This window comes from Sciurus vulgaris, assembly GCF_902686455.1.
Source record: "Sciurus vulgaris genome assembly, chromosome: 6".
Classification (NCBI taxonomy): Eukaryota; Metazoa; Chordata; class Mammalia; order Rodentia; family Sciuridae; genus Sciurus; species Sciurus vulgaris.
Genome location: NC_136466.1, coordinates 72,039,107 through 72,172,931, shown reverse-complemented (window position 1 = coordinate 72,172,931; position 133,825 = coordinate 72,039,107). Strand labels below are relative to the sequence as shown.

The following is a 133,825-nucleotide window of genomic DNA, read 5'->3' as shown; positions in this document are numbered from 1 at the left end:
CGATCCTCCTGCCTCAGCCTCACGAGCTGCTGGGATTACAGGCATGCACCTCTGCGCCCAGCTGGTCTCTGACTTACGTGTCATTGAGTGTCTTCATCTTTCAACACCTCTGACCTCTGTGGCATCCGGTCTCTCCTGACTCCACACCTCTGTAGCTGGCAACTCTCCCTCTCTTGCAGGCCTACCATACCCCACCCCACTCCTCTCCTGCCTGACAAGGCATTAAGAGGCAGACCCTCCCCCCCCACCTCCGGGGTAGTGCGCCTGTTTCCCTCCCCTCTAGGGTTCCCTCAGCTCCCCTTTGCTGCATCTGGGAACCTGACCACCTAGTGACCTGGGTATGACAAGATGGGGTTTGAGCAGCTGGTCATATGGACTATTCTGGATACAAGTCCAGCTTCCAGGCAGCTCCTCCGAAATCCTGTGTGTGTAAAAGAGATGGAGACGTGCTTTCCCTGAAAAGCCCTTGAGACCTGTGCAACAATTTGGCTATATGTGGCATCAAGTGTGACATGAAAATGGGTGTGTGACTGTGTGGAAGACTGATATGAGACCTCCTGTGGCCATAGGTTAGTGTATGACGTCAGTGGCCACACTTTCCCTGGCATTGCTTGTGTGACCCTTTAATACTGGGCGATCCTGTAACAGACCCAGTGTGTTTCTGGGCTGTGCAACTAGATGCATGACATTGATTACAGCATTATTGTTATATGGCATCGTTTGACCCTGTGACAAAACTGGGTGATTATATGAATGCGTAACACTGTGTCTGTGTGACCATGGATGTGGCCCTGACAGGGATTCTCTGTGTCTGTGTACTGTGTGACCTCGGTGTGACCTTGTGATGCTACCTAAATAATGCTGGGTGTGTGCCATGACACCATGTCAGTGTGCACCTGTGATCCTCAGTGGTGGGGACACTGTTGCCATGTCTTGGCTTCCTTGTCTTTCCTGGGTCTCTGCCCTGACAGCCTGCAACTCTAGAGAGAGAGCAGGGCTCTGGCGGCCTTTCTTACCCACAGCCTGCCCCCTTGCCTGGTCCTAAGGCGCAGTCTGCATGGGGGAGCTGGCGTGGGGGCAGCAGGCACAGTTCCCACGGCTGCTACAGCCCCTCTCCCAGACCCATCACCGCCTGCTTCAGCTATGTAGAATCCTGGCAACCCCAGCCTCTTTGTTCTCTGTGACCGCCAAAGGCCTCCCCAACCCTGGCCTGTCCAGCGCCTGGCAGGCACCCCCTCCCCATTACCCCACCACAGCAGCCAGGCTTGCCTGACCTAGTCTCTAGTCACCCTTATCAGAGACTTCTGGGCCTGATTCAGGACTCCAGACAGGGCCTTTGGACCTCAGCTCTGAGCTTGCTATGATTGATCTCTGCAGGAAGAAGGAAGCAGGACAGCTTCTGTGGCTGCACTGGGTGACTGTGGGCTGTGAACTGGGCTCTTTATCAGGGTACTTCCCCTGGGCCCAAGGCTAGTTGGAGGCACAGACTTTAGTTTGGGACATTTTCAGATTGTTAAGTAAATTTATTTCATTGATTCCAAGAAGTCATCAGTACAGGGATCATCACCTGTTTTATAGATGCCTGAGAAATTAAGTGGCCCAAAAGCAAGATGGTGTCAGGGACCTAATTAGAACCCAGACTCCTGGCTGCCTAGGAGAGGATCAGCTCCCTCCAAAAGAATGCAGAGGGGGCCCGGGAGTCTGGACATGAATTCCTCCTCATTTCTTGGTCATCATATGTCAACACCACCTTTTGTGCACATGTGTTGTGTGTGTGTGTCCTTGCTGGATGATCTTGGCCAAATGCCCTTGCCTCTGTGTTCTCTGGAAAGAAGGACAACATAGCCTGGGGGTGTAGAAGAAAGCACTTGCCAGGATGTTTTGCAGAACAACAAGATCACCTCAGTTAGTGCCAAGACCCACATCATTCCTAGCAGGGACATGAGACTGGTGGGCCCGGGAGACCCTGGTTTGGGGACCCAGTCTCCATTCCTAGACTCTGCCAAGCTCACACTGCCACAAAAAAGATGGTGATGGCCCCGGCTTGGCTGTAGTCAGGTCTTCTTGCATCTGACTTGATTGTAGCAATACACCCACCAAGGTGCCAGAGATAGATAGATGGAGGTCACTGCACAGCCCTCCCCAACCCCTCATTGCCTGCCCACAGCCCTGAGCTGACAGGCCACTGCTGGCGACAGCCAAGGTTGGGGGAGGAACAGGCAGCCACCAGCATGGTGATAATACAGACCTTGACCCAAACACCCTGCAGACAGGGAATCAGTGGGGCACAGAGAGAACTTGCTGTCCCCCAAGGTCACACAGCCTTGCAGAGAGTCCTGTCTCCGGAGGCCCACACCTGCCTTGAGGGTTCTTCTTGCTGGGGAAGATGGTGGGGGGTATAAGAGGGTCCCCTGAGGCTGGCCAGGCTGCCAGAGCGGACACTTTCATCTCTCTCCGCCTGTCGACCTGCCATCTCTGAATGGCATTAAATTCCGTTCCTGCCAGAGAACAAGGGCTGCCTCAGATTCCAGGCAGCAGGGCGTGAAGATGAGGTGGGCTCAGGGGAGGTGAGCCAGGTCCTCCAGGGCTCTAGCCTGGGTGCAAAGCCACTGGGCAATGGGACTCTATCTGGGGGCTCATGTGTCCATTACCTCAGCCCCCAATCAATGAAATGCAAGTCCGTTTCCTGTTGCCATCTCACCCTGACGGATGATGCCTTCCTCCTACTTCAGGTAACACCTCAAGAGCCTTCCTGACCTCTGCTGGGTCAGGTGCCCCTGTGCCCCCATCTCTATCACAAGGCTGACCATCTAGGGGCATTGCCTGGCTTCATGGCCCATGGTCCTGCAGTTCAGGAAAGGAAGCATTGGCAGCCTGCACATAGAAGGGGTGGGAAGCATCTGTAGGCTACATAAACAACATTATCTCTTTTCTGGGCCTTTTTCTTTTTCCTTCCTCTCCATTTCTGACTCTAATTGGGGTGCTGACAACAGGTGATGGAAACTTAGTAAATGGAGCCTCCTTGGGCTGGGCTGGGACTCAGTGGTGGAGCCCTTGGAAGCATGAACTGGGCTCTGTGTTCGATCCCCAGCACCTCAAAACAAGCCTCCTTTCCCACTGTCTGGAACCTCCCGTAGTGCTTGGTTAGAGGCACTAATGATGCCCTGCCTCAGAGGCATAGATCTTACAGCCATGGGCCAAGAATGGGGCCAGTCTGTTGAATTCACACATCCACAACAATCTTGTGAGGAGGGCATTGATCAGCTAACCGCATTTTATAGATGAGAAAGTTGAGGCTTAGAGGTAGAGAGAGAGATGCAAGGTCACATTGCTAGGTTCCTCTGCTTTTTAAATCTAACCCTTAACACCTAGTTATGCTTTGGGGGTTGGCTGCAAGGACTCTCCTACTGCAACTGACATGTCCCATGTGGCTATGTTCTTAAACTTCTCTGCATTTTCTGACTTTTGGGATCTCCCCCTTTTCTTATGTATTGCTTTTCAAATCAGAATGCCCAATAAATTATTTTTTAATTGAACCCAGTGGTACTACCTCTGAGGTACATCCCCAGCTGCCTTCATTTTATTTTGAGACAGGGTCTCACTAAATTGTTGAGTCTGGCCTCGAACTTGTAATCCTGAGTTGCTGGGATTACAGGCATGCGTCACCAGGCCTGGCCCCACAAAAGTCCTTCAGCAAATATTCTCTAGTCCAGAAAGGTCTGGAAACAAAGAACAGAAGGCAGAAGGATAGGGGGTGACAGGGTTGGGTATTCTGAGGGACCACAGCGGGCACAGCCTGTGTCTCTACACAAGCTCCTGCCCCTCCACCTCCCTGGAGCCTGCACACTGGCTCCCAGCCCTTCACCCAGCCTGCCCAGGAGCTGCAGCGGGGGGCTGAGGTTTGGCTCTGCAGCAGTAGGATCCACAGGCAGCTGCTGGGGCCCTGGGGGAGTGGCTGCGAGGGCGAGGGCAAGTGCAGTGCCCGCTGCTGCTGCTGCTGCCGCCGTTGGTAAGGTGACAGAGCCCTCAGGAACAGGGACACAGTGAAGCCATGGAAACATGGCTGAGGTGTGAGGCTGGCTCAGCTGCTTCCCCCAGGTGGCCACCTCCCAGGCCTGGCAGGGGGCCCAGCAAGACAAGTCCAGCCACTGGCCGGCTGACTCTGCCCTCCTGGGAGCTAGGCTAGCAGCTGGGCAGGCTTAGTGTCATTCCAGGGCCAGGCTGGGGTCAGCCTTTGGGTCTGAGTAGGGAGGACTGAGAATAGGCAGGTGTGCTCCCCCCAAACCACCTTAACCCATTCAGTTCCTCCCCTTCTACCATTCCCTCCTTTTTTATAAATATGTGTGTATTATTTACCTTAAGCATTTTGATAAATCATAATAGCAGAGACATCTGCTGTCAAAACTGCAAACTGCATTTGGGTCTCAGCTGGTGGACTACGAGAGCTGAAGGCCAGGGGAGCAAGGTTTCTGGTGGTTTGAGGGGAATAATATGGATGCCCCCCCACCTCTCACCTAGGGCTGGACCTTGAAAGGGACCCAGGCCCCACCCTTTGGGACCCCTTTTCACCAGCTGCTGATAATAAAACCTGCCCAGGGAAGCTACCCACTCCCGCAACCAGTTCCCTCCTTCCTGCCTCCCTCTACCTCAGAATTAATGCAGCAGTGACAGCAGCTGAGAAGTCCCCCAAGCGGAGATTAACTCCTGGGGCAGTGCAGGCGGGGTTGGCTATGGGAGGCTGGGGGTGGGGGGTGCTGTCGCGCAGGCCTCACAAGATTAATCACCCTGCAGTCGGCCTCATCACGAGGGCGCCCAGGGCTCAACACCCCCATCCCCAGGAGGGGCTCTGAGTCCCGTGTCAGGGACCTGCCCTGCTCCCATGGCCCCCAGTCTAACTCGTGGGAGGAATTTGGGGGCCCAGACCCAGTTTCTTTCTCATTTTCTCTTCCCTTCCTGGTGGCCCTGAGGGACCCTAAGGAGCAAGCAGCAATCCTATGGAGTCTTTCCCTCCCCCTGTTCCAATCTGGCTCAACAGCCCTGGGAGGGGGAGGGTCTGACCCTGGCCTGCCTGCCAACATTTTACTGGCCCTGCTGGCCCTGGGTCTTCCATGGCTTCACTGGCCAGCCAATTCCCCAAAGCAGAGCTAGGGCTGGAGACCGCTGCAGGAAGCCTTCTGGACCCAAAGTGTTTGTATGGGGGCGGGGGGCTCCGAGAGGGGTGTGAGGGCATTGATGGCTCTGCTATTCAGCTAGCCCCCTCTGCCCATCCTAGAGGCCCTGGGGAGATGGTATAGAGAAGGGTTCCTGGGCAGAAAGAGGTGCTGGCTATTAAGGCCGTGAAATCCAGGACCTGGAGACAAGCCTTTCTCAGCCACTTACGCTTAAAAGTCTTTGAGGGGTAGTAGCAAATGGGGTTGAGGATAAGCATGGAAGAAAAACTCTCCAGGCAGACAGGACCTAAGGGAGGTAGAGTCTGTCTTGATGGTAAACCTGGGCCTAAGGGCTTTCTGTGTACCCACTGCCCAGGGGCCCCCTCACAGCCCTGCTGGAACCCCACTGGGTGAACTCATCTGTTCACTTGCTGACTTCCCAGCTAGGAGGACTGGGGGAAGGGACCTGCCCGGCTGGCGAGCATCAGGTGCTCAACCATGTTGAATAAGTAGATGCGCTGCAGGAGGAGGCCATGGGTTGGCCTGTTGTACCCGATGAGCTGGAGAAAGAACTTTCAGGTCTGGGCCTGAGGATCTGGGCTGCAGTGCCACAGGCTGGCAGTTTCCAAGGGGGATTCAAGAGGGGGCCCAATAGGAGACAGAAGAAAAGGGGTCTAGAGCCAGGCATCACTTACCAGTTACATGACCTTCTGCCCTCCCTCCCACTCAGTTCACCCATGGGTCAGTGATGTCACTTCTCAGAGATACAGTGAGGCTGGAACAAGAGGTCCTGTGTGGAAGGTCTTGTGAACTCTCTAGGCTCATGCCCCATGGTAAGTAAGCAAGAGACCGACTAGGTGGGAAGAGCCAAGGAAGCTTCCTGGAGGAGGAAGATGAGCTTTGAAGAACCATGCCACTTTCCTAGAAGGCTTGGGGACTGGCACTTCTGAGGCAGTGAGACCATACTGGAGGGAGCCCAGAGGACCATAGGACTCAATTTCAAGGTCTAGGGTAAGCTGGTGTATTTTATCTTGGGGACAGTGGGAACCAATGATGGTTCTCAAACCTGGACAGCCTTCAGAGGGGCTAAAATCTGGAGTGAAGCCTTTGGTCAACCTGGGTTGTGGGACAACTTCCCAACCCCACTCTGGGCCTCTGGGGCTGAGGTGGGGAGTCAGCCAGAGGCCATGACCCAAGCCATATCTCTTTGGAGGGGAACCAAAACATATTCCATGAGGACGCTGGGGACTAGACTTAACAGGAAATGACCTTTTGTGTCTTGACCACTCATTATGGGATGGGGAATCCAAGTCACAGAATGCCCAGGCTGGTTGGAGGACTTCAGAACCCTTTCAATTCCTAGAGATGGAGATGAGGGAACTCTGGGCCTCCAGGACTCTAACCTAGAAGCAGAAGAGTATTGGGCTGGAAGGCAGGGGACTAGGATTTCCATTTTCTAGAAGTCTTTTGACTTCTCTGGTCCTAGGTTTCCTTTTTGTGTAATAAAGGAGCTACATGGAAGAGGGGAAGCTGAGGAAGAGCAAGACCCTGGCTACCCCATCTCCAAGCCCTACTCCTAGCTGGCTTCAGTTTTCCTAATCAGTGCCTGGAGTACCTTCTAGCATCAATCAGGCATAGCTCTTGGACTCTCTTGGGGGTTCACGTCTCAGGAGGGGGCTATGATTTGGGGGTCCTTCATTCTAGCCCCTCCTCCCTCCACCCTCATGCTGGGCCACCTCTCTTTTTCTGCTGCTCCACCCACACCCCCTCACCCCTGACCTAGTGGCCAGCAGCCTCTGCTGCTGTCATCCGTTGTCATGGGAACCTTGCAGCTCTGACCTGGTGCAGAGGAGAGCTGGCCTGGAGCTCCTAGCAGGGAAGCTGACAGGAGTGGGGCAGATGGGAGTGGCTGTTCATGCCAGTCTGGCTTCCCCCTCAGGAAGGAGCCATTGAAGGATGACCTAGATGGGGTGGACTAGGGTAAAAGGGGTCAGGGCCTGCCCGTCCCCAGTCCCTGGGGTCCCTTCCCATTTCTAGGCCCACTCTCCCTCAACCCAGCTACAGGCTGATGGAGGGGAGGGAGGGAGGGTGGTAGGGACCTTCCTATTTCCCTCACTGCTGATGGGAGCTCAGAGCCCTGAGCTCAGCTCATTCTGGAGGCTAAAAATACCAGGGAGGCGGTGGCAGCAGCTCTCCCGACACCCTGCCCAACCCCACCCCCAGCAACAGACACACACACATCCACATGCGTACACACATCCACCCATGCTGGACCAGACTGTGTCACACAGTGCTTTCTTCTCTGTCACTTTGAGAGAGCTGGGTTCCACTTTCACCTTTGACCCCAATTTGCTGTGTGATCTTGGGGTAGTCCTTTGACTTCTCTGGTCCTTGGTTTCCTTTTGTATAATAAAGAGGATACATGGACGAGGGGAAGCTAAGGAAGATACGGACCTGTCTGCCCCATTTCCTTTAATTACCATAGCAGTCTGACAGCTCCTTGAGCTGGGTATGTACTGAGTCAGAATCTCCTTTTTCTGGATGAGCATACTGAGGCTGGAGAGGTAAGGGGTCTCAAGGGATGCCAATCCAGGCCTCGGGATTCTATGGAGGCCCTCTTGACTGGAAGTGGCCAGTTGTGTTTCTAAAACCTCCAAGTATTTGTTGAAAAGCGGATTTGTGTCCATGGCGGGGCAGAGGCCTAGTTGATGACATCTCAGTGGAGTTCTGGGTTCTGCAAGCATGTCTGAGAATGTGGCAGGGAGCCCACAACGCTCTCTACCGAAGGTCTGGCTGAGGCTCATCCACTCTTCCTATCCTTCCTATCCGCCAGGGGCTTTGCCAAGGTCAGGTAACGGTTCACAGTCCCACCTCCTCAGGGTGTCTGAGGCTCACTGTCCGTTTGGCCAAGGCCTGGCCAAGGCACAGAATGAATATCCATATTGCTCAACCACCTGGGCTTGACCAAGGCTAAGGCAAGTGTCCATTCTGCCTATCTGCCTGGTCCTGGCTGAGGTCGGGTTGAGGGTTCACCCTGTGCCCCTGGAGCTGCCGTCAAGGTAAATATTCACACTTTCCATTGCCCTACCTCTGTCTTCTTACCACCAGCCCTGGGCTTAGGATTTCAGTTTGAATTTCAAATTCTCTCTACCTTCTTGGAAAGCTGTTCATCGTCCCTGTTTTAAAGGAGCCCAGGCTTCATTTTGGGGACAGTGGAGGAAAGATGAAGCCCACACAACTTCTGGGACCCTCCTGGGAGTATCAGGGAAAATCTACCATGGAAGTCACATCACTGAGCATTGAGAGCGTGGAGGTCTGGGGATCTACTACTATGGTACCTGATTCATTAGGTCTCCATACTTCTTCCTACTGGCTGGCTCATGGGCATCTTTTTTTTTTTTTTTTTTTTTTTTGTACTAGGGATTGAACCCAGGGGTACAATACCACTGAGTCACATCCCCAGTCCCCCTTCCTTTTTTTTTGTGGTGCTGGGGATTGAACCCCCCAGGCCCCCTTTTTAAAAATATTTTTAGTTGTATATGGACATAATATCTTTATTTATTTATTATGTGGTGCTGAGGATTGAACCCAGTGCTTGGAACGTGCAAGGCAAGTGCTCTACCACTGAGCCACAACCCCAGCCCTCCCCAGGTTTTTTGTTCTTTTGTGTTTTTTTGACAGGGTCTCACTAAATTGCTGAGGTTGGCCTCCAATTTGAATTCTTCCTATCTCAGCCACCCAGGTCACTGGGCTTATAGGCATGCACCACCATGCCCAGTTGCCCGTAGACATCTTTTTTTGTTTGTTTGTTTGTTTCCATACACATCTTGAAAACCACAGGGCACCCTCATTCACAGACCCAATGTCTCAAAGTTTGGAGTTGGTACTGGCAGGACCAGGATATGGACTTTCTGAGGAGGCTCCTCAATCCTGCAGGACAGATATTGGCCTTTGGTTATGCTCCCTAGTCACACCTATAAAACAGTGTTTAAGGGGGGCTGGGGAGATAGCTCAGTGGGTACAGTGCTTGCCTTGTAAGCACAAGGCTCTGGGTTCGATCCCCAGCACCCAAAAAAAAAAAAAAAAAAACAGTGTTTAATAGTACTTGTCAGGCTGGGAAGGTAGCTCAGTGGTACAGCAGTTGCCTATCATGTCTGAGGGGGAAAGGCACCTGTCTCTAGGGGTAGGTACAAGGATAGGTACAAGAATTAACTGAGATATTCCCATAAAGTGTCTGGCAGAGTATCATTTCTTCTGAAAGCTGGTAGAAAAGAGGCATGCTCTGAAAGAATTCTGGAACATTTGTTTATTAATTATTCTAGTGCTGAGAAGTGTGTTGGCTGTTGGATCAAGGGGCCTGAAAATCCAGATGGGTTTCCCTACTCGGAACGAAGGGCCTCCAAAAATGCCCATTAGTTTTGTGAACATGTTTTCAGCCCATGAATGGATAGTCCTAGGTATAACATTAATAAACTCCATCGCATTGGTGGGGAAAATTAAATGTAAATTAGATAATTAAAAATGAAGCTGATGCCCGCTGCTTGGTGCTATTACCTCTTATTAAAAGTTATGAGAGGTGGCCCTGGGTGGAGGCTGCGTGCAGAATTTCTGTTGAGGGCCAGGGCTGTAATGGGCTGCCCATTGGAGCCTGGTTTGGTCTTTGAAAGAGGTAGACAGAGGGGATGCTCCCTATGGGGTCTGGAGAGCTGTGTGGAGGGGAAGAGGGGATCAAAGGCCTGGTGTGGGCCTTTCTGGGGGTCCCTAGGACAGCACCTTCCTTTTTTTTTTTTTTTGGTACCAGGGATTGAATCCAGTGGCCCTTAACCTCTGAGCCACATCCCTAGCCCTTTTTATTTTTACTTTTTTTGGGGGGCGTGGCGGTTAATGGGGTTTGAACTCGGGGGCACTCAACACTGAGCTACATCCCCAGCCCTATTTTGTATTTTATTTAGAGACAGGGTCTCACTGAGTTGCTCAGTGAGCCTCACCTTTGCTGAGGCTGGCTTTGAACTCTCGATCCTCCTGCTTCAGCCTCCTGAGCTGGGATTACCAGGCGTGTGCCACTGCACCTGGCCCTTTTCATTCTACTTTATTTTAAAATATTTTTAAAATTGTAGATGGACACCATACCTTTAATTTATTTATTTATTTTTATGTGGTGCTGAGGATCCAACCCAGTGCCTCACACATGCTAGGCAAGTGCTCTACTACTGAGCTACAACTCCAGCTCCGCCCCCCCTCCCCCGTTTTTTTTTTTTCTGGAATCAACACTTTATTGTGGCACCAGGGCCCAGAGGCATAATTCCCAAAGTCTAAACACAGAACACAGCAGGGATTTTACTTTTATACATAAGCAAGTTTTGGGTACATCAAGGCAAGTGAGTTGGTGCAATTCTATTGGAAGGTGCATTCTACATTCTTTATATGGGTACTAGCTTGTCAACAACCTAGGGTCTCTTATCCAGCCCCCACCCCCTTTATTTTTTATTTAGAGACAGGGTCTTGCTAAGTTGCTTAGGACCTCACTAAGTTGCTGAGGCTGGCTTTGAACTCAGGATCCTCCTGCCTCAGCCTCCATAGTTGCCGGGATTACAGGCGTGGTTACCAGGCTCCTAGTCCTTTTTATTCTTTAAAACTTTAGGAGGCAAGATCTTCCTAAGTTGCCCAAGTTGGCCTCTAACTGCTGATCCTCCGGCCTCAGGTTCTGGTGTAGTAGCTGGGATTACAGGTGAGTGCCACCATGCCTAGCTGTCTCAGTGTTTCTTCATCTGTAAGAGGGATCATAGCAGAACCTACCTCATAGAACTGAGGTGGGAATTAGATGAGATAATGTCTAGAAAGCACCCAGCCAGGGGTCTGGCACATTGTAGGTATTCATTAAATAGCCATGATTACTATTAATATTATCACCCCTTCATCCAGTTGAATCACTAACAGCAGAAGACCCTGAGTTTAGAACTGTATAGACAGGTTTCTGCATAGGCTGTCCCTGTTAGCACATGGTGTGGGTATGTTATCTCACTCCGCAGGATGAGGAAAGCAAGGTTGGACATGGGGGATAAGGGTCCAAGGTCACAAGTCCTGTGAGGTAGGTGGCCTTCCTTTATTATTCAAAGGAAAAGAGCCCTGGGAATAGCACTCCCCTACAAAGCTCTGCTTCCCTCTCCCCTCACCCTACTTGCCCTCTGCTGGGTGTGGGGACCCAGAGGTGTAGCATTCTGGAGTGAGAGAGCAGGAGTTAAATCCCAAAGGAGAGCTTTTATTGTTGTTTGGTACTGGGGATTGAATCCAGGGGTGTTTTACCACGGAGCTTCATCCCCAGCCCTTTTTTATTTTGAGACAGGGTCTTGCTAAATTGCCCAGGCTAGCCTCGAACTTAGGATCCTCCTGCCTCAGTCTCTGGAGTCACAGGATTATAATCGTGAGCACCCCAACCGGTTCCAAAGGAGTGTTCTAATCAGAGCAAGTCCAGAGAATAGACAGGCCTGTGGTGGTGGTGGTGGGTGGGGGCGGGTGTCTAAGGACTCCCCCTGTGCACCTCCTGTGCAATCTGGCTCAGTATTCTAAAACGCCGGGAGAATGGAGGATGGGCAAAGAAGGTAGCAGGGCCAGCAGAAGCAAAGGCAGGGAGGCTGGGAAGCCCCGGCCAGGCCTGTGGTGGGCTGTGGAGGGTGCACGACGAGGGGGTGGGAACACGGAGCGGGTGAGTCACCGTTTCTGGGCCAGGCAGGCGGCGGCTGCGGAGCGGGGGGCGCATTCCTGGCTGGCAGGGCGGCCGGCACTAATGTCTTTCCCACATGGCCCCGAATTCCCTGCTCGGCACGATCACACCGGCAAGACGCTCCCGCGGCCACCCCCGCCCCAGCTGCCTCCTTCCCACAGAGCAAGGAAGGCGCTGGGGTGGGGAAGAGTTGGTGAGGCAGGCGAACTGGGCCCTCCTGGGGCAAGCCGAGGGTCCTCGCACCGCCTGGCTAGGACTGCGCCCACCGGGCCAAGCACACCGTGAGCTGGGCACCAGGGGTAAATAAGCAGGGTCCGCCGGCGAAGCGGGAGAAGGAAGAAAGCCCGGGCGGCCATGGATCCTTGGCTACGTCTCTGCTTCTTTGATCCCTCTTCATCTATCCCTGCCCCGGTCTTCGCGCAGGGGTAGTTGGAGCAGCCAGGACCGATTGGTGGCGGGATCACCAGGAACTGAGGTCTCCTGGGATGCAAGGCTGTTTGTCTCCTCCCCTCCTTTGCGATCCCTGGGCCCTGGGTGGGGCGGGGGATATCTGAGGCTGTGGTGCATCCGGTGGGGGCCTGGGGAGGGTGGTTCCTGGAAGAGGCCACACCCTGTCCCTCATTCCATCGGGTGGAGGACAGTCCTTGCTAAGGCCTAAGGGACTATGAGTGCTCCTCTCCCACGCAGCCCCTGTCCCTGGGCCAGTCCCCTGGGGGAAACTGAGGCTGCGAGGGCGGCCCACCCAGAGCTCCCTGTCTGCTGGGGAAGTTGGCGGTCGTCCCTCCAGCTGGGCTCAGAGGCGCTAATGAGAGTTAAATGTAGGGCGTGAGTCACCTCAGAGGGGGCTGGGACCACCCCCAGATGGTTTGTCCAGACTGTTCAGCTTTTCTCCACTCCCCTGCACCTCACCCTTTCCCCTTTCCCCTTGGCCATCCTGTCACCCTGGGCCAACCTCCCCCAAATGTCTGGCTGCTTCAGGGCTGGGGGCAGAGGGACCACAAGGGGACTCCAAATTCCCAGAATGGGGCCCTGAGGACTTGGAGACTAACACCTGAGATCTCTAGGGCTGAGAGCTCTGGGGTATGGTCATGTGTCTGGGGAGGGGGGGGCACTGGGCAAAAGGCCCAGGCCACCCTGAAGATCCCCCTACCGCCTACTGCCTGTTTGGCCTTGCTTAGGCCACCAGGCTCTGACCACACAGGGTGCCTGTCCCACTCCCCAACTCCCACCTTCTTGACCTCCAGCCAGCACAGGACTTCAGTATGAAGTCCTCATGACAGGTCAAGCACTGTACCTGTGCGCACACACAGACACTTGCATGGATTAGTGCATGGGTGCATGCGTACAAGCGCACACTCTACACATACATGCTCCTGTGACGGTCTGTTTGTCTCACTTTGTGTATTTATGTATTTATGACCGATTGTGCACTTGTGTGTATTATGTGTGACTGTCTCTGAGTGGGTGTCAGTGTTGCAGGGGGCTTGAGAGGGCATGTGTTTCTGTATGTTTATATCTGTTTGTTGCTTCTATGTCTATGTGTGGATCTTTCTGTATGACTGTGAATACCTGTGTCAGCCTTGCCCTATCCACAGGGTCCTCGGCTCCTCCTTGAGCACCCCACTGTCACCTGGAGCCTCCCCGTTAGGGAAGCGAGTCTGGGAGGAGGACACAGGGGGGAAGAAGAGCTGTGTTCCCCGAATGGAATAAATGGAATGGCCTGGCTGGGTGGGCAACACCAGGGGGTGGGCGTGGGCAGCCACAGGAGAGAAAAAAAGGGGGGCCAGGAAGGAGGCCCTGCTCAGCAGTCCCCTCCCTGCTCCCTCTGCTCCCAGCCCAGCGCCTCCTGGCAAGAGCTTATTTGCATGGTATTTACATTTCATTTGCATCGCGTTCAATTAAAAACCTGACCAGCTCCCGCCTGCCTGGCGCTGCCTGCCCAGCCTGGTGAAAATGTTGGTTGGGCACTGCCGCCTTCCTACCCCCTACCCCCCCATGAACTGACCCATGTGGGAGGGGTCCTCCCCTCAGTGAAATCATCCAAGTCACCCACTCTAGGAGTGAGAGGGCTGGAAGTTCAAATGGAGAAACTGAGGTCCAGAAAGGACTGCCTTGAGCTCTGGACAAAGGTCCAATCTCAGACAGAGCTAGAAGAATATTAGTAGAAAAACAGCTGTCCCTTTATGGAAGAGTTGTTGTGCCAAGAGTGTGGCCAGCACCTGGTTTGCAATATCTCATGGGAACATTACTACCCTTCAAGGTCAGGCCTTCCCTGCATTTTTCCCAGTTTACAGATGAGAAAACCAAGGCTGGAGAGTGCAAGCCCAAGTTCACCTACCCGACCTAGTACTCAAATCTCTGTCAGTATGATGACCAAGTCCAAGCTCCAAACCCCAGAGGAAAGGCCATCGCCTTTCCCCTCCTGGTGAGGTGAGCTCATTACCTCCAAGATCACTAGTTATAGGATGGGCCATTGCAACTCTCACCTTAACCTGGGGATTGGCCCCAAAGTGAACTGTCCTCTTGCTTCATGAGACTGACAGCTATACCTTTTCCTGTCTAGAGGGTGGAATGCTCTCCTTGTGAAAGTCCTTCCTGGCACCAGGTCATAGCCTTTCCTGTTGCATGACTGCCCTTCTGGGCTCCAATCAGAGCTGGTAACTTTGTAAAAGGCAAGTAAAGATGCTGATAATAACACAAACTCTATGGGAAACGGCCAAGCTAAGGGTGAAGAGTGGGTGGAGAGAAGATCAGACAGGTCCATGGAGACGACCAAGACACCAGAGCCAGCTGGGCAGGAGAAACCCTCAAGACACTTCCTGTCCTGGATCAGGAGCCTTACTGATGCTCCCCTTTCAGTTAACTAGAGCTGGACTGCAGGATTTCATCAGTACAGATGGGAACTCTAAGAAAAATGGAGAGTGAGTGGGGGTCCTTAGGTTGCCCATGGAAGGGTCAACCAGGACCCAGAATCCAGTCCTGGGACTAGGGCACACTAGTTGATAGGCACCCAATACCCACACCCCTTTGGAGGTCTACTTTTCTCCTCCTCCACCAGCCTTAGGGACCTCCCATTACCTCTAGTTTTCGGGGAGGAGAACCTGGCTAATGACCTGACCACTCTGATTGGATCAGAGAGGGGCAAGTGACTTAGGTTTGACCAATCAGGCTGAATCCTAAAGCTTGTTTGGAATTATTGGGAAGAAGCAGGTGATGTCTGATCTTGTAGTATGGGAATTTGGGGCCATTACCTTCTGAGGAGAGCTACCCATGAAGCCATCAAAGGGAAATTGATCTCCTTGTACTTGAAGCCAAACACTTTTGTACTTGAGCCTCAGAATAAGTCAGTGGGTCCCACTTTTGCTTAAACCATTGTGTGTTGGTTTTCTGTCACAGGTCTTGCCCATGTCTGCCTGTAAGCCTCTGTCCATGGACTGTTCCTCTGTCTTCCTCTTGTCCTCTACTAACCAACTGTTCCTGTGTTTAGAGGCCCAGCTCATTTCCTCTCCTCCAGAAGGCTTTTATTTGTATCCTTCTCTCCTGACTCCGTTCTTCAGAGACTTACCTGGAACTTCTGACCCCCAGCCTGGGGCTCAGTGTCTGTGCCTACAACTGCTGTGTTAATTTTCGGGGCTTGCTTCTCATAGCTCCAAGGTGGACTATAAATTCCTAAATGGCATGAGCTGAGTTCCCTCCTATAAAGAATAATGCAAACCAGGTGCAGTAGTACATACCTGTAAACCCAGCAACTTGGGATGCTGAGGCAGGAGGATTGCAAGTTCAAGGCCAGTCTCAGTAATTTAGCTGAACCCCTAAGCAATTTAGCAAGACCCTGTCACAGAATAAAAAATAAAAAAGGGCCAGGCACAATGGCGCACACCTGTATTCCCAGTGGCTGGGGAGGCTGAGGCAGGAGGATTGTAAGTTCAAAGCTGGACTCAGCAATGGGCAAGGTGCTGAGCAAAACTCAATGAAACCCCAACTCTAAATAAAACACAAAATAGGGTTAGGGATGTGGCTCAGTGATTGAGTGCCCCTGAGTTCAATCCCTGGTACCATAAATAAATAAATAAATAGGCTGGGGAGATAACTCAGTGGTAAAGTATCTCTGGGTCCAATCCCAAGTACCCACCCCCCAAAAAATGATGCAGAATAGTGATTAGAAGTTTAGTATCCATTGGCATCAGACAACCTCAATTCCAATTTAAATTCTAGTACATCTATGTGATTGATTTTTTTTTTTTTTTCAGTGCTTGGGATTGAACCCAGGGCCTTGTACATGCAAGGAAAGCACTCTATCAACTGAGCTATATCTCCAGCCCTATGTGATTGATTTTTGAACCACTCCCTCCTCTGAGTTTTCCTTTCTTCAAAATGGGGAAGTTATAGCCAGGTGCATCATGGTATACACATACAGTCCCAGTTACTCCGGAGGATGAAGTGGAGAGATCCCTTGAGCCCAAGTGTTCAAGACCAGTTGGGTAACATAGCAAGGCCCTATCTCTAAAAAATGAAAGTTTCCATGTATAAAATAGGGATATTAACCAGGTAGTGATGCACCTGTAGCCCCAACCACTCAGGAGGATCACTTGAGTCCAAGACCAGCCTGGTCTACATAGTAAGACTTGTCTCAAAACAAACAGGGTTTGGGTTTGTGGTTCCATAGTAGAGCACATGCCCAGCATGCATGATGTCCTGGGTTCCATCCCTGACACCGCAAAAAAAAAAAAAGACTCAGTAAAATGGTGAGGTGAAGATTGAATGAGTCTGCATGAAAGTACTTAGCACAGATATTTACTGGGCACCTATCCTGTGCCTGGAGTTGAGGCCTCAGTTGTGAAGCACCCATAGCCAGGGATTCAACTCTGAGAGAAGCTAAATGTGGAAGTTGCCCCACCTTGGAGCAGTGGATCAGGAGAGTGGGGGTGGCCCTCCCCAGCCTGCCTGTGCTGTTTGAGGGCAGGGGTCCCCTTTGGCCCCATTTCCTTCCAAGATACTGGGGGCTCTTGGTGGGGGAAGGTCCAGTCGGTCATTCCCTCCCCCTTCTTCCCTTCCCTGTTGTCCCTTCCAGCCGGCGCCGCTCTGAGTTAATCTCTTCGCCCGTCAGGGGGTGACAGGAGGTGTCTGTCATTCGGAGCTCAGGCCATCAGCCTCGCCGGCTAATTGGGGCACAGGCGCCGGGAGCACGGGAAATGGCCGGAGGGAAGGAGCAGGAAGGAGAGAAGAGAAGCCACCCTCACCTCCTTCCCTTGCTGCCAGCTTTGGGCTGATCCAAATGGCTCCTTAGGGGAGGAGGAAAACCAACTAGAAGAGTAGAGAGCTGTGGGATAGGACTCTGTGATCGTGGACAAATTGCTATTCTTTTCTGGGCTTCCTATTATTCATAATGATAACAGCAAGCCTTTATTGAGCAATTACTGGGTAAATCCTCCAATGGTTTTCTATGGCCAGACTTCTCCCAAGGACCAGAGATCCCTAGTACTTATGCCTCTGCCCTTCCTGCTCCAGTCACTCTGGCCTCCTCAAGAGCAAGCTCTTCCTGCCTCAGGAGCTTTGCACTTTCTGTTTCTGCTCTTTGGAAAACCTTTCTCTACCACTTAACATGGTTGACTCCCCCTCATTCTTCAGATCTCTGCTCAAGGACACCTCAGAGACAGGTTTCTGACCACCTTATCCAAAATCACTCTCTCTCACCTCTAGTTATGTCACCCTCTTATGTCACCCTGTTAGATTATCCTATTTATACTTTCACAGCATTTGTCATGATGTGAAATTTTAATTTACATATTTGTGGCTGGTCATCGTGACATATGCCCATAAGCCCAGCTACTCTGGGAGGCTGAGGCAAGAAGGATCACAAGTTCAAGGCCACCTTGGGCAACTTAGTGGGAACTTGTCTCAAAATAAAAAGGGCTGGGGGTGTAGCTCAGTGGTAAAATATTCCTGAGTTCAATACCCAATATGTATGTATGTGTGTGTATATATCTATATATAGAGATATCTCACACACCCATACAAATTTACATATTTCTGGCTTATATTGATTTTCCCCTTTCTAGATTGGAAACCCCTGAGAACAAGAACCTTGTCTATGACTTACTGCTGAAACCCCAGTGTCTCAATCAATGCTAGGTACATAGAAGATTCCCAATAAATAGAGAATGATTAAATAAATGAAATTCAGGCATTCTATTAAGTACTTCATCCAATCCAGTTCTCACAAGAAACTTGGTAGTATGTCTATTTTGAGGAGAGGAAACCAAGGCTCAAGATTATGTGACTGTAAGTTCTGGTAACTGGAAGGAGCCTCAGGACTGTGGTACCCTAGAGGCGTAAGGAATCTGGAGCTTATTGCAAGGGTTGCTGCCAGCCTGGCCAGTCAGCTGCACAGAGGTGACAGGGGAATGTACCAGGAGAGGCCTGGGGCCCTCTCCATGCTGGGGTGGAAGTTTTCTTGAGAGCTCAGCAGCCTTGGGAGCTTCTCCTGGGTTTGGGGAACCTGTGCTGGAGTGGTGGATAGAGTGGATGGTGCCCAGGGGGACTTCACAGAGCCCTGGTGCTTTTCCCAGGGAAGGGTAAGGATAGGGAGGAAGGCAGGGGGAATCTCAGAGCCTATTCCTTCAGTCTGCCTTTCATGTCCCTCATGCCTGTCAAAAATGCAGTCTCTGGGGCCTCAAAGTTTGGCACAATCCAGTCCTTGCTGCCTTTCTCTTCTCCTTTCCCTTGCTATCCTTGATGCACTGGAGAAGTGCCTGCCTGCCAAATATGTCTTCAGTCACATGTTTTGCCACTTTTTCTACCTGTACTGCCTCCTCCAGGAAGGGCTTCCAGGTTAGTGTTCCTGCAGTGCTTGTCTGCAGGTATGAGGATCCCCACAAGCTGTTGGTACCCTGTGTTGCCCTCCATGCCCATTGCATGGCTGTTGCAAAGCCATTCAGTAAGTATCCTGCTGCCTCCCATCCATCTGTGGACCCAGGTGAACTCACCATTCTGAGTTCCTAGATCTCTGTTCTTCCTTAGGCACCTACTAGATGCCTCCAAGTCTGAAATTTCAACCTAGAGCTGGAGAAGGGGAATGGATGGGCTATAAGATACCTCTACCAATCCCAATCCTCAACTGCTGACATTTCATAGCCAATCAGACTCTTAAGACTCTCATTACAATCATGACTGGGTCCAATCAGGACAGATTTTTGTCCTCTGTCTTGGGTCACTCACATGGGTTGCTCATCATTTGACAATCACAAGAGCTCCCTCCTCCTACCTTCCCATGTCAGCATGTATTAGTTAGCTTTCCACTGCTGTGACAAAATACCTGAGAAAATCAACTTAGAGAAGAAAAGATTTATTTTGGTTTATAATTTCAGTCCACATTCTTTTGGCTCTGTTGCTTTGGGCCAGTGATGAAGCAGTCCATCATGGCAGAAGGATGCAAGAAACAAAGCTGCTCATCTTATCGCAACCAGAAAGACAAGAGAGAGAAAGAGGAGGTATCCAGGGACAAAATAAACCCTTCAAAGTCATGCCCCCAGTGACCTACTTCCTCCTAATAGCCTATTCAGCTATTCACTGATGAGGTTAGAGTCCCCATGATTCAATCACTTCCAAAAGCCCCATCTCTGAACATTGCTGCATTGGGGACCAAGCCTTCAACACATGAGCCAGCCACTGGGAGACATTCCAGATCCAAACCATAACACAGCTTCTCTTAGGAGGCCCTGACCCAGTTAAAGGTCCAGACTAAAGCCAGGCTATGCCCAGACTCCCCTTTTTCCCCAGGATCATAGAGCAAAATTATTTCTTTTCAGTTCTTACTACCGTCCTATTACTGGCATCTCCATTTCTTCCTGCCCCATCTTTCTTCAGCCAAGGTGCCCTATCAGAAGGGTGTGTAGCTGGGAGGTCTGGGAGAGGTTACTGGCACTGTGTGAGGACAGGCAGACCAACCATCCACCCCTTAGCAGCTGCAGCAACCATAGCAGCACCTCTTATCCTTTCTCCTCTACCTTCATGTGGGGCAGCAGGTACTCAGACCCCAGACATTTCCTGGTGCACTGCCATGTTTATGTGTATGCATTATTTCAGGTGTGCACACTGGCATCTGCTGACCCACTAGGCCTCCCAGGAAGGGATGGAGGGGAGGGAGGGACAGAGATGAAGGCAGGCAGGAGTCTTCTTGTTTCCCTCCTCCACAACACTGGAAGTAGACAAGCTTAGACTAGTTCCAAGAATCCCCACTCCCTGTTCTGGGTGGGTGGGTGGGGAGGCCAAGACAAGGATAGGGTACAGGATAGGGTGCTGGGCCTCTGTACATTTTGATGTTATGGGTACAACATGCAAAGCAGATGCAAATATTATGCAAAGTAGAACTTTCTTTTTCTAGTCAACAACTCTGAGGTGCTCTGAAACGGGCTGTAGTGGGGCCTGGTACACAAGGGGAGGTATGGAGGTGAGGGTAGGCATCGTGGCTGCTTTGTGGAGAGAATGCCACATTCAAACAGTACCTTCTGCGTACCTGGGTGTAGCTTGGGGTCCTGAGGATTCAGATGAAAACCCTGTCCTTGAGGATTCAGGCACACAGGGAAGTTGAGGCAAGAAGGGGCAGAGCCTTCTCCAATGGACTTTGGCTGAGGATCTTTCAGAAGCATCTGTTTATTAAATGGCATGTAAGACCAGATCACAGAATGGTTGAATTCTCCTGTCCTAGCCTCAGCCAGACCCAGCAACACTACTTGATTGCTGTGTGACTTTGGGCAAGGCACATCACCCCTGGAAGTTTCTGTTTATTTGCTTATAAATTAAGAGCAACAATTGTACTTATCTCATGAGATGGTTTTAAGGACAATGACAGCGTGGATGGAGCAGTGCAAGGTGCCTAGTTCTAGGTAAAAAACTCCAAAAATGGCAATTGTAATGACAGTAACTGCTTTCTCAAGGGTGCCCCCACTCCCACCCCTCCATCCTCTTGTATCTGGCTAGGAGGACCCAGAAAACAAAAACTATGGGCATACCAGCTGCTCACTGTGGTTTCTTCCCTCTCCACAGTGCTGCTTGATGGGAGGGTCACTCAACTGACTGGATGAGGGGTAACTAAATGCTCTCACCTTTTTGGACAGTTGTTGGAGGGGGCACTCCCATAGAGATCATTGAGGGACTCTTGGAGAATTCCATTAGACAGCTTGGTGAACTAACTAGGTGGACTGGGTGGGTTCCTTCCCAAGGATTCCCATCCCCCAAACTGCCCTCCAAACAAAGGTGGGGGTTAATGGGAGGCGTTTCTGCCCTCCACAAATGAAAACAAGGCCAAAGGTGGGGTGGAAAGGTCAGGCAGTGTGTTGGAGAAGGTTCTGGTGCAGAGAAGCGTGTGTGGAGGTAGATGGAATAGCAGCAACACCCACAGTAACAGCCAACATTTGTATTTACTTTTTAATCTATTTACTTATTGCAGTACTGGGGACTGAACCCAGGGCCTTGCACATGCTAGGCAAGTGCTCTGCTATTGAGCTACATGCCTAGTTCTTTTAAATTTTTTAAATTTTGGACTTGGGATGTAGCTCAGTGGTAAAACACTGTCTGGCAAGACCCTGGGTTTAATCCTCTCCCCCCAAAATTTTTTAATTAAAAAATTATATATATGTGTGTGTGTGTGTGTGTGTGTGTGTGTGTGTGTGTGTGAATTTTGAGACAGGGCCTCACTAACTTGCTTATGCTGGTTTCAAACTTTTTTTTTTTTTTTTTAATTGCTGAGGCTGGCTTTTTTTTTTTTGAACTTACCATCCTCACAGCCAGCCAGCGCTGGGCTGCTTATAGATTTTTTTTTTTTTTTTTTTTTTTTTTGTAGGTGGGTACTGGGGGTTGAACTCAGCAGCACTTGACCAAACTTTCTTTTTTTTGGTATTGGGGATTGAACCCAGGGGCTGGTGGGGGAGGGGCTTAACCACTAAACGACAACCCCAGCCTATTTTTATATTTTACTTAGAGACAGGGTCTAAGCTGCTTAGGGCCTTGCTAAGTTGCTGAGGGTGGCTTTGAACTTGCGATCCTCCTGCCTCAGCCTCCAGAGGAGTTGGGATTACAGGCATGTGCCACTGTGGCAGGCTGGTTTCTAATTTTTGATCATCCTTCCTCAACCTCCTGTGTGGACCAGGCTCTGTGCTAACACTTCAAATTATCTCATGTTCAAACTTCACAGGTCATCCAATTCATTTTCATTTAAAATGCTTAAAAAACTGATCAAGAGGCTTGCCCAGGGATACTCAGCTAGTGAATACCAGCACCAAGATTTGAACCCTGGCATCCTTCCTTGCTCCTTAGCTTTACCCTTAGCTTCTAAGCAGCTTCTCCATGTCCCAAAGGGCAGTCTAGGTTCAAACCCTACTCTTTCTACCACCAGGCTTGTTACTGTACCTTACCACCTCAACCCTACCTCCAATTTACCTGTCAAAATATATCACTAAGCCAGATCTCTCCTCCACCTCCTTTTGCTTCTTTACCCCATCCTCTCCCTTTTCCCTCTGCTCAAACTTTTGCTTTCCTCTGGTCTACCTAGTAGCCAGAAAGAGCTTTAAAAAAATTTAAGTCAGACCTTAAATAACTTCCAGTTTCACTCCTCCCTCCAAAGTCTCCTGTTGCATTTTGCACAAACCCTGACCCTTCACCTGGCCTGCAAGGTCCTGTTCTATCTGTATCCCCTTTGGGTCTATGATCATGCTCACAAAGCCCTTTCTCTACCTTCCACAAGGTAAGAACTATCCAGTCTTGGAGACCTTGTTTTAGCTGTGCTGCTCCTCTCCCGCTTGGCTCTACTCCTTCTTAGGTTAGCTGATTCTTCCCAGTCTTTTAGACCTTGGCTCAGAGTCACCTCCTCAGAGAGGCTTTCCCTGATTACAAGAGCTAATGTGGTTCCATCCCTGAAGTCAGTCTCACATGACCTATTTTACTGTCTTCTTGGCTCCTCAGACTCTCTACAGTGATCTTGTTCAACTATTTGTTTACTTGACGATGGGCTGCCTCCCTGAGCTAGAATGTAATTTCTGTGAGGCTGAGAACAAGACTGTTTGTTCTCTGGTGTCCCCATAGTTTAAACAGTGCCTGGCACTTAGTAGGTACTCAATAAATATCTGAAACAACGTGTGCTTGCTGTGTCCGAGATCAAGAAGTCCCAATGGCTCTCTGCCTCAGTTTCCTTTTTGTTGGCCTTTGCTCCTCCTTGCTTCCCAGAGAGGCTCTGGATGAGATCAGAGATGGCAAAACGTTCCCTCTGGGGGAGGGTGGGCATGATGCCCAACTGGGGATGAGGTCACTGCAGGAGGCAAGCAGAGCCATAAAGATCATCTTCGCCATGCCCCTGCCCGAGAAAAGGATTCCAGGCCCACAGGGCAGAGACTGCGACCCCTTCCTCGGGTGGGAAGCAACTCCCCCAGGGGCCTCCTCTTCCCCCTCCCCGGGGAGGCAGGTGGAGCTGCGTCCTCATCTTTGTTCCCATCTGGAGCGCGTTTGGCGCGGCGTGGCGGGGGCGGAGCTGCGCCCCCGCGGTGCCCAGAGAGACGGGCCCGCCCGCTTATCTGATCTGCGGCTAATTGAAACTCCCTGCTCGCGAAGGTCAGCTCGGTCCCCTGACAGCTGCCGAGCCGAGCCGGGCCGGATGGAAAACCCGGGCTGTGCAGGGCCCGGCGGGGCGCGGGGGGGAGGGGTTGTGGGGGGCTGCCTCTGCGGCAAAGTAGACAAAGGCGGCCCCTCCCTCCTCGTGCGCGCTGCTGGGGGTCGCCAGAGGTAGCAGCCTTCACCCTCACTCTGCAGGGCGCTCCAGCCGGGGTCACACGGCCTAAGGCTGCAGAGGAGGTGGGCGCCCTTAATCCCTATGCTCCCGCCCACCCCGCTCCCACGCCGAGGCCCCGTCTGGGGTCTCTGGGAGAGTCACCCCCAACTTCCTGCCCCCACCCCGCCTCCACGCCCCGGCTCTGAGACTTCCTGCCTTCCCGGCTCCGGGCAGCTCAGGCTGTGGGAAGCTGGTGGGGCGGGGGCGGCCCGGTCCCCTCCCCCTGCGTACTCGACGGGGCATTGGGGGTCCGGGAGGAAGTGTGCGCGGTGGGGGGCACGGTCCGGCCCCCGGGCCGCCATCCGGTGGGGCAGGTGCGGCCTCAGTCCTGGGAGGGAGGGCAGGCAAGCCTGTTGCTAATGGGGCTGGAACGAGGGGGCGGGAAGGAGGACTCCGCGGGGGGCCGCGTTTCCAGGGTTCCGGGTGCGGATGTGGCCAGCTCTGAAGCCGCCAATCCTGCCTGCAGCGCCTCAGGCGGGCCCAGGCCCAGTGCAGCCCTCAAGCGTCCCCTGTCCCCTCACCTGCCTAATTCACAGCCTCTGGGCTGGGTGCGCGCCCTTAATCAAAGCCTGTAGTGCCTTTCCTTTCTCAGCCAGGAAAAAGAAACCTCAACCACAAATTTTCAGAACCACTTGTCAAACACAGTATTAAGCGTTAAACGGACTTTGAATCAGTTTAAGTCTCACAACAATTCCATTTCGGTGATGAGCAAGCTGAGGCGCAGAAAGGTAGTTTGTGACTTGCCTAAAGTCACAGAGCTAGTAAGTTATTAGGAAGGTTCGGTTCTGACACCACAGTCAGACTTCTTAGCCACGGGTGGTCCGTCTTGGCAAGAACTCCAGAGTGGTGCGCCAATACAGATCTATTCTCTAGGGCATCCACAAATGCAGAGCCCCTCGGTGGCGTCTTGCCGCACATGTTCCCATCCTGGGGTTGGACACGTGTTTCGTGGCGCAGTCCCGCGTGCCAGAGCCCAGGGACAGAGGCATAGCTTAGCTTACTGGTGCCCAGGTGCGATATTCCCGGTTGGGACCCGGCAGAGTCATATGGTATGGGGCTGAGTCTCTGGCAAGGCGGAGCGGGGGCGGAGAACTCAGAGCTGAGTCCACGCGGGCCACGGCGCCTGGGAGGCCGCAATCCGGGCGCCTGCAGCCGGCGAGGCGCGGGGTGACGCGCGGGGGCCCAGCTACCGTGACCTCCTCCGCGGTTGCCATGGAGACCGTGCACTATAAATAAAAAAAAAAAAAAAAAAGGAGGAGGAATTTCAAACCCGTTTTCTACGGAGCTTGGCGGGAGCGGGGGGGACGCTCTCTTTGAATCGAGTTTCCCATTTCACCTTCCCAGGCGGCAGGAGTGCTTCCCCCGCAGCCCAGCCGGGAAATTGCCGCCCCTCACGCCGCGTGGCGCCCCCGGAGAAAGCTAATTAGCGCAGCCCGGGGAGCTGGAGACAGGGGACCTGGCCCCGGGGGGCCAGGGCCCGCCTTTTGTGGGGAGAGGAAAGCGCCTACAAATTGCACCCCCCCAGCCCCATCTCTCCAGGCGCGCGCGCAGCCCGGCGCGGGCCGGGGCACCGGGCGCAGGCGGGAGGTCGCATCTGCAGCTTTGGCGCAATGAATCAGGCGCGGCCGCCGCCGCCGCCGCCGCCGCCGCCGCCGCCGCCGAGCGCGTCTGGCATCCGGAGTCTCCCGGGATCGAAAATAATTTGGGCAAAGCGGTGGGAGGTGTATGCGCGCGCGCTCCGAGGGGAGGGCGGGGGAGCCGGCCGGGCGGGGTGCGCAGGGCGGGGGGAGGTGCCATCCGACAGCCCCGCTGTGGTGAGAACAGAGTTGACACTTCTTTCCTTTCCACTTACTGCGGCAAGTACCGCGAGGAAGCTTAACCCTCTCGCTGCTTGGAGATCAGAGACGGCGCAAGCGCCCTCCTGAGGGCGCGTCCGGGCGGAGGCCAGGTGTGCAGACTCCTTCGGAAAGGGTTATTACTGCCTGCTGAATCGGCTCTCTGGCTCCCCTGGCTGGTGTACCCACCCGGACATTACTTAAGGCATCCTCCCTGGGGCTTTCTCAGTACCTCTTTTTGCCTTTCCCAGCTCTGGCTAGAGCCCGCACGATGGCCTAAGTTTCCCCACCTGTATAAGAGAGTCGGGGTGGGTACTTCCGAAGCAGTCCCCTCCCGTGTTTCTGGCGACCCTGGTTTTGTGACCCTGAGGCTTGGGCCTTACGTCTGGGTGGGGTGGGCAGTTAGGGAAGAGGGTGCAGGAGTCGGAACTGACCCCCCTTGTCTCCCGCCTGCGCTCTGGGCGTCCTTCATCAAAATGGCCGGGTTCCTGTTTTTGCCTCTGACGGCAGAAATGTCACCGCCGCTGCATTAAGCACGCTCCGCGGGAACTCGGTTTGGAGCTAGGAGCTGGCGCTCAGCCCTGCCAAGCTGCCTGCCGCAGGGGGGAGGAGGTGGGCTGGCTGGCCAGCCGGTCTGGCTGGGGTCAGCCTTTGTCTGTGAGGGGCTCACACCTTCTTTCTGGTTCAGCCTGCCATTGCCCTCGTCCCCTCAAGCTGTGCAGGTCGCTCCCACCTCACTCAACTTTGGCCTTGAGGGGCTGGGAGTCTGTTTATATCTCTGTGCCCTTTTGGCTCAGGGATGGCTGGGGGGGAGATGATGGGGAGGGGAGAACTCATTTCTTCCTCTTCCCTACCCCTCTAATTGGGAACACCTCTGGAATTCATGGATCATTTCTCCACTAGTATTGCCGATTTGCTGAGGAAGGAGTGAGTGGTAGGTAGCCAGACCTCAGAGCATCCCCAGTCTTATGACCTGAAGTTTCCCCAGGAGTGCTTTGTGGGGGGTTCCACATTCATCTAGCTTCTCTGTCTGAGGAATTCCACTACCCCAGGAATTTTCAGACCACTGTGAGCATGCAGATGTGGAAAGGAGGGCTGTGGAGACGGGTCAGGGGAGGATGGTACTGTCATCTGCATTCTTCACAAGACCTGTGGGTGGCCCTGGTCTTCATTCTGAAAGGCATGCTGGGAGCCCCCCTGAAATCAGAGGTTGTGGGCTCTAGCCATCACTGCACAGGCTAGGATATTGAGAGTGAAGAGACTATCTAGGATCTCTGAGTAAGGGAGAATATCTGTGGATAAGAGTGTAGGTTCTGGCCAGGTGTGGTGGTGCGTGCCTATAAATTCTAATGATATGGAGTCTGAGGCAGAAGGGTTGCAAGTCTGACGTCAGCCTTGGCATCTTAGACCTTGAGTAACTTAATGAGACCCTGTCTCAAAATTTAAAAAAGCCTGGGGATGTAGCTCACTGGTAAAGTGACCCTGGGTTCAATCCCCAGTACCAAACAAACAAACGAAGCATAGATTCTGGACTTGGAAGCAACCTGCTTGAATTCAGTTTGGGTGTCTAATTCCTGTCCCCCAAATGCTCTGTCATCAATTAGCTGCATCCTGGAGGGCACATGACCTATGCTGCTTATGCCTTAGTTTCCTCAGTTGTAAATACGGGTAACACTGATGGTCCCTAACCCCACTGAAACCATGGGTGACTTCAGTGGAACTATGCATGGAAGAAGTTGAGATACTTAATGATGTCTGATAAATGTCATCATTGTTATCAGTATTAGAACCAGAACTGGAACTGAAGTTTCTGGTTCAGAAACTATTTTGGGGAGCATAGAAAAGTCTGGTTCTTCAGGTCTTGTCCTTTAGTGGCCCACTAGTTCATGGGCAGAGGAGAGTGGGTGTGGGGTAGGAGTCAGTCAGTTTTCTGGGGAGCATCTCATCTGTGGGTCTCCACTTGCTAAGCCAGGCCCTAAGGTCTAGGTCTTTTTCACCCTTAGCATAAGTGTTGGCCCCTCATAGCTCCAATTTGGAGTTGTAGATGCCCACTGGGTGCTGGTCTGGTTAGTCCTTGAGGGCTTGCCCCTAATAGACCCATGTTCAACCCTCCCAGCATCAGGGCCTGGGACTGTGGGAAGAGGCCCTGGTAAATCTGCCCCTCCCCCAATGATGGGGGAGGAGGAGTATTGATGTTGAGAGCACTTAGGGGACAGGAATAGGAATGGAAATGTGGTTCCCATTTCCCTCCCTTGGAAAGGTAGGTTGGGGAAGCTGAGTAAGACAATGTGTGTCTGGAAAATAGAGCTGATGTTCATTCAGGGTTTGAGGGACTGCTGATTTGTGAAGCATAACCCAAAGACTATGGTCAGAATGCAGGAAGGACTTTCCAAAAACTATGCTTTGCACTAGGGAGCATCCTAGGGAGGGAAAGGGGGAGGGGGACATCAGTTGGGCAAAAGTGCATTCATGTTGCACTTGGGGAAGAGGTAGCTGTCTAATTGAAACTGATAGATGGCTGAGATGACCTTTCAGAGATCCTTCTTGGACTATAGGCAGCAGAGGGCACCAGCTCAGCTCTCGATCCTGTTTTTCTTAACACTTGCCTGCACATTTACCCATGCTCAAGCACATTCACCAGTGTTCACACTGGCCCATATGTTCTCATGCCTCCACATGCAATTCACGTATACATATGTTACAACCTTATAATCACATGTATATACATGCTCATGCATGTTATACACAAGTACATACTTGGACACTCAGATGCACAAACATGCACATGCACAGACACCCTGATGCACCCATGCACACATGAACACCGCATACACACACACAGTTACACATGCACAAATGAGAAGACCCACAGACCTTTGCTCTTCCTTCAGTTAATTTGTGTGTATTTCGACTGTCTTCCATGAGGATAGGACTACCTTTGTTCATTGCCAAATCCCTCAAGAGAGCAGTGGTTTGTTCAGCCTTAGGGCTCACATGCCTTGTGCTCAGGAGGTAATGCAATACATTATTTTTTGGAATAATGACCATGGTGAATAATAACCGTCATAATAAATGCAACCGCCATTTATTGAGTACCTGCTGTGTGCCTAAGCCTGTGCTACAGTTACCAACTTATGGAAGTCTCACATTCATTGAGACAAGTACTCCTTGGGGTTCTGAAAGACAGCATTTTGAGGATGATGCTGATGATAATAAGCTTATTTACTGAATACTCCCTAGGCCTTCTGTGGAATGCAAAGTGCATTTTTTTTTTTTTTTTTTTTTTAGTTATGGTTTCCCTATGTTTCCCAGGCTGACTTGGAACTCCTGAGTTCAAATGATCCTCCTGCTCCAGCTTCCTGAGTAGTGGGAACTAGAGGTTTGTGCCCCTCTCTCAGTGCACTCTTTACCTGGTCACCTCATTTAATCTTCCTAAGGCTGGCAGGCAGCTATGGTTATCATTGCCATTTTGTAAATGAAGAAACAGATTTAGTGAGGTGGACTTGTCCAAGGCCACACAGCTAGAGAATGGGGCAGTGGAGGTTTGAGTTTCACAGCAGGCCCTGCTAGTGTATGGAAATGGGTCTTAGGTGGGAACTCTGGAGTGAGGACTCCTCTCAAGGCTAGCAATGACCTTGGTTCTGGGATCCCCATCCTCTGAGCACATACCCAGCTGAGGAATGTTCTTCATCAAGGTGAACTGAAAGTGTGCCTCTGAAGCTTTGAATGGTGAGAGTCATTCCTGTTTTGCAAAGAAGTCCACTGGGACCTAGGTAGATAGAGCCAGTTCCCTAGGCAGATCCATAAGGTCATGCAGGTCTCAGACTCAGGTCTCCTACTTCCCAGTTAATAGTCTTTCTACCAGGGACAGGTGTCTTCAGATCATTTCCCAACAAAAGCCTTGTCCAGTTTCCTTCTCTGCCTTAGGTTCCTGAAATGTGACTGAGGGTAGAAACAGGTGAGGAGCAGGTGCAGAACCAACTTGCAAGCGCAAAAGGCATGTTAACACTGACTTGTCTTGAATACTCACTTTGTGCCAGGCATGGTGCTTGTGTGTATTTGTGTCTCAAAACAATAACAAAGAAGGTCAGGTGGGAGGGAAGAGTATCCTACCAAGAACAATCAGCACCTCAGAGGCCTGAAGGTGGCAGGAAAGCAGCCTGTCTGCATAGCTTAAGACCATGAAATGTGGCAGAGGGTGGAGTAGGAGAGGAGAAAAGGGAGGGCAGGGCAGGGTGTTCATTCAGGACACTGCAGGCCAGGATAAGAGGCCTGGGCTCAACCGTGTGGTATGTGGATCCACTGATCCAGCTTTGCAGCCACCTTCCACATGGTACTTTCCAGGACTCTCTCTTATCTGTTGGATTCACCTGATACCTCTGGGCAGTAAAAGGAGCAGGGGTAGCTGGGTGCGGGGGCACGAATCTGTAATCCCAGCTTCTTGGCAGGCAGAAGCAGGAGGACTGAAAGTTCAGGCTAGACCTTAGCAATGCAGAAAGACCCAGTCTCAAAAAACAAAACAAAACAAAAAGATCTGGCACAGTTTAATCCCAGCAACTCAGGAGGCTGAGGCAGGAGGATTGCAAGTTCGAGGCCAGCCTCAGCAATTTAGAGAGGCTCTAAGCAACTTAGCAAGACCCTGTCTCAAAACAAAAAAGACCTGGAGATGTAGCTCAGTGGTTGAGAGTCCCTGGGTATAATCCTCAGTACTGGTGGGGGGGGGAGGGGAGTGAGAGGAAGAGAGAGACTTAGAGTAGGGATCTTCACACCCATTTTATAGATGAAGAAACCAAATCTTGGTGCTGGACACTTTTACCTGACTGAAAAAAGGGAATGAGTCTGGATCCCAGACCTCTTCTGGCCAATATTGAGCTGAAGGCCTGGACTATTTGTACAACAGTCTGTGTGGGTTCTTGGAAGATGACTTGGGGGTAGGATAGGGGTGCAGTCTGGCTGGGAACCCCCTGGGGGTACAGAGGGAGGGTGAGGACCCCCTTAAAGCTCCACACTAGGAAGGATTGCTGCTACCTCCCCTTGCAGTCCATCCACAGTTGCTGGCTACGGTGAGTCAGCCTGGATGAAGTCACCCGCTTCCGTGCAGCCTGTGCCCCCTGACCTGGGAGGCGCCTGCCGGGGGCACCAGTCGAGCCTCAGCGCCTCAGGAGGGCTGGGCAGCTCTCCAGGTCGTTCCGTCACATTGATTTAGGGGAACTGGAGGTGTCCGGAGCCATAAGAAGCAACTGGGCATCTGGGGTCTCAAGGCCCATAAGCCAGGCAGTTCCCTTCACTGCTGCCTGGGAGTCTGCTGTGATTCGCTGGGAACTGAGTTCATCAAAGTCAGTTTATGCCAAAGGAAATTAATTTCTTTCTCTCTGAGGTGGGTTGTGGGGAAGGGGGGTGGCTTCAGAGACAGACCTATCAGCACTGCAGGGAGGGGTCAGTATCCTACAGTGTAGCCTTGATGGTGCTGGGCCCATGGCAGGGAGCCTTGGGCCAGAAGCCCTGCCCATTCTAGGAGGGTGAGTGACTGAGGCTTCAAAGGTATCTCCTAGTTTTGGGAACAGCAGCCCAGCTTTTGAGTCAGGTGCAGTGGTGCTCGCCTGTAACCCTAGAGGATCTGGAGGCTGAGGCAAGAGGATCGCAAATTCAAAGCCAGCATCAGCAACGAGGCCCTAAGCAACTTAGCAAGACCCTGTCTCAAAAGAAAAACAAAAAATGGGCTGGGGATGTGACTCAGTGGCTAAGCGCCTCTGGATTCAATCCCTGGTACAAAAAAAAAAAAAAAAAAAAAAAAGAAAGAAAGAAAGAAAAAAGAAAAAAAAAAAAAAAAAAAGAAAAGAAAGAAAGAAAAAAAAAAAAAAATCCAGAGTTTGCTCTTTATCTTTCCTTCCTCCCTTGTTACCTCTTCTGCAAGTTCACAGCCAGCCTCAGCAAAAGCAAGGCACTAAGCAACTCAGTGAGAGCCTGTCTCTAAATAAAATTAAAAAAGGGTTGGGGATGTGGATCAGTGGCTGAGTGCCCCTGGTAGTGGTTCAATCTCCAGTACCAAAAAAAAAAAAAAAAAGAAAAAAAGAAAAAGAAAGAAAGAAAGAAAGAAAAAAAATCTTGGGTGGAGAATATCTGCTTTCACCCTGGGCTCCTTTGTGGTGAGGACATTGCCCAGTTTGTGTGTGTGTGTGTGTGTGTGTGTGTGTGTGTGTGTGTGTGTTTCTGTCCATCTGTCAGGAGCCGTTAGAGGCTCTGCATTGCTCAGTAGTTCTTGAGTGCTTATTTTACTCTGGACACAGTGCCTTTCTGTGAATCCTCAGACAACCCGGGTAGGCAGAGTCTATTATCATTCCCATTTTACAGATGAGAAAACTGAGGCTTGGAGAGAAGAGTGTTCAAAGGTACCATAGCTGATCAGAACCAAACAGATTCAAATCCATAACCTGAGCCATTAATTGCCACTGCTGTGAGAATTAGGTCCAGCGCCTTCCTTGTAGTCACAGCCCCGGTCTTATCTGCTTTCCCTTTATTTCGTACCCCACAGAGTGGCCAGACAGCCCTCTTGCTGCCTTCAACATCTCAGAACCTCGCCTGTGCTGCCCTTTCCACCTAGGGTCCTTTGCCTACCCACCTGTTTGTTGAGACCCTGACCATTTTTCATGGTTTTGTTCTGCTTCTTGCTCTTCCATGAAGTCACATGCTTATTCCCACAAGCAAGGGGGCTGCCATTTACTGCTTATGCCCCTGAAGAGCTATTCGTGCTGGTCTCTGGACTCTTATCATACACATTTGTGTGCCCAGAGTTGAAGTGTGACAGGTTAGGATTGAGTCTTGTTTTCTTTTTGGTACTGGGGATTGAACCCAGGGGCACTTAACCACTGAGCAACATCCCTAGCTCCCACTTTTAAAAAATATATTTTATTTAGAGACAGGTTCTCATTAAGTTGCTTAGGGCCTCACCAAGCTGCTGAGGCTGGCTTTTAACTCACTATCCTCCTGCCTCAGCCTCCCAAACTGCTGGAATTACAGGCATGCACCACCACGCCTGGCTTCAAGTCTTGTTTTTGTCACAGATTGGCTCTGTGATGTGGGAGGACACCAACTTTGTAAAGCCTCTGTTTCTTTATTAGTAACTATGAGGTTGTAGTGGGAAGTCAGTAGATGATGGATTAAAATTGTCTACTTAGCACTGAGTCAGTGACAACTGTTGCTACATAATTCTTCCTGCCTCCGTTTCTTCATTATAAAATAGGGAAATACACTGACTTAGTGCTATTTTGTAGGGAGGTCATAAATGATGACAAAGGGCATCGAAACTGCCTGGCACAGTCAGCGAGAGAGTATAGCTAGGGATCCATCATATCTCTTTCCCTATCAGACCTGGCCCAGGGCTTTGTGACTTAGGGCATTTATTTATTTGTTGGTTTTCAGTTGAACTCGAAGTGGCTTTACATATCCAAGGTCTTTTTTTTCTTGGTACTGGGGATTGAACCTTTGAGTGCTTTACCACTAAGCTATATCCCCAACCCTATTTATTTTATTTTATTTTTTTATTTTGTGACAGGATCTCACTAAATTGGTTAGGGCCTCACTAAGTTGCTGAGACTGATCTTGAACTTGTGTTCCTCCTGCCTCAGTCTCACGAGTTGCTAGGATTATAGGCATGTGCCACTGCACCTGGCTTCCAAGGGCTGTGGTCTTATTTAGTCCAGGTAGCCCTCACCTTGGTGGGAGAAGAGAAGTTACTTGGAGGTCCTTTCTGCCTGTGAAATCTGGCATTTTCTTCATTTTATGTAGACCACTTTTATAAAATGTGCCCATTTTTATTGATTTAACCCATCATTTACATGTAAACAGCAGATATATGTAGAGCTTTAAGGAAGGTCCCGGCCTCCTTCCACACAGAATGCTGCCCAAGTTCATTCTGAGCAGGAGGAATTTAGGAGCTGCCTCTGCCCAGCCACACACACACGCGTATGAGCACTTACAACCTGCCATGTGGGGAAGACCCCAGACCCATTCACAGAGGCCTTGGCTGGTCACAGGTCTGAGTGACATTAGCCAAAAGAAGGAGCAGACTAGGAAATACACTTTGAGTGGGGAGGCTGTTCTCAGAGAGCCAGCAGAGACTCCTTTCTTAGACCTGCACTTTCTTGCCCATTTTTCAGAGTGCTCTTTCAGTCCAATTTCAGGATGGGAAGATTGAGATTGGGGTGCCAGGGGCCCCTATCTGGGGGCCTTCCCCCACCTGGGTTATATTAGGAAATGAGATTGACTGCTTTAGAAGAGCAGAGACTGTTATTGGGAAGTGGGGGTGGGGTGGGGTGGGGATGGTTGTTTCTCCTTTTGGGGGCCCAACCCATGTATGTGTGTCTAGACAAAGGGACTGTCAAGAGGGCAGAAGGGAAGAGTAAGGGGCAGTAGTCTAGCCCTCCTGGGTGCAGATGCCCCCTTCTACCCAAACCATTCTATTGGTTACCATCTGAGCAATAGTTTGGAAGCATTGGATGGAATTTTGAGAAACTAACCAGTAGTCAGGAAAATTGGGTGTAAGAAGAGAGCAGTGGGTAGCAGATCCTTAGAAGACCGTATCTTTTGGGTTCATGGTGCCTAAGAATTTCAAGAGCTAATGGGAGCAGTGGTGCACGCCTACAATCCCAGCAGCAGCACAGGAGGCTGAGGCAGGAGGATCTGGATATCAAAGTCAGCCTCAGCAATTTAGTGAGGCCCTAAATTACTCAGCAAGAACTTATATCTAATTAAAAATTACCGAAAGGACTGGGGATGTGGCTCAGTGGTTAAGTGCCCCTAGGTTCAATCCCTGGTACAAAAAAAAAAAAAATTTCAAGAGACCTCTTGCCTAGAGGAGAGACTTGGAGACCTGAGAGTCCCTGGACCTCCAGGTGTTTCTGTGGGACCTGGTAGTCCCAACGTCCCTACCAGTTTTCCTCTTGTACCCAGGGACAACAGAGGCCTTTCAGCAAGTGACATAGAAGATGGTGTGTGGTGTTGGGAGGAGAGAATTCCTTGTGCCTTTTCTGGACAGACTTTACTTCTCCCCATTCTTTAGAGGCTTTCTGTGATTCAGTGACCATGTTCCTTGCCATCCGTGAGCCGAGAGTTGTGCCAGAAGCTGGGCTTCTGGGCCTAGGGATGAAAAAAATGGTGGGAACCCTCAAAGGGTTCACCCTCAAGAGAGGAGAGTCAAAGGAGGAGGGAAGGGGGCATGGGGATCATGAACCTGGATGATCACCATGCGTATGAGTTTTTTGGGATGAACTGAACTATGTAAACCATAAAGTGCTAATAATAATACAAATATTTTAAAAATCTAACTTTGATATACAGAGAGAGAGAAACCAAACTAGTGCAGCTGGGAGTTGATGAAATCGCAGCTGGATTTGGATCGGGAGTGCTCACAGCAAAGGCCCCTAGACTGCCTGGGGGAAGTTACGGCTCCATCACTACCATACTCTGTGACCTTGGAAGAGTTAACCTTGCTGTGCTTTACCATCCTCATCTTTAAAGTGGTAGTCATTGGCTAGACATGGTGGCTCACGCCTATAATCCCAGCTACTCAGGAGGCTAAGGCAGGAGGATTGCGAGTTCAAGGCCAGCCTCAGCAATTTAATGAGTCCCTTAAGCAATTTAGTGAGACCCTATTTCAAAATAAAAAGGACTGGAGACTTAGCCCAGTGGTAAAGTGCCCTTGGGTTCAATCCCCGGTAGGGGGGCGGGGAGAGAGTCACTGGCTGGGAGTATAGCTCAGTAGTGGAATGCTGCCTGCTCTATTGTGAATAATCGCAGTATCTCTTTCAAAGGATTCAATGAGTTGGTACCTGTACATCCCTTAGAACAGTGTTGACACACAGTGCTCTATAAGTGTTAAGTAAAAATAGGTACCACTAGGGCGAGTAGGACGTGTCAAGCAGATGGACAGGAGAGAGTGTCCCAGACAGAAAACAAAGGCCTGGGCATAAGAAAATAGGTTCCCCCAAGGAGCTTCCCTGGTACCCCTGACTGGTGACTGTCCTGATCTAGGGCTTGCTGCCCCTTGCCTCGCCTGCCATGGTGTGGTCTTAGGGCCTGTCAGGTTTGAGCTGAGATTTGAGGCCCCAGGCCCAGCCTGGCCCTCAGGTCCATTCTCCAGCAGCACTGAGACTCCTCCATGTACAGGGGATCCTCTGGAGCTCCCAGTTGTGGAGAACGGAAGCACCCCTGGCAGGCTGGGGGGACCAGGAGGACTTCCAAGGGGAGGTGGTCTCTGAAGAATAAAAAATTGTCCAGATAAGGGAAAGGGAGAGGAGAGAGTGCTAAGCAGAGGGAATAACCTGTGCAAATGTTGAGAGAGAAAGAGAGCTTGCCTCAGAGGAAAAGCAGGAAGAGCTCAGGTGGAGGGGGAGTAAGCACTGGCCTGGGAGCCCTCTTTGGGCAGGTTTTGTCAGGATGTTTGGAGTGTCCCCTTCTGGCCCTCTAGCCCAAACACTGCAGTGGCCTAAGAGGTTAAAGTCCAGTCTTGTTCCAGGGCCAACCCAGGAGCTGGGGATAGGGGCGCCAGTTGCCCAGGTCCCTCCCTCCCACTCCAGAGCTGGGAGTGTTTGGCAAAGCAACAACGCAGTCTTTGTGTCCCTCTGTGGGTCCAGGCACGTCTGGCCCAGCCTAGGCGGCTGCTGGTTTCACTGCCCTGTGATCCTGGCCAGGCGGTTCAGGGTGGGGCGGGAAGGGTGTGTGTCCTCAGGGTCCCCATTGTAACTACCTTGTGTCCCTTGCATGCCTACCAGGATCCCCAGGTGTGGATGTCTGCTCCATGGTACAGGGGTGTGTTGGGGGCTGGCAGGGGTCACCTAGAGCAGGTAGCAGTGGGTAGGGGTTTGCATAGAGATGGCGGGGGTGGGGGAGTCAGGCAATACCTGTGTTCCTGTGTACCACAGCCCGCGCCCAAGGGGTACCCCAGGGTAAGTCTGTGAGTGTGCATTTGGGTGAGGATGTGATCAGGGTGTGAGGGGTCTGGGCTTGAGCATATGAGCGGCTCCCAGCCTGCTCAGAACAGAGCACTGCTGTCTCCACTGCGCCAACAACAAGGCCTCTCTCTCTCAGTGCATAATGTCCCCTCTGTATTGTCTGTTGCACGGCTGTGGTGACGATAATTTTAAGGCCCAAATCCTTCTCGTGGGTGGGGGTGGGGGAGGATGGCGGCCTTCTGGGGAGTCGGGAGCTCCAGGGCAGGTTTCAGCCCTAAGTGTGGGGAGTTCTGTTGTGTGGTTGGAACCTCCCCTACATACTTGAAAAGCCTATGGAGCAGCAGAAGGAAGGCAGGGACTCCCAGAATCCTCTGCCAGAACCCCCAAAAGCTATGGTCCCTGTTCTTCTTTAGGCCTCTTTTGCTAATTCTGCCCACCCAGACCAGGGCCAAAGACCTCTTCAAAGGAACTTGCTCTGGTAGCCCTTTTTGGTCACCACCGGCCTCTGCTGACCCATATTTTCTCCATGTTTATCCTTGGTCTTTCTTGCTGTGGAAGCACAAGCCAGCAGTTGTCAGCCTTTTAGTTCTCAGGACTCTCTTACATGCTTAATAACTACTGAGAATCCCAAAGAGTTTTTGTTTACAGCATTCTATCTGTCAAGATTTACCATTATTAGACTGGGGGGGTATGTAGTTCAGTGGTGGGGTGCAAACAGCATGTACAGAGCCTGGGTTTGATCCTTAGTACCAAAATGAATGAATGAGTGAATGAATGAATAAATAAATAAATGTTTACCAAATTAGAAATTAAAACAGGGCTGGGGAGATAGCTCAGTTGGTAGAGTGCTTGCCTTGCAAGCACAAGGCCCTGGGTTCAATCCCAGCACCGCAAAAAAAAAAAAAAAAAAAAAAAAAAAGAAATTAAAACAGAAAAAATTTTAAAACGTATTGCTGGTTACAGTGGCTCACAAAGTAATCCCAGCAACTGAGGAAGCGGAAGCAGGAAGATCATAAATTCAACTCCAGATCCATCAGGGTAGTGCATCCCTGGGTTAAACCCCACCACTAAACAAACAAACAAAAAAACATGTATTTGTTCATTTTCTTCTTCTTCTCCTCCTCCTCCTCCTCCTTCTTCTTCTTCTCCTCGTGCTGGGGATTGAATCCAGGGTCTTGTGCTTGTGAGGGAAGCACGCTACCAACTGAGCTACATCCCCAGACACTGTTCATTTATTTAAAAATAACAAAAGTTCTGGCAGGAAGGTGTAGCTCAGTAGGAGAGCACTTTTGCCAGGTCCTAGATTTGATCCCTAGAACCACAGTAAATCAATAAATAAAATTCCATTACCTGTTATAGATAATACATTTTTCTGAAAAGTAACTTCATTTTCCAGAACAAAACAAAATTAGTAAGAAAAGTATTTGTCATTTTATATTTTTGCAATTCTCATTAATATCTAGCTTAATATAGCAAAAAAACCCTGTGGAGTTGGGTTAGATTCTCAAAGCTGCTTTTGTTTTTAACTTGTTGTGAGATTAAAAACAAAACAAAACAAAGCTTTACAAGTGATAGTTTCCTAAAAGTTAGTTGTCATTTTCAGTCTGAAACTCTTTCTATGAACTTTTCATTATGTTACATTCAGTCTGTTTGTCTAACTAGCTTTTTTGTTTTGTTTTTTGTTTTTTTTGTTTTTTGTTTTGGTCCTGGGGATTGAACTCATGGACATGCGACCACTGAGCCATTTCCCCAGACCTATTTTGTATTTTATTTAGAAACAGGATCTCACTAAATTGCTTAGTGCCTTGCCATTGCTGAGGCTGGTTTTGAACTTGCTAGCCTCCTGCCTCAGCCTCCTGAGTTGCTGGGAATACAGGCATGCATCATCGTGCCTGGCTTTTTCTTAAATTTTGAGACAGAGTCTTGCTAAGTTGCTGAGGCTTGTGCAATCCTCTTGCCTCAGCCTACTGAGTAGCTAGAATTATAGGCATGTGCCAGTATACCTGGCCAGATTTTTAAAAAAATTTTTTATTAATGCAAGTGCCTGAAGGTGACAAAAGTCAATGGTTCTAAGCACAATTTATGTCACTGCTTTGATTTGTGCTAAGGCATCAACAGTTTTACCCACTTTTGCTTTTACACTGTAATGCAAATGTCAACATAGTGATGAAGTCAAGTAATGTCTTTGTATCATTAATAACATAATTTTGATCCCACCTACCCCTGAAAGGATCTAGGAGACTCACAGGGGTCTGTGGAAACTGCCCTGAGAATCACTGCCTGCTTATTCTGTTCCCTCTACTCCCAAAGAGATGGGTCCTGTCTTACCTTATTTTACCCATTAGAACACTAAGGCTCAGGAGAATCCACATGGTTCCTCATCTCATTCCAGCACTGATGTGAGAATTTTTTTTCCTGTCAGGGATTGGGGAGGCGTCTGAGGGGAGGTGCCACTGATTTTGATGGATTGGTAGGATGCTGAAAAATGGGGGCCAAGAATGCATTCTCGATGGAGGGAACAGCATTGACAAAGGCCTAGCGAAAGAGCACAGGATGGGATCAGAGAACGAGGGACTCTGAATGCCAGCCCCAGGGCACTGGGCACGATAAAGTGGTGGTGAGAGAGGGGAAGCAATGGATGAGCTATGTACAAAGAGGGAAGGCCAGAGAATGGGGCCCTGCTCCTTCACTTAGAGGCTTTCCCAAGATGGCGGGCCTCAGGCTTGTGTCCTCGGGGTGCTCACTCAGATGCAGCCACTTAGATGGACTAACCACAGTTGGCAGAGTATAGTCACCCGCCCAGAACTTTGCTAAACCTGTCTGTACAGGTTTTTGCACTGAAACTCAAACTGTCTTTTCCTTTGTTGGCATTTGTGGTGACGGTGAGTAGCTTCACCCAGTTTCCTGTGCCATGCATGAGGGTAGAGTGACCTGCATAGAGGTAGCTACTGAGGGGGGAGAATGATAGTAGTGACATGTTGGCATGTATATAGAGGTGAGGTTTTTTACTTCTTTTTTCTTTTCTTTTCTTTATTATTTATTCATTTGGTACTGGAGATGGAACCCGGGGTTGTTTTACCACTGAACTACAGCTACATCCCTATCCTCACTGAGTCTCTTAGGGACTTGCAAAATTGCTGAGGCTGGCCTCGATCTTGGAATCCTCTAGTCTCAGTCTTCTGAACTGCTGGGAATACAGGCATGAGCCACTGTGCCTGGTGGTATTTGACTTCTTTACCACAAAAATCCTGCTTATTGCATGTCCTGAAGCCTGGATGCTAGTCCTATGTAAGTGGGGTTTGCAGAACTGAACCTGACCTGGGCCCAGACTGCTCTCCAGCCCTGTAACCCTACTTCAACCTGTCCCCAAACTGTTGGGGCTCAGTTCCTGACCAGGTCTGATATGGGGAGACAAGCTGAGCTTCTATGCAAGGCAGGCCTTACACACCTGCTCTGCCTACCTGTGTTCCTGAACTGTGTACCTGGGTCTGGATGAGTTGTGCCACACATGTTCATGGTCATGCTGTGTGACTGTGTGAGTAGGTACTACCATTCTGTGTTTGTGACTGTGGAACATGTATGCTGTGCAACCCAGATGTTTATGAGCTCATGTACCTTGCCACACACACTGAGTCATGTATGTATGTGTGTTTGTGCTTCACCTTGGTAGTGTACATCTGCATACATGTTTTGTGTATCTTTCTGGGCGGATGATGGGCGGGTGTTTCTGTGTGATGGTTTGTCCGTGTGTATCTTGGCCCAGTCCTAGAAGGCGGCCAGCTGAGATGTGGGTATGGGTACTGTGCTGCGGTAGGGACCCACAGCCAGGAGGTTTGACTGGGAATAGACATGTCCTTACCTGCCCAGAAAGCATCCCAAGCTCTCAAAGAGCCCCTGTCCAGCGTCACCACCCCTGGTCAATCAGAGTGGGTGGCTGGGGAAGGGGGTCTGAAGGAAACCAAACAACCTCAGCCGGACTCCTTCACCCTGCTGACACCTGAACCTGGTAGTGGGGCTCAGGTCCCTGCGCCTACCCCTTTCTACTGCAAGCACTTTGGGTTGTGGGGCTTGGGCAGGGGCCAGAGACACTTGGTTTGGTTTTGTGACCAGCTTCAGTTCTTGAGCCACTGAGGCACAGATGGCCCCAAGCCTTGTTGGGGCTGGGCTGCAGAGAAGAACCGCTCTACTGAGCCTGGCCTGATGTTAATCTCTTTACATGAATCATTCATTCAGCAAATATTAGTTAATGAATATTAGTTAATGAATTTTTTGTTTTATTTTTGTTTTTTGGTGATGCTGAGGATTAAACCCAGAGCCTCACCCTCACTGAGCTACACCTTCAACCCACAAATATTTATTGAGCATGCGCTGTGTTCTGGGTTCTGCTTTGGGTGGAGGGAATACAGCAGTCTTCTCAGTGAATTAGGGGTAAGAAGTACTAGGAATTGAATCCATAAGCACTCTACCACTGAGCTACATCCCCAGGCCTTTTTCAAATTTTATTTTGAGACAAGATCTGGCTAAGTCACCAGAGCCTGGCCTCGAACTTGCAATCTTCCTGTCTCAGCCTCCCAAGAAACTGGGATGACAGACCTGCTCCATGCCCTGCTGCTATTGTGCATTTTACAGATGAAGAAACAGATCCTGAGCAGCTAAGTGGTTTTCCCAAATTTATTACTTCAAAGTTGAGATTTGAAACCAGGCCTGCCTCCTGCCAGAACCCTATCCCCAACCTCACACATACACTTCTCTATTCTGTGCCTGATGGTTGGCCCTTTGGGGTCAGGACCAACCAGCAAAGCAAGAGGGCGGCTGATAGGGCTAGACCAGCCTTGGGCTCCAGGCTTTTGGCTGATGCCGGAGGGAGAGGGCAGCAACTAAATCAAGTTCCTAGGAGTTCTACAGGAGAGGTGGGTTGCTTGGGTGGGCACAGAGGTGGCAAGGTAGAGATGGTATGGGGAGGAAATGTCTTGTGTATCCTCACCTGCTTTGTGATCTCTTGGGTCCCTGCTTCTCTTTGAGTCTCAGCTTCCTCATCTGTAAAGTGGGTACAATTACTGCCCCCTCCCAATGGTGCAAAGCTCATGGCATGGTACCTGGCACCCAGTAGGGCATCTGGGGGTTGGGGCAGAGCTGGAAGTAGGCAGGGCCTCCCCAGGGCTCTCTGCTCAGCCCCAGGAAATGGGCAGAGGGTAGGGAGGAGGAGGCGCAGATGTGCGCTTGTCTCACACGAGCAGCCACATTTAGCCACTGAGTCGGGACTGAAATATTCCTGAGGGAGAAGAACCCTGAGGCTTCAGGGCGGCAACGGCTCGTCAGTGGGGAGCGGGGAAGGGATGTTGTCACCATCTGCCTCGTGTCTGTCTGTGACTAAAATAATACTGGGGTGAGACTCGCCGCAGGCACGGGCCCAGCCGCAAGGTTCCCCAGAAGAGGGAGGGGCTGGGGGTGCTGGAAACCTTGTGGGGAGCAGTGGAAGAGAGGGGCCTCTGGGGCAGCTCTTGACTAGCCAGAGCCCTGGTCCTGCTCCCCTCCTGAGGGGTCACAAGAACCCATGGGGGTTGTATAGCCATGGACACTTTCCTAGGGGGGAATGAACCTCATGAGTCTAGGACTAGAAGACCCCCCAGACCTGGCTGGAGTCTATTCCAGAGGGGAGACCAGGCATGTGCTGAGAACCCACAAAGCAGGGGCAACAACAGAACAAAGCAGGAGAGAGACCAGTTGCCTGATTCAGCTTCTCGGGGCTTATCCATAATACTGAAACCAGAAAACATAGCAAGAAGCTATTTTAATTTCAGCCGACGTGTAAGTTTCGGGTCTATGGTTTACTGTGGTTTTTATTTTGAATCAAATATGGAGGATGTTCCATAATCTCCTCAGGGCTCAGGGCTCTGGAGACTGAGTGTCTGCCTTTCACCACTGGCATAGAAGTCACGCACCAACTGCCTCTAAGTGTTAGTACCCCTGGGTCCAGGCAGGTGACCTTCAGCTCAGGACATATCTGGGAGACTGACACTTGGCCTCTGGGTGAAGCAGGCACGTTCTGATCTCTTGCGTAAGCAGACATAACCAGTTGGGCATTTTTGTTTTGGGAGAAAAAACAGACCCATGACCTCAGTGGTAGATTTTAACTATAGATGTATGCCAACTGCCATGCTGACAAGATGGAAAACTCAGGTCAACAGGCAACACCTGAGCACCTATTGTGTGCAGGCCTTAAACTGGGGCAGGCTTGGTCGGCTCTCAGCGTACAAGGTAGGGAAGTCTGTAAGACATCTGGGTGGGGTCAACAAGGGGTTGCTGTGTTTGGTGGTAGCAGTTGCAATGAGCCTTGAAGAGGAGACAATAGCAAAGGAGAGAAGGGACGACATCCAGGCAGAGAGAGAGAGAGAGAGAGAGAGAGAGAGAGAGAGAGAGAGAGAGAGGACACTGGCTGCTGCTTTGAGGTTATCTCTCTTTGTGGCAAGAGAGTCCACATCACAATTTTAGCAGCAACAGGGAACACTTCCTACAGGCCAGACTGTATAATAACTGATTTATTTACTTATTTTTGGTACTGGGGATTGAACCCAGGGGAGTTTTACCACTGAGCTATAACCCCCAGTTATTTTTATTTCTTAATTTGAAATAGGGCCTTGCTAAGTTGCCCAGGTTGGCCTTGATCTTGTGATCCTCCTGCTTCACCCTCTCTGAATCGCTGGGATTATTGTCATGTGCCACCATCCCAGGTCCATACTAACTGCTTTATGTGTGTTTTCACAGGCAATCCTTACCCATACCTTATGAGGTCGGTATTCTCTGAGCCCATCTTACAGGTGGGGATACCGAGGCTCAGTGAAGTCTGGTTATTTGTGTAAGAGGCAAAGGCCTAGCCTCCAGTTACTCTGGGCTACCCTTGCACTCTGCCTTCAGGCAGCAACTGAGAACCTATTAGGTACAGGTGATGAGCCAGGGGGCTTACAGGGTTCAAGCCCCAGCACACTCCAGTATCCTCAGATGACTGACACCTCTTTTCTCTATCTGGTCACAGTGACCAAGAACCTCTCTTTCTGAGTATATTCATAATGGGGACAGGGGTGCAGGTGGGAGTCTGAAGGCTCCTGTTTTGCAAATTTGACCAGGCCTCCTCCTTCCCAGCCTGTTTCCTCCTCTGTGAAGGCTACATGATACTGTGGTAGAGGCCTGGATGAAGACTGAAAGAGAAGGCATACAAGACAGGTCCTCCTGTGTGTTCTATGAGCCTCCAAACTGGGTGGACTCACCTTGCAGCACTGGGAGGGACCTTCCCAGAACAATCCAGTCACCAATCTTTCCCTGCAGCTGACAGGCCGCAGCCACCACAGCCGCCACTGCCCTGAATTATTCAGGAGCCTCTAGGCCTCCATGGCAGCCCTTCCCCTCTCTCTGCACACCAGGCTGTCAATGCAGGCCTCAGAGCCTCTGCCAGGGAGCTGCTGACCTCAGGGCCCTAGAATTGCAGCCTGTTCAGGTGGAGCCATGACTGTGATAGGGTGAGAGTGTGAAGGGTGTGTGAGAGCATCAGGGTGTGAGCGTGTGACCATGTGTGCGAGCGTGTGACCGTGTGAAGCATGACTATATATGACTATATGAGAGCAACTGAGTGTGTGAAAGTGTGTGGGTGCTAGTGCAAATGAGAGTGTGACTGTGTGCAAGAGTGATAGTGTGTGAATGTGAGGACTGTGTACATGAGTGGGCGTGAGCATGGGTGTGCATGGGCTATGCTGTGTGTGAGTGTATTTGGAGTCTGTGCTCCTCAAGACCAGGGAAGCCGGACTAGGAAGGAGTCCTTCTAGCTCAGGAGTACACTGTGATCCGGGCACCACTTTCCAACCGGCAGAGGGCTTACCTTTGCTTCCAGAGTTGGGCAGAAAGGTAGGCAGTGGCTGGGTCATGGGCAGGACTCGGAGTCCATGGCTCTGTGGGGCCTCATTTCCTGATGAACGAAGACCCTCAGAAGAGAGGTAATTCCCTCCCATTGGTGCCTTTCCTCCTTCTGGGCCTGGGAAAGCTCAGAGCCCTTGTGGGTGAGAGGTGTGGACTGTTTTCTTGGCTCTGCGAAGCACCCCAAGGTCTTATGGGGGCTGGGGAGGGTGTTTTCTCCCAGCAGACCTCTATCTGCTTGACCCCGAGCCTCCCTACATACTGGCTCTACCTGCAGGGTTACTGCTCTGTGAAGATGGTTTGGAGAATGGAGTCCTGGTGTGTGGAAGCTGGGAGAGGGCTGTGTGTTTGGTGTATGTTGAGGTCTGTGAGTTGGTGTGAGGATGGGGGAGGCTGTTTGTGTTTATGTTTGTGAGATTGTATGTTTATAAGCACTATGTGCATAATCATTTGTGTATGTTTGCTTGACCACATGGTCATGTGTGATCTGTGCGTGTAAGAGTACATGTGTGTGTAAGTGTGCTGTTAGTGTGAGAGAAAGGAAAGATGACTGACAGGGAGAAGGAGGCGGGGCACACTCAGCCACAGAGCTTCATCCTTCCTCAGACCCTGCTTGGCAGCCTGATATCCCTCTGATGGCGTTGGGATCACGCTGCTGGGAATCTGATTACATGGCTTTGGCTGACAGAACCTCAGAGCCCCATGAGGGGCAGAGCCATTTTGTAGGTGGAGGAGGCTGGGTGAGAGACTTGATTATTTGGAGATGGGGTCAGGGCTGGTGGAGACAAACTCCTGGGTCCACTCACTGGAGTGAATTGGGGCAAATCACTTCCCTCTCTGAGCCTCAACTTCCTCACAAGAACATTGGGCCTGCACACTAAGTAATAATTACCAAATAACCTATGAACCTGCCTTCTCTCCCTGGCTCTGGGAAGTTGGCCGTTGGAGGCTGGGGAAGGGTAAGATGACTCCTCCCCAAAGCCCTAACTTGTCTTACTGCATCCTTCCCATCAGAGGAAAGTACATGCACACAAATGTGTAGGGCACCTGGGAACATAAGCTAGCAGGTCTTTCCATCCATCCTCCTGCACTTGGGGAGGATCAGCGCCCAGCCCAGGGAGTGTTTTCTATTTCTCTACTCCTTCCCATGGTCAGAAGGAAAAAATAGGGGAACTCCTACTTGTGCCCCCTTTGGTTTTACTTTCCCTCTCCGGGGTGAGGGGACCTCTTGTCCCTGCTGCCTCGTCCAGAGAACTGACTAGCTCCTGCAGTGCTCCTCACTCCCATGCACCCGTCCTCCTGCAGAGCTGTGGCCTGGGCAGCTGTCCGGCTGAACGGGTTAGCAACACAAGACAGATGGCGAGGGATTATCTCAGCTTCTCAGAGCACCATGGCGGCAGCAGAGGGGTGGGGGAAAGGCTCTCACACTCTCCTCATGTGTACACACACACACACACACACACACACACACAAACACACGCATGCACGTACACACACATGTAGCTCCCCATTTCTGTCCCAGCCTCCTGCTATTTATGAGGTGGGCAGGGAGGCAAGGGAGAGAGATGGGATTATGTGGATTTGTGAGAACCGTGGGACTTGGCAGTCTTGTTCCTGCCCCAACTCAGCTCCCAGACCACAGGCTAAACCAGCTGGGCCTTTGAGAAGGCTCTTCCTGGCCCTTCTTAGACCCTTTCACTGCCTCTAGGATTTCTTTGCAGCTGCCTCCACCAGGAATGATCAGTTCAGGAGGGCATGACTTACAGGGAAGTCTGGGACCCAGAGATGTAAGAACTGTGCTGAGAGTCACACAGCAGATTGGGTCATTTGCAGGTTGAGCTCTGGTGGGTGGCAGGTGGTGGAATCTCCTAGATATCTGGCCATTGGCTCTGGGGTCTCTGAGTGTCTGCCAACAAGGTGTGTTTTCTGCAGCAATGAGGTGTCACAGGGCAGCTGCATGCATACAAGGACTCACAGGCACAGCCTCTCCTTCACATGCACCGTCAGGCCAGTGGGTGAGGATCTTTGGAGTTTCCCCTGCTGGACCCAGGAAAGCACTGGGGTGGTGTCAGAGTGCTGCTTGAATGAATTTTACCACCTGTGTCCCAGTTCACCACAGACAGTCAGTGGAGGGGCTTTTTCTTTAGTCTCAACCACAGACTGGGGGTGGAATCCACCCTTTGACAGTCCCCCACCCCCGCAGTTCTGAGTCATCTCTGCTGGGTCCCCCACTGGAGGGGTGTTGGTCAGGAAGCTGGGCAGGATTTAAGAAGGGTAACCCCAGGGGACGAGTTTCCCAGCATGGGTAGGCAGAGCTGACAGTGAGAGACAGCATGGCCTTACGACAGAAACTGGCTCTCCACTCAGTTGCCAAAGTCCAGATCTCTTCCCCTCCCCAACAGTGACTCAGGGTCTGCCGGACTCAGGAGTGTGCACCTAGGGCAGAGAGGGAGGCTGCTGGGGGTGACCTGGCCCCACTCTCTGCACAGAGCTAGCACACTCATTTGGCCCTTGAGGCTTCAGTGTGTCATAGGGCTCCCATGTACTCTTGTGTGCCTGTCCAGATTGTCACGGGAAACATGATCTCAATGTCAGGCTAGCCTGGGGGTCAGCAGAGTAACCAGTTGGGCCTACTTCTAAAGCTGCATTATTTGCAGCCTTGTAGAACTTGGTGACACCACCCATAGTATTCCTGTAACAGACAAGACTGCGCACTGCTACATTGCCAGGGCCCTCCCCCACCCCACCTACCAAGCCACTGGATGGGCTCCCTTTCATGCCGTCAGATGGCTTTTTACAGCCTGTCAGGACCAAAGCCCTTTTTCCCAACATACAGTCTGAAATGACCCCTGACCACACATCTGGGTATCAGGAGGTGGGCATCAGGGTGTGGAACCCACCATCTGGGTTCTGGCCAAGCTCCACCTCCTTTGTTCAGGTTGGTCATTTGTATTCTGTGGGTTGGGCAAATCTGTGTCTAAACTCCCCATGTCCCATCAGAGCTTGTCCTGGGAAGGGGAGCCCTTCATGAAAACCGTAAGGGGTGTATCTGAGCCTCCCTCCCTCCCTCATTTATGGGACTTTTGGTTTTCTTTAAGATTTCAAAGTAACAGTCTAAAGAGGCACCGTGAGAGCCAATCAGAGAGCCCATGTAAATAACGGCCCTCTGATTGGCTGTCTCTTTCACGCCCTTTACAAAACTTCAACTTCATCAACTCAGAGATTTTTCCTTCTGGCCTCCAGCGCCCCTCAGGAGGCGGGGCCGGAAGTCACCCAGGCCATCCCCCTGCCGCAGTCTGCCTGGCCTGCCTGGCCTGCCAAGTGGGGCTTCACTGGAACAGGAGAGGGCTAGTGCTCCACTCTGACCCTGGCCCTTGGGGTTCATTCTGGTACAGAAAGCCCGCGGGGGCGCCCTGGAGAGTGAGTCCTCCCTTCTTGTAGGATCGCGGCAGAGACGGCTGCAGGCCGCGGGTATCGAGCTCGGCTGGGCGGAATCGATACTTGCCTGCTGGACTGATGCGCGAGGGAGGCGGCTCGACAGGGCCAGCTCTGCAGCAGAGTGATGGCCTTGCATCCCCGACCCCCCGCAATTCCTTTCATCCTACACTCCCGGGAAACCGAGATGGGGAAATGGCGCAAGGGATCTAGGGAGCGGCCAGTGGCAGTGACACTCCCTCTCTTTGGATCGCGGCCCTCGTGGTGGGGTCCGGGTAGCTCAGGGTCTTGCTCTGCTCCCCAACCTCCATTGGTCCCCTCGGCTCCACTGCCGCCCCAACCTCGAGGCCGTTCCTGCTTGTATCTCTGCCAGTATTTCGTCCCTTAGCCCTATCCTTAGCCTTCCTCCCATTTTCATTGTGTGTCTCCTTTCTGGCTCTGAAGTTTCTCTCTTCTCTATCTGGGGGTGTCTCTGTGCCTATCTCTCCATCTCCATCTTAATTTCTTTCTCTGCCTGTTTCTGTCCCTGTTCCTCGGTCTTTGCTTAGGTCTCTCCTCGCCTCTTGCTCATTTTCGCTTTTTCTCTTTGTCTGGATCCCTCTTCTCTCCCTCCCTTCACCCCCTCACCCCCTCCGCCACACACACACCTCACATCCCTGTTTACGACATCCCCAGGGCTGGCAGGTGGGCGGGGCTGCAGCAGAGAGGGGGTGAGTGAGGGAGACGCAGCCTCCCCCCCAGCTGTTAACCTTCACGCTTCAGGCCTCTGCGGATGGCAGAGGAGGGGGAAAGCCCAGCTGCCAGCTTGGCGGAGGTGACTGGGCGGGGGCTGGGGACTGCCCCTCCCTCTGGGCTCGTCTCTGGGGAGATCTGAGGCCGGAAGGAATGCGACGGAGGGTGCTCTCAGTCGAGGGAGGCTATTGGCAGATAGGTGGCCTCCTGGAGGCTTGTGCTGGCTGAAAGGGTGTCCGAAGGGGCCTCTGAGTGGCGCCGGCCCTGCCCGCGGCCGGGCCGGACGTGGGGGCCGGCGTGAGAATCCCGCCCATCTGTGAGCCGGCCTCACGCCGTCAGACCCAATTTATCTCGCCGCCAAAGTTTCACAGCCATCTGCTCGAGTGGAACGGCTTCCAGCGCTGGCCCCACCGGGCCCCCCAGCCAGCGCGGGGATGTTTTCCAATACGACAGCATAGCGGCTCCCCCACCACCACCCCAAAGCAAGGAGGGGGTGTGGGGGAAGGCGGCAGAGCGCGGTGCGCGGGGCTGGCAGGCAGCCCTCTCCCGCGAGCGAGCCGACCCTGAATTTTAAGCGATTGATCGGGAAGCGCAGGCCGTTCCCATCACTTAGAGCAGCCAAATGCGAAGGCGCAGGGATTTCAAGGGGCCTTTGCGGAGGCGATAATGAGGTCACCGTCACAGCGCCAGCCTGCAAGCAGGAAGGGGCGAAGGTCTGCGGACACATATATGTACACACGTCTGTGAACACATCTGCACCTATATCCACGTGACCCCTGGGCCCCAGCACTGACTCAGAAGAATTCAATATTTGGGCAAGAGCTGAGTTGATTATCCCCTTACCCACCACACGCGACAAGAGGCCAAGCTAGAACTTTGTCCCTGCCTCATCCATGGACGCCTCAGACAGCTTCAGCGCAGGAGTTCAAAGCCTGGTCCCCTCCTCGTTATGTGTCTAAAATACATACATTTGGGCACTTGTGCTTTGCACTTCCGAAAAAGCCTGCGGAAACAGATGTACCCCAGACCCCCGATAATCACACAGGTGCACACATTCTGATTGTACACCTTATCGCAATGCTCATGTACAGGTACACTCCCAACCGCTTTCGTCTCCCCTCCATATGCAAACATGCACACAGGTACTCCACCATTCTCAGCCTAACATCGGGAAAACATGAACCCCACAATCCCCTCCCCGGGATGCACACGTGTGCACACTTGCTCCCAAGCCCCCAAGCGTGCTGCTGTGTCCGCGCGGGTGGGCGCTCCCCTGCCCGCCAGCAGCGCGGGTGCAGACCTGGAAGAGAACAAAGGCCGGGCGGGTGCGAGGGTGGGGGCTGAGCCCCCGGCCTCGTCCTCCTTGCTGATGCTCCTCTGTCTCCGCTCCGCGGCCACCGCATCGAGCGGCTCTGATTGCCGAGTAAATCACCGCGATGATCTGAATAATTATCGTCTCCTGAAAGCGCGAGGGGTCGGGGCGGGGGGGGGGGGGGACGAGGAATAAATGAAGAGAGAGCAGCCACCTGATTTCTTGGAGCCCTGGGTAGGGGGAATACGTGGGCGTGGGTGTCAGTGGCCTCCCGCAGATTCTAAGGGCTCGGGTTGAAATGCAGTGCGGATGCGGGTAGGGTGGGCCTCAGGACAGTCCTTCCCTAGAGGTGGCAGTTAGGGTCCTGTCTCCCCAGAATAAGTCAGACTCACTGGAACCCCTCCCCACCTCCCCCAGCTGATCTCTCTGCTTCTCACACAATCAGCCCAACCCCCTGACCTGTCTCCAGGGCTTAGTTGAAGCCTGTCTGCCCCCTAGAATCCGCTCTCCCCACTTCTCTGGTTTGTGTGACTCTCCCTCATATCTAAGTTCAGCTTCAGGCTGTTTCCTTTGGGAACTTCTTCCTGACTCTTCACCCCTGGAAGATCCTCCCCTCCAAATGTTCCAGTGTCTGGTTCCACATTACCTAACTGGTTTGGATGTATTCACCTGATCTCCTTAGCTGAATGGCAGCTTTGGTAGGAGGCAATTATGTTTTAAATATCATAATGATAATGACAACAATAGTAAGAGCTATTGTCCATCCTGAAAGTTATTGAGCTGCTGGAGTGGGCTAGCCTTGTTATCTTCTCACCACGGATCTTCTTCATTTTGGCAATGAAGAAACTGAGGCTTGACAAGAGGAAGCATGGATTCCTTCCCTCTAGAATTGCAGTGCTGGTCATCTACAGCATCCTTTCTGCAGTGCCCCTGATCTCACAGTTTGGGAGCCCTGCTTCTTCTCCAGGGCTGGGTCCCCTGACACAAGTACCTCAGCACCATCCTGCTTCCCCAATCCTGCCCATTCCTGCTCCTCCCACTCCTAACCCCCTCCCTACCTTTTCCTAGCCTCAGGAGGGGTGCCATCCATGCATTGTGACCTCCAGTTCCCTGAAGGGCATGACCTTCCCTATAGCCCCAGCATCAAAGGAGGAGCTCAGCTGTATGCTTCTCCTGCCTGAAATGGTTCCAGATGTGAGGCTTACAGGGGCCTGCAGAAGGGCAGGGTGAAGATTGGGCACACAGCTAGGTCTCCTCTTGGAGCCTGCCCTGACCCCTGCACCTAGTCAGTACATGGTAGCAGAACATGGCTACTATTGGGCTTGGTTCAAGGAGGGATTCTCCCAAGAGGCTGAGGGGGACAGGGCATGGTACATGGTGTCTGTCTGGGGTAGGAGAGAGGCTGAAATCCATTCAGCATCTGCATTCCACCCTCTGTAGGGGGTAGGCTGCTGGATTTGGGGTCTGGGAGCTACATCCATAGCTGAGTTGTTCAGGCTGTCCAGGGAGGCCCAGGTCTGAGTGGTTTAGTCCCTTCAAGGAATCCATGCTACTTGGGAGACTAAGGCAGGAGGGTCACAAGTTTGAAGACAGCCTGGGCAACCTAGCAAGCCTTTTTTGTTTTTTGTTTTTTTTTTTGGTGCTAGGTATTGAATCCAGCCATGCTCTGCAGGTGCTCTATCACTGAGCCACATCCCCAGCCCTAGCAAGATCTTCAAAAGAAAAAAATAAAAAGGGCTGGGGATGTAGCTCAATGGTAAAACATCCTCTGACCTCTGGATTCAATCCCTAGTACTGCAACTGCAACAACAACAACAACAACAGCAACAACAACAACAACAACAAAGAAACAAAAAGAAAGAAAGACAGACAAATGCCATTGTAGAACTATAGAGGAGAAAACTAAGTCAGGGGCCCATAAGTGGCTTCCAATTAATGGTGCCTGTGCAGGCTTCTCCCATAGGGATCCTGATTCAGGGCCCCAAGTGTTCCTGGGGGCATGGGAGGACCTGAAAGTCTTCATTTGTGGCTTGTGTAGAGGAGGGAAAAATGGGTCATGATGTTGGTCCAGAGATACACCCAAGTGGTCCCACCTCTGGGTGTGGGTGAAGACAAGGCAAGGTCTAGCCGGGCTCTGGCTGCCCAGCGCTCTCTGCTGAAGAAGTGGTCAGTATCCTTGGGGTGGTTCACAGGCACCTTGCCCCCACTCCCATGCCCCTGCCAGTTGTTCTTGGTTCCCAACTTCTTCTAACAAATAGATATTTCCTTTGCATCTATGATGTGCTGGGCACAGCAGCCTGGGGTTCACAGTGCTCTGGCAAAGGGGGAGGTATGTCCACCCACCTACACACTTCTACCTATACTCCTCCCACGCCTTCCCCCTGAGCATCGCCCCCTGGGACCCTAGAGAAACAGTGAATGAATGTGGCAAGAACTTTGGAAGAGGCAGACCCAGGTTCAGACTCTGGTTCTACTAATTGTTAGCTGCAAGCAAGTCAGTGAACTTCTGTCTCCATATCTTGCAAAGTGGAATTATAATAGGACATATTTTCTAGTGTGCCTGTGAAGGTGCAAGGAGAGAATCTAGAGATGCTCATCATTATTAAGCAGGGAGGCAAGGATGAACTCCAAGGCTGCTGCTGAACTGCTCTAGGGTAGCCCCTCCATGACATGATGATGTCCAGCTTCTTCACCCAGGAAGGGGAGTGGTCACTCTTGGCAGATTCTAAACCATCAATGTCCTCCCCACAGAAAAAGTGGTTCTCCTACCTATTACATTCTGGCTCTGTTAGTCTTCCCTGGCTCTCACTCTCTCTGCCAATAATTCATCTATGCCTTTTTTTTTTTTTTTTTGGTACTGGGAATTGAACCCAGGGGCACTTAACCACTGAGCCACATCCCTAGCCCTTTGTTTGTATTTTATTTAGGGACAGGTCTCGTTGAGTTGCTTAGGGCCTCACCAAGTTGCTGAGACTAGCTTTGAACTCGAGATCCTCCTGCCTCAGCCTCCCAAGCATCTGGAATTCATCCTTGTCTCTTTCTGTTTATGCCTCTCTCTAAATTCCCAAAGCTTCCCTCACACAAGAACGACCTTCTACCCCCACCCACACACCCAATTTGACCCTGGCATAGGCAGAGTCAGGCAAATGCACATAATAGTCACAAACATACTCACACCTGGGTGCACACAAGCAAGGAGACATGCACAGAGGCAAATGGAGAGAACCTTTATGCACATGTTCACATTTGAGTTTACAGAGGTACCAGGACAGTCAGCCAACACACACACACACATACATGCACAGCACAAATAGGTGCAAACAGGTACCTACAGACACACCCCAGGACATGCAAGCATACTGTACATGCAGGAATCCACAGACATAAACACTCAGCTGCCCCATGCATGCACAGAACAGTTAGGCACAAACAGGTACATACACACTCCAACACACACATAAGGACACATAAGCACATTCACATAGTCAGGCACACACAGAGCACACGCCAGTGCTCGCCCCGCCCCCTTGGGGAGCTGGCTGCCGGCCAAGCCCGGCGCTTTCTGCTGGGTGTGCACAACCTTTCACAGGCTCTAATTGAGTCGAGGGTGATTTATAACGCAGCAGCGCCCCTGCCCGCATGGGCTGCCCCCTCCCGCTGCAGCTCTGACCAGAGCCCTCCCCTTTCTCCCCACACAGGGTCACACACATAAGCCCTTTTGAGGGAGAAGGGAGCCTTTTCCTCTTTGCCATGAGTCCCTTCTCATTCTTGCCTTCCTCCTGGGCCAGACACTGGGTTCTGAGGTTATGTCTCAACACCCGCCCCGCCCCGCCTTCCCATCACACCCAGCATTACACAGCTCAGCCATTTGGAGACCAATCACAGCCTTTCCAACTTGCCTGACTAGGGGCAGGCAGGACCTTGACTGCAGATCCCATGGGCTACTTTAGCCTGCAGGAGGAGAAACTGGATTTAGACATAAGAAGGGACTTCCTCAGTAAGCTGGGGATAGAGAATGGGTTTTGATTAGTAGGAAATGGAAAAGCCTGTGTTCAGGGACATGGGAAAGGGGAAAGCCACCCTAGACCTCATTTTCTGTCCTTCCATCCTTTTGAGTAACTGAACTGACTGAGACCTCTCCCAGCTGTCCCCACGACAGTGTGTTGTGACTGGGCCTGTGATCAACTGTATTAACTAGGCCTTGAAGTTTGTCTCATAAAAACCTCTTGTCCACCTAAGGAGTTGCAGGGATAGGGGTAAGTATGCACCCTGACCCCTTACCTCTGATCCCAACATGGACTAACAGCTCTAGCCATGGCTCAAAAGCTCAGCCAGAGAGCTGTTTCACCCTCCCAGCGACCTCTTGTTGGGTGCTGATACTGTTAACCCATCTGAGAGAAGGCGACCCTAACCCAGAGGGGCTAAGTCCTTTCTCAAGGACATAGAGCTGGTTTAAGGTGGAATTGAGATTTGAACTCAGACATCAGAGCAAAGCACTTCAAACCAGGCCCAGAGCCTGACCCCACAACAGATCCCCACCCTGGCCCTAGGACTCCAGGTGCTCAGTGGGTAGCATTTCAGAGCTAGAGTCTCCTTGAAGGGGTCAGCCCTCCCTTTTCTCAGAATTAGAGTTAGATGATGGCAAGAGGGACTCAGATTAGATTTACAAGGGACATCCCATCCTGCCTCCCAAGAGATTGAGAGCCAAACAAAGTGTGTGTGGGTGCATGTATGCACAGTGGCAAGTGTGGGTGGGCCTAAGGGAGTCTACATGATACTCTCAGCCAACATTCACTATTTGCTTATTGAGTCTCAGACAATCCCCAGGGGGAGGAGTCACACCCCATTTTATAGATGATTAAAACTGAGATTCTGACAGTTTAAGCCTCTGCCCCAGCCTCAGGGATTCAAGGTAGCTCCACCCACAACCCTTCCCACTGCCGTGTGCTGGGCTCTGTGGCTCATTGACACCATCTCATCTCTTGCTGTATATCAATCTAGCTGATGGCCCTCTTGAGAACTTACTAGAATACGCATAAACACGTGTGAGGGCGCAAAATGAGAGGCCTTGCGTGTGTCCCAGAGACTGTTGGTGGGGTTTGGGCTTGGTCATTGTGTGACCAGGTCTGGGTGTTTGTGTGTGTGTCTTTGGGACACCTGTGGGTTTGTGTTTGTCCCTATATATTTCTGCATGTTTGTGTTTGTCTACAGATCTTAGTGTATCAGTCTGTGTGTTGGTGTGTGATGTGTGTCTCTGTGAGCTCCCCCCCGTGTGTGTGTGTGTGTGTGTGTGTGTGTGTGTGACTCTCTATCTCTGCAGTTCATTTGGGAGTGTGTGTCTACGTGACTGTGTCTACCTCCAAAAGTGCCTTTAGGTGTGACCATGTGTGACTATGTGCACGGCTGTATGTGATACTGTGCAACTTCTGTGTGTATGTGACACACTGTGCGTGTGATCGTGTCTGATTGGGACTAGGTTGGGCACAAAATTTAAGGGGTGGACACAAAATTCAAGGGAACTCCAAAAACACCACAACAAAAAAACTCAATAATCAGGAAAAATAAGGTCTTAGTGTACTATTTTTTTCCCCTGAAGTGCTGGGAATCGATCCCGGGACTTCATGCATGCTGGGCATGCGCTCCACTGTGTACTTTTTTTTTTTCTTTAAATCACAATTAATGCAAAAAATTCATGATAAAAAAAAGATATTAACAGGATCAGGATGCGTGCATGCGTGTGTGCTGTGTCCGCTCACCGCGAGCGTCCCCGTGACTGCAGCCCTCCCTCCCGCGCCCTGCCAGGTGAGCCCACCCCCGCTCCAGTCACGCTGCGCTGGGCTGAGCCGCGGTAATTTCCGAGTCGGCGGCGGCTTTGTGTGCACCGGCCGCTGTCTTGGGGGCGGGGATGGAAGGGAGGGTTATTTCTCCCCCCTCTTCCTTTTATTGGGTCATTAACAACGGCCCGGACTGCCGCTGCGCCCCCCCTTTCATGTCTGCCGCGCCTCCCGCCATTATCTCCCTCCGCCGCGCGGCGTAATTCGATGCCAATCAGGTTTGGGGCGCGGAGGCAGCCGGATCAAAGCCGGACCGCGGCGCTGCGCAGAGTTGTCGCGGGGGGGGGAGCTAGCTGTGCTTCCCTGGGTCGGAGCACCCACCGTGTGTCCCGCGGGCTCAGGCACTTAGGCCGGGAAGACCTCGCCCAGTCGCCCAACCTGTTCAGAGAGCACCATGGGTGACCAGGTGGTCGGTGGTTGGACTGCATGGTCCAGAGGGACACAAGGGCCCCTCGAGGGCTGGAGGTCCTGGAGGCGTGTCCTTAGGTGCAGCCTTGAAATATTTTGATAACAAATGTGGAGACAGCCAAGGAATGGCCTCCTGGCCAGAGTCACCGGCTCGGTCAAAGGCTGGGAGGCAGGGGCCAGCCAAGAGTACTTTAGGAATAGGGAGGCAATGGCCTAGTTAGGAATTTGTGCTGTCTTCCATGGGCAGGGATGGTTCTTGGAGGTGGTGGTGGTGTGTGAGGGACAGAATCTTAGTTGGCCTTCAGGATGCTTTATGTGATAAGGCCCTTCACCTGTGGAAGCTATGTCCTGACTCAGTTTCCTCCATGGAAGATGGTGAAGTTGCAGACACCCTCTTCCTGTCACAGGTTAACCAAATGAAGAACATAATAAAACAACCTAAAACAGCACAAGGCACATTTCTGAGCTTGTTGTCTGCCAGTCCAGACCCCAGTCTCATTCACCCACTGAATAGCACTACAAGGTTGGAACTCATTTTGCAGATGAGAAAACAAACACAGAGAGGGAAAGTGACCTGCCCAGGGTTCCAGGGCTGGTGAGAGGCCTGGTTGTAATTGGAACCAGATCCAGGGCTCACAGAAAGCAGTTTCTGTCCTTGGAGGATTCCCACTCATGCCATCTGCCTTCCTCCCACTCCATCTGGGTCTGGGGAACGATGGGAGTGAAGGTTTTGGAGACACCTGTGTGGTGAGCCCATGGCTCCCCAGGGTGGACTGAGAGGGGAGCGGGAACGGGAATCACCTCCACAGCCTCACAGACATCTCCAGTGCTTCCAGCCCTTGGCAAGCCAGTCTCCCCAACTCTGCTTCTTTATCTGTAAAATGGGTGAACAAGTTTCTTCAGCTTGTCCCTGAAGAGGCAATGTGTGAAGCAGCAAAGGGTGTCTTGAACATCAGATTACAGAATAAATGAGAGTGTTTATCCCCCTCTGTGGAGGGGGGTGGGCAGTGTCTGCCAGGCAGTCCCGGAAAAGGATAGAAAAGGATGGAAAGCCCATTTTTCCCCCAAAGAAAATGCCAGCATCTAGTACTAGCGATTTTGGAGAGAGTTCTTCTCTAACCCCTACTGTTGAGAGGGAGAGAAATAGATTTTTCTTTCCCAAATAGTGCTGGGTCCTCACAACTCTGAATATCTCAGACTGAGAATGTTCAGAGCAAACCACAGTATACATAATACATGCTTCTATTCTCAACTAAATATACGCCCCAGACCCTGAGAGGGCCAGCCAGCAAGGACCCCCTCTGTGTTCTACTCCCAATTCCCAGTTCGGGGCTCTGGCAAGTTGGGATTTGGGGTGGAGAAGTGTGGAATGGAGGCATTTCTCCCCAGCCTCTGCTATCTCACAAGTGGTTTCTGGAGAACCTACTTGGGTTGGGCCAGACTGCATGGATAGAAGGACGGATAGCTGTAGGAGATTTCACAGAAGGTGGTCAGTGGTGGGGGAGGCTGGGAGAGAATGGTTCCTGCACTGGGTGATCCATGGGCCTGGGAGCACCCTCTCTTTCTGAGGGGCCAAATGAGCTGGAAAAAGAAGAATGAATAGACGTTCACAGATTGATTGATGGAAGCTTGGAGACAGGAAGCACATTTCAGGAATGTTTGAAGACTAGATAGAGGCCTGCACTAATAGTGCTCTGGAAATGTTTCTAAAGGTGTGGCGGAAGAATGGGGTGGTGCTGGGCTGCAAAGGGAAGCTGGACCCCAAAAGGGCAGAGCTTCAAAGGATCATGGAGGTAAACCTGAGGATACTGGGGAGCCAGGGCAGCTTCAGAGCAGGAAGTTACCCTGCTTTCATGTAGCAAGACAACCCCTCTGCAGGGCTGGATAGAAGGTAAACGAGGTAGGGGAAAGGGAGGTACTTAGGCCTTCAACCTTCCTGTTCCTCCTCTCAGGGAACTAAGGGATGGCTAGAGGCTGTGGGAAGAGGTGGGAGGGGGCTCTGTATCATCGGCAGTTCTTCATGCATTTGGAGACAGACCAGGGAGCCCGAGAGTCCTCCCAGGTTTGGTCTGAGCTGCCAGACAGAGGTGACCATGATTAGTATAGCCCCATGTGACATGTTCATGGGCTTTGGCAGTGTTTCCCACTGGGGAAATGGGGTCTTGGTTCTGGGTTTCTGGGCAGGAAAGCTGCTCTTGCCCTAGGGTCCCTTCTTGCTGCTAGGCTTTCTGCAGTACCCAGCCTCAGGCCTGGTCAGGTTCTACCTGCCTACTGGCCATGCCTCCAGGAGCCAAGCCTCCACCTGCTGGCATTTTATCCTCTAGGTGGTACTGAAGGAGGACCTGAGTGGTACAGGCCACCAGCCCTGCCCAGGATTGGTTCTACATCTCATACCTTCCCGAAGGAGGTCCCCCAATCCTCCACCTCTTCTCGGGAGCTCCTGCCTGTCTGGGGCTGGGTGCCCATGTGTTGGAAGGGAGGGTGTCTGCTGCACCGCACACTGAAGCTCCCAGCTGCCTCTGGACGCTGAAAAATCCAATTTTCTTCCTAATTGCCACCGCCCGCGCGCTCTCTCCCCTCACAGCCTACTTCTGATCGGCGGCGCCTCGTTTCCCCCCACGTCCTCCCCACTCCTGCCTCCCGCTGCCCACCCCACGGCGGGCGCCGCCCCCCCTCGCGGTCACCCGTGTCGGGACGCACCATATATCATGTCTGCAGCCGGGAGGGGCCCGGAGCCGGCCGGCCCCCGCCCCGGGCTCCCTGACGAAATCGTCCTTTTCCGTGGCGGATGACAGGTTGTGGGAACAACAGCTTGAATTACGGAAAGAAGTTTCCCCACTGAGTTAATCTGCAGTGGCTGGAGGTGACCTTCTGGAGACGGCGATTAATCACGGGCCGTGGCGGGCGCCGCGCCACGCCGGGCCCTTTGGGGGAATACTAATTCCACTACAAGATAAATCATAATTTGACAATAATCATCTGCCCTAATCACTCCAATTCTTCCGTTTAATTATTTGTATACACCGTGTTTCTTCAATGAGACCCTGTGTACCCATGGGTGGGGAGGGAACTGCTGCCTGGGCACAGACCCCTCTCTGGCCCTTTCGCCTGTTGGCCCTGCTGGTGTGCCTGGGGAGGCCTGACTCAGAGTTGACAGAGGGACTGGTAGCACTCAGAGTTCCTACAGCAAAAACTGGGGAAACTGAGGCTCAGAGAAAGACCAGGCCTTGCTCAAGGTCACACAGCAAGCTTGGGGTGTGTCAGACTGAAGACTAAAGGTCCCCCATGTTCAGTGCTAGGCTGTATTCCATTGTCTCGCATCCATAGCTCTGTTCTCTGACCTTCTTTTCTCAACCCTACTACGTCTGATCCTTTCCTCTGTCTGCCAGTGTGGACAGGGTTGCTTCCATGTGCCCTACCCAAGTCTGGATGCTCAGGACAAGAGGATGAGGGACTGTGGGCATCTGAGCAGGCATTGCCTCATCCTACCTACTGGGTTCTGTGTGATCTCTGACAGTTGATGGAACCTCTGGGTTTGTATCCTTTACCTGTAAATTGGGCTGGGCTCCCTCTCTCTCAGGGTGATGAAGACCTGGTTGGGTGGGTAGCAGATCCACATAGACAATCACAGCTGCCTGCCCCTGCCCCTTCCTGTTCTATCAGAGCCTAGCCACCAGAGCCCTGCATTTCCTACTTCTACTTCTGCTCCCAGATCTGACTCCTGGTGGGCCATGCTCAGCTCCATGCTCAGCCAGTACAGTACCAAAGTCCTGACTGTCCCTGACAACCCTAGCAGGGGCTGGCTGAGCTGCCACTGAATCTGGATATCTACAGCAGCAATCAGAATGATTCAGTGGCTTTCTTTTTTTTTCCAGGCTGGCTCCTGGCACCCCATGGTGAGGGTTGTTGCAAGAGGAGGTGTGTTGGGGGGTGCTGGGTGCAGGATGGCCCCCCAGATGGGGCTCACGGTTCACCTTTGTGGCAATGTGAGGGGGGGTGGCTCCTCCAAACAAGAACCAGAAGGCTGGCTCTGTGTGTGCTGATGGGGCTGCAGCCCCGGAGAACTCATGTATTGACGACAGTGAAAATAATAATGGTGAATTCTCATTCTCTTCAGCAGCCTGCCCCAGGGGCTCCGGGGCCCATGGAGACTGGATGCCAGGCTGATGGTGGAACACAGCCCTTGTCCTCAGGATGCTCTTGTCTCAGGGAAGAGATACAACCCCTTTGCTCAGATCTGAGAGAGAAGAAAGAACAGGGAAAAATACAAATGGCAGTATAACCTGCCAACATTTATGGAACCCCTTCCATGTGCCAGGCATGGTGCCTGCTTCATATTTCCTGTGTCCTCAAAAATACTTGCAAGTAAGATGTGATCTCAGTCCATTTTACAGATGGGGAAATCAAGTCTCAGAGAGGTGAAGTTCTTTTCTCAGCATTACCAATGTTGTGAGGACAAGGTTGGTATTTGAACTCAGCTTTCTTCTTCACTCCCTTCTTTCTTCCAGAAATCCTGGTGAAGTCACTCCATCAGTACTGTGGAATTTCTGATCAAAGGAACTGGGCAAAGCTGAGCCAGTGTGTTGGCCTCTCAGCCTCCTGGTCTCCAGAGTACATGGGGGAATCTCCCAGCTGTTGTAGACTGTGAATGTGAAAAGGCAGCTGGTCCCAACCTCAGCCCTACATACCTGTGAGTCTTTCATGGAATCTAACTTCTGTCCTTTCTGCCATAGTTCCCTATCACTCTCTTCTATGCACCCTGGGCTCCCTTCTTCTCTGTCCTTGTCTAGACCTGTGCCCCACCTCCTCTCTTCAGTGACCCCTGCCTAGAGGAGGTGCCATGTGTGTGATAGGCAGTGTCTATCTGATGCCATTTCCTGACAACATTTGAGCAGATCATCCATGGCTGGTGGCCAGGAGACCCTGCTGCCTCTGAGGGATGTGTGTGGTCAGGCACCCCCTGCTACCCTGCGGTCCTTACCCCATCCGGCCTGCCTTTCAGGCCAGTCTTCCAGGCAGGGCTCTGGAAGGAGTGTCACATCCCAGCTCTAAGAACCTGAGCAGGCTCATGTGGCCTTTCTGAGTTTCAGTTTCCATATCTGCAAACCAGGGCTAATAATAATTTCTGGCGCAGCTGGTGATGTCTCTAATCCCAGCAACTTGGAAGGCTGAGACAGGAGGATCACAAGTTTGAGGCCGGCCTCAGCAACTTTGTGAGACTCCTCAAAACAAATAAAAAGGGTTGGAGATGTAACTCAGTAGAGCACCCTAGGGAAATCTCTAATACCATAAAAAACAAAGAAAGAAAGAAAAGCCTGGCATACAATAAGCACTCAATAATTGTTCCCTATTAGTATAAGTATCAGACGGCATGGTGAGGTCTCAAACCAGCCAATGATGGTCCTCCTCTGGCCTGGCCACTAACTCCCTTTTGGGGTGCTCAGGAGGGAAGGGGCCACTCCCCCAAAGACAGTTCTACCTTTAGAAAGGCTGTACAACAAGGTATGGATCCCAGGCAGAGCCACCCTCCCTTCCTGTCAGGGGGATTGAGGAGTGGGAGGGCTGGTGAGAGGTGGTAGGCCTGAGGTCCAAGAGAAGGGAGGCAAAGGTTGGCCAGGTGGGGAGCGATGGGGGAAGCAGCTGAGTTGCAGGGGAAGGAGGGAGGGAGGCAGTGGTGCTATAAATACCTCCCAGGTAACAGGACCCGTAAATGAAGGGAGGGAATTAGTCACATTCCGCAGCGCCTCGGAGAGAGGACAGGGAGCAATGACCTGAATCCATGGAAGGGAAAAAATTAGGCTAACCTTGGGAGGAGGGAGGTTAGGGGCCGGATGCTGTGTTGCCTCAGAGGGGTGCCCTGGACGGGCTCTACTGGGCAGGTACCTGGAATCACCATGGCAGGAGGGGTCTGGAAGGGACATCTTGTCTATCCCCATGCCCAGATGTGTGAGATTTGTGAGAGGCACTTTTATTCTCCAGGAATCCCTGGCCTCTCTCAGAACCTCAAACCCATTCCTCTTTGGAAGTCCCCCCAGAGGTCTAGCCCAGGACTCTCCTCTTGTTACCCTGAAGCATATTTCCATTTGCTGCCCTTACCCTCTTTGAGCTGTGGCTCTACCTGGGACCCATACCTTGTTGTGCATCTAGATCTGGGATCATTCCTTGGATTACTGGTTTAGACAAAATGGTTTTTGCTTGGAAGGGCAAGAAGGACATGCCCTGCTTCCTTCCTCTCTGGACTCAAGCTGGCTGGGGCCACTTGTCCCTCACAGGAATGATGGCCATGACCTGCTCTCCAGTCTACCAGTCCCAGCTGCACCCCCTCAGGCCAGCCTCCTCCCCGGTGGTTGCCAGAGCAACAGTTAGAGCATGCTCCCTCTCACACTTCCCTGCTCTCCCAGGAATGGAGTCCAGTTCCCCTGGTGTGGCATAACAGGCTCCAGGACTGGCCTCCACGCGGCTTTCTAACCTCACTCTCCCTCACATTCAGCTTGCTCCTCGCAAGGGCCCGCCTTGCCGCCTAGGAGGTCGACCTCTTGCTTTGCCTGGCAGATTTGCATTTTCTCCCAAGACCCACGTTTGAGTCTGAAATTCTCCCTGCTGCCTCCCCAGCTTAGTTGGGTCCTCCCTCATTTGTGCTCTGGAAACACTTTGGCAGTGGTAGTGTAAGAAAGTGGTTAAGATGCACGTTAGAAGGCCAGCTCTGCCTCACAGTAAGTCTGTGACCTCGGATGAACAAACAAGCTCTCCAGGGTCCTCAGTTTCCTCATCTGGAAAAAGGGGTACCTCACAGTGCTTCCCAAAGGTCGTACAGTTTAGGAGAGACACTGTTTGAGGAGGGCTTAGCACATAGTGAGAGGATGGTTGTTGTTGGGGTCACAGTATTGATCACGCTGTTTCTGTGTCTGCCTCCCCTGCGGGCTGTGAGGTGGGGGCGGGGGCGGCGCTGCGTCCCCGTGTGACTCGTCGCCGCAGCCGCAGTGGCCAGCTCGCGCCTGGCACTGAGACGGTCGGCAAATGTTTGCTGAATTAATGAGTGGGGGCTGCAGGGAGGGCTTGGGTTGCAGTTCCGCCTGGGCTGCTGCAGCTGGGGCGCCCATGTACATGTGTGTGCCCCTGGGAGTGTGAGTGAGGGGTGTCTGTAGGTTGGGGAGCCGTATCCGTGTCCCGGGGGTCTGGCGGCGCCGTGGGCAGCCTGGCGCGCCCGCTCCCTGGGGTCCCCGCCGAGCGCCTGCCTGGCTGCGGGACCCCGTTGCCAGGAGCAGTCAGGATGCGGCAGCGTCTCCATGGCAACGCGGCATCTCGAGCCGCGCGCCGCCCTCCCCCGGCGCCCCGCAGTGGGCAGGAGGCCGAGCCTGGCAGCCCCTCCCGGCCCAGCAGCCAGCAAGCTGGGCCAGGAGGCCGAAACCCGGTGTGTGTGGGGGGGGGGGCGCTGAGGAAAGGGCTACTTATTTTTCTAGGAACGAGGGGCAGACTTGCTCCTACGTCCCTCTCCATCTGGGGGAGGGAGATAATGTGAGGGCTCTGTCCTCTGCCCATATGCAGAGCCCCTTCCCCCTCTCCCCAACAGGCCTGGAAATCATGAACAGGTTCTGGTCTGGGAGAGACCTTCACTGGCCAAGGGACTTCTCTGATCTAAGTCCTGGCTGTGAAAATGACACAATGATCCAGCTTGGAGGGGCTGTTGAGAGGGGCACTGTGGCCTTCTTGGGAATGTGTCATCCTATTCTAGTGTATAAGTGCAAGCCCAGTGACTTCATTAGCCACCCAATGTCCACCAGCAACCCTTCTTATAGGTAATGTTCATGTCTCCAGTACCTACTATGACCCTCCCAGTCATGCCTATCCGCAAACCCACTCAGTGCTTTCTGCTGTAGAGTCTGGCCCCCAGCTCCAATACAGTGCCCCAGGTACCTATCCAGTATTTCCCCAGTACTTCTCAGTATTTGCATGTGTCTCGTGATCTAGTATACCTGTGGCGCCTACTCATTTCCTTCAAATATCTACTCAGGGACCCCCAGTTACCACCAAATAACCTCTGGGTGTTCTTCCAGTTTAGGCTTAGGGCTGCTTAATATTCCTCAGGAATCACCTACTGCCCTCAGTATCTGTATGGTGGTCCCCAGTGTTCTGTTACTCTACCCTGTACCCAGTTGTGAATATGCAGTGCATATTCCCCCTACGCGTCCCCTGCCCCACTCTGTACTTCCAGGAAATCCCCTTTGGCCCTTGGCCCCTTTCCACCTTCCCAAGTCCGGGCTCCAACAGGCCGTAGTGCAAGCAGTGACCACGAGGGGGCGCGCGAGTGGTCACCCGGAGGCTAAAGCGCGGGGCGCGGCAAGGGTGGAGGTCTAGGGGCCGAATCTGAGGCCCGTGTCATATGCAGTCTGAATGCGCAGCCAGGGTGGGGCTGCGTTCCGAGGCGGATCTTTCCGAAGTGACTGCACCCCAACCCGGCATCCTCTGCAGCCCCGCAGGGGCCGCCGCAACAGCCGTCGTGGCTTTGGCTCTGAGAGGGTGCGCGCGCCCTCTGGTGGCTGCGACGCAGAGCAGCTTTCTGGTCGGCTGGGGACGGGGCATGGAGGGGGCACATCTTTGCCAGCTTGGGCCTGTTTTCCAATCTTCGACAGTCCTGGAGGTGGGTGGGCACCTCTCTCCCTCCCATAATATGGGATGTCCCATCTTCTGTGTGTGGGGCAAATGGATAGAGCTACAGCAGGAGGGATCCAGGTTAGATTCCTGCAGTCTACCCTTGGCCTATATGACCCACCAGGGTTAGATATAGAATTCTGTGCCCATCTTTGGTGAGGCATGAAGACGGTACTCAGCAATCCTCTGCTCAATGAATTAGTGACTGAGTTCCCTGAGATTTCCAGGTTCTTAGAGATGCCTCATCCACCCATCCTTATTGTATGGCTAGAGGTACTGAGACGCCCAGCCAGTAAAGAATTGTCCCAGAATAATCAAGAGTAGATGAGGAGGGTCTTGGCTTGAGCTTCAGCAAGTCCCTTCCTTCTTTTTAAGCTTTAGTTTCCTCATTTATATAATGAGGGCAGTAAAACAAACAAACAAACAAACAAACTTCAGCTGTAGGGTGTGGTGGTACATTCCTGTAATGTCAGCGACTGAGGAGGCTGAGGTAGGAGGATCCAAGTTCAAGGTCAGCCACAGGAACTTAGGCCCTCAGCAATTTAGGGAGACCCTGTTTCAAAATAAAAAATGTAAAAAAGTGGTATGTATTTCAGTGGTTAGCACCCATGGGTTAAATCCCAAGTTAAAAAAAAAAAAAAAAAAAAAAAAAAAAAGAAAACAAAAAAAAACAAAAAAACAAAAAAAAAAAAAAAAAACAAAACAAAACCACAAAAACTTCACCTACTTCCCAGGAGAATTGTGAATGTTAAGTGGGGTGATGGTGTTGGGGGTAATAACAGTGGTCTTAGTTATTAGCTCAGGTAACTGAGTGCTCTCTCTGTGCCAGCTGCTGTGCAAGGAGAGTCAGCATTTGAGATTCTAGAGGTTATTTTGCCAGGAGGACAGAGGGCTCTCTATGATGAGGCTCAGTAATGACTGGCTTACAGGCTGGATGACAAAGTCCCTCCTAGGCTTAGTGCCTGATGTCAGGCCTCCAGGATGAGCTCCAGGGTCCTCTACTCCTGCTAGGCTCAGAGGCAGAGGGATGAACAAGAGGACCTTGGGGTCTCCCCTGTGCAGTGCTCCAGTGGTCCCAAAGTCTGAGTCAGATATCCGGTCCCCTGGGAAGGTGCAGGGGGCTGGTTGATGGAGGAAGTGTGTGTCCTGGCCTGGGCAGCTGAACCTGGGCCTTTCCTGCAGAAGGAATATCCAAGAGCAGGAAGGAAGGAAGTGGGGAGGGGGAGGAAGAAAAGGGAGGGAGGAAGGATGGGACAGGCCCCAGCTGGGAGCAAGTTCTCTCTGGCCAAGAAAAGAGGATATCTGGACTGGCCTGGATGGAAAGCCATTGGGCCGTTCACCCTGGCTGGGTTGGTGTGTGTTGGCAGGGTAGGGGCAAGAAAAAAGTATGGAGGTGTGTGCCTGTAATCCCAGTGAATCAGGAAGCTGAGGCAGAAGATGGCAGATTTGAGGCCAGCCTCAGCAACTTAGCAAGGCCCTGTCTCAAAAGACTAAAAAAAAAAGGGGGGAGGGGATCGGGCATATAGTTCAGTGGTAGAGCTAGCATGTGTGAAACCCTGGCTTCAATCTGCAGTACCACCAAAAAATAAAAAGGAAAAAGAAAAGAGGATATGAGTTTCATCCTGTTTTCTCCTCTGTTAACAGGTATAAGAATACCTCCTTTGGGGATGGACCAGAGTAAAAATGAGGTCAGGAATATAAAGTGCCAAGCAGGTCTGGAACATAGCCACATAGCATTATGTGCCACATACCTGATAGTCCCTACATCCTGGATGGACTCCCTGATCTGTGAGACAATAGTGCATACACAGTCTGGAGTGTCTCATCTTTCCTGCCTTGAACTCATGCATTCATTCAACACCTACTATGTGCTGGAGTGCACGGCTATCGCCCTAACAGGAGCCCGTCCCTGCCCTCACAGAACTTATCTGTAGTGAGGGAGGAAGGTGAGTCACCAGGCAGTGAGGTTGGGGACACAGAGGGCCTGTGACAGCCCAGATCAGACCCCTGAGCAACCTGGGAGATGAGGGAGGACTTCCTGGAGAAGATGATATTCATGTCAGGAGGCAAAGGAGGAATATGCATTAGTTAGAAGAAAGGGGTTGACAGGAGGAAGGTTTAAGATAGAGGGAAGGGCAGGCCCAAAGGCCAGGATTCAGGGAGAGCCGGCTGTGACTGCAGCAGAGCATGTGACAGTGAGCTCTGGTGGGAGAGGAAGAGCGATAGGGCTGTGGATTTTTTTCCTGAGAGTAATGGGGAACCAGAGAAATTTCTAGACAGGGGTAGCATGGTCATAGTGGGAGAAGGCTTACTGGAGGGCATTCAGGGCTCTGTGATGTGACCTCTATGTCCTCATCTCGCGGTGCCTCTATGGGTAACCAGATTGGAGTACTCCTAGTCTTTAGGTGACTCCTCGGGTGTCCCAGCCCTGTCTTTGCCAAAGCTCCTCCCCCGCCTGATCTGCCCTCCCTGCACTGAACCTCATCCATAGGCAGAGGCTGGTGGCACCTTAGGTTCTCTCCGGTCTAGTACTTTCCTGGCTCTTTATATATACGCCTTGTCCCCCAACTGTCAATCAAGGTGCCCTGCCTCCTCCCTGGCCTGGGTGGGCTTGTGACCCAGCCCATTGATGCACTTCCAACTCAAGACACAGATGAGTCAGGGCAGGGCATGTGGCCAGTTGAGCCAGTCAGAATCCTGACCTGGGATGAGGATGATGGCTGGCCTTCAAAGAGCCTGCTTGGTTTAATGCTCTGCTGTGTCTGCCTTGAAATTTTAAATAATCTTATCTTTAAACTTGCATTGTTTTTAAGTGGAGTCCTGTGAGACTGGAGCATGTGGGACTGAAATGTGTACAGCCAGGGTGTCAAGTTGCCCACTAGGCTCCTTGTGGCCACGGGTGGACATAGTGCTTTGATGCCAATAAGCACAGAATTCTGGGGGACCCACAACATGTGGGAGCTCAGAGAGTCTCAAAGCTGGGACAAGGTAAGTTGTTGTGTCTACAATTTCGCAGGCACTGAGAGCCTTGAGAGGCCATGCCTTCAGAGCAGAATTTGCCAAGTGCAAGAAGGCAGACATTTGTGACCCACTTCGTGTGTTTTTGTTTGTTCGTTTGTTTTGTACCAGGGATTAGACCCAGGGGCACTTAACCACTGAGCCACATCCACAGCCCTTTTTTTTTTTTTAATTTTTATTCTGAGATAGGGTCTCACTGAGTTGCTTAGCATCTCACTTAATTGCTGAGACTGGCTTTGAACTCGTGATCCTCCTGCCTCAGGCTCCCAAGTCTCTGGGATTACAGGCATGCGCTATTGCACCTGGCTCAGGAGGCTGAAGCAGGAGAATCAAAAGTTCAAAACCAGACTCAGCCACTTAGCGAGACCCTGTCTCAAAATAAAATATTTTAAAAAGGGCTGGGGATGTGGCTCAGTGGTTAAGTGTCCTTAGGTTCAATCCTTGGTACCAATAAATAAATAAATAAATAATAAATAAAAATCCACGTGTGTATAAGCTATGAAATACAAGTTTTATGATTTTAAGAATTCTGCTCATCAGTTAAATGTCCTTATATTTGCATTTAAAACTGACATTGCCACAAAGGACTTAAAATCAGCATACTACAGCGACACAGCCACATCAATGTTTATAGCAGCTCTATTCACAATAGCTAAACTATGGAACCAACCTAGATTCCCTTCAACAGACAAATGGATAAAGAAAATGTGGTACATATACACAATGGAATATTACTCAGCCTTAAAGAAGAATGAAATTATGACATTTGCAGGTAAATGGTTGGAACTAGAGAATATTATGCTAAGTGAAATAAGCCAATCCCCAAAACCAAAGGCCGAATGATTCCTCTGATAAGTGGATGCTGATCCATTGTGGGGGTGGGTAGGGAAGGAAAAAGGAACTTTGGATTATTCAGAGGAGAGTGAGGGGAAGGGTGGGGCTGTGGGGATGGGAAGGGTGGTAGAATGAGACAGACATTATTACCCTAAATACATGTATGAAAAGAAAAAAAAAGGGGGGGGGCTGGGGATGTGGTTCAGTGGTACAGTGCCCTGGTTCAATACCCAGTACCAAAACAAACAAATGAACAAACAAACAAACAAACTGAAAAAAACCCCTGACATTGCAAAGCATAAAAATGAACAGGAAAATTCATGCTAGCATTCAAGTACATAATTTTTCCTTATTGAGAATGACATTAAATAACAAAAAATACTATAAAGACTCCATAGGAAAGAAAAAAGCTCTATATAGATACCATGCATTTGTTGTGTTTTCCTGCCTTTAATATTAGGCATTTCTCCCCTACTTTTTGGACAAGGGGCTCTGTAGTTTTTCATCTTGCTCTGGGCCCCACAATGCTGCTTGACCCGATCCTCTCTTTGGGGACCGTGAGGGCGGGGACCTGACGCTGCCCTCCCTGGGCCTCCCCTGCGGTGTGGAGTGGCCACTGTGTGGTTGAGCACTGAGCTCCCTGAGTCCAGGAGTCAGGCAGGACAGAGCCCCTCCTTTCCGACAGCACCCCTCCCAGCCGGTGAAGAGGGCTCCTCAGCCTCCCTGGGTCCTGCTCTCTCCTGGGTGTGCCACAGCCCAGGGTCCCGGCAGCGTGGGGCCTCTGGAGGAAGCCAGTTCCCTCAGGCCTGAAGGTGCTGCAGTCCCTGGCCTCGGGTCATCTTCATCACCTGCCATCCAGCCTGACAAACCCTGAAGTATTCCTGCTTCTTCCCCTTAAGATAAGCGTCCTAGAGCAGGCCTGCAGAGGGGTTCAGAGCCAGGTGGAGCTGAGTGGAGATGGGCTCCCCTCTCCCAGCGCCCTCCCCACCAGGCAGGGCAGAACGGACAGCGAGAGGAGGGAGGGAGCCCTTGGCAGTGATCAGCTCCCAGCCAGGTGAGGCCCTTGAACCTGAGCCAGAGGGAATGAGATGGCAGGGCAGCTCAGCGGGAGGAAAGAGCTGCTCCCCACTGGGTCACCATCGCTGCACAGGGGCAGTTAAGACCCTCCTCCACTGTTCTGCTTTGATTCTAGTCCCGAGCCCACCAACTCAGACAAGCTCTCTGGGCCTGTCTCCTTTCTACCATGGGGTAATTTCTGTCCCTGCCCCAAGGACCACTGTGAACGTTTGCTCAGTGAGTCCTCAAAAAGCGATCAGTGTGGAGCTGGGCATTTAGACGTCTCCATTCATGGCTGTTCCCCGGTTGCGGAAGAGGAAGTAAGTGAGTCAGTCAGGCCTTCCTCCTAGCCACCGAGAGAACTTTCCATCCTTGCTCCCGTGCCCAAGTCCTTCTCCTGTCCTCTCTTCCCAACTTTCCCTTCTCCTCTCTCTGTTGATCCTCTAGCATACCAGGCTTATGCTCACCTCAGGGCCTTTACACTAGCTGTTCTCCTCTACCAGATGCTCCATGACTGACACTGTTGTTCCTTGGGCCTCAGCATAAATGTCACTCCTCTGGGATGGTGTGCCTGAATGCCCCAGTGGAGATCCCCACTCCTGCAGCCACTGTTACATTTTACTTTTTGCCTAGGTGGTGATAATATTTCTGTGTACTTGTCTGTTCAGTGTCGTTCTGTCCTCCACCAGGCTCTGCCCTTCAGGTGGGTAGACCCCTTGTCTGTCTTGTTGCCAAGTCTTCAGTGACTGGCAGCACATGGTAGGTGCCTGGTACAGACATGGTCCTGCTCTTATGGAGTTCACAGTTTCAAAAGAGTAGCAGGATTGAAAAAGCAAACCAAAATTTTGATATACTGTTAAAATTCATTATTTTTAGTTGTGGCACAATATACTTAATATAGAATATGACAGCTTAACTATTTTGGGGGGAGGGGAGTACAGGGAATTGAACCCAGGGGCACTCAACCACTGAGCCACATACCTGGCCAGCCCTTTTCTGTATTTTATTTAGAGACAAGGTCTCACTGAAGTGTTGAGGGCCTTGCTAAGTTGATGAGGCTGGCTTTCAACTTTTGATCCTCCAGACTCAGCCTTCCAGCTGCTGGGTGCTGCGACCCTCTCATCTCTCTTGGAGCTGCAGCTATTAATTAAAGAGATACTAGACCACGGGTGATGGGGGATAAAGAAAAGACAAACAGACACACATAGGGAGAAAAAGCTAGGGCCAGGTGGGTAACCAAGCCCTGAAGAGGCTTGACTGACTCCAGAGCTAGCTTAGCAAGTTTATTATGTAGATTTCATCATTAAAAGATTAATTGTGGAAAAGTTTCAGCAAAGTAGGCAACTCTGAAGGATGCAGGACTGGCGAGACATTAGGGGCATCTTGTTTTGCTCAGAATCCTCTATTCCTGGGAGAAGGTGCTGAACTCAAGGCCTCTACTGATAGAGCATGCCTTCACATGAGGCCACCCCTGACTGGCATTACCATAGCAACTGGGCGTCTTGACCTGTACTTTCCCACAGGCAGCTCCCAATGCAAACACAGCTGCAGGAGTCAGACAGGTCATGATTTAGATCACCACTCTCCAAGCTGGGATTATAGGCATGGGCCACCTCACCTGGTATCTTAACTATCTTTAAGGGTACAGTTCAGTGGCACCAAACACATTCATGTCATTGTGTAACCACCACCCCTCTCCCTCTCAGGAACTTTTGTCTTTGCAAAACTGAAATTCTGGACCCATTATAAAATATCTCCATTCTCTCCATTCTGCTTTCTGTCTCTATGATTTTGACTACTCTAAGTATCTCACATAGGTGGAATTGTACAGTATTTGTCCTTTTTTGACTGACTTTTTTCAATTATCATGATATCCTCTTTCTCTTCTTTCTCTCTTTCTCTCTCTTTCTCTCTCTTTCTTCTCTTTCTCTCTCTCTCTCTCTCTTTCTCTCTTTCTCTCTTTCTCTCTTTCTCTCTTTCTCTCTCTCTCTCTCTCTCTCTCTCTCTCTCTCTTTCTCTCTTTCTCTCTTTCTCTCTTTCTCTCTTTCTCTCTTTCTCTCTTTCTCTCTTTCTTTCTTTCTTTCTTTCTTTCTTTCTTTCTTTCTTTCTTTCTTTCTTTCTTTCTTTCTTTCTTTCTTTCTGTCTTTCTTTCTTTTTGTACTAGGAATTGAACCAGAGGCACATAACAACTGAGCCACATTCCCAGCCTTTTTTATTTTGAGACAGGGTCTCACTAAGTTGTTGAGACTGGTTTTGAACTTGCAATCTTCCTACCTCAGCCTCTCAAGCTGCTGGGATTATAGGTGTGTGCAATTTTGTCCTTTTTTTTAAAGATATTTTTTAGTTGTAGATAAACACACTGCCTTTATTTATTTATTTATTTATTTATTTATTTATTTATTGTGCTGAGGATCAAACCCAGTGTCTCACACATGCTAGGCAAACACTCTACCACTGAACTACAACCCCAGCCCCCAGCCCCCTATCTTATAGTGTTTTTTATTTTTTGGTGGTGCTGGGGATTGAACCCAGGGCCTTGAGCATGTGGGGCAGGCACCCTACCAACTGAGCTATACCCCAGGAATGATCAAAAATAGTGGCTGCACCATTTTATATTCCTACCGATATTACATGAGGGTTTCAATTTCTTCACATGGCCTCATAGGCAGGAACTGTACTGAAATAAATGCTTCTTTTCTTTTTTGGTATTGGTGATTGAATCCAGGGGTGCTTAACCACTGAGCTACATCCCTAGCCCTATTTTGTATTTTATTTAGAGACAGGATCTTGCTGAGTTGCTCAGGGCTTCACTAAGTTTCTGAGGCTGACTTTGAACTTGTGATCCTCCTGCCTCAGCCTCCAGAGCTACTGGGATTACAGGCGTGCGCCGCAAAGCCGCCCCTCCTCCTCCTCCTCCTCCTCCTCTTCCACCTCTTCCTCCTCCTCCTCCTCCTCCTTCTTCTTCTTCATTTTTTTTTTTTTACTTGTTAATGGACCTTTATTTTATTTAATCATTTCTTTTAAATGTGGTGCTGAGAATCAAACCCAGTGCCTCACACATGCCTGGCAAGTGCTCGACCACTGAGCCACAACCTCAGACCTTCTTTTTGTTTTTTTGGTAGTAAAGATCCTAATGGGTTTGGAGTGGTACCTCATTTGCTATAATCAGGATGTGGTTTGAGAGTGTCCCACAAGGGTTTATGTGTGGGGAGCTTGGTCCCCAGTGTGGTGGTGTTAAGAGGTGGTGGATCCCTTAAGAGGGGGGAGCTTAATGCAAGGTAATTAAGCCATTGGGGGTGCTTCCCTGGGGAGGGAATAATGTAGTTCTCCTGGGATCCCAGTTAGTTCCCACCCGAGGACTGTTATAAAAGAGCAAGATGGCCCCTTTCTGCTCTCTGGCTCCCTGTCTTGCCTTGTGATCGCTGTTGTACACTCCCCCTGCCATGATGTGACATGGCCATGGGGGTCCTCACTGGAGGCTAAATTGAATCGATGGAGCCTCCCAATCTTGGGCTTTCAGCCTCTAAAATTGTGAGCTAAATAAATCTATTATCTTTAAAAAAAAAAAAAAGTACCCAGCTCCAGGTATTCTGTTATAGCAGTGGAAAATGGACTAGTATACCATTGTGGTTTTGATTGGCATTTCCCGTTGATGGAACTGGGAAAGTGGAAACTGGAGGTGGGACTCTTAGCTTCAGTGGCCTCAAAGTACTCTTTGAGGAGGTTGCATTTGAACAGAGGCCTAAAAGAAGAGAAGGAGACAGCCAGTGGAAGAACATTTCAGAGAGAGGTGCAGGGTGAGTGTGTAGCTCAGTGGTACAGCACCTGCCCAGCATGTGCATTGCCCTGGGTTCCATCCCCAAAATATAAAATAAATCAGAGAGAGGAAACAAAGTGCACAGGCCTTAAAGTGTGAGTCAGGGCTGCATATTTTTCTAGAAGACTATGAATGGGATAAAGGGTGGTGGTAGCAGGAGTGGTTTGATAGGAAAAAGCATTGGTATTTGTAATTTCTACTAAGCACTGGTTTTCTCAGGTCTGAAGGGGAAAGAGGAACAGGTGGTCCAAAAGACAGGGACTGATGGGTGGTGATGTCTCTGTGTGGCAGGGAGGGTGGTGTTGTGGAGGGAGTGTGTAGTGTGCATCTGGAGAACCCCAGCATCCGAAGGAGCACCGTGTGATCTCTCTCTCTCTCCATTTTTTTTTTTTTTAAATTTGAAACAAGAAGTTTATTTAAACAACAAGATGCATGATTTGAAGGGAAAACTATCTAGAATTTTTTTTAAAAGAGAAATTTATCCCTACTTAGATTGCCCTGATGTAACAGCTACCTACAAAAAAGTTTATTTCCAGGCATGGTGGCACACACCTGTAATCCCAGGGGCTCCGGAGGCTGTGGCAGGAGGATCTCGAGTTCAAAACCAGCCTCAGTAACTTAGCGAGGCCCTAAGGAACTTAGTGAGACCCTGTCTCAAATAAAATATAAAAAAGGGCTGGGGATATGGCTTGGTGGTTAAGCGCCCCTGTGTTCAATTCCTGGTACAAAAAAAAAAAAAAAAAAAAAAAAAAGTTATAAAATTGTCCTTGGTTTTACAATGATAAATTAAATTAAAAACATTAAAATTCTCCAATCATGATGTGATCACTAAGAACACATTGTGCTCCTCCTACCTACAATGCGATTGGCTGCCCCAGCCAGTGCCCCTACCACCAGCCTGGGACCGAGAAAGGGATCTGGAACCCATACCTAGGGGCTGAGGCTGGACACAGAGAATGACAATCGAAGGCTTTGAAGGTCTGGGGACAAGGGCTTGCAGGCTTGAGTCTAGGGAGGACTCCACGCCCCACCTTTGCCAGGCTGCTGGGGATGCTGGCCGCTGCTGCAGTACCAAAAAGGGCCACACGGGGGCAGGAGGCGACGCGGAGCTGTGTTGGAGGAGAAGGTGGAGGCGGAGAGGAAAGGAGGGATGGATAGAGCTCTGGACATTCTGGGGCGTTCATCTGTGGGACTCTGTGATTTGGTTGTTTCTGTCTCCGAATGGCTGTGTGTGTGAGAGAATAAAATGAAAGCATGAGCTCATTGCTATCCCAATGGCATCTCATTCCATCCTCACAACAGCCTCACAGGCCCAGAGAAGTACAGCCATTTGCCCAGGGTCACTCAGCAAGGGGATTCAGACTAGGTATGTCTATCTCTCAACCTGTGATCCAGTTTTAATGGCTGCATAACACTCTAGTGTATCAAGATAACACAATTTCTGGCCAGACATGGGAAGCACCCTGAAATTCCAGTTACTCAGGAGCCTGTGCTCTAACCACTACTCTTCCCTAAATGAATTTATCTGTAGGGAGTGCCATTTTGGTCATCTGTCCCCTGGCCTCACCTTGCCTTCCCTCATCAGAATATCCTCCAGGGGGATGGTGGCTGGGACTTGGGACCCTTCCCTGAGGTCTCTGGGGAGGAGGGGTTGCAGGCCTTGGGGTGAGCCTCAGGTGTACGCCCCATCCCCATGGCAACCACACTGATGATGACAACAGGCCTCTTTCCTGGCCTAATTGTATCTAGGCAGCCTGGCAGGCCCCTTGCCTCCTTTTCGGGTCCCTGCCTAATCTTCTCTGAGCATTAGGCCCTAGTCCTAAAGACTGTGAACTAGGATAGAATCAGGTCCCCCTAAAAAGCTCAACTCCTCCTCCCCCAAGAGTATGACTGTGATAGTTTGGTCAGCCCTGGAGGAAAAAATATGACTGAGACCATACAACAGAGAATCAGACTGAGGCCTGAGAGGAGTCGGACTCATCCAGTATCATGCAGTGAGGTGGGGCTGAGGCCCTGCTTACTTTTATCCAGAAAGGACTGGATAACCCCAGAAAAGGGAATCAGTAATATATATTCCCATAATATTTGGAGACTTAGGGGCTCCGAGGGCAGTCATTCGGCCTTCTCTTTCAGAAAGTCCTCTCTGATGATCCACTCTGCCACTAATGTCAGAAATGGCCTCCGAGGTCCCTTGATGCTTGCTGTCTGGTCACAGAGGCTTAAAGTTCACTCTGAACTGCCTCTGGGACCTCAGGGACCTTCAGTCCATTTTGCTGGCCAGCCTAGAAATCCCTTCTCAAATTCTCCTGGCAGTAGGCTGCCCTTCTTGCTTGAAGCCTCCTGTGATGGGGAGCTCACTGCCTTGGAAGGCAGCCCCATCAATGAAGAGCAGCTTCTGGAGCCTTCTTGTGCTGCCCAACTGTGGGAACTAGCTTACTCGCTGCAGCCCAGAAGTGGTTGTCTTTTGCTGCATCCAGGCCCGGATGACTGCAGAGAGGCCTGTGGCTCCCCACACCTAAGCCAGACTTCTCTCTAGCTTCAGCGGTCCCTGTTCTCCGTAAACAACCTCTCTAGTGCTTCATCTCCTGGGCAGTTCGGCCCTGGGCCCCTGGTATTCTGTTGTTGGGGGTGGTTCCTTCTGTGGTGACCATTTTATTCAATACATAGAAAAATGTGTTTGTTACGGGGAAAGGTGACCACCACCGAAAGACACAGACACCCTCTTGGGGCCTTTTGTTCCAAACTGACACCAATGTGTGTGTTAAAGCGAGAGGCAAAGGCAAGGTGGACTTGAAGCTGGTGGCAGGCTGACCCTTGGGGCAGATGGAGATTTGAAAGGTAATGCCTCATGGGCCATGTGGTCGTAAGACTGGCCTGCTCCAGAAGGCTGCGGATTGGGACCAGGAGAATGCCACTTTTCTCATGGTGAAGAGTTCCTTCCCAAGGGCCACGCTGGAGATGGGGGAACACTTCCCCACGCACTGCCTTCCAGAGGCGCCCAGCAACCACTGGCTCTCAGCCTCCACCCCCTTCTGCCTCCTGGAGCCCGGAAAGGCAACCAGGAGCGCGGAGGCTCAGGTCCCCAGGCAGAGGGGGTAGAGGCTGCAGCCCTGATCACCCCAAGACCCCACGCAAGATCCAGGCATGCCCCAACACCCGCTGTACCTCACCTGTCAGTCACATGGGATCGCTAGTCGAGGAAAGGCGATCCCAGAGACTTGCTTTTTCTTCTCATGTGTTATATATTTTTTCATTTCAGCAAATATTTGTGATACACTTTTTTTTTTTTTCCTGTACTGGGGATTGAACCCAGGGCCACTGAGTACATTCCCAATCCCTTTTATTTTATTTTATTTTGACACAGGGTCTCCCCAGGTTGCTGATGCTGGCCTTGAACTTGTGATCCACCTACCTCAGCCTCCTGAGTTGTCACTGAGAAAACAGGCCTGCGCCACCATGCCCAACTCATATATTTTCTGATGTATATCAAAGCAAGTTACAGGTATCAATATACTTCACCTCCCCAACACTTCAACATAAACATGATCAACTGGAGTTCAATCCTCTTGAATGTTTCTTTCTTTCTTTTTTTTTTTTTTTCCTTTTTGAGGCAGAAATATATACAGTGAAACGCACAGATTTAATTATATCATTTGTTCAATATTGGGGGGGGGTCCCAGGGATTGAACCTCAGGGGTGCTTTACCACTGAGGTATACATCAGCACTTTTTAAAAATTCAAGATAGGGTCTCACTAAGTTACCCAGGCTCTCTTAAACTTGAGATCATCCTTCCTCAGACTATTTAGTGGCTGAAATTTTAGGCATTGAATTTGAATTTTGACAAACGCATGTATTTGCATACCCCAGTCCCTCTCAAGATACAGAACATTTCTATCATTCCAGAATGTTTCCTAGTTGCCCCTCACCCCTGTATTACACTGTTCTGTTTGCTGTCTACCATACCTTGGTTTTGCCTATTCTAGAATGTCATAAAAATGAAATAAAATACTATCTACTCTTTTGTGTCTGCCTTTTATTTTTTTTTGTATCAGGGTTTAACCCAGGGGCACTTAACCACTGAACCACATCCCTGGCCCTTTTTAATGTTTTATTTAGAGACAGGGTCTCACTAAGTTGCTTAGGGCCTCAATAAGATGCTGAGTCTGGTTTTGAACTTTTGATCCTCCTGCCTCAGCCTCCTGATTACAGGCATGTACTACCATGCTTATTTCACTCAGTCCGTTTTAGAGATCCACCCTGTTATTACATGTTTCTAGTTTGTTGCTTTTTATCACTGAGTAGAATTTCATCGTAAAGATGTGTAATCATTCATTAATCCATTTGCCCCTTTTCTTCTTTTTTAATATCTTTTTAGTTGTAGATGGACATATAACTCATTTCTTATTTACTCATTTTTTTCATGTGGTGCTGAGAATTGAACCCAGGGCCTCCCACGTGCTAGGTAGGCGCTGCCACTGAGCCACAGCCCCTCCGTTTGCCTCTTGATGGACACCTGTGCTGTTTCTATTTTGGGGCCGTTATAAATACAGCCGCTATGAACATTCTTGTACAAGTCTTTGCGTGAACATGTGTTTTCATTTTTCTTGGATACTTACAAATGCAATCGCTGGGTCAGAGGGCAGGGGCATGTTTAGTTTTACAAGACATTATCTGACCTTTTTACAAAGAGGTTGTAGCATTTTATACTACCACCAACAAAGGAGGATCCCTGCTACTGAATTCGCAGCTCAGAACACAGTGGGGTTGTCACCTCCTCTGTTCAGGATGCCACACCTTGCTGAAGGTCATAATAACAGGGTTGGCTGCAGTTGCCCTGGCAATCAACTGGATACCGCAGGCTGTTTCTCATGGACAGATGAATGGATGGATGCCCAGCCAGATCTCCTTGACCCTGAACTTGTATAATTGCTTTGTTGGAACCTGAATGTCAGCTTTTCCATTTGCCCTCATTAAATCCCATCTCGTTGGTTTTGAGTTAACCCTCCAGCTGGTGCTGATAATCACAAGGATACTCACACACATGTCCCATGCGCCAGACATGGAGCTGACTCATTCGGACTTCACCACCCTATGGAGGAGCTGCTATTATCCCCATTTCAGAGAAGAGGAAATTGAGGCACAGAGAGGTTAAGTAACTTGTCCAAGTTGATCCAGTAGTAAAAGGCAGAGGCAGCCTTAGAACCTAGGTAGTTTGGCTCCAAACATTGTGGTCTTAGTCATTCACTCTTTTTTCTCTTTGGTTTCTGTGGTCATCTCCCTCCGTCTTCCAGTTTCTGAAAACACACTGAATGTCACTAGGTCTTCATCCAGATTATTGGCTGAAAAGCAACAAAACCAGCCAGGTGTGGTGACGTACATCTGTCATCCCAGTGACTTGGGAGGCTGAGGCAGGAGGATCCCAAGTTCAAAGCGAGTCTCAGAAATTCAGCAAGATCCTGTCTCTAAATAAAATATAAAAAAGGACTGGGATTGTGGCTCAGTGGTTAAGCCCCTCCTGAATTCAGTTTCAGGTACAAAACAAAACCCTCTGGACCACACAGTCCAGGGTCAAGGACAGAGCCTGATGGCATTTTGCTGGAGACCTCCCTCTGCCCTGGCCTTGTTCTATTTGTCCATGATCCTTTTTTTTTTTTTTTGGTATTAGGGATCGAACCTAGGGGCTGTCAACCACTGAGCCACATCCCCAGCCCTTTTTATATTTTATTTAGGGAAAGGGTCTTGCTGAGTTGCTGAGGCTGGCTTTGAACTCGGGATCTTCCCGCCTCAGCCTCCAGAGCCTCTGGAATTGCAGGGATGCACCCCACGCCTGGCTTTCCTCTCCTCTGGATGTTCCTTCTCAGTCTTCCTTCTGCTTCTCCCCTTCCCCAGTCTCTTAATGTGGGGGGCCGTGGGGACCCACTCATGGTCCTCTGACACTCCCCCACTTCACTGGGGACCTCACCCTCTCATCTTACCTCTAGCTCAGACTTTTCTGTCTGCCTCTGTGACACCTCTCCCCGGACAGCCAATTGACACCTCACTTGCCTCCTGCCTGCTCTCTAGGCTTCAGCCCTGAGCCCTCTGCTCTCTCCCCAACAGAGCAACAGAAGGACACCTTTAAAAACACAAGTCAGATTAGGTCAACTGTTTACCCCAAACATTCTGTGGCTCCTTATATCACCAAGAGTCAAAGCCAAAGTCCTCACGATGATCCACAGGACCCTCCATCATCTGGCCCCTGCTACCTCTCTGTCTTATTGCCTACATCCTTCCTTTTGCTCCCTGTTGTTCCATGAACTTGCCCAGCACATTCTTGCCTCAGGGCCTTTGCACTGGCTCTTCTTCCTTGGAACTCTCCTTTATTGGATATGTGCATGACAAAGTCCCTTACTTCTTTGTCTTTGCTCCAACTTTAAGGTTTCAAAGTGTCTCCCAGTAACTCTCTATTTAAAGTGGTGACATCTTTCACCCATCTACCCCCGACCCTCTTTCTGCTGTTCTATTTTCCCAGTTGTATAATGTCATAAATGTCACCTATTTATCATGTTTCTTGTTTGCTCTCTCACCCACCTCTACTAGAAGCATCATTCAGAAAGGCAAGAATTTTCATCTGTTTTGTTTCCTGATATGGTTCACCTATAATAGCACTTGGTACATGTGAGCGTTCAATATATACATATATATATATATTTTTTTTTTAAACTTTTTTAGATGTCGATAGACCTTTATTTTATTTATTTGTTTATATGGGGTGCTGAGAATCGAACCCAGTGCCTCTCACATGCTAGGCAAGTGCTCTATCACTGAGCCACAACCCAGCCCCTCAATATATTTTTGTTGAATGAATGAAGGAAGAAAGGAAGTATGATAATTTGGGAATGGATATGCAATATAAAAATGAATTAGAGGCTGGGGCTGTGGTTCAGCGGTACAGCATTTGCCTGGCATGCATGAGGCCCTGGGTTCAATCCCCAGCACCACAAAAAACATTAGTACCCACAAAACATGGTGCCTCGCAAGGTCAGTGCTTTGGACACCAGGGCTGTTGGTTGTGCAGTGGCCTGTCCCCTTTCCTGGAGACTTTTCCTGCTTTCCTTTGCACATGTCTCCCCCACCATCAGTGCATGTGGATGGCCTGAGGCTCCCTGCAGTCCTCACTCCAAGATGGCAGTGACCCTTCAGGCCACCTAGATGGGTTTGGGATTGGGCACATTTCCCCGTGCTGGTGAGAGTGAATCCTGAGACTGGCTCCTGCTGCTGGGATAGGTAGAGCATCTTCCCTCAAAGTTGGAGGTACACTCAGCTCCCTGGCTGCTGTGTTGGAAGAACCTGCCTGGAAAGGAAGCCAAGGCAGTGGAATGCAGGACTATAGACTGTGGCCTGAAGTCGCCTCTCCTCTCAGACTTGACTTTTCATTTACTTGAGCCCTGCTTCAATGAAGGCAGTTTGAGTTGGGTTTCTGTCTCTTGCAACCCCTTACCACGTATCCCTGTATCCCTAGCTCCTGAATCGGGGAATGAGCCAGGGGTGGGAAAGGCCTGCAGTGGTGTGTGGGCTGCATGGCCTGTGGTAGCTCCAAGTGAGAGGGACTCAGCACACTGAGGCTGCTTGCTTTTCAGTACTGGATGGAGGTGGGCATAGAAACAGAACTGCCTCCTGAGGCACTCCCAAGTTATCAGGGGAGCCAAGACAGATAGATGGACAGATCCTGCTACTCCAGGGCAGCAAGGAAGCTAAGATGGATTCTGCCCAAGCTTGAGGTGGGAGGTAGGGTAGGGAGATGTCTCCCGCATCCCTCAGTGCAGGTCAAGAGCCCAGTTAAAGTGGTGTCTGGGCTCTGCCACATGCTAGAGGAGTGTTTTGGGGCAAGTCACTTAAGATTTAGCAAACAACAGTGTCCTTAAAGCTAAAATGGGATGAATAATGCCCACCTCATAGGGTTACTGTGAGGATAAAATGGGATAACTTGTGTCAAGAATTTAGCATTAGGGGAAGGGAAAAAAATAACAGAATGAATCAAACAATACTGCCCTATGTAAATTTATGATTTTTAATTAAAATAAATTAAAAAAATACCTAGGCAGAAAAAAAAAAAAAAAAGAAAAGAAAAAGAATTTAGCATGAGCCTGGCTCACCCGCTTAACAAGTCAGTTCCTATTACCATGGGCAGGTGTTCCCGCCTGGCCAGGGATTCTGGTGGTACCTACAGGCGCAGTTCCTGTAGACACCAGGAGGTGGCGCACCGACCCCAAAAGAGCCCCATTTGCGGGCTTTTTGCTGGGCGCTGAGAAGGTTGGGCGGGGTGGCCTTGTGGATCTGGGCTCGTTACACCCTTACCTTCCCGGCTGTGTGGGGTGAAGTGCTTGTACTTCACTCAGTTCTCGAGGTCACTGGCTCATGGAAGAGGGGTCCTCAATCGCCATAAGGAGCCTTCGTTTTCCATCCGTGTTATGTAAGGGCTTGATCTTCGGAGACAGGCAGGGCAAAGTTGAGGAGATACTCAGGTTGGACCAAATACAGGACTTCCAGAAGGAGCGAGCATCACAACAAGGAATCTGAAGCGCCGGAGCGGCTGGGCCTGGTGCTGAGGCAGGGGGATGACCCATGTGACCTCTACGGGATCCCCCTTTCTCAGTGCAAGGGAGCGGGGCTGCGCCTCGCGGTGGACCTCAGGCTGTGCATGGCTCCGTGATGCGGTCACTCTGGTAATTCTGAGTCTTGACAGCAGAGGGAGACAGAGATCCGACTCCCCTCGTGGCCTGAGCTAGCCCTCCGGGGGAAACTTCCCTGTTGGCGGAGCCTGCCTGGGCAAGACCCGACATGTCAGGTGTCCCTTTGCTTTGGAGAAAGGCTTGCCCTTCTCCCTCCTACTGGACTTTTCGGGGAGAGCACTTAGTGTGAGGGGAGGCTCAGCGCACATCCTAACTCAGCCCTAACCCACTGAGCTCCACCCCAAGTAGGACTTGCTGGACACTCTAGTCCTAGAAACAGAACTCCTAGGACAGGTGGTGCTACCTCCCCGAGGCAGGAATTTGGGAGAGAGCCCCCTGCCACCCTGGCCTGGATGGCCAGCTGGACCTCAGGAAGTAAGGGGTGCCCACCCCATACCACCTTGGCCAGTTCCCGGCATTCTCCTGGACAGACTCCCAGAGGCCCACAAAGGCCCTCAGATGAAGTTCTGAGCCTCACATTGCTGTGCCCTGGCCCAGTGTCCTTCTGGCTCTAGGCACTGCAAGTCCCTGGCACTCCCTGTGGGGCTTTGTCCACCAGCCCTGGACCAGTGCTGGCAGGGCCATGTTTGCTGGGGGAGGAGTAGTCGGGCATCCCTCAGAGCTGGAGCAGTCTCCCTTCTGTCCTGCCTGCAGATTGCTCTCTTCCAGGTGACCATCTCCTTACCTCTCCCTTGCAGGCCCTCACAGCTAGGGTGATCCGGAGGAAATGGTCTTTCCTCCTCACATGCCCTCCTAGCTGACACAGGAGTCAGTGGTAGGTAAGGTCTTCAATTGCAGGCAATATCCAGAGGCTCCAAGGACTTGCTGGGGCCTGTGTGGCTCCAGCACATGACTTCCTTACTGCAGCCCTGGTGCCCACTGTGTGCTGGCCCCTGGGTTCCAGTGGATCTGGAGACGCAGGAGAGAGAAGGGTCCCTGCCCTCATGAAACATCCACGTGGTGTTGTAGAGGCTGTGATGAGGAAGCCATGCACTGCATGGGCCTGGGGGGCTTCCGGCCCAGCCACGGGTGCCTCCCCAGAGAGGAGGGTGTAGTTTCTTAAGGACAGTGGTCAGGGAAGGTGACATTGGAGCAGAGAGCTAAAGAGAGGGAAGGGTGACCATTCAGACATGGAGAGGGAATGCAGACAGAGGAGCAGCAAGTTCAAAGGCCCTGAGGTCAGAGCATGCCTGGTGCGGGAGAGGATCAGTGAGGACGCAGTGTGGCTGGAGAGGAGCAAGGTCGGAGAACAGGGACCAGTCACGCGGGCCTCTGTATCTGGTGTGAAGACTTGGTGTGAATCTGAGAGATGTGGGAACCATCCACACATTTTGAGCAGGGGAGTTCAAGGCTCTGCTTCCAGCCTTGGCCACTTGTGGGGCATGTTGGTAGTGGGGCTGGGTGGGAGGAGGGACCAGTTAGGAAGCTTTACCTCCAATGTCAGCCTCTCAGGATCTGAGCAGATTGGACATGGGTGTGGGAGAAAGGGAGGCAAGGATGGCCTCCAGGGTTTTGGTGTGAGCTGATGGAAGGGTGGTGGCGACATTTATGGTGAAGAGGAAGAAGAGGGCCTGGTCTGCTGAGTTGGGCTGCTAGGGACTTCATTAGCATTTGGGAATCTGGGTCTGACCTTGGTGGGGGAGGTCAAGACTGGAAAGTCATACGCTGAGACTCGCCAGGGCTCAGCTGGGCTCCAAAGCCAGGGTGGTCTCAGCAGGGAGAGCATGGGATGGAGAAGACAGGGGTTGAGCCTCCAGGTGCTCCGGCATTTGGAGGTCAGGGAGTGGAAGAGGCACAGCCAGGGAGGCCGAGGGACGCATGATGGTGAGAAGTCCAGAAGTCAGAGGAAGGAAGTGTTTCAAGGAGGAGGGGACTGCCTATCAAATGCTGCCAGAAACTTAGGACAAGATCTGCAGGTTGGGTTTTGGATTTGGCATTGTGGCCATTACTGAGGACCCGGCCACACCTCGCACCTTTGTCGGAGCACTGGAAAACTGGTGTCATTCCAAGTGCACCTTTCTCTACAGGCACCCAGGCGACAGACACCTTGGTGTAAAAAAAGAGGCATTCCTGCTTGGCAGGTGCTGCCTTGCACCAGGGCACATGCTTGGTAAGAAGAGAGCAGGCTGGAGCTCAGCTCCCTCTCCTTCCTCCCTGTGGCCCAGGCACCTTTGTGCAGTGTCCAACCTGCACACCTGTACTCAGCTGTGCTGGGGGTTTTGATAGATGGTGTTGGGTAGTGTGCATGGGCAGGGGCTCAGATCAGTTCCTTCAGGAGAGAGGAACTGGAGACAGGCAGCGTGGACAACTTTACCTGGAGCTTTGCCATAATGAAGAAGAGAAGCAGGATAGTAGCTGGAGAGTTGGGAGGAAGTAGGCAAGGGAGGGTGGGCGAAGGGAAGGCACCCCAAGCAGGGAACGGCGAGAGCAAAGTGAGGTCCTTAGAACTGACTGGGAGGACGAGGGTGGGAGGATCCTAGACATCAAAGTTGAGGTGGGAAGTGTCAGGAGAGGGTGCCCTTTCTGGGGGTGCTGGGGGTGGGGTTAGTCTGCATACATGGTAGGTGCTCACTGAACACTCCCGGTCTGGCCTTGTTTGATGGAAGATGGGAGCACTGGGTGTTTAGGGACCTCTGAGACAAGCCTCCTCTGGGCCCAGAGATGTTCCCAAATGAGTTCCTTCAGGTGGGTCTCAGGTTCTGGCCTCCTTTCCTTTCTGATTGTCCCACCTGCTCAAGCTGAGGATGAGCAGGAGGCCCTGCCTGGGCTGGGAGGCAGGAGGTCAGGTAGAAGGCTCTGGTGGACAGGAGCCATGCCTCAGCCCTGCCCAGGCATGCTGACCACTCCCAATGCGCTCCCCAGGGACCCCATGGGACAGGTAGTACATAAACCATGGGAAGAGGCCCTCAGTGTGGGTGGCCTTCACTCCAGCCTCCAGCCCCCACTTCCTGAGACCCCCTCAGATGAGGAGGGGAGGAGGCGCGGAAAGGGAAGTCAGTTGGAGGAGTGAGCCGCCTGCTGACTCTTCTTTCCCTGGTGGGTGCTGAGGAACCGAGTGCATTTGGGTAGGGGACACTGACCCCACTCTCTTTCAAGTAATTGCAAGGAATGACAGCAAGGCTTCTCCCTCCTGTGCCTCTGGCACTCAGGGAACTCGCCCACAGAGCCCACTGTGGCCCCTAGACAGTCCTTTGAGCCCGTTCCGCTGGACAGAGGGGCAAGTGAGGTTCACGGAGGGCCACAGCTGCCCAGTGGCCACATGGCCAGGAAGCACAGAGGCCAGACTAGAACCCAGGGCTCTGACTCACAGAGCTGGGAAGGAGCAGACCAAGGGCAGAGACGAGGATCTGCACAGCTGGCCCGGTGAGGTGGACGGTCGCCGTAAGTACCTTTCTTCCTCTGTCATTTCTTCCCTTCCATGTGACTCACTGAGCTATACTGTGCCCTAAGTGCTCAGGATGTGCTGTGAACAAGGCAGACCCTGCCTTTCGGGGCTCAGGGCCATCAGGAGGACAGAAAGCAAGCCACCTGGTCCTGGAGTAAGTCACTGTCACAGCAGGATTAGCCATGGCCTGTTGAGTGCATCCGTGTGCCAGGTCTTGAGCAAGCAGTACTTGCCCAAACTCTCTTGTCCGCCCCCAGTCCCACAAGAAAGGGCCTGCTATCATCCTTGGAGGGCAGATGAGCAAAGAGAAACCCAGAAAGGTGGTCCAACTGCGACTTGAGGTCATGGGGCCTGGATGAGGAATGTAGACTCAGAGCCCGATCACCTCTACATCTGGACACAGCCCCAGCGCCGGGCCAACCCTCCTTGCCTGCAGGTAGCAGAGGATAGTGCGCAGAACAACAGGGAAGCCATGCCCCTCTGTGCCCTTCAAGTAGACCCTGGGCACCTGCACAGAGTGACCCTGTTGTTTCAGGGCTCTGGAGAATGTCCAAGGGGTTGATGGACAGTGAAGAGTGTGGTCTGGGTGCTTTCTCAACTGCCCAGCTGTGTCCTTAGGTTCAGATCTCCCGAGACCTTGAGCAAATGACTTAGGCTCTTAGAGCCTCAGTTTTCTTATCTGTAAACTGGGTCGTAGGATTGTTTGAGGGTCAAATATGACACATGGAAAGCCCTTAGTGTGGACTCTGGCATGTGGCAGATGCACAGTTAATAGCAGAGGTGACCATGGTTGATGAAATCCCAGCTCCAGCTCAACCTGAGGGGGAGATGAATTCCAGTTCAGACACTACCTGAATAGGTCAGACATGCCTCATAGGCCAGCAAATCCTCTCTCTGTTCTCTAAGAAGAAAATTCTCAAATACCTGTGTTGCCCTTTATGTTGGTGGTAGAAGATCAGAGAAGGCTTCCTGGAAGAAGGGGCCTTGAGCAGGCATTTGAGGTTGAGTTCACTGAGTATGGCAGGATCAGGGGCCCCCAGGTAGGAAGTGGAACATTAGCAAAGATCTGGAGAGGGGAAAGAGCGGGTGTGGTGAATAGCCTCTGGGGGCTGAAGATGGAGGGAGGTGGGAAATGGGCTCCTTAGGCAGGGCCTGACTTTAAGCTGATTTCCCTTCTCCAGCGTCTGGGCCCACTTACCCTTCCCTCCTACCCACCAGTCCTTAGCCCCCTTAGATTCCTGTGGTTAGGGGCACTTTAGCATCTCTGAGAGGTGGGACCTGGCTGAGCAGGAGTCTCACAGTCAAGAAGTTCTATCTAGTGTCAACCTTTTTTGGAGCTGGAGGCCTGGGGTGAGAGGGAGTACTTTAAGGTCATGACTAGCCAAGGGGTAGAGTCCCTAGGGCAGGTGCCTTGGGATGTGGTGTCCACAGCCCAGAGCACTCTCTCTCTCTTTATATCACCTTCTATCTGCCTAGGGTGGTGTCCCCTGACATGGCACCGGAACTTGTATCCTTGGTTGGCCATTCCTCACTTCCTATCTCTCTCAGGGTCTCTCTCCTTTGTCTCTCTCTTGCTCCTCCCCTCCATCTCTGTCCCCAAGTCCCCTCTTCACCCCATGTCCCAGGTCTGTCTGTAGCTGTGTGTCCCGGCAGGTCTCAAGGGCGCAGTTTTCCTTTTTCTGAGACCCTCCACCTTGCCCCTCAGTCCCCACTGCTCCCTTGTGGGTTCCGGAGTGGAATTGTCCTTAGGTGTCTGTTGGGGAAGGATGGAGGGCAGGAGTAAGTCGATGAACGGACCCCTGGGGGAGGGCAAGGGCCTGTCCCCTCCTTCACCTGGAGGAGGGGCGGGCGGGCCACACTGTCTCAGGGACTGGGGCTGGAGGGCCCTGCCGAGGGGGCGGCGATTGGGTCTGCCCCGAGGGTTGGGGACCGCGGGCCGGCGGGGCTAGGAGGGGGCGGAACCTCGCGGCGTTCCCCTCCCCCACTTTCTTAAAGGGCCCAGCGCGGCGCTGTGCGGGACAGGGTTGGTCACACCCTCCCCAGCTCGGCCCCGCAGAAGGTCGAGCGCTTGGTGCCCAGGCACCGCGGGCGGGCCAGCCGGGTGGCCGCTGTCACCTCCCGGCTCCGCGCCCGCCTGCAGTCCCCCCCGCCCTTCCCCGCCCTTCCTGCTCCTCCCTCCCTCCCTCCCTCCCTCCCTCTCGCCTTCGTTCCCTCCCTCCTGCCGTCCGTCCCCCTCAGTCTCTGCTCAGCTTCTCCACAGCCGAGGCTCCGGCACCTGAAGGGACAGAAGCGGGCGCGGGGAGCTCCGAAAGGCTGCAGCGGAGCGGGACGGTCAGCCCACTGGCGGCCTCCGCATGGCCCCGCCGTGAGAGGCTGGACCCAGCGACTGGGACCTGGAGCGGTGAGTGGGGCCGGGGGACCACCTTGTCCCCAGGGCCCGCGTGCTCCGGCACCCCGCCCCTCCCCTCTCGAGGCTAAACTGGGGACGGGGAGCGGGCGCTGAGGGGTGGGGAGGGGGCCGCATGCTGGGTGGCGGGAGCCGCCCTCCGCCCTCTGTGCCTGCTAGGGTCTGCTAACAAAGCTACATTTCGAGATCAATTCTGTGGCGGCTGGAGCATCCGAAGGATACGGTTGTCATGGAGATGGGGCCGAGAGAGGAAGCCCGAGATGGCCGGGACTGGGCCAGGGAGTGGGGGCGCTGCTAGGAGCCCCGGCCCAGGCTGCAGGGAGGGTTAGAGCTGGCCAGCCCAATTGTCTCCTGGGTTCTGCCTCCTGATCCCCCTCCCCCTTTTGTATAATCTGAGTGTAAATGTGTGCGTTGATGGGGTGCCAGTGGCAGTTTGGTGGCCCATGATCCGGGTGCTGGGTGACGGGGCCTGCCAGCAGCCACCTTCACAACCGAGCAGCTTTGAGGATTTATTTCTGTTTCCAGTTTCCTAACTTTGACAGCCGGGCTTGGCCGCCAGGCCTCCCCAGCTCTGCCGCTAGAGCAGGGGCTAGCGTGGGGGCGTGGCAGGCAGCGGGCAAGACTGAGGAGGCACATAATGGCTGTGGTAGCGGCAGTGAGGGAGGGGTCCTTGGAGCAGGCTGCTAGGTCTGGGTGGGGCACGGAGTCCAGATGTGGGGACCACCCTGCCCAGTTGGGCTCCCTCCTAGGAGGAGGTGTTCAGACTCCTGCTGTCCCTGAAGCATCTGGGGGCTCCCAGGAATGAGAACGGGGTGGGGGTATTGTTTCTGCACGGCCCCCGGGGGCCACTGTCCAATGCCCACCCCTTTGTCTTAGGGCCATCTTGTGAGACCCAGGAAGAGAACTGGGGGTAGATGCTGCAGTCACAATGGAACAGGGGTCAACACTCTGGCAGGCTAATGATAAACCATGCTGAGCTTGATGGGGACCCAGGACAGGGCTCACGGTCTAGCCAGCATAGATGAGCAGCTTGAATTTTCCTGGGTTCTCCAGCTTCTTCCTGTAGACCCAAGAACTCCAGACAAGAGCTACTTAATGGGGGCTACTCAGGCAGCTCAAGGGAGAGTGGGTAAGGGACACTGGGATCACCTCCAAGTCCCACTGCTGACCCTGCTCACATACAGTCCTTTCACTCCATCCCCAGGGAGGTTAGGAACTCTGTGTACCAGGGAAGCTATAGGTTCTATGGCCCAGAGTTCTCTGAATCAGTGAAATGGGCCAGCTGCCCTCCCTGCCCTTTTATGTCTCTGGAGGAGAGACCTGCCTCACTAAAGTCCCTTCCTCCCAGTATACAGTGGAGATAGTGGATTAAAAAAAAAAATTTAGATGTTGATAGATCTTTATTTTATTCATTTATTTTTATGTGGTGCTGAGAATCAAACCCAGTGCCTCACACATGCTAGGCAAGCGCTCTACCACTGAGCCCCAACCCCAGCCCCTGTGGCTTTTGAGTGGGGCTATCGATACAAAGTTTGGTTCTTTTGGAACATGACAGGCCCATAGAGCGTTCCCATACATGGGGTGAGTAGGTGGGTGGGGGCCCAGCTAAAAGTGGAAGGATGGCGGGAATGTCTTTGGAAGGGCTCCCCCACTGCTGCCTTGCAGTATCCAAGTCTCAGTGCTTAGGTGATTTGTCCCTTGTAGCCCCAGGGATTTCCTATGCTAGACTGAGAGGTCTCCCTCCTGCTGCATGTCCTGATCTGACAGCTATGGGGTGCAGACTTCCTGGGCAGACCTGACCAGTAGTGCCTCCCTTGGTCTTCTCTAACTAAGGAGGATGCAAAGCTAGCTGAAAAAAATGACATCCTTCTCCGGACAGAACTGCAAGAGAAGGGCCAGGGGATGCCACCCTGCCCAGCTTCCAGCTGTCAAGCACCAGCACTGTGGGAGGTCCTTTCCAGTACATTGCAGCCTTTAGAGGGAGGTACTGCCATTACTCCCATCTTGTGGAGAAGGATGCTGGAGCTCAGGGAGAAATTGCTTGTTCAAAGTCGCCTGGTTACTAAGTAGCAGAGAAGGGATTTGCACCTGGGAAGAACTTTCTAATGCTCATACTTGTGCCCCCAGCCTCCTCCTCTTCTTCCTTGGAGATACAACTTAGGAGGGAGTTGGGTCTGAGTGCCTCACCATCTGGACAAGGGGGTGACCTTGGGGGAAACTGAGGCATCAAACTGGGGTCTCCTTGGAAGGTGGGGTGAAGGCACTCCCATTCTGGTTGTCGGATTGCAGGAGATTGCTGATGCCTCTTGTGACAGACGACGCTCTAGACCTCCTTTGCCAGATGGTCTTTTCCAGGAAAATCTGTTTTGAGCGGCATCTTATGTCTGGGGCTCCATATTTAGACTGGCTTCTCGAATGGAAGGATACACTCAGGCTGTCGCCCCTCGAGGGGTGTTTAGGGGTGGGGTGCTTGGGGGTGGGGTGGACTTGGGGCCAGATCTGGTTCCATGCCACAGCTTGAGGTGGGGAGGGGTCCATATCTCTGCCCCAGCTGAGGGCTGCCTTGCTGGTCTCCCTCATGGCTGACTGTTTCCTTAGAGTCCTTGTCACCCATGTGGGTTTGCTCACAGGGGCGTCTGCTTCCTGGAGTCTAGCCTCCTTTAGGTGGTGAGCTGCTCCAGGGCTGTGCCTACCTGGCCTGGGTAACTCCAGAGTCCAGCTGACGCAGGACCATGGCCCAGCTTCCCAGAAGCCTGTGGCCTGCTCAGGGGTGGGAATATCCTCTGCCTCCTGCCCCACACCTCAGCCATCAGCAATCTTCTTTGGAGTGTCTTGCTGCACTTCTTCCTTGTCCCACCTCACTTTTTATCTTGTCGCACCTGATTATACAATGAATACCCACCTACACCCTTTACCTAGAGACCTAGATTTGCCAGTCACTAACATGTTGCCATATTCTCTCTCTCTCTCTCTCTCTCTTTCTCTCTCAATAGTAAGTTGCAGACATCTTAATACTTTACCTCAAAATACTTCAGCATGAATTTCCTGTGATGAGGGCCTTTATCTATAAAATGATTATACTATTTATTTTTTTTATTTTTGGTACCAGGAATTGAACGCTAGGTCACTTAACTACTGAGCCACATCCCCAGTCCTTTTTTGTATTTTATTTAGAGACAGGGTCTCACTGAGTTGCTTAGCACCTTGCTAAGTTGTTGAGGCTTGCTTTGAACTCACCATCCTCCTGTCCCAGCCTCCTGAGCTGCTGGGATTATGGGCAAAATGACTATACTGTTATCATACCCAAGAAATTTAGTAATGATACAGTTTGATCTAATATGTAATCCACATTTGAATTTCTCTAATTGTTCCAGTAATGTCCTTTATGGCTCTTTTTTAAAAAAAAATATCAATTAAGGAGTATACGTTGTATTTAGTTATTATGTCTTTTTTGATCTGGAATAATAACCTGATTTTTAAAAAGTTTTTTTTATGACATTATTAATTTTGAAGTCTTATGAAATATCCCACATTCTAGATTTTTCGTCTTGCTTGCTCCTGCTTATACCATATTTTTGGCATTTTTGGGCATGCGTATACCATAGGCGATGTGTGTCTTCTCAGCGCCTCACATCAGGAGGTGCATGTTCTGAGTTTGTCCTGTTAGGGTTGGTGTCAAGTTAGGCCACTTGACTGAGGAGTCCCTTTGTTCAATTCCTCCCCGTTCTCTAATTCCAGAAGCTTCAGCCACCTGCTCATCCAAACACCACAAAACTGACTGAACCCGTACTTCAGACCAGGCATGGGAGAATGGAGATTCCACAGACACAGATGGGCCCTTAGGGAGCTCATAACCTCAGGGTGGGGGTGGGTGAGCCACAGCCCACGCGGGTGCTGTTGATGAGGGAGAGGGGAGGAGCAGAAAGAGGAGTGAGGGGTGGTGAAGGGAGAGGGCATGGGGTGCAAGACAGGAAGGAGGCACAGTCCAGAGCTGGCCTGGAATGTGGGCAGCAGTTGGCGTTTTCCCCAAGGGTACTGGAAGCCACCAAAGGGTTTTACAGAGGGGAGTGGTGGGCCTTTTTGTGTACTGGAAAGGTGCTTGGAGGAGGAAGAGTGGAATTGGTGGGAAGGGGACCAGTTGGAGACACCAGGTCAACGTGGGAAGCCTGGGCCCCAGACAGAGCTGCAGTGTGTGTTGCTGAGGGAGGGAGTTGGGTGCTTGGGTGGCCCTGGTGGGATGGGGCATGCTGGGATGGGATGGACTAAGGAGGGGCTTAGGAGGTGGGTAGGTGGGCCCAGTGTGCGGCTGGAGGAGGGGGAGCAGGCAGGAAGAGCCTAGGTACAATGGCTGGGGAAGGCTGATGGGGGAAGTGGTTTCAGGTGTGAGGTCTGAGATATCTTTCAGATCAGAGAAACTGTGAGGGAAGGAAGCTCTTTTCCCTGGTGTAGTGGCTGCCTGTGACCACCCTCTCAGAAGTTCATTTTGAGATGAGAGCAGAGAAAGGCCATTCACTCCCTCCGACAGCAGGAGTGGATGGTAGGCTTCCAGGCACCATCAGGGTAGAGACTGGTGCAGGCCTAGGGGCCAGCTAGAGGCAGCTGCCCCCTAAGTCAGGACAGTCCCTCCCCATAGAACCCAACTCCCTCACACCATTTTGCTTCTTCATACTTGCTTGGCAAAACCCATGCTGCTTAGGTCCAGCACTTGGCCTACTCCACATCAGGCCTGCTCCAGCCCAAGCTGTGTAACTGGATGGGGCCGGGGAAAACCATCGCCCCAACTTTAAGCCCAATCCCATGGATTCAGATGGGCCTTTGGTGCCGCCCAGCACTCATGCCACAGGTTCCCAGTCCATCACCTCTTGCTTGCACATCATGCTAATGGCTATTTCATATTTTCTCTTCTTTTTAAACATTTTTTATTGGTGCATTATAATCATACACAAAAGTGGGATCCATTGTGACATACTTGTGCATGTACAAGTATGCATAATTTGCTCAATGTAATTCCTCAGTACCTCCCCTTTCCCTTCCCTGAGTCCTCTCCTCTGCGGGTGTCCCTTCTATCTTCACAAGATTCTCTTTCCCTCCCTTTTTCTCTCTAGCTTCCACATATGAGAGAGAACATACAACTTTAACTTTATTCCACTTACTGCCATGTCCTTCAGTTCCATCCGTTTTCTTGCAAATGACACAATTTCCTTCTTCTCTATGGCTCAAACTCCATTGTGTGTGTGTGTGACATTTTCTTTATCCATTTATTGCTTGACAGGAACCTAGGCTAGTTCCATCACTTGGCTGTCATCACACTTTCTCTCCAGCTACTCCTTTCTGATCCTCCCTTTCAGCTGATGCCTTTGAGGAAGTAGAAACAATCAGAACTTTTCCAGACCCCAGCGCTTCGTGCACCCATCTACCTGTTTCAGCACCCGCTGTCCCGCCTTCCTTCTGCCACCATGGGTGGAGTGTCCCTGCTCCTGGCTAAGGTCATCCCTCTCTACTTGTGCACTGGATTTTGTCAGTCCTCTTGTGTGTGCCTGGGGAAATTGTTCCAGCAAGTGCCCCTTCCTGCATCCCCAGTCCCCCTCCCGCTCCCTTCTAGATCAGCAGGACTCCTGCTGTTCTTTCTCCTGTCTTCTCCACAGCCCCACTGCATCTCCTCTCCTTTCTAGCGAAGCCCCTTAGAAGGGTCTTTGAGACTCCTGTCTCCACGTCCTCTCCTCCCATTCCCTCTGACTGCACTTTGGTTGGCTTTGCCCCTGCACTCCACTCCACGGTCTCCTTGTTGTGGCACAGAGGCCAGTTCTCAGTGCTCTTCTGCAGCATTTGACACCTTCCATCTCCCTCTTCCTTGACATGCTCTCGTTGACGTCCAAGACTCCATTCTCCTACTTTCTTCCCACCTCACAGGTTGCTCCTTCTCTGCTTCCATTGTTGGTTCCTCTCTTCCTCTCCCAGTGATCTGGGAGTGTCCCAGGACTTGGCCCCTGCACAGCTGTCTTGCCCATTGTGTGGATCTCGTCCTGTCCTGCAGCTTTGAGTGTCACCTATATGCTGCCAGCCCCTACATTCATACCCAAGACTCTACCTCTTCCCTGGGCTTTAGGAGCCTCTTCCACATCTCAGCTTTCAAAGCCACTAGACACTTCCAGCTCAACTTGTCCAAAGCTTATCTCCCCTCTTTCCTCCCCAGGCTCGTTCCACCCGGTCTTTCCCTTCTCTCTTGTCATTCTGGTTGCTCAGAGTCTTGTCTTCTCCTTTCTACTGCCCCATACACTGCTCATCAAGGGGTGAGGCTTTACTCATGCCCAGCTGTCCCCTCAGTGGGCCTTGGTGAGTGAGGATGAGATCGTGGACTGGTTCAACACAGCTACACCTGTGTACTTTGTGCCACATACTGTGAATTTTTTTTTCTTTTTTTGGTACTGGGGTTCAAACCCAGGGGTGCTCTACCACTGAGCCACACCTCCAGCCTGTTTTTATTTTATTTTTTAAATTCCTAGACAGGGCCTCATTAAGTTGCTGAGGCTGTCATTGAGCTTGTGATCCTCCTGCTCCGGCCTCCCAAGTTGCTGGGATCATAGGCGTGTGCCACCATGCTTACCAGTGCTGTGATATTTCCATCCAAGAGGCCACAACTTGTCAGAACCTGAACTGAAATCATAAAGCAGAGACAGGAGAGGACAGGGAACAGGAGGGAGTAAGGGAGGGGACAGGGAGGACTGACCAGGGAGAGTTAAGAGGAGCTACACAATGAAGAGCAAGAGGAGGGTTGGGGAGAAAGGTCAGAGGGAGGAGGCTGGAGGGAGAGGGTTTCCCTTGTGGCGTGTGGGTAGACCACAGGATCCGGGGAACTGGTATTACAGGTGCATGCCGGGTGCTTGGCTCCTTCATGGGAGGATCTGGAAAGTGGGGAATGTGAACACTGGGCAGAGGGAGGGGAGGAGGGAATTCCTGGTTCATCTCTCTTGGCTATTGAAGCTGACTGAGGGGAGGTGACCCAGAGACTGATTCTTGTCGGGTTGGCAGGACTTGCACCTGGTTAGTCCACTGTAGTTCTTGGGAGCTGACATTCAGCCCACAGGCCCATCGGTCACCTGTGGGCTCTAGAAGCAGGGCATGTCCCAGACACCCCCAGAAATTCAAAGGAGATAGAACAATGGTCAGTTTGGCCGTGGACTCCCTTAACCAAGACAGCCCTTGTGGGTCCAGATAGCTGGGGTTCACCCTGGAGGGAGGTCAGCTGGGAGGGGAGTGGCCAGCTATAAAGGTGATTTGGGTTTTGACAGCATACATTGTGGATTTCATTAGTGTTAAGGGCTCCTGAAACCATCATGCAGATGTATGCAAATGCTAAGCAAGTGAGGGTGCCAGTCGGCTGAGGGTTGGGGAGAGAAGCAAGCCAGATGTCAAGGAATGACCTTTGTGGAGTGGACCTCGCAGCACGCTGGGAGGCACCTGAAGATGCAAAAGTGCACCCAGCCCAGGGCACCTCTGCCAACATGAGAAAGGAGAGGTCTTCCCTACCCGCACATCCCAAGCAGAGGTTGCTTCCCTGTCAGCCAAACTGAGAGAAAGCAAGCAGGTAGTGCTGGGCTCGTTAGTAACCCCGAATGGGCACTACCTGAACGGAAGGGGCACTTTTAAGGGAGACCCAGTTTCCTGGTTCTTGCCCGACACCTGGTGTGGCTCATATACCTTAAGATGGAGAGATAGGTATGAACCTGACTTTAAATGGGAGTGTTGGTGGGACCAGGCCTGTAGGGTCCTCTCCTCCCTCAGGCACTGGTGGGATCTCCTGTATGTTCCTCCCCAAGGCCCCACAGGAGTTTTTCTCTGCCTCTACTTCCAGGCTGAGTCTCTGAAACCTCTGCCTCAGAACTCACTCTGACGCTGAATGGTCTGTGCTATGTGTTGCTCCTCCGGGCATCCCACCAGGGGGATGAGGCAGCTAGCTAGTTCCCCTAAGAACTGAGAGGGTTCTGGAAGGCAGTGGGCATGCCCTTCCCAGAGCACCACACAGACATCCTCTCCTTCCATCCTCACAGCAGCCCTGCAAGGCAGGTACTGTTAGCATGCTCCATTTTATGAAGGAGGACACTGAGGCTCAGAAAGGTGAGCAACTCTCTTGAGGTCAAACAGTCTGTGGGTAGCAAAGCTGGGATTTGAAGCCAGGTCTTTCTGAGTGTGCAGTTCCATTGTGCACTGATCCACTCTCCTGGACTCTTCTGGAATGAGGCATTTGTTGCTGTTCAAGGTGGTTCAATCTGGAAAGACCAAATGCGTTAGGAGGGTTAGGGCCACTTTGGGCTGTGAAAGCAAAGAGGTTCCTGAGACTCCTGAGTGGACACTCCCTGTGGTTATCTTGGGCTCTTCCCTGCCCTAGGGAGCTGGGATACTGAAGAGGCATGTGCTCAGACTGACCTGGGCTTGAGGGGGATGCCTGGAGCTCTGAGATGACAGGGAGAGTGACCTCTAGGTGCCTTGGCTAGCAGAGCCTGTAGGGAGCATGGTGAGCTGTGTGATCCAGGGACTTGACCCAGGGATCTTCCTGGCAGTTTCTTGCTGCACATGCTCAGTGATCCAGCAGGTTCTGATGGAGCCTGGAGTGCTCAGACCTGGGCCATCTTGAGCCCTAGGCTAGTGATGGGTTCTGAACATTTCCTGTGATTGCCTTGATTGACTTATATGAGTGTCTGCGTTTGTCCTTTTGAGTTGACGTGTGTGTGAAGATCCCAGCTATGTGCTAAAATCTAGATGAGTCAGGGAGCCAGTTAGTTCAGAAGAATTTAGGGGAAGCGCAGCAGGGTCAGTAGGGGTGTTCTGTTTGGGTTTCTAGGGGCAGAGAGTGATTAAAAAATGAAAACTTTCCTTTCTTTTTCTTTTCCCTCCTCCTCCTCCTCCTCCTCCTCCTCCTCCTCCTCCTCCTCCTCCTTTTTTGGCCAGGGAACCCCTGTGAAATTCTCTACACCATCTAATGTCAGAAGTGGAAGGTTCTTGGGGATTGTTCAGGTTGGGGCTCATGCCCAGAGCCTACGAATGGGCTTTCAAGGTCTGTGAACCTCTCGAAACAGACTCAGAATGTTGTGCACATATGTGAGAGTTCCTCTGGGGCAGGGTCCTCACCTCTATCAGATGCTGAAAGAGTCCCCAGATTTGGGAATGGTTCAGAATCTCTGCATGTGGGGGAATGAGACCAGAGAAAGCTTTCATTTTCCTGAGCTCCTCGAGCAAATTAGAGGCTAAACCAGTGTTCTGGTCCCCAGTCTTTATCCCTGGGACTTTGGTAGTCTTAGTCTTACCTCCACACTGATATTCCCGAGCAGTGTTCTCTGACCCCTGCCTCTTCTACATGCTCTTCCTGGGCTAAGCACCTGACATCCTGCAGGCTTAGGTTTTGCCTGTTGGGAGTAGTGCTCAGCCCCCTTCCCACCTCTTCCCTGCTGTCCCCATTTTCCCCAAGTGGCCTGCTCCCCAACCCCCAGCTCCCTGCTACCACTGTGTATGGGTATGGTCAGTGAGGGTGCCTGTCTTCCCCAGTGCCACCTCAACCTGATGCTCTGGGTTGTCCCTTCCCTGACCCCTGATTCTCCAAAGGCAGAAGGGTTTTGATGTAGTGATGTTGGTCTAGCTGCCTTAACTTTGCCCAGGGACCTGGAGGCTGCTCCTCCCTGCCTTGTCACCCAGAGGGATTGCCCCGTGTGAGCATGTGTGCCTGACCCCACGATGTCTGTGTACGGGCATCTGTGCACACATGCTTGCCTCTGTGTCTTGCAGTGCCACCTGGAGCCCTCCTGCTGGGGCCCTACCTCCACTTGGGCTTCCCACTGTCCCTGGCTGAGGCCTCAGCATGGAAGGGACGGTAAGATTATCCCTATAATAGTCTAGTATTCCCAAGAGAATCTCAGCCTTGCCACGTGCTCCTGAACCTCTCTTAGCCGCTGCCAAAGATGGGGGTGATGATAATTCCAGATTACTCACTCAACAAATATTTATAAAGCACCTATTATGTGCCAGGCATAGTACTAGGCTATGAAGAGACAGCTATGAACATGGCAGGTCCCCACCCTCACTAAGTTTGCATCTTAGTGTCAGGTGATGGGTGGGAAGTAAACAAACAGATGAAAGGGGAGTTTAGCTGCTTGTGCTCTGACTCCTCCTGGAGGAGTGTGATAGTGTGCTAGGTGGTCAGAGAGGGCCTCTCTGAGGAGGCAGCATTTGAGTTGAGCCTTGGATGGAAAAGAAAACAGGCATTTAAAGATCTAGGGAAAGAGCATTCTAGGTCAAGGGTACAGCTGGTGCAAAGGCCCTGTGGTGGGAATGAGCTCAGGGAGAAAAAGAAGGTCAGGGTGGCTGAAGGGGAATGAGGAGAGGCAGCAGGGCCTTTTTAGGCCATATTGGGGAGACTGGATTCTAATCTTAGGATGATGAGAAGCATGGGAGGATTATGAATAAGGGGACATGTGATATAATTTGTTTTCATAGAGTACTTTAGCTGTTGTGGGGTGCGTGGTAAGGGGGACAGGGTTGTCTCAGGAGCAACTGAGACCCAGAAAGTGCTTCGCTCAGTTGTCAACCCTTGCTCAGCCAGGGTTCTCCTATCATCATGGTCTCCATCTGGTGCTGAAAAGAGGCTGCGGAGCCCAAGGTCATCCCAAGGACTGTAGGATGGGGAGAGCTCCTGCCTGGAAAAGGCCCTGGAGCAGACTGAGAGAAGCTGCAGGGGATCTCGGCGACTGGCAGATGTCATTTACAGTCATCTCCTTGGGATGGATGCCCAGTGGCCCAGCTGTACCCTCTGCCTTACTCTTGTCAGGGGGGCTGGAAGTGGGCAGGGTCAGTGTTTTGGGCCAGCTCTCCCAGTTGAGCATTTGGGCCCTTGATCTCATGAGAGGGCCTAATAGGGGGCCTGGGAACGATGGCTCATCCTGCAGCTCTGACCTCTGGTGGCAGAGGGAGGCTACTCCCGGTTCTGGAGGCAGCTACTTACCATGTGATCCTTCCTGGATTCTGTGCCTCGGTCTCCGCATTTGTCAGATGCGGTGGTGTAATGAGTAGAGCCTGCTGCCTTTCATCCCTGACCTCAGATCCTTAGGCCTCGGATCGCTCAGTGTTTGTGCCTCAGGTTCCTCCATCAACCCTTGGGGAGGAAAGGCAGACAGTGGTAACGTTCCCATTCTGCCGACGGCTTCACCAAGGCCAGACAGGGCCATGAGGAACCCTGTACACATCTGTCCCAAGTGAGGCCTTGCGGCATTGTTTTATACCTCTGCCCTGAAACTTACCCTTTAAGCACTCCTCCTGAGGCTCAGCAAGAGAGGGAGTCCTGGCTCAGCTCTTCTGGACTCACTTGGCCCTCTGCCCTGGCAGGGACTCTGGGCCCCCCGCCCAGAATAGAGCTGAATGCTGCCCCTTGTCTGCCCACCCAGAAACCAAGCACCGGCCCAGTTCCCGGTGCTGGCAGAACCTCCATCCTGCTCCCAGCTGTAGGAGGACATGGCAGAGCAGGTAGGGATGGAGCTAGCCTGAAGAAGCTGCTAAAAGTTGGGGAGGGGGTGGCATAGGGGTCTCCTAAGAGGTCCTTGATTTATCTATAGCCCTGACTTTGGGGCTGGTGGAGACTGAGCATTAAGTGAAGCCACTTACATTCTCAAACCTTGGGTTTCACTGGGGGTTCAGGCAGAGTCCTCACCAGATGGGGGTACCCCACCCTTCCGGACTTAGCTTTAAGCCTGGGCCACAGGGCTTGACACATCCTGATGGGATCAGGCCCCAACCTTGTGCCTCAGTCAGTGCTTACCTGGCCCCAGGCTAGAAAGCAGTCTAGAGGACAAGGCCAGAGTTCAGGCAGCAGGCCAAAAGGCCCCCGCCTCTTTATTCCTTTCTAAGTGCCACCCCCAGCCCCTGGAGACTCAGTTGAGGAGGTGACCTCCTGTCCTCCTGTTCTCCCTCCTCTGGGTACACAACCAGAGGGAACAGATCGAAATAGCAACAGCAGCGGCAGGGATGTAGGGCAGACCAGAAAGATGGTGCTGAGCCCTGAGGGTCCCTGGTGTCCTAGGATCAGGGCTCAGATAGTTTGGAACCTGAGCCTTGCTTTCGTCTTTTTTTTTTTTTTTTTTTTTTTTAATCTGTGGACTTTTAAAAAAAATAGGCAAAATCTTATTCTCATGCAGTGGTCTAGACTCTAGGAGGAGGTGATCAGGTGGGGTGGGCTGGGGCCACAGATCTGACTGTCCTGCCCCCTGCTCTTTTTTTCCCTTTGAAACCCCATGATTAAATTATTTTTAACCAGTTTTTCATAGCTGATCTTTCTTCAAGGACCCAGAAGTCACCAGAGAAGTAGACCCAGCTTCCTCTCTGGGCTCATCTTTAAGTGGGAAGTCCTCCTGGAGTCTAACTCCTGTTTTCCACACTTGCCTCATTATATATTAAAATGGCTATATCCCTCCCTGCACAGTCTGTCCAAGAGATCTGGGGTAGAGTCTGGCCATCTGTATTTTAACATGACCTCAGGTGAGAATTGAGAAGCATATACAGGAAGTTTAGGTCTTATGTCCTTGTAGTTGCCCCTGTGGCTTGTTCTGTTGTAGCCCAGAAAGACAACCCATCCCTCTCCTCCTGCAGCCTCTCCTGAACCCCAGAAGCACTTCTCAGAGGGCAGTGGGGGTTCTGGGGGTAACCAAGGCCTACAGAGGGGGGAAAGAAAGTGGCCCAGTCAGAGACAGCATCCCTGCTTTTTGCAACTCTCCAGGGCTTTGCAGGGGCTGGTTCCCCCACGCTGCACCAAGCAGAGGTGACAGGGTGGCTAGCCTAGACCAGGTGGGGCCAGGGGAAGAGAGTGGAAGAGGGGTGAGCTGGACCACATCCCTCTGTATGTAACCTCTGCCCTTCCCAGCAGAGATGAGGTGGGGCAAGAAGCTGCTGGAAACCTGGATTGACCCCTAACCATTGCAAATGGGGTCAGGGTAGAGACGGAGGACAACAGGGGTCTCCTCACTTGACAAAAGAAAAGCAGACCCAAGGCAAGGAAGGGGGCGGTGGGGCTGGCCTGGGCAGTGCAGTCAGGAGGCCTGACCTAGTCGAACACAAGGCCACACAGAAAGTTGGCAGAGTGGGATGTGACCCGCCTTGCTGTACTCTCCCAGAGTGTTCCCCTCAAGGCTGGTGAGCTCTGGTGGGGATCAGGGTATGGAGGGGAACCCCAAGACTTTTCTTCTTCCCTCATAGCATAGTCAGAGTGCTGGGCGCTACAGAGGCAGCCTGGGCTCTCCCTGAGGCTCGATGGCGCTGCACTTGCCCAGCACCCTGGACAGCGCCTCGCTCTGGGCCTCCTGTGGCTGATGTCTCCAAGATTTGCTTTGGCTTCCCTGGGTGCTCTGATTAAGCTGATGGAGCTGCACTTCTGCTGACTTCCTTGCCTCCTCTCCTAATGCCCCATAGAGGTAGCCTCCATCCCAGGTCCCTCCATTACCTCCAAAGAGTCCCTCATCTCTGGCTCCTGGAGTGAGGGCAGAGAATCTGGGGGAGCGATGCCAACTGGCTGCCATCAGCCAGCAGGAATGGACGGCCTGCAGGAGGTGCTGCCCTAGCCCAGATCCTCCCTACCTGATCTTCACTAGGGGACTTTGGTGAATTCTGAAGGGCATAACAGACACAGGAGGTAAGCAGGAAGACAGTATTAAGGCACAAGGGGCTGACAGGGGTCAGGGAACAGTGAAAGGGCCTGATCTAGGCAGGGCAGTGAGGGGTCCATGACCTGAACCAAACTCCAGCTGGAAGGGTCCTGAGATCATCGTGACCATCCTCCTGCCCCCAGGCAGGCTGTACTGGTACTGGTTCTGCTGGGCTTTGGATCCCCTGATCCCTGCTCTGTCTGACTGATTCTGACATCATCTCTCCATCTTCTGCTAGGTCTACTGGAGTCCCAAGAGCAGCTGGGACAGGATGGAAGCAGCGGCTGCCATGGATGAGGATAAGCTCCCATCCACACTGCCGGAGGAAGGCAGTGCCACCTGGGACCCCAGCCTGGCATCTGAGGAGGAGCCTGGGGTCCAGAATGGACTGGAAGTCAGCGAGGGACTGAGCAGCTGCCTCAGCAGCCCAGTGCACGAGGAAAGAGGCACCCTGGAGGGCACCGAGGAGCCCACAGAGGACCCAGAGAAGGCCCTCTCTGCCACCAACCTGGGCCTCTCCCTTACCAATGGCCTAACCCTGGGACCAGCCATGAACATTCTAGAAGATTCAACAAAGTCCAGGTCCTGGAGGGCTGGTGAGCTGGTAGAGGGGGAGGATATCCCCAAGAGCCTCTGTGCAGACACTGAGGATCCTCAGCTGGGGTAAGTGGGTGTCTTGGGATGAGGTCTCACCACATTCGGCAACTCCAGTCCTATGTGGTCTGGCCCCTGTTTTTTCTCTGGTCCCTGTTTTTCTAAAACATAAGATGGGGATTTTGTATCCCTAGTTTGTCCAGCTTCTGGGTGTTTGGGGAGGATAGAGTCCCGAGTGGGAATTCAGAGGCCTGCAGGTTTGTTGTGTCCACAGCCCTCAGCTCCCCAAGCCATCACGAGCTGACTCTATGTCAGTTGAAGCACTGTACTCCTTCCATTGTAGGCTGGCATTTGAGTTCCAAGTACTTTTAAAATGCTTTGATATGAAAGGTTATCTGGTCCATGCCTCAGCTTTCTGGAGATGAGAATCTACCAGTCCTGCAGCTGGCCACAGGAATTCAGGCTTTGTGAGGTAGCCCCTCTCAGCCGCCTTCACTTGAGGTTGCCATTAGAAAGTTCTACTGGAGATCTTACTTCAGTTCTGCTTATTGGAGTTGTAGCCCCATTTCCATTATCTTCAACAGGAGGTGGCAAGATCTATACAGTCTTGGGGGTGCCATTGGGAGGAGGGTGGGGATGGGCAGGGGAAAATCTAGAAGGCACCCCAGGGCTGAGAAGGGAGCACACAGAAGCATTGGTGAGCACAGCTGTGGTCTTTGGCAGGAACAGGCAAATGTGCAGGTGTGTGTGTGCCTGGGGGCATGTGTGTGTGTGTCTGGCCTACACATGGTGTATGCGTAGGCATGTATGAGCATGTTGGCATGCATGGGTCTGTGGTTGTGAGTGGGGGTGTTGGTGCCTGGCCTGTGCACTTGTGGGTATGTGTTTGGGTCTGAAGTGGGTGTTTGAGGAGCAGTGTCTCTAGGTCTGGTAGGCATGTGAGCACATGGGTCTGGGAACCTGTATGCACTGGGTGTGCATGGCTACAGGTTTCATCCACAGAGAGCCTAGGACAGCCACTGAAGCTAGTCGGGGTTGGGCAGGGGGCTGAGCCTTCTTGGTGCACACCCTTTGTATTCAGGTGACTTATTAATTTGGGATGACTGAAGGTGGGTGCGGAGGGAGGTTTGGAAATTTGCTGATGTTTTTCAAGTCTCCATCAGGGCCATTCCTCACATCTGCTCTGTTGCATGAGCAGGTGGGAGATGGGGATATCATTTGTGGCTCTGACAGTGGGCTGAGAGTCTCTCAAGGGCATGACTCTTTTTTTTTTTTTTGGTACTGGGATTGAATGCAGGAATGCTTTACCACTGAGTCACATCCCCAGCCCTCTTTTATATTTTATTTAGACACAGGGTCTCACTGAGTTGCTTGGGCCCTCACTAAGTTGCTGAGACTGACTTTGAACTCACGATCCTCCTGCCTCAGCCTTCTGAGCTGCTGGGAGTACAGGTGTGGGCCACCACACTGGGCATGGCTCTCTCTTATTTGGATGTCTCTCATCCTCAGCACAGGCCTGGCAGAGGTGTCTTTGGCAGGCAGACCAAAGTCTAGGATGCTTTGATTTGGGGAGTGTGGAGCCAGGTGAACATGCAGTACACTGGGGGACAAACAGAATATTATATACTGATAAGGGCCAGGGATGACATGCAGCGACACCCTGAGGATAGGGAATGGAGAGAAGAGGCCAGTGTGGTGTGGGCCAGTCCCCCTCAGTAATATTGAGGGGATGACATAAAGACAAGCCCTGAGAGTAGAGTGGCTGGCTGAGCTAAGAACCTCCTAGGCTGTGAGAACAGCAAAATGAAGACCCAGTATGACACGAGTTGTGACAGGGAGATGTCCATATTGCTCTGGGAGCTCAGAGGAGCAGCCACTCAGGCCAGGCTCAGGGAAGAGACCCCACAGTCATTTATTTAGAAAAATACCTTGAGGCCTACTGTGGGCCAGGCCACAGGTCAGGCCCTGAGGGGCGGGGACCATGTCTGTCTTTTACACTGCTGTATTCCCAACCCTGGCTCAGCATCTAGCCTCTAGTGCTCAGTAAGTTTTAACTGAAAGAGAAAATAAACAGGACCAACCCATGCCTGCTTTCTGCCCCCAGGCAGCTCCCAGGCACAGATGGTGCAGTCACCAGCCCCTGTATGGGGGACACCTGGGGCCGATGGTGACTGGGTCCTTGCATCCCACAGGCTGGATGACACCGGGGAGCCAGATGTGCGGGATGGCTTCAGTGCCACCTTTGAGAAGATTCTAGAGTCAGAGCTGCTGCGGGGCACCCAGTACAGTAGCCTGGACTCCCTGGATGTGCTGAGCCTCACAGATGAGAGTGACAGCTGCGTCAGCTTCGAGGCCCCCCTCACACCCCTCATCCAGCAGAGGGCCCGTGATAGCCCTGAGCCAGGAGCTGGGATGGGCATGGGGGACATGGGGCCTGAGGGGGACATGGGGGCAGTTGGTGGCAATGGGGAGCTGGGGAGCCCCCTGCGGCGCTCCATCTCTAGCAGCCGTTCAGAGAATGTCCTGAGCCGCCTGTCTCTCACCACGGTGCCCAATGGATTCCATGAAGACGGGCCCCAGGGTCCAGGTGGGGATGAGGAGGATGACGAGGAAGACACGGACAAGTTGCTGAACTCAGCCAGGTGAGGCAGGGCTGGGGCTGGGGCTGGGCCTGGGGCTGGGGCTCCATCCTTGAACAGATGGAGAAACAGACCTGGAGGAGGCAAAGCATATTCAGGTGAACCAGTGTCCAAAGTCAGTGAACCCTCTCCAAGGCCGACTTGTCCATTCTCTGCATCCAGAGTTCTTACCCTGGGTCCTGAGTTTCCATCCTGCTCTTTGGGTTTTGTCAGTTTGTATGAAATCAGGGAGCTGTGTTGTGGGCATGGGCAGTATCTAATGATTTCTTTTGAGGGGTTGGTTCTTCTAAAAGTCTAACTTGATTCTTTCCTGCTGCAGTGGAGCTTCTTCCTCTGCTCTGGCCCCTGAGTGGGTTTTCAGAGGACTGGGATTCCTTCTAGCCTCACACCAGACCTCTGCCCCGGGGCCTCTGATCTCCCTCCTCCATCTGCAGTGACCCTAGCCTGAAAGATGGCCTGTCAGACTCGGACTCAGAGCTGAGCAGCTCGGAGGGGCTGGAGCCTGGCAGCACAGATCCGCTGGCCAACGGGTGCCAGGGGGTCAGCGAAGCTGCTCGCCGACTGGCCCGCCGCCTCTACCACCTCGAGGGCTTCCAGCGTTGTGATGTGGCCCGGCAGCTGGGCAAGAAGTGAGTGGCCCTCCCACCCCTCCTACCCCATGTAAACCTGTCGCCTTCCTCAGCCCAAAGGGGGTGCCAGTGACTCTTTCCAGGGGTACCTGGTGCCAAGGAGTTCCCAACACTCTCAAGGACACCTCCTCCCGCCACTGTCCTCATTCCTACCTCGCCCTAAATCTGTTTCCTTTCTGGGCTGCTTGGGCCAGGGCTGTTGCTCTCAGGGAGGGTGGTTATGGGCAGCCCCTTGGGGCTGGGGCACAGTATGTGGAATGTGGTTATGGGGTCACCATGAATGATAGTGAGGACAGAGTAGCTGGGAAGGAGCTACTGGCCAAACTAATGGGGCCAGGGATAAGGAGAACCAGGGAGGGGAGTGGCAGGGGAAAACTTCTGGGATCTGGACCCAGAAGGGAGTTCTCGGACCTCATTAAGCCTGACTGTCTATTGGGATCCGCTGAAGGGGCTGGAACCTCCAAAGCTCAGGCCCTTGTCTTCAAACTGGAGTGCAAAAAGCATTGGCCAGATGGCAGTTCTGAAGGGCTTGGGGCACAGTGAGGGCTGTGCCTGGGGAAGTCTGCTGGCATGGCCCAAGCATGTCTGACCAATGTGGTCCTAGCTTTTTTTAAAATTTTTATTATTTTTTTTTAGTACTGGAGATAAAAGCCAGGGGCACTTAACCACGGAGCCACATCCCCAGTCCTTTTTATTTTTAATTTTGAGATAGGGTCTTACTAAATTGCTTAGGGCCTCATTGAGTTGCTGAGTCTGGTCTCCTGTCTCAGATTACAGGTGTGCACCAACCTGACCCGCTGGCCCCAACTTTTGACCCTTTTGTCCAGAGTGCCTTCCAGTCCTACTGGAAGGCTCTGAGGTGGGCAGAACAGACCTGGCCTCTGCTTGCTGCTCACAAGGCTAAGGGAGACAGTCAGACCCTTGGCCACCAGTCAGAGCTGGCCCTGTGGTGGCTTAGCGCCCAGGTCTTCCCTCCTCCCTATTGCCTCCTCTACTCTCTGCAGTTTGCACCGGGCCCCCATTGGCCCCAGCCTAGAAATCACAGCTCAGATGCCCCCATCTTCCTTGTTGGGTTGTAAGCCCCCCTCCCCTGAACCTATGGCAGCCTTTTGGTCTCCTCTCTGTGATCAGTCCCTCTCCTGTCTTTTCTACCACTCCCTCTGTAGTCAATTGCCCACAGGCAGTTAATGGATTTGTGTCTCCCATAAGAAAAGCAAAACTCCTCCGGCTTCACAGCCCAGAGCCTCAGGTTTTCTGTCCTGGGTGCCTGTCCTTCTCACTCATCTTCTGAAGATTGGTTCACTGCCGCCCCGCCCTCTGCTTGGGAAGGTCACTGGCAGCCTTGTGTCTTTTGATCTGGTAACCACTCCCCAGGCCACCTTCAGCAGCTTTGACACTCTGCACTAATCCTTCCTATTTCTTTAAAGAATTATTTTTATTATGAAAATTTTAAACACACACAAAAGGAGAGGAAATAATATACTAAATCTTCACATACTCATTTCACTCAGCTTCAAAGTTATCAATATTTTTACATTCTCATTTCATCTATTACCCTGCGGCTTTTTTTCCCCATTTGCTGGAATATTTTAAAGTATATTTCAGACACTCCATTATTTGATCCTTAAGTACTTTAATGTATATCTCTAACTGATCAGAGTCTTTCTATATAATTAAAATTCCATTATAATTGCAAACAAAATTAACAAAAATCCCTTTTTATTGCTAACATTCAGTGTGTGTTTAATTTTCTCTGAGTGTCTCAAAAATGTTGGTCTGTCCAAATCAGGACCCAAAGAAGGTCAGCCACATTGCATGTGGCCTGTGATTTCTAAATGTTGTTTAATCTACGGTGGTCAAGAGTCTCCTTTTTTTTTTTTTTTTTTTTTTTTTCCGGTACTGGGGATTGAACTCAGGGGAACTCAACCACTGAGTCATATCCCCAGTCCTATTTTGTATTTTATTTAGAGACAGGTCTCACTGAGTTGCTTAGTGTCTTGCCATTGCTGAGGCTGGCTTTGAACTTGGAATCCTCCTGCCTCAGCCTCCCAAGTCACTGGGATTACAGGTCTGTACTACTGCGCCCAGATTCTCCTTCCTTTTTCATGTGCTATATAGTTGTGGAAGAAACTGAGCCAGTGGTCCTGGAAAAATTTCCACCTTTTGGACGTGGTATCCTCATGGTGTTATTTTACATGTTCCTCTGTTTCCTGTAAACGGGAGGAAGAGATTGATACTTGATTAGAATCAGGTGGCAATCTGTTCTAATTTTTGGCCAAGAGTTCTTCATTCCAACTTCTTGGAACGCATTCTTCAAAGACCTCCTGGACGACGCTCCCTTTCCTCTGCCTGCTGTTTCTCAGTCTCCTTCACTGGTTCTCTCTTTGTTCTATACTTGTAACTGGGGCTTTCATCAGAGCCCTGCCTTGGGCTGGCTGCCCTGACTCTGTACCTTTTTCTTCTGTGGGCTCAGCTCCCACGGCATCAAGTCCTTACTAACCACCATGGAGTGTCAACTCTCACAGGGATCCATTCAGCCTTGTCCTTGTCCTGAGCTCTGACATCTTCACTATTTTAGTCATGTCACACGCCCATTCTATCTCTCTTTTCTGTGGATTCTGCCTCCTTAATCTTTTTTTTTTTTTTTTTTTTTTTTTGGTATCAGGGATTGAACCCAGTGGTGCTTTACCACTGAGCCACATCCCCAGCCCTTTTAAATATTTTATTCAGAGACAGGGTCTCACTGAGTTGCTCCTAAGCCTTGATAAGTTGCTGAGGCTGGCTTTGAACTTGTGATCCTCCTGCTTCAGCCTCTTGAGCTGCTGCAACTACAGGCATGCGCCACTGCACTCAACCTCAGGCCCCTTAGTCTTCTCCCCATCTCTCTCATCTCTTTCCTGGATAACTACTACCTTCTCCCAGGGGTTTCCACTCAACAGGTAGTGTTCCAAAATACAGATCTGACCACCCTGCTTCAGAACCCCAGAATCACATACCAACCTTGTCTTTGAGCTGCAGCCCTGTTCCCTGCCTCATCTCTGGCCTCTCCCTTTCCTGCTCTCCTCCAGGCTCTGGGGGTACCCTCTGCTGTAGCATCTTGGACATGTTTTACAGTTTCCTCTGTTGGGAGCACTTGGCATCATCCCATCCCCCACTCTTTACATCCAGTGGCACTTTTCAGTGTTGGCTGAGACATCACCTCCTTCAGGAAGCCCTCCTGATCCCCCCGCTCAAGGTTGAAAAACAGGCCTGACTGGCCACCAGGGGGAGGCAGCCTAGAAGTTGGGCAGATGTGGGTGGATGTGTCTGGGTACTCTGAAGCCAAGTCTCCCCTATTGTTTTGTTGTCCTTGGGATGGACCCTGCTTCTAACTGACTTCTCATACTCTCTCTGCAGCAACGAGTTCAGCAGGCTGGTGGCTGGGGAGTACCTCAGTTTCTTCGACTTCTCAGGCCTCACTTTGGACCGAGCACTCAGGTCAGTGGGGCTGGGATGGGACAATGCCCACAGGTGGTATGGGAAGCACGTCTGGATTCTCATCCCAGCTGTGCCATTAACTGCTGTGCAACCTTGCCCAAGTCTCTTGAGCCCTCTAGTGAGGCTATGGGAAGGGTGCTGTAAGGGCAGCAGCAGAGCAGCACCTCGGGGTGGGAACACAGTCATGGCTCTAGGAGAGGGAGGCAAAGGGCCGCCTGTGTGAGCACTTCCTGCCCGCCACATGACACACTTCGTCCTCATAGCAGCTCTGCAAGGTAGGCATGCTCATTCTCATTTCCCCAGTGAAGAAACTAGGAGCAGAGAGGTGAAGAGACTTCCCCACCATCGTTGAGGAGGAGATGATGAAAGGGGATTTTATCTCCGCTCTTACTGGTGTTTGGACCCAGGGAGTAGGCCCCAGGAGGGCCAGGTGCAGGCCCAGGGAACAGGAGGGGGGATGGGTAGATATAGCTGAGTGTTAGCAAGCTCTGGTAGGTACCAGCTAGGGGATGCCAGACTAGGCCTTAGGAGGGATAGATGGCAGTCTCTGAGCTAAGGATGGGTGGTCCATGTATGCTAGGCCTTTTCACTGTGTCCATGTGTCTCTTATAATTTTACAAAATGTAATTCTATTCTTTTTTTTCTGCTTCAGATGGGATGTTTTTTATTGACCTACTGCTAGTTCACCTACGCTTTTTCTGTATCCGATATGCCATTAAACCCACTTATTGTGTTTTCAGTTTGTTATCATATTTTTCAGTTCTAGAATTTTCCATCTGATTGAAACTTTTAAAAAGAGATTCTAATTCTCTGGTGAATTTCCCATCCTTTCCCTCTAATCTTGAACATACTAGTGTGAAATTCCCATCTTCTGTCTCGAACATCTGCATCATTTGAATAATTTGTACCTATTTCTATTGCCTGTTTTTCCTCTTGGTTTTCTATCATCTATCCTGTCTCTTTGAATGCTTAGTAATTTTAAAAATTAGATTCTGTATATTTTATATTGAACTATAGTAGCTCCAGATTATTCTGTATTACTCCAAAGAGGGTTCACCCTGTCCTTTGCTAGGCAGTTAGACAGAAGCATGGTGATGTGGTCCAAATCCAGGCAGAGCTGGACTGAGATGAGACAGTGCCAAAGCCTGGCATGGCTTAGAGTCTGCCTTGATCATGGGATGAAGATCCTGGGAGCTCTCCATGGGGAACCTGGTGTGGTGCTGAATCCTCTCTCCTTGGTGGTTTCCTCATTTTGTCTCAGTACAGCCGGACTGCCAAAAGCCAAAAGCCAAAAGCCAAAAAAAAAAAAAAAAAAAAAAAAAGCAACAACAACAAAAAAACCCAAAAATAAACATCCCTCTTAGAGGCTTTCTGCTTAGCTTTTTAGCCTCCTACTTTCAAATCTTCAAAATTTGGTAAATGTTGCTTGCTGTTGTGTTTACAGTCCCTAAAGTCTCCAGGTTTGTCTCTCCAGTCCCATGAAGCCACTAATGACTTGCCCCTTGTCTGTGCCCCTTGTCAACAGTGCCCCTAGGAAAACGCAGCTGCAGCAGGTCAACCTACATATCCCCAGTCCTCTTCTCTCCAGGACCCTCGTGGTCTTGATTGTCTCAGCAGTTTCCTGATAACTTAAGAAAATGCACTACTTCCGCTGAGACCAGTGAAACAGCTACTCTATCCTGAGCTGAGTCTTGAAGATTGTACAACAATGAGGAAGACTGGAGGGAAAGTGTTCAGTGGCACCAGCTCATGATCAGAGGCCCAGCAGCTGGACTAGAGGGCCTTGTAAATCTGTCTGATAGAGTGAGGCTTGACTGCACAGGACTGGGGAGCCCAGAAGGTGCTGAAAGTAAAGCAATGCAGGCAGCCTCCCATCCAGCAGTGTGCTGACTTCTGAAGAGGGTCAGGTGGAGGACACGAGGACAAGGCCTGAGGGTGGGCCATAGGGCTAGTAGGGAAAGGTCAGTGTGTGAGGTTGCTCAGAGGATGGACCAGAAGGGCTGCAGGGGCTGAGATGGGGAGAGATGGGCAGTGCTGGGGCTGAGCCAGGGGATAGCAGAGAATTCAGTAGCAGTATTGGGCTGGGGCTTGGTGAAGAGCCCTGAAAGGGGACTACGGGCTGGGAAATAGGGGTGGGATGGATGCCTCTTCAGTAGGACAGGCTCAGGCTGGGAGAGGGACTGGATTTTAGAAAGTCTTAATGGAGTATGAGGAGAAGAGGGAGAGGAACAAGGAGGAGGAGGGAGAGGGAGAAGAGGAGATGGGTGTAGGATAGGAGAGTAGTTTGCATGGCAGTTGATGGCCTGGGATTGAATTTCAAGAGTGGTCTGCAGTTTGGAATGCCTTGGAAAACCTCAGAGGGTAAGGGCTGGTCAAGGTGTGGCTCAGGTCCCAGGGAACCTTCGGGGATAGCACGAGAGAGTATAGACAAGTAGGCGTCACAGGCTCTTTGGGCTAGAAACCTAACGAACCACAGCAAAATCAGGAACAATCCATCTCACGAACCCAGACAGAGGCCCAAACTGGCCTAGCCTGCACTGGCGTGCCCAGGCCCTTTATAAGGAACTCTGGCTCCATTTCCCAGCCTCTCTGGCTTTGGGATCAAGCTGCCAGGTGCCCCTAAGAGGTGGGTGATCTTGGAATTGAACTTGAGGGAGATTAAGAGCTGCTCAGCAGAGGTGGGAGGACGCTCCAGGTGGACCCCAGCCTGATCAGAGATGTCAAGCAATGGAAATGCCTGTCCTGTCTAGGGTGGGGGACAGTTGGGGAGGCAGCAGGTGGGTGTGAGGTTGGAAGGACAGGAGGGGAGCTGGGGCCATCAGAAGATCTTGATGTGAGGGACTTGGGTGTTACCCTGAGGTTTCTGGGAAGCCAGTGGCAGGTTTTAAGTAGGGCAGGTCTTGACTACCTTGTATTTAGAAAGACAGCTCAGTGTCTGCGGATGCACTGGGAGGTGCAGGGGGCCTATTGGGAGGGTGTTGCAGGTGTTCTGGGCACGTGATGAGGTGGAGGAGAGGAGGGATTGAGATTGAGGGTGAAGAACAAATCACTGGGACTTGGAGGCAGCTTAGACTTAGGGTAGAAGAAGAGTGAGAGGGCCAGGTCGGGGGACCACGGGCTCAGCCAATGGCACACAGAGGAGCAGGAATGATTGAAGAAGAGCATTCTGATGGGCAGGTGTGGTTAGTCTTGGCCCGACCGTGGAGGAGTGAGGAGTGGATCTCAGGCACTCATCTATTTATTCTTCACAACCTGCTCCTTGGCAGGTGTGTAGGTGTGTATGCCATGGTGGGTCTTCTACCCAGGGTGAGTACCCAGACTGAGGTGGGGGCTCTGGGAGGCCCTTAGCAGCCTTGAATTATCTTCTAGAACCTTCCTGAAGGCATTCCCACTGATGGGAGAAACGCAGGAGCGTGAGCGGGTCCTGACGCACTTCTCCCGCCGGTATTGCCAGTGCAACCCTGATGAAAGTACCTCAGAAGGTATGGCAGGTGCCCCCTCTGCTCCACCCACCTGCCCTAGCCATGCCAGACCTGGCCTTCTCCTACCCAGCTTTACCTGCCACTCTCTCCTGCTGCCAGGCCCAGATAGTCTGTCTGTTTTGGAATGCAGTAGGTGCTCAACAAACATTGCATAGATAGCTGAAGGCACATGGAGTGGGCTCTGCCTGCTGGGAAGAGAGCTCCAGATGTCTTGCCCATGGTCTTTCCCAGTGCCTCAGACCCTCCATCCTACAGGGTTAGTCCTTGGGTCTTCATGCTTTCTGACTCTGTCACAATGCTGATTCTTGGTGTGGTGGGGGTCCTGGTATGGTGAAGGCCTGCATGGGGACCCTCTTAGGGGCAGGACCTGTCCTTTGGATGAACCTGAGTCCAGAAACTGAGGAACAAGATCCCTTATTGGAGGAGACGTGGGTGAAGTGAGGGACATGGCCCAGGACCGAGAGCCATTGCTGGGTCGGAGGTTCAAGGTAAATTTGGTGATAGCAGGCAGGTGTCTGGGCTGGAGCAGAATCAGGGTAGTCAGGTTTCCTCTGCGGGAGGTGATGACAGAGGCAGGCAAATGACTGACACTGCAATGGGGTGGCCCTGAGGTGTGTTGGGCAGGTAGTTAGCTTCTTCCTGTCTCCCAGGCCTGCAGGCTGGTACTGTCAGGAGACAGGTGGGAAGCTGGGTGGGAGTGAGCTGGGTCCTCACTGAGAATGCCACCGTCTCTGATTTAGATGGGATCCACACGCTCACCTGTGCTCTGATGCTGCTCAACACGGACCTGCATGGACACGTGAGTTGGGGGATGTCCTTGCACTGACTCATACTGAGTCATCTGAGCCTGACCCTTTACCGAGTTCCCTTCTTGAGACTTCTTTCTCAGTGACTGTGTTTCTTTTAGCAGCCCTGGGAGTTTGGCAAGTAGGCTTCTAGATTTGTCTCTGCCCTAGTTTTTTCCTGGGTCCTGGTCCCCAAACAGGACAGTGAGAACAGTTGAGTCATATGGGAGTTGAGGGTATGCCAGGTAAGATGTGTGTCCCTAGTTGGGTCCATGCCATTTGCTGCTAAAAGATGGTGTACTCCTTCCACCCTTGTGGGCAAGCCTGATGCCAATCAAATGGTAGGTTACCCTCAAGAAGCGTTCTTGTCACCTCCTTCACCCCACCAGGCCAAAGGGTGAAGTGACAGGTATGGGGCGCTGGGCTGTGAGGCTGGGTCGGGCCAGCCCCAGGTGGCTCAGTGTTTCTCACGGCTCACTAATTCCTTCTTCTTTCCTTGGTCTGCTGCGGGGACCCTCTCTGGGCTCTCCTGCCCTTCCTCAGGTGGTAAGTGTAGCTAGTGGCATGCATGCCCATGTGCCTAGACCCCCATCTCCATGCCACCTTTCTGTGTCCCCATCACATCATCTGGTCCCACCTAATCCCTACCTTGTCATTGCTGACCCAGGGGTGGTCAGAGCACCCTGTTGGGTTGAGAATATTTCAGTGACTCAGGGACAACAGGCCAGCATGTCTGGTTTTAGAGTTAACTAGAAAGTTCGGGCAATATGGGGTAGAAGAGAGCTGGGACAGACCCATCTTCATATCCTACTCTTGCTTCCATGTGGCAGCTGTGTGACTCTGGGCAAGTCACTGGACCTCTCTGAATCTTAGGTTCTGCATCTGTTGGTGGGGGAATAATGATTCTCCCCACAGTATCCTGGGGAGGCCTGAGAAGGGCAATAGACACAAAACCAAGTGTCAGGGCCTGGTAATCCTATGATTAATACTGTTTCATAAAAATAATGATAGTATTCATCATTAATATTAAAACTTCAGTAATGGTGACCCACAGACCGTTGGAGGGCCGTGACTGTGCAGGCTGCAGCCTGATGGCACAGAACATGGGGAAGAGGAGGAGCAGCCTGGACTGGGCTCTGGCTGGGGCACTGGTTTGGGGAGGGCAAGGACCTCGGGGTGCCCTCATCAGGAAGAGCAAATGTGTGACAACTTGAGGAAAGTCAGCCTGGCCTGGCCTGATTGTGGAACAGGAGAGAGGATGAGTATATTCTGTGTGACCGTCACCAGAGTGGAAGCCCATGAAACAGCGCTGTTCCTGAGACTTCCCCCTGTTGGTGGAGAGTGGGTTTTGCTAGTTACTTTAAAAGTAGCAGTGAACGTGTTCCTCCACTCCTGTTCCCACTCTTGGCCGGTCTGAGGGTATACCCTGGGCCCAGCCCTGGATGCCCCTCCCCATAGCTGAGCTGCTCATGAGGGCAGCAGCCCCTGCTCAGTGAGCCCTGGGTAGAGCACACCCAGAATGTGGTGGGCCTTAGTGGCCATGGCCCTGCATTAATGCCCCAGTTGAGGAGAAAGTAGACTCAGCAGATCACAAGTGGGTGGGGTAGGACCCTCATCCTTGCTGAGGAAAGACCCTGAGGATCACATTTCTCTTGAGGCAGTGTTGCCCAATGACTAAGAGCTGAGTTCTGGGTCAGGGTTCTCTGTATCTCTCCACATGACAGTGGGTGGCCTGGAGCAAGCTGCTTACCTCACTTAGCCTCTGTCTCCCCATCGCATAATCCCCATGAGGAAGAACAGAGATAACATATGTGGAGCACTTTGCCCAAGGCCTGAGGGTTGCAGGGGCTGTGAGTCTTCGGAGGACCTCTGCTCTGTTCCCTGACCCTTGCTTCTCCTCTCTCTCTGCTGCTCATCAGACAGGAACTGAGTGCCTCATGGGATGAGAGGATCTCAGGAACCTGGGCCCTGCTGGTGCCCCCAGAAAGAGTTCTGGCAGAGAGGGAGGCAGAACCAGCTGTCAGAGGGTATAGATGCATGCTCTTCAGATGGGCAGAGCCTGGGTGAGGGCTCAGGAAGGCTTCCTGTAGAAGGGGCGTCTGGACTGGAGGTTGGAGGCTTAACAGAAATCCTGGCTGCTGAACACCTTCTGGATTCTGTGAACACGGAGGAAAGAACCCCTGCCTTAGGCTACCTGCCTTCTAATTAGAGGATGTGGTCAATAGAAAAGGGAACAAGTGATTACAAGTAGTGGTAGGTCTGGGAAGGGAATAAACAAGTGTGGTGGGGGTGGATGGGGGGTCAGGGAAAGCTTGGCATGAGGGCAGAGACTTGGAGGATCAGAAGCAGCCAGATACAGAAAGATTTGGGGAAAAGTGGTCCAGGCAAAGGGATCAGGAAGGATATTTTTATCTCTTGGCTATTGTGTGAATAGCTGCTATCAACATTCATGTACAAGTTTGTTGAACAACTGCTTTCAGTTCTTTTGGGCCCACACCGAAGAATGGCTATGCTGGAGCCTATACATATGGTCATTTTATGTTTAACTTTTTGAGGATCCACAAAACTGTCTCCATAGTGACTGTTTGTGTCCAGGTGGGAGATGGACAATGGTGGTTTGGGTGGACAGGGTGGTGGATGTGGAGAGAAGGGGTTGCAGAGGGAGACCTCTTGAGGATGAGTCTGACAGGACTTGCTCTTGGTGTTAGTCAGTCAAAGAGGAGTAAGGATGGCTTTGGCATCTGACTGACAGGTGGCACTATTTCTAGAGATGGGGAAGAAGTTTCTGTGTTTGTGGTGGAGGTAGCAGGAGAAGTGGGATTCAAGTCTATTATTATTATTATTATTATTATTATTATTATTAACAGGGATTGAACCCAGGGGTGCTTAACCACTGAACCACATCTTCAGCCCTTTTTTATATTTTATTTAGAGGCAGCATCTTACTGAATTGCTTGGGGCCTCGCTAAGTTGCTGATGCTGGCTTTGAACTCACAATCCTCCTATCACAGACTCCCAAGCTGCTGGGATTATAGGCATGTGCCATGGCACCTGGCTCAAGTCCCATTTCTGACATGCTGTGTTGGAGATGCCTGTTGGACATCAACATGGGGACACCACAGGGGTGGTGGTATCAATGAGTCCAGGGCCCAATAGAGATGAATGGGATAAAGAGATGAAGGGGGTGGTGGTCACTGCCATCCTGATAGAACTTAAAGACAGAAAACTGGCTGAATGCCCTGGGGAGAGAAGCAGGCTGATGGTGATGTTCTGAGGCCTGGTGTTATTTAGAGGTAAGCAGAGGACTAGAGGGGACTGTGAGGCAGCCGAGGCAGCTGAGGAAGTCCCAGGAAAACCAGAAGTATGTTGTATCTCACAAGCTGAGAGAAGAAAGTGTGTCAATGGGGAAGCAATGTTGAAAAGAGAACCATAATATCTACTGTGGGGGTGTTGAGGTATAGTCGTGTTGGAGAATGGAGAGCAAACATTCTAGGAAAGCATGGTACATTGTCAGGAGGTGTTGGTGCCCATAGAATTGGGTCATGATATAAAATGGGATCAGTTAGCATGACTCCGTACTCCTCTCCGAGCTTATCCATTCGACTGGGCTGAGATTCACAGTGTAGGAAATGAGTTGGATTTTATCAGGGTTGGGTTTTTTTTTTTTTTTCCCCTAGGCAAATAGGACAGAAGCAGAAAGGGGCAACAGAGTTGTAAGGATTGGTGGAAAGTGGTTAATGATAGGACCCGGAATCTAAATGGGATGAAAAGAAAGTGGGGACATTTGGATCTTAATAGAGTGTCAAAACATTGCTGGAATGAGCCTCCAGAGAAGGGTGATCTGGGAGGATAGAAGATGGATCAGGAGGGTACACTTGAACTGTGGAGGGATAAGCTGGAAGGGGGGATGTCAGAGAAAGGTGCTTTTCAACCTCCAAGCTAGAGAAGATGGTAGACCAGGTTGAGCTGGAGCTGGAGGTGAGGAGAGAAATTCAAGGGCATTTTTGATGTTCATCCTCTGGCACTGGTTAGTGGACTGAATGGCAGGGTCAAGGGGGCAAACCATCAAGGAGGAGGCAGAGAAAGGGGAGGTGGGTGGAGAGCCACTCCAGGAGAGTTCAAGCTGAGGCCAAGGTGGGTTGTTTTTGAGGAGCAGCTTGATTTCCCCAAACCTTGGGTTGCTTGAAGAGTGAAGTTGAATGGTGACATGGGTTGGGGCAGGATGGTGGGGGACTCCAGGGATAGTCCCAGGGGTTTGGCTGCTATCCTGGAGATCAGCAGTTGGGGTATCTGCCACCCAGGTGGCGATAGAACTTCACACAAGGGAAGAGCCAGTGTAGTTAGGGGTTAGTGAGAATTTGCAATATTGATAAGGGTTTCCCTTTCCGGAGGCCTTTGCTCAGTTCCTCCCTTCCTCCTTCAGGGGAGATGACATCTGCCTTCTTTCAGCTTGGCCTGCTTCATCCTGCTTCTGGGGTGAGATTTAAAGATAGGATAGGATTGTTCTAACCCTATGGCTGCATAGGAAGGTCATGCCAGACCTGTGGGGAAAGGTCTGGCTTCTATGGGGTCAAAGGTGGTGACCAAATTTTAGGACCTGGATGATGGTCTCGGTGGCTCCCCAGCCCCATCCAGCTTCCACTCTGGGAGAGAAAGTGAATTTAGTGAACTGGTCACCGTGGCCTGAGAGGGCCGGGCCCAGGCTTTAGACTGGGGCTTGTCATCAAATGGGCTATGACTTATTTCTGCTGGAAGACAGAGTCTGTGGAAGGAGGTCAAAGTCCAAGGGCAGCCTGGGAGACCCTGTTGTTTTCTATATGCAGTTAGGTATATACAAATTTAGAGTGATCATGTTTTCTGGAGGATTGACCCTTTTATCATTATGAAGATGTCACTCTTCATCTCTAGTAATACTTCCTGACTTCGAATCTCTTTTGAAGATGTTAGTGTAGCCATACTGCTGTTTTGTGAGTTGCACGGTATATCCTTTTCATTCCTGTGATGTCTGTTCCTTTATATTTAAGGCATATCTCCTGTATCATACACTTTCAAAAAGATCAGGACTGATAATTATTTAACTTGACCACTTAATTAATGATAACATGTTTGAGTTTAACTATACCAGGTTACTGTTGTTTTCTATTCAACTCCTCGGTTCTGTGTTCTTCTTCTTCTCCTTTCTTGCCTACTTTTCGATTATTTAAATATTTTCTTATTCCATTTTTCTCCTTTTAGTGTGATAGTTGTGCACTCTTTCAAAATTCTTTTTGTAGCTTGTGATTAAAGTTCTGTTACCACTTCCTGTTCAATGTGGTATTATTGACTTTTCTCTCAACTTTTTTTTTTCTTGCGGTGCTGGAGATGAAACCTCAGGCATTCTAGATGAATGCTTTACCACTGAGCCCAACCCTCTCTCAACTTATATATTGTGGTTATCATGCTTTTTAACTATTATATCTCCTAATATTTTATTTCCCAGAAAACTGTATTGCTTTACACCATTAATATTCAGTTGCTCAACTCATTCCATTGCTCCTCATTCCTTTCTGCTTCTCTATGCTTCCATCCAGAATGATTTTCCTTTTGATGGAAGAATTCCCTTTAGTATTTTCTTTCTTCATTTCTTTCTTTTTTTTTTTTTTTTTGTTAAACTGTTTCTGGGGTGTTTCCCAGGGCCTCTTGTCCTTGGTGGACCTGAGCCCTGGGTTTTGTTCTCTAGTCCTATAAGACCACTCCGCCGCTCAGCCTTTGGGCTGCTGTTTGTGCTTGAAGAAGGGAAGCTGCTTGTTGCTGGTCTCTCCTCTCCATGCCCCTTCTTGGCAGGATCTTCAGTCTTGAAGTCCTCATGGCTGTTATGTTTCTCCAGTGACCTCACACAGATGTTTTATTAATATTTCTGATCACAATTTTTTCTATTGTGAAGATTCCTCTGGAACAAGATAGTCTGTATTATTTGATTGGAAATCTTGTCTAGTTGCTTTTCAATTTTGCACTCCTGACTAATGGTTAGAGAATGTTCAGTGTGTGTGGAATTCAAAGACAATGCTATCAACATTGCCCTTGTATTCTTTTTTTAAAAATTAAAAAAATTTTTTAGTCAATGGACTTTTATTTTATTTATTTGTATGTGGTGCTGAGGATCAAACCCAGTGCCTCACACATGCTAGGCAAGTGCTCTACCCTCAGCTACAAGCCCAGCCCAGCCCTTGTATTCTTCTGCATACAAATGTGTATGTGGCTGTACTTGTGTGCTGAAACACAGATATGAACCTGTAAAAATATATATAGAAACATATGAAACAAACATATCAAGGCACACAGGGTCTTCTCCTTAACTCCTTGGAAAAGATGTAGAAAATTCTTGCTTGTCAGTTTATTAAATTTTATAGCACTTTTTTTCTAATTATTTCTGTGGTGTGTGAATGTTCCCTATTATGTTAATAGATTCACTTTGCTAAAATGGTGCCATGGTCAATAAATTTGGGAAGGTGTACGTGGAATCCCCTCCTTGGAGAATTCCAACACCCAGAAGCATTAAAGACTCTGAAACACATAAATAAACTTATTTAATTATGAACTGCTTTTCTGAGAGAATATCTATTTCTATCCCATGGGATACCAAGGTTCCATAGGTAAATCTGACAAGATACTATTTTATAGCAAACCCAAGTTCACAAAACCTCACAAAGAAACATGCCACCCAGTGCTTCTTCAAAAGTGGCCACACCAAAGAAAGTCTGAAAGTGTGAACATCAGGTGTTAGGTTTGGAGGGTTCAAGTCTCAGTGATTAAAAAGAGGCAAACCTTATGGATATAGTCATTCCCAGCTCCTTGTGTCTCCAGTAGTGAACCATCTGCACAGGTTTTCTTTGTATCAGCCAAACTCAGCATGGGGCACCCATGTGTATTGGTGGAAATTGATTTTTGACTCTCATAAAACCAAACTCTCCCTTACTTCACCTACCTTTTGGAGGTCTTGCTGCCCCTCTGTGCAGGTGAGAGGGTGAGGCGGTTGTGGCGGAATACACAGAGCTTCTGCTCAGGAGCCGAGAGGCCTGGGTTCAAGTCCTGGTGCTGAGTGACCTTGGGAGAGTTAACCATGGAGGAGCGGGTGAGAGCACGGGCTTTCATGTCAGACACACTTGGCCCTTCCACTTCCTCGCTGTGCGATCATGGGCATGTCACTTCACTTTCCTGCACCTCAGTTTCCTTGCCATGTGGTGAGAAGAAAAAAGATAATGCATGTCAAATATAGTACCTGGAACATAATAGGCACCTGACAAATGCCAACTATTAAAATGCTTCATCCAAACCTGACTCCTTCATCTGGGTTTGAAAAGAACCCCAACCTTTCATGATGCTTGAGGATCAAGTAGAATCTTGAATGTGAAAGAGTTTTGTAAACTCTTGGAGACAAAGGAAAATCCAGGCAGTATTATTTTTATTACTGCCTTTGATGCTGCCTCATCTCTTCTGGTGGGGCAGGGCAGGGTGTGGGGACCACACCAGCCTCCTTCCTTACCCTCAGGAAGAACTGTTTCTCCATTACAGAATATTGGCAAGAAGATGTCCTGCCAACAATTCATCGCCAACTTGGATCAGCTGAATGATGGCCAAGACTTTGCCAAAGACCTGCTGAAGGTATTACCGAATGGGGGTTCCCATGTCCCTAGCTGGGAGTGTGGAGACTAGTCTCCATTCACCTAAATCCTGACATTCCAGACCCTTAATTCTAGAGTCAGGGCCACCATGACTTTGGACAGAGTTAGAGACCATCTGGCTCAAGAGGTGACTGTTCCATATTCCCTGAGTTAGGCAGAAGGGTAGGCTTCATGAGGTGTATTGTTTTGCTTCAACTATCATCATTGCTGCCACAGTAAAAATCATCATTACCATTAATTGTCACAGCTACCACCCATCACCACCTTCTTTACCACTGCCACCTCCACCATTTTCATATCACCCCAGAGAAAAACCCACTCATTCCTCCAACATCACAGAAATTAAATCCATCAATTTTCTTTTGAGGCTGAAGCCCAGAAGCCCAGGGTGGAACTCTGACTTTTCCAGCCTGGTTAGTTTTCTAGCTTGGAGGAAGGAAAACTTGGATTTTTTGAGGGGGGAGGAGGGGTAGATAATAAGTTAATTTTTTTTTAATGATCCGGTTGTAGCAGGAGGGTAGTTGAATTGTGAGTCTGGAGGTAAATATGTTTAATTATTAAGTGTCAATTAAAAATTAAATCAAGAAAGAGAACATTGTCTCCATCTCTCTTCCTAACACAATGATCTCTTCACTATCAAGAAACACTTGTAAATATATCTGTGAGATCAAACTGCATCCTACCTATTCACTTCTCCAATCCACTCATCCATACCTCTACCCACTTCTCCATCCACCCACCCATTTTCCCCATACATGCTTCTGCCCATCTACACAGCCACTCAATAACTCAGGTACTCACGTACCATCCACTTACCCATCACCCATACACATCCCCACTCTCCCGTATACAAACCATCCACTTGCTCACCCATCCCACATCTCTCTATTCCCCCATTTGTCCATCTACTCATTCATCCTCCCATCAACCCATCCATCTTGTTGAGCATATATTGTGTGTTGAGATTCAGTGGAGAAAAAGGCAACTCCTGACCTATGAAGCTTACAGTCTCCTGGGAATACAACAGTAAATGAGCACATAACTAAAAATCACCCATCCATATATCTACCCATGCTCTCATTTATCCATCCAACAAACAAGTTTGAATCACACACCCACTCTGCCCTATTAACTGAAAAGTCGCTCCCTCACTGGACCCTCATTGCTAGAGATCAATGAGAATTTCTTAGACTCTTCTCCTGAACTTCCCTTTCTCTTTCCCCCTATCCCAGACCCTTTACAACTCCATCAAGAATGAAAAGCTGGAATGGGCCATGTGAGTAGTGCCCATGGGCACAGGTATGGGGAGATTGCTTCACTGGGAAGAGGGAGTGGCTAGGGGATTGCAGGTTCAGCACACTGACCACTCTCCATGGTGCTGATTCCTTCCAACCAAGGGCCCTGATAACCCCTGTCCAACTGGCCAACATCCATTGTTGAGTTTCCTTTTGGGCTCATTTTCTGTCTCAATAAAAGTGTGCAATGTTGACAATGCTGTGGAATAGACTGAACTGTGAACTTAGTTCAATGATGTCTGCAACTGTTTTTCTGTACTGAGGATATTGCCAAATTTCCAATGATGACAGCTCTTTCCCCTTTGGGAACTTGACAGGTAGGAGGCACAGACCCCTAGAACCTTGAGAGTATTACCATGTTTGGGTGGTAACTGCTCTTGGCAGTGGGAAAGTGTGACTACCCCCTGTGAAGGCAGTGAGACCTGGAGGTGCCCGGAGGGGTGGCAACCTTGCTGGTTGGAAAGGCTATGAGAGGCTTTGGAGGGAGCCCATCCCTGCTGTGCTCCCCAGAGAAGCCTGTGCCTTTGGATCTGTGTAGAGTTCCCAGGCTCAGGGCCCCTGACCCCAGTGGAAATAGCTGGCACTCCTCTATCAGGGCTCTCATGGTGGGCCTGAACCTTAGGGGCCTCTCCTATGGGCCTGCCCTTTGCTGTGTGGTGCATGGTTTGTGCAGCAGCTTCAGTCTGCCCAGAGTTAGGCTCTCAGGGTTGGAGAGAGGAGAAGGATGACTGGGAAGGAGACCTGAAGATAGTGAAGTCTCCAACTTTGTCATCAAGGGTGGAGGATTAGCTTAGAGGCCCCAAATCAAAGATTAGAGGTCAGCAATCAGAAGTGAAGAGAGAAGTCAGAGATCTGGATCTGGTATCTGGACCCTCCTCAGCTATACATCTAGGGACTGGCCTTTCCCTCTGGATTCCCCTGGTTCTCAGAGGGGGTAGTTGGTGGGAGAGGCCATAGCAATGTGGGGCAGAGGCCTCTGTGGAGGTGATGCTCAGCCTGGTACCTTCCTAGTGATGAAGATGAGCTGAGGAAATCCTTGTCTGAGCTGGTGGATGACAAGTTTGGGACAGGCACGAAGAAGGTGACCCGGATCCTGGATGGTGGCAACCCCTTTCTGGATATCCCACAGGCTCTCAGCGCCACCACCTACAAGCATGGTGTGCTGACCCGGAAGACTCACGCTGACATGGATGGCAAGAGGAGTGGGTATCAGGCTGGACTAAGGGACATGGGGAGGGATACTGGCAGAAGGGGGTCCCACCAGGCTGTGGCCACTTCTTTGGGGATGCACACACAGGTAGACATGCCGAGGAGGCAGGTAGGAGATATTGGAGTGGGTGATTGCAGGCACACTACTTGCATTTCCCTCCCCAGCACCCCGTGGGAGGCGTGGCTGGAAGAAATTCTACGCCGTGCTTAAAGGGACCATCCTGTACCTGCAGAAGGTGAGAGTCTGCTTTAGAGTCGTTCCCTAGGAAGAGCCAGCTCAGTCCCATCCAGCCCCTGCCTTATGGTGCCCAGGGGCTCCTGGACAGGATATGAGGCTTACAGAGGTATTAGGTCCCTCCCCCATTAAGGATTTGACTTGAGCTCACTCAGGATTTTTGGAGATTTGGGGGAGGGGTGTTTGAAATGCCCAGTGGCTTAGTGGCCACCCATGTCAGGCCTCTTGGACAGACTAGGGTACAGGGGAGGGGTACATAAGTGATTCTTCCTGGGGGTTAAGAAGATAGAAGGACAGAAAAGGAGAGTGAGAGGGAGGGAGGTGAGAATGGAACATTTGGGGCAGTGGGCCAGAGCCTGGTAATGACAGCACAATCTCCACTCACCCGCCAGGATGAGTATAGGCCCGACAAGGCTCTGTCAGAGGGTGACTTGAAGAACGCCATTCGTGTGCATCATGCTCTGGCCACCAGGGCCTCTGACTACAGCAAGAAGTCCAATGTGCTCAAACTGAAGACCGCAGACTGGAGGGTCTTCCTTTTCCAGGCACCGTAAGTAGGAGCCAGAGCCCCTCGTTTCCACCTGGGCTCAGGGCCTACAGTATCCACCCTGCACACATTCCTTTCCTGGTACCCTGTGGGTGGACACCTTAGCTTCCCATGCATGTGCGTTCCAGAACAGATCAACAGTTAGGTTCTCAAAGTGGGTTTCCCTCAGCATCCCTTGGAAACTGGTTAGGAATACTTAACTGGTTAGGTGCTGGCCCCACCTTGGACCTATTCAATCAGAAATTTGAGGGCGGCCCAGCTATTTTGCTTTAACAAGCCCTGCAGGTGCTGCTGATACACACTGAAGACCCCGAAGGGTGAGTTGATGGAATCTTTACCAATCATTCTTGACTTTAAATTTAGGTGGTGAAGACTACCCCTGCCTTTGACCTATAAGGCCTTCCTTATGCTCTGCTACGAGCTATCCTTCTGTAACTTGAGATTGGGGTTTTCATGTGCTAGAGGAGCTAAAAAGGAGGCACACTGGTAGGTGAGGCCTGCAGATCAGAGTAAGTGCTGGGCAGGTGGCAGGGACAGGACAGGAGGGCAGTGGAGGGGCCACCACTTGCTTCCTACCACTGAAGACCCCCTGAGCTCATGGGCTCCAGGGCATTAGTTCTAGACTTGGGCAAGTTTATTTTCACAAAAAAATTCAGAATTTCCTGGGAGCTGGGACAGAATGGGAATTCTCTACAGAGTTCTGACCAGGACCACCCAGCCCCCTGCCCCATCCTTCCTCCCTCCTTTCCTTGCCTTTAAAAAGGAATTAGTGTGCTCTCTAATAGTATGCTCTCTTTAGGTGCCAGGCCTAAAGCTGGATACTGGGTGCAGGGTGGGAAGACAGAGACTCCTCTTTTGAGAAGCAGGTGCCCTCTCTTATCTCCTCTTGTCCCCAGGAGCAAGGAAGAAATGCTGTCCTGGATCCTGCGGATCAACCTGGTGGCTGCCATCTTCTCAGCCCCGGCCTTTCCAGCAGCGGTCAGCTCCATGAAGAAGTTCTGTCGGCCCTTGCTGCCCTCCTGCACCACTCGCCTCTGCCAGGTTCAAGCTCCTGGGATAACGACACACCTCCCTGGGGCAGCCGCAGGCCCAGGCCTCCCATTCTGCAGCATACCCCAGATCCTTCTCTAGGGCTCCTGGTTCTGGGCTGAGGGACATCAGGGAAGGGTAGATGTTCTCCTGCATTCCACAGTGCCTTCTCTCACAGAAGGGAAGACTGAGGCCTGGCTGTGCTGTGGTGGGTGGCAGGAGCACACTTCCTTGCCCTATGGTTGGTGTGATTGTGGGTCTGTAGCATGAATAGGAGAGGTTGTCTGTGTCATGTGGAGCCAGGGGCAGGTGAGACATGGTGAACCCTTCCTCCAGTGCTCTTTTTAATTTTTAAATATTAGCATTATTAACACATGTTAATCCTACAGATTAATGGGATTCGCCAAGATATTTCCAGGCTTACATCATGCACTGAGCATGACCACCCACCCTCTGCCTTCACCACACCTCTTCCTGCACCCTTCCCATGCTCTAGGAACTAATCCCTCTTCTACTTTCAGGTCAACTTTTTTCTTTTAGCTTCCACATATGACAGAGAACATGTGATGCTTGTCTTTCTGTGTCTGGCTTATTTCACTTAACACAATGTCACCCCGTTCCACTCATTTTGGTGCAAATAGCAGGATTTCATTATTCTTTATGGCTGAATACTACTCCATTATATATATATATATGTATATATATATATATACATATATATATTCCATATAATATAATTATATAAATGTTTATATATAATATCTCTTTATCCATTCATCTGTTGATGGGCATTGTCTTGGCTATTGTGAATAGTACCACAATAAACATGGGCATGCAGGTATCTCTTTTTGTATACTGACTTAATTTCCTTTGGATCTATACCCAGGAGTGGGGCATTGATTGCTTGGCAATTCCATTTTTAGTTTTTTGAGGAACCATCATACTGTTTTCCAGAGAGGCTATACTAATTTACGTTCCTGCCAATAGTATTCTTCTGCATTTGTTATGATTATTTTTTAAGTAGCATCCAGTGCTCTTTTGATGTCTTCGCTTATCCTGAGATGTTTCATTTGTCATCCTACAAAAAGCTTTTCTAATCAATACTCCAGGTTTTCAGGATATTTGGAGAGGGAAGGATAAATGGACCAGAACTTGAGAGGTAGAGGGCTGGGGAAGCTCCAAAGTTCCTGACTTTGTCAGCTGTTGTCCCCTTTCCTATTGAGCCCTAGTCTCTCCACAGAGCTCTGGGGGCTTCTGCATTGTCCCAGAGCTCCTCTGTATGCATACACAGTGAACATACCAAGTACACACAGGCACCATGCAGGCATACATGTGCTCATGTAAACACAGTGCACTCACATGTACACATGTCCCGCAGCACATCCACAGGCATGCACATGCATGTGCACGCTGTACAAGGGCCCTATCTTATGGTGGGTGGGATGTGTGTGCCCTTGTCAGTCAGTGACAGTGTCTTTCTCAGTTTATCTTTGGGTGTGATCCTGGATCTGTGACTGTTATGCACACCTGAGAAGGAATGTGAGAGAATGTTATGTGTCATATGGAGCCACAGATAAGTGGGGTCAGGCCGGCCCTTGGCTCAGTGTGTTTGTGTGTGCATGTGAGAATTCCAATGTGTCTGGGTGTGTGTCTGTGTCATGGAATGTGCATGGGCACATACAAGCGTGAGGGGCTCATCTCCTGAGCTTGCAGGGACATTATAGAGTTGGTGCCCCTGGGAGCAAGGAGAGGAAGAAGATGGGAGGAACCCTCCCTTGGGTTCAGAGCCTGACTCTACCGCCATGGACTTGGGAACTCCAGCTAGCCTATTTCCCATTGGTGACCCACCCTGTGACAACTGAGAGTCAGGTCTCACGATCTAGGACTTGTCTTTGCAGGAGGAGCAGCTGCGGTCTCATGAGAACAAGTTGAGGCAGGTGACTGCAGAGTTGGCTGAGCACAGGTGCCACCCAGTGGAGAGGGGCCTCAAGTCCAAAGAGGCCGAGGAATACCGGCTGAAAGAGCATTATCTCACATTCGAGGTGGGTCTCAGGGGGATGGATGGGGAGGGTCTGAACTGGGGCCGGAGGAGGAGGTCAGCTCCTGCTCTCCACCTCCTACCACCACTCTCCTTTGACAGCAAGGGGCTTCTAGTTTGGGAGTTCCCCACTTTGGGGTCTTCCCCAAGGCAAGTGTAATCTAATAGATCATGGCTTCCTGTGGGCCAGTCTTGCACAGTCCAGGTGCCAAATGATAATCAAATAATTGCACCTCCCTTGGGTCTCTTCAAGAGCACTCAAAAGACCCCAATGGAAATGCCATCACCTTTCCAGGGTCCTTTCTCATGCACCTCCAAGATAGGCCCAGTTTCTCTGGAAGTTTTTACAACCAGTTTTTACAACTTCTATCTACCCACCCCTGCCCACCAACCTTGGTCTCCTTTTCCTTCAGCACATATGCTTATAAAGCAGAGCAACTTCATCTCTTCTTCTACACTCCCCTCTTTTATCTTATCTCTCTCTACTACCTTGATTCTGCCTCATGACATTCTGTAGATGGGACTGACCGTGTATCACTTTGGTTGGGTCTAGGAGGCAGGGTTGGGAGGAGGGAGGAAGGCAGGAAGCACTTGTCCATTTTGGACTGACATGCAGATGGAGGTGTACAGACAGACAGACAGACAGATGAAAAGGTTAAGACTGATCTAGGAAGTTCCCAGAGCACAAATGGCAGGACCTCACCAATCTCAGTCTCTAGATTTCCACGCTGACTTTTCGTTGAGGTGTTGGGGAGAGAGGAGAGTCACAGGGTAGACTCTGATTTTTTTTTCTTTTGCAGTGCTGGGTATTGAACCCAGGGTCTTGTGCATGCTGGGCAAATGCTCTACTACTGAGCCACATCGCCAGCCTTAGACACTGACCCCCCTTTCTTTTTCATTCTGGGGATCAGACCCAGGGTCTTGCACATGCTAGGCAAATGCTCTACCACTGAGCCACCTTCCCAGCAGACCCTGACCTTTTGAAAAACAGAAAGCTTGATAGCTTTTGAAAGTCTCACATCTACTCTCTGCACTGTAAAAATAGTGATGGCAAAAGCTAGATTGATCTCTTGTTAAATACTAGGTCTGGCTCTCCTTGCTTCTATTGTATTGACTGATAAAAATCATCATATTGACTCTGTAAAAGGGTTCTGTTGCTATCCCCATTTTACAGATGGGGAAACTGAGGCTCAGAGAGTTCAGAGCACTTGCCTGAGGTGATATAGTTAAGAAGTGTAAGATCCAGGATCCTAACCTAGGTGTTCAGCTACAGCTCCAGTACCCTGGTCTTTCTCATTCTTGCCTGGCTTGATGCAAGGGTGGTGGTGTGGAAGAGGAGGTGAAGCCCAGCAGGGGAAGGGTCTTGCTCATGTGGCAGAACTAGGGGAGAAAAGGGTTCCTTGCCCTTATTCTCTAGTCCTTCCAGGACACCAGCCTCTCTTTAATGTGATAGGGCATGAAGGTCAGAATCAAGATCCTCTGACACTGCTAAATCTCCCTCCTAAATGTTAACACCAATTTATAACCCTTTTAATAGTTTATGCCTGAATCTATTTCTCCACATCCTCACTGAGAATTGTGTCAAACGTTTTAATATTCACTAATCTGATAGGTTTAATATAAGTGTCTCATTACTATTTTAATTTAGATTAAAACTTTTAAAATTATAAAATATGTAACAAAATTTACCTCCTAAACAATTTTTTTGGGGGTACCGGGGATTGAACTCAGGGACACTAGACCACCTACCCACATCCCCAGCCCTAGTTTGAGATAGGGTCTCACTGAGTTGCTTAGTGAGGCTGGCTTTGAACTCGCCATCCTCCTGTCTCAACCTCTGGAGTCACTGGAATTACAGGCATGTGTCACTGCGCCCGGCCCTAAACCATTTTTTTTTTTAATAGAAGTTTACTTATCCCAAAAAAAGTCCTCATGCAAAGAAAATATTGCTCATATAAAGAAAATATTTATACTAACCAGATAGTAAAAAAAAAAACAAAAAACAAAAAACAAAAAACAAAAAACTAAAAAATGAAACCAAACAACAAAAAATCCCCCACAATTTAAATAAATTCAATTATTAAAAATATAATTTATATCTTGAAGCAAACTAAATGACCTAAAAGTTGTACAGGAAGAAATAAAAAAGGTGACAAATTAAGTTTTAAATCCTTTAGACAAAAATATCTGGGTTGTAAGGTTCTGCCTAAACCATTTTTAAATGCATAGTTCAGTAGTAAGTCTACTCATATTGTTGAATAACCAATGTCCAGAACCTTTTCATCTTTCCAAACTGAAATTCTGTACCCATTAAACAGCAAATCCTCATTCCCATTCCCTTGTCTCTGGTAGTCCCAGGTCTACTGTCTGACTCTATATTTTGATTGCTCTAGATATCTCATATAATTTGAACCATACAGAATGCGTCGTTTTGTGACTAGCTTATGTCACTTAGCATAATGTTAAGATTCATCCATGTAAGCCAGGTGTAGTGGCCCATGCCTGTAATCTCAGAGGCTCTGGAGGCTGAGGCAGGAGAATCACAAGTTCAAAGCCAGTCTCAGCAACTTAGTGAGGCCCTGAGCAACTTAGTGAGACCCCCTGTCTAAAAATAAAAAGGGCTGGGGATGTGGCTTAGTGGTTAAGCACCCCGGGGTTCGATCCCTGGTACCCCCTCAACACCACCAAAAAATTTATTCATGTAGCATGTTTCAGAATGGCCTTCCTTTTTAAGGCTGAATAATATTTTATTGTATACTCATAATACGTTTTCTTTATCTGTTCATCTCTTGATGGACATTTGGCTTAGCAATGAAGATCTTTTGATGTGCTTGTTGGCCATTTGTATATCTTTTTTAAAATTTATTTTTATTGTAAACAAATGGGATACATGTTGTTTCTGTTTGTACATGGAGTAACAGCATACCATTTGTGTAATCATACATTTACATAGGGTAATGATGTTCAATTCATTCTGTTATTTTTTCCTTCCCCCCACCCCTCCCACCCCTCCATACAGTTCCTCCTTCCTCCATTCTTGCCCCCCTCCCACCCCCCAGTATGTGTCATCATCCGCTTATCAGTGAGATCATTTGTCCTTTGGTTTTTTGAGATTGGCTTATCTCACTTAACATGATATTCTCCAATTTCATCCATTTGCCTGCAAATGCCATAATTTTATTATTCTTTATAGCTGAGTAATATTCCATTGTATATATATATACCACAGTTTCTTTATCCATTCATCAATTGAAGGGCATCTAGATTGGTTCCACAGTCTAGCTATTGTGAATTGAGCAGCTATGAACATTGATGTGGCTATATCTCTGTAGTATGATGATTTTAAGTCCTTTGGGTATAGGCCGAGGAGTGGGATAGCTGGGTCAAATGGTAGGTCCATTCCAAGTTTTCTAAGGAATCTCCACACTGCTTTCCAGAGTGGCTGCACTAATTTGCAGCCCCACCAGCAATGTATGAGTGTACCTTTTTCCCCACATCCTCGCCAACACCTATTGTTGCTTGTATTCTTGATAATCGCCATTCTAATTGGGGTGAGATGGAATCTTAGTGTAGTTTTGATTTGCATTTCTCTTATTACTAAAGATGGGGAACATTTTTTTCCCATTTGTATATCTTTTTCAGAGAAATGCCTATTCATGTCATTTATTCATTTTTAAATTGGGTTGTTTGCTATTTTTTTTGGTGTTGAGTTGTAGAAGTTCTCTATATATTTGAGATAGATATTAACCCCTTTATCAGATATATGAATTTCAAATATTTTCTCCCATTCTGTAGATTGCCTTTTTATTTGCTGGTTATATCCTTTGATGTATAGAAATTTTAAATTTTGGTGCAGTCCCATTTGCCTGTTTTGACTTTTGTTTCCTGTGCCTTTGCTATCATATACAAGAAACCACTGGTAATTTTTTGGATTTTAAAAACTATTAGTGAAATTTATGTGCATGTCCCTTCTCTATTTTTATTGGATACTTTTATTTCCTTTTTATTGATTGTGAGAGGTCTCTGAATATTAAGGAAATTATTTTTTTTGTTATATAAGATACCAATCTTTTTTCATTTTACTGTGTGCCCTTTGACCTTACTTTTGGCCTTGCTTTTTTTTCCCCCAGAAAAGTCGTTATGAAACCTATATTCACCTCCTGGTTGTGAAAATCAAGGTGGGCTCAGATGATCTGGAGCGAATTGAGGCTCGGCTGGCCACGCTAGAAGGGGATGATCCTTCTCTACGGAAGACACACTCTAGCCCTGCCCTGAGTCAGGGTCATGGACCTGTGACTGGCAACAAAGCCACACAGGATGCTCCTGGGTCTGATACTTAGCTGGTGTGGACATGCTGCAAATGCCCCAGAGGGGTCAGTGAGCACAATTCCAGCCTGGGGCCACTTGGACCAAGCTCCAGGCAATTGACAGGCAACCAGAGGGGCTTGGAGAGCCCTTTGGACCAAGGAGTTGGAGCTGCCATTCATGGCATTGGTCTTCTTGCATCCTGGGCCATCTCTGACCTTGACCTTCTCCCAGCCCTCATTGCCCTTTCCACACAGGGCCTCACTTTGTAGGCCAGGGTGTACACGCTCTAGCACCTCCTCACTGGAGAAGCTGAGAAGGCCATTGCTTCCCCTAGCTGCCTTCCTCTCATCAAGCTTCTCCCTTGTCTCCCATGTTTGTGAGGGCAGGTCTGGGCTCTGGACTCAGCCTTGACCCCTACCTTCCTTTTCTCTTCCTCCTTCCTTTGAGTTGACCAGCAGCAGGTCTGTGGACCACCAGCACCATCTGCTCCTCCTCCTCCCAGAAATATCTGCAATCAGGCCCAGTTATGCCTCACATTGCAATAATCTGGGACCCGGGCCTGCCACTGATCAGTACCAAGCTGTCTCCACACACGTGTGTGCTCTCATCTCCTCCCAGCCATGGAGGTCACTACTGTCTCCTTTTTATACAAACATAAATGTACATATATATATAAATTATATATATATAAGGAATCCCTTTAAAGATGGGGTTGGAATTGCTATCAGAGGATGAAATCAGATGAAGGAAAAGCCTGTTTCAGAGTTTTGCCTGTTATCGAGTTGGGCTCCATAGCATTGACAGTCTGGGAGGGAAGATGGAGATAGTGATGAAACCCCCTCACCTGCCTTTTCCTCTTCCGGCTGACCTGTGACTCACAACTGATCTTCCAGTTGATGCTTTTGGACTAAATAGACAGGACCTGTGTGTGCCACCCCTTCTGTCCCAAGGCCGTCCTGGGGGGTAAGTGGGATGGGACCATTGCCTTGTTTGTACTTGGGTATTGATGTTGGTGCTGCCAGGTCTCTGAGTTCAGAGGTGGCCTCTTGTACAGAACTAATGCATAGGAATAAAAGACACTCCACCCGTTGGAGAGAGCCACTTGTCAACAAGCCCAAAGATGTGTGGTGGAGGAAGGTTATGGAAGCCATTAATTTTTGGTCTTGGGAAAAGGTGGAAAGAAAAGTTGCTGATTGCTGATATTTCTTTCATTTTTTTCGTGAATCAGAAAGGCTTAGCTAAGGACATATCTGGGAAGAATAGAGATATTTTCCACATGCCCATCACAGATTAGCATCCTTCGAAACCTGCATTCCTCAGGCCCACAAGTGAGTTGGGGTGAAGGCACTCTCAAGGTGGCTATGATGAGCCAATCCTTCCTATTGTTTAAATACATTAATGTAGTTTGGCCAGCAATTTGACCTCTGTGGTAACATATTTAATTAATAAGATAAGTCAGCCTCTTGACTAAGTATCTAACATTTCCAAACCCACTCACATTTGATACAGGGACATGTGACTATGTGGAGAGATGTAGTGATTTAAATCCAGATTATTTAAGTTGGACCAACTGAGGTGTTTTATAACCAAACCATCTGGCCCCTTCGTTTTGCTCAGGGGAAGTAAATGTTCGTTTTAATGAAATTGAAAAGGCAACATAAAAGAGCTCTCTGTACTTTTTCCATGCTGCCTCAAAGGTCCTTTGATTTTCCGGTCAGCGTCCCACTCTCTGCTTTGAGGGCGGGTGATGACCACAGAAGTACAAGCTCCATCAGCCTCGGACAGATGTGCTTCCCCGGGCACTAGTTGTGCCTCTCATCAGTGAAGAAATTTTTAGTTTGCTTCTTTAATTGTATAATTATTTATTTGTAAATTATATACATGTACTACTGTACTAAAATATTATGTACATTATAAAACATACACAAAAATAGAAATTTAAAAGAAGAGGAGATAAAATAAATCTAAATCAAAGTTCTAACACTTCTTCCTGTATTCTAATGAACCATCATGTTCCCTGCCCCAATTTCTGCCCTAATATACCCATTTTCTAGGACTATCCAAATCTATGGCCTGGAGAGATGCGATAAGTGATCTGCGCCACCTGGTGGTCCTTGGAAGTGGTTGCAGGTTCAGGGGCTCTAGGGGTAGGAAGGGAGCTGGCCCTTGGATCTTGGTTTCTTGTGCCTCCATCCTCTCATTCCATGAGGGTCAACCCTGTGCGGCACACTGTGCTGGGTATTG

General features: G+C 50.8%; 1 protein-coding gene across 5 annotated transcripts; it reads left to right on the top strand.

Moving 5' to 3' along the window:
- Positions 1 to 60,766: 60,766 nt before the first annotated feature.
- On the top strand, positions 60,767 to 133,544 carry PSD2 (pleckstrin and Sec7 domain containing 2). Of its 5 annotated transcripts, none has more exons than XM_079143952.1 (16): positions 82,847 to 82,964; positions 87,831 to 87,971; positions 101,892 to 102,316; positions 104,440 to 104,889; positions 105,321 to 105,515; positions 108,912 to 108,992; positions 112,362 to 112,474; positions 113,215 to 113,273; positions 120,811 to 120,900; positions 122,153 to 122,196; positions 123,227 to 123,417; positions 123,590 to 123,660; positions 124,052 to 124,209; positions 125,103 to 125,247; positions 127,134 to 127,277; positions 131,404 to 133,544. In XM_079143952.1, exons 3-16 carry the CDS (start codon positions 101,925 to 101,927, stop codon positions 131,611 to 131,613), a joined length of 2,343 nt encoding a protein of 780 aa, XP_079000078.1. In that variant the 5' UTR covers positions 82,847 to 82,964; positions 87,831 to 87,971; positions 101,892 to 101,924; the 3' UTR covers positions 131,614 to 133,544. The 5 variants fall into 5 exon arrangements, with proteins under 5 accessions (XP_079000080.1, XP_079000078.1, XP_079000079.1 ...); XM_079143953.1 differs by having other exon boundaries at positions 82,848 to 82,960; XM_079143954.1 differs by lacking the exons at positions 82,847 to 82,964; positions 87,831 to 87,971 and adding an exon at positions 60,767 to 60,789.
- The last annotated feature ends 281 nt before the right edge of the window (positions 133,545 to 133,825 follow it).

What these genes read in the sequence shown, in the direction of transcription:
- PSD2 (XM_079143951.1), top strand. An exon ending in ACTTTGGACCGAGCACTCAG is followed by an intron (nt 108,993 to 112,361) that starts GTCAGTGGGGCT and finishes ATTATCTTCTAG; the next exon opens with AACCTTCCTGAAGGCATTCC. An exon ending in ACACGGACCTGCATGGACAC is followed by an intron (nt 113,274 to 120,810) that starts GTGAGTTGGGGG and finishes TCTCCATTACAG; the next exon opens with AATATTGGCAAGAAGATGTC.